Here is a 116,648-nt window from a genome sequence, read left to right on the forward strand (position 1 = left end):
GGCCCCAGTCTATAAGGACTGCCTAGACAGTATCTAATGTTCCCCATGTTCTGCAATAGTTTTTCTTTTCTCTCTCCTACACACCCCTTTTGTGGATTTATAGGCTAGGGCTCTATCTCCCCACACCCCCCCACACACACACCCCACACCCCCCACACACACCCCACACCCCCACCCCCGTTGCCTAGGCTTTAGACCCTTCCTTCTAGGGGCCCCTGAGCTAAAGACATGAGTGACTTTTCTCTGGTATAGAGATTCGCCTGGAGTCTCCCCACCCCCCACCCCCTCCACATACACACCCATAAATCACCACTGTCAGTTCCATCTCCCTTTCATCAGGGAACTCCTCCGCTCAAAAACCTTCCGTGGCCCCCCATTGTCCTCAGCACGAGAAGCCCACAGCATTTTCGCGTGTACTCCTCCTCTGGCAGTCCTAACTCACGCGATCTGTGTTCCTTGATTGCCCTACGTAAGCGGGGGCAGTGGACACTATAAAGTCGTGTCCCCTCTGGGAAGCTTCTCCTGACTCCCCCCCGCCCGGCTTGGGAACCCTTGTGCCCCGCGCTCGCCCCCTCTCCCCCGCCCCCGGGCTTTCGTTGCCTATGTTCTGGTTGTCGGTGCCCCAGCCAGACTGCCAGCTGCAAGGGGCAACAGAGGCGGCTGACTCGTTGCCCGGGACGTCCCAGACCCCAGCGCCGCGCCCGACCCGTAGTAGGTGCCCCACAAACGCGTTTGGCGACGGAGCGAAACGGGCAGGGGGGCAGGGAATGTCGCCGCCGCTTCCGTGCCTGTGTCTCAGGGTCTCGGCCGCCGCCGGGCGCCTCGCGCCAATGGACCCCGGGCCTGGCGGAGACGGAGAACACCGCGCCGCCCGGTCTCCAGCGAAGAAAGGGTTAAGCCGCCGTCGCCCTACCCACCCCCCACCCCCCAAAAAAAGGCGAGGGGAAGAGTCCGGCAGAAGGTCCTGTTTACGGGAGCCGCTCGAGTCCGCGCGGCCCTGGGAGAGGCGTTGCCGTGGCAACGGGCCGGGCGCCCGCCAGCTGCGGATGAGCTCACTGGAGCGGCGGCGGCGGGCGGGGGTCGGCGGCGGCGGCGGCGGCGGGGCGCGCGGCCCGGCGGAGAGGACGCGGCAGCCGGCCGAGCCCGCCCTGCACTCGCCCACAGCGGCGGCCGGGCGGCGGGCACGCGAGCGGAGGGCGCGCGGCTCGCCGGGCGCCGGGAGAGGCCCGGCCGACACCAGGGCGGAGGGCTGCGGGGCCATGGCGCCCCGGGCCCCCGCCGCCCGCCGCCCCCGCCCGCCCGGGCGCCCCCGAGCTGCGCCCCGGAGCCCGCGGAGCCGCGGCCCGCCAGGAGGTAGGGCCGGGCCGGGGGACCGAGGAGGGGACGCGCGGGGCGGGGGGCGCCGCGGAGGGGACGCGCCGGCGGGGGGCGGGGGGGGTGGGGGGGCTCCTGGGGGGAAGGGAGGGGACGGCGGGAGCTCCCCCAGCCCGGGGCTCGGAAGCGGCTCTTTGCAGACTGAAAACCGGGTTTCCCGAGTGCGGACGTGGGGACTGAGGCTCTTCAGCCCGACCTGAGGGACTTGAGCAAAGTGCTGGCCGGACGGCCTTTGGGGGCTCGGCGTGACTTTCAGGGCCGAGTGGGGAAGCCGTCGTCCCGCGCGTCGGAAACCTGCAGAAACTGGGCAGAGCCTGGGTCCGCCGGGCTGTGTCCCAGGGGGCGTGAGTGAGAAAGAGAGAGAGAGTGTGTGTAGAGAAAGAATCCAGTGGGACTGAGCAGCCAGAGACAACCCCCCCCCCCCCCCAACTGGGTCAGAATTTGCAGTCTTGGGAAAGCAGGATGGTCCAGATGATTAAATGCTCTTATTTCTCCCACTTTTCCCCTAAGGAGGGATTTGGGAGCAGATGGAGCCCGGGGAGTTGGGTGTCTCTTAACAACACGGGGTACAGCGATATTTAGGAGAGTCACAGAGAGCTGGATTCAAACCCTTGAGGACGGCCAGACCTCAGCGGCGGGGTCCTTTCCAGGGGACCCGGTGGGGAAGCTGGGCAGTGCACTCCGGCCGGGCTGGGCAAGGAGAAGTGCAGTGACTTGTGCTCTAAGCGGCCGGTACTGGAGGAGGAGCAGGGGGAATTCTAGCTGGTGTGGAGATGGGCTTCAGGGACCGACTTCTCTAACGCCTCCAGCCACTCAGATAGCAATGGCCCCAGATTGGTCGTCTTATAGTCGGCACTCCACCGAAATTTTGTTATCAAACCCTACGCCCTTGGTGGTTACGGCATAAAAGAACTAAATCCTCTCTGCTTGCACTGTCAAGTATTGAACACACCAGCGTGGTGGAGTAGAAAGCCTTTGGCTGGGCTGCTTAGATGGAGCAAAAGTCTGTGAGAAGTTAAGAGCAAACAGTGACTGTTTTTTTGTTTTGTTGTTTTTTTTTTAATTTTTTTTTTCAACGTTTTTTATTTATTTTTGGGACAGAGAGAGACAAAGCATGAACGGGGCAGGGGCAGAGAGAGAGGGAGACACAGAATCGGAAACAGGCTCCAGGCTCCGAGCCATCAGCCCAGAGCCTGACGCGGGGCTCGAACTCACGGACCGCGAGATCGTGACCTGGCTGAAGTCGGACACTTAACCGACTGCGCCACCCAGGCGCCCCAAACAGTGACTGTTTTTGAGGAAGGGTAGTGAGTGGAAAGGCTGGTGGAAGAGGATGGCTTTCAGTGCTTTTATTGGGAAGATTTGAAGCCTCCCTGTGTTGTGTAATCGTTCACTTAACAGCACTGTGCTAGGCGTTAGGAACAAACCCAGTGATGAATAAGAGCTCTCTCTTCCTTCCAGAACTCACCATCCCAGCTGGATAGTCAGAAGAATTAAAACCAGGGGTGCCTGGCTGGCTCAGTCTGTAGAGCACGGGACTCTTGATCTGAGGGTTGTGATTTCGAGCCCCACGTTGGATGTAGAGATTACTTAAGAACAAAATCTTACCAAAAAAAAAAAAAAAAAATTAAAACCAGTCCTGGGCTGGCCTGGCTGTGGGTGCTACGTGCTAGGGGAACCCAGAGCTGGGCCACTCAGCTCAGGGGAGGCCCACAGTGTAGGTAATGCTGGGACTGAGCGCGGAAAACCTCTTCACCAAGAAAACAAAGCAGGGAAGGCGGTTTCCAGCTGAGGGAACGGAAAGCACAAAGTCACGAAGACAGGGGGAGGGAGAGGGCGGGAGGGTAAGTGTGGGGAGAATTCCCAGTGTGCCCCCAGAGGGAAGGAGGATCTCACTGAAGCTGGGTTCAGACGATGTCCTAGAAAGCTCGCTGTGGTTGTTGGGTGGAGGTCTGGAGGAGAATGTGACCGCGGCTTTGCAGTGCCCGGGCCAGAATTACTGACGCGCAGATGATGGCAATGCTGAGGCAGGATGGACGGATCCAAGAGATTAAGAGGTAGGACCCTGGCGACGGGCACAGGTGAGGTAACTTAGACCAAAACCAAGTGCCGAAAAGCTCGGGAGAAAACAAAGCAAAGCAAAAGGAATGGATATTTTGAATGGCCTGAGTTTAGCAGATTACAACACTTGGACAACGACTTTGGCTCTAAATTTCCTGGCAGCTTAGAGACAAACAAAAATACACTGGATTGCACAGTTTTGGAGTTTGGACAACAGAAAGCTTACAAATTAATTTTCAGAACACAATTTTTCCTGGAATGAACTCAATAGGGAATTTGTCATGAGGAACCTTGTGTAAAGACCAAAGAGTGACAGAGGGAAAAAAAAATGTTCGCTGTGGGTGTTACAAGAGATGGGAAGATAAAATTCCACGTGACTGGCTCCTTATACCATCTTCCTGTTTTGACTTGGGAGCACACTGCATTTCTGCGGGCTGCTGAGCGTCAGCTCAGACTTGCGGGCAGTTGGGGCCGGGGGAAATCTAGGCGGAGGAGCCCATGGTCTCAAGTGGAGGAGGTGACACCGGCTTTGATGAATGTAGAGAGCAAAGCACCCCGGGTGCCCACCGTGAAGGGGAAGCAGGCAAGTCGTAGAACGGTCCCCCGGCTGGTAGGCTGAGACTCTGGTCTGCTGAAGGGTCTGGTACGCAGTGTGCATCCAGAAACCCTGACCGAAAGGGAAGCAGGCAGTGGGGGCAGCATTCGAGGATTGTGGTCAGATGGGCAAGTCCACTTCTCACCCCCCACGCCCCATCCCCACCAGATGCCCTCAGACCTGATGTTAAGCCTGCTTCTCCACAGCAGGGAAAGGGTGGGACCCGGGAGACCAGAGATTCACCCTGAGTGAGGCCGGAGGGGGTGGGAATCTTGTTTGCTGCAACACCAGGAATGTCACAGGACAGGGAACGCAGACCCAGAGTTGAGAGGTTCTGCGGACTCCGCCACAGATCCCTTGGCTGGGTCCTTCCCTTTGCTTTCTGAACAGGGGACGGAACCTGAGGAATCTATGTCCGTGCATTGCTGCTGTTGAAACCATTTCTTGCTAATTTTAGATGTCTTAAATCAGCACTGAATAGGTGTGAGACTCTACTCCTCCAGCCCCCCTCCCCCATCACTTTCTTAATATTTGTAACTGGGAGTGGCCTGTTAAAACACACATTTAGGGGCGCCTGGGTGGCTCAGCCAGTTAAGTGTCTGACTTCAGCTCAGGTCATGATCTCACAGTTCATGGGTTCCAGCCCTGTGTTGGGCTCTGTGCTGACAGCTCAGAACCTGGAGCCTGCTTCAGATTCTGTGTCTCCCTCTCTCTCTCTGCCTCTCCCCTGCTTGTGCTCTCTCTGTCTCTGTCTCTATCTCTCTCTCTCAAAAATAAACAAACATTAAAAGGGGGGTGGGGTGGGGCTCCTGGGTGGCTCAGTCAGTTAAGCGTCTCAGGTCATGATCTCAGGATTTTTGAGTTCAGGCCCTGGGTTGGGTTCTGTGCTGACAGCTTAGAGCCTGGACCCTGCTTCAGATTCTGTGTCTCACTCTCTCTCTGCCCCTCCCCTGCTTGCACTCTCTCTCTGTCTCAAAAATAAACAAACATTAAAAAAAAAAAATAAAGGGGGGAGGAGGGAAAAAAAAAATAAAAATAAAAATACACACACACATTTAAATGTCTTAGGGGAGCATTTTTTTTTTAAAGAACAGGTGCCTGGGCCCCACGCTAGAGAGAGTAAATAAAAATCTCTGAGAATGGGCCCTGGGCATCGGTATTTTTGAAAGTCACAGGTGGTTTTAAGGTATAGCCAAGGGTGAGAGTGGCTGCTTTAACAATCACATAAAGGATTCCTTACAGCAGGGGACAGAAACCTCAGATTCCAAAAACAAGGACCCCATAAAATTTAGTTAGGAAGCCCGTTACTCATAATAAAAATCAAATAGCTAATGTGCGTTCAACATCAGAATTTAAAGCCAGCTTGAACAGAGCTAGATACAAAGGCTGGTGGCAGACACATTTGTGTGTATATGAAGTATTTTTTTACAAAAATAGAAATTCTTGGGGCACCTGGGTGGCTCGGTCGGTTAAGCATCCAATTCGTTTTTTTTTTTTAACGTTTATTTATTTTTGAGACAGAGAGAGACAGAGCATGAACCGGGGAGGGTCAGAGAGAGGGAGACACAGAATCCGAAACAGGCTCCAGGCTCTGAGCTACATTTAAAATATTAAAAAATAAATAAAAATGAAAAAGAGAAACTCTAAAAGCATAATCACAAGGCTTCTGCAGTTAGATTTGTCTAATCCAGCTGTATGCATGCTTCACCTTAGCCCAAACTGAAAACATTTGGTAACTTTGCTTGGAACTCACATAAGTCTACTTTTCTTGAGTGCTGAGCTTCTGAGTTCTGGGTACTTTCTACTTGCCTCAAGTAGACACTTCAAGTGTGTTTGTTTTCTAACCAATGTCTTCTGGATTGGAAAGAAGCTGGGAAAATCAGTTTGCAATGGAACATCCATAAAGTCTTAATCAAAAGGAATGAATCTCTACGGGTTGAATTCAGCAACTCTGACAGGATAATAGGGGAAATATTTTGAGGCTCAATGACTTTCCTTATGACACTCAAATACACCTTGCAGGCAGTTGCTTCTTTGGCTGTAGGCAAAGTTGACTCAGCTTCCTTTATGATCTCTGGAACCCCAGCCCCTTCTTTTTTGCTTCCTGAGGGCCCATGGAATGTCTCACAGGCACTCATGAGTGACCCAGGTTGTGTCATGCCCAGTCTCCTGTGTCTAGGCATGGACCCTTCTTCCTCCACAGAGCCAGATGGCCTCCATAGGTACCCCAGGTGATCTTTAAACGCCCCCCCCCCACACACACACATGCACACACACAGGCTACCCAACAGAAAGACTGACAGACACATGTACCCCTTTAATTATAGGAGAAAAGTCAGTGTCTGGAACCGAGGTGAGTGAGTAGCTCAGTTTTCTACATTTGATGTCCAAAGACAGAATCTGTTGGGAAGCCAGAGTCACACCATCTTTTACCCTTGTGTCAAGATCATTGTCTGATCTGGGCAAAAATGTATCTTGTCGACTCCCAGCTTGCCCAGAGTTAAGCCCTTTGCCAGCTGCAGTCCAGAATTGCTTTGTCTTTGGCTTCTCTTTGATGCATCCATCCTTGGCCTGCAGTTGACTGGAAGAGGGGTGAGCCCTAGACCCCCTTTTCTAACAGGCCGAATTGCCAAAAACTGTTATCTTTTTCTTCTCCCTGGCCTGAGTGAAGGATGGGGTGAATCACCTTCATGGCAAGCTCAGGGAAGAGGTTAGCTTCCCTCAACAGTGGGGAACAAAGAGGTCCCATGGCTCCCCTTCAGAAGGAAATGAGAGTAGGATCGAGCTGGAGTGGGATCAGGACAGGAAGTCCTGACAGTGACCATTTTTTCCATGGTATCCAGGCCTTCCTTGGGCTGTGCGTCTTATCAGGAGGGCTTGTCAGACCAGTTCAAACACAGTATCAAGTGCATTTCCTTTCGTAGTTTTGTTTTCCTAAAAAGCATACTATAAAGTTTTAAGATTACTCTTGTACACGTACTTGTATATATACATATATTTTTCTATGTAAACTGTGAAAGTTATATTTGCTATAAAACATTTAAGCAATAAGAAAAAAGAATAAGATGAAAAATGAAAATTTACTGCATACTGTCTCCCTCCTTAAAGGCAATCCCTATTTGGTATATATTCCAAATAGCCTCAGACTTTCTTCTTTGCCTGTAATATGTTTGCTTGTTTGTTTACAGAAGTGGAAACATGCTATCATAATTGAACACTCGTTTGTGAGAATAATTCTGTGGGGGACCTACATAGTCCTACTGTTTCTTTGTATGGATTGCCTTCATTTGTTTAACAAATTACCTGTTTTTGAGCCATTGGTTGCTTCTGAGTTTAGCCACTACATACACTCTGGGTCACTTGTTCCAATAGTTCTGTAAGATAAATTCCCAGAAGTGCAGTTGCTAGATTAAAATAGATTTCAAAGCCAAATGGATATTGAATATATTTGTGCCCAGTGACGTATAATTTAAAAATGAGATCCTGATGCTCAGCCTTAAAAACAAAAACAAAAACAAAAAACAACTGTAAAATGTATTATTACCTCTCTCTTCCTTAACCCAAGCATTACCACCCCAGCTCCCCACCGAATTTACTCTGAATTTCTATGTAAGTTAATACAAAAATTAAAATCCATAGTGTGGTACATTCATAGAGGCAATCTACTATTTTGAGTTATGTTAAATTTAAAAAGGCAATATATTAACATTATGATCTCTAGGAGATTTTTTATGTTTTGTAGTTTGTGATCCAATAAACCGTCTTAATTTTTGTTTCTTGCTGCTGGTTTCACGTTCCCACAACCTCGATCCCACATAATCACGATTCCACATATTGTGTAGGCGGGAACCTGGGATGGGTGGGGTGGGTTCCACACAAGAGTCAACCGAGTGCAGTAACTAAAGTGCCTCCCTCTTTCTCCCTCCTTCTTGCTGCTCAGAAAAAAATGTAGTCAGGGTTGTGTTTGACTTAGCAGCAAGTTTTCTGCAAATTCACTATGGGGAATGGATAGGGGAACCATAAGATACAAACCGGGCCACTTTGAAAGTAAAAAGGGAGCACTTAAGATAAGTTGTTGGGGCGCCTGGGTGGCTCAGTCAGTTAAGCAGCCGACTCTTGATTTTGGCTCAGGTCATGATCTCACAGTTTCATGAGTTCAAACCCACGTTGGGCTCTGTGCTGACAGCGTGGATCATGCTTGAGATTCTCCCTCTCTCCCTCTTTCTCTGCTTCTCTCTCTCTCTCTCTCAAAATAAATAAATAAACAAAATTAAAAAAAAAAAGAAAAGGTAAGTTGTTAATTGATCTACAACAGGCCTGCCCTGGGACTATCCCTGGAAACTCCAACTTGTGGGCGCCCCGGGAAAGGGTGAGAGTTGGCCATTATCTGTCCGTTCTCCCTGCTGGTCCAGGGGCATTGACACAAGCAGAAATGAGTTTGCACCATCCCTCTGCACCCCCAGCCTTTCTTAGCCCCCCTAGAGTAGAGCCCGAAGTGCAGGGAAGGAGGAGGGGTCAGGTGGGTAACCCAGTGCTGCATGTGAACTTCTCATTCCCACTAAAGGAGTCAGAGGAGTTGGACACTCCTGTCCCTGCCCACCCCCAGCTCACCATGGAAAAAAAAAAAATCACTGACTGCCTTTTCTCAGCAAATTGGAACCACTGAAGCAGGACACTTCTATCATTTTGTCTGTGCTTTCCATGTCCCTGTGAATTACAGGCTCAACCTCCCTGGATGTCCCATTTGTATGGGATCAGCAAATCGGGATTAAAACTCACCTTGCATGGTCAGGGGAGATGTTAGTTGGGGGAGAAGCCACAGAGCACTGATCTGATCACTGGGCAGGGGTGACGGGGGCACCTGAGGTTTAGAACTTGCCTCCCCTACAGCTGGAGCAGGCCAGCTTCTCAGCCACAGACTCGCCCAGGGTGGAGACTGGGAAGACACAGAGGAACTTCTCGAAGCAGCTTGCCGGTGCTCTGGGCTTCTCTGCCAGAAAACGTCTCCAGCTCTCTGGGGGCGCAGGGGGGTTCTCTGCTTAATACTCTGACTTGCGGGTGAGAGTGGTTCAGATGTGGAATGAAGTGTGTGGTCATCCAACCCCCAGCAAAGCTCCCCGGCATCTTGTGGCCGCTGTCATCCTTTACATCTGGCCCATTTCACCATCTGTGTCGGTGACAGGCAACAAACACAACAAACACACACAAGCTCCCAGGACATCAAAAAGAGACCAGTGCTCTCTGTTTACCCTCCAGCTGAACTGGTGCATCTAATGGGGTGAAAAAATGTCAGAGAAAATTAACCCCCAATGCCTCCCAGAACATGGAGACGTAGAGGTCTCAGCAGTGCCGAGGGAGGGTCCCAGAGGTTCTCCTTTCCCCTGAACCCTGGATAGCCCGGATCCCGGGCCTGGGGCAGAGAGGAGGGAGTTGGGGAGAGGGTCAAAGAGACAGCTTCTTTGGTTCAGGCTCCAGGTTCAAGCTGCCAACCTCCTGGAGGAAAAGAGAAGGAGGGGGTTTCAGGATGGGGACCTGGAACAGCAGGAAGAGCCCCCGGGGGCAGGTCCACCAGCAACACCACCCCCCCCAAGTCCCTGAAATCTGGCTTCCTTCCCTAACCCTCTGCTGAGACCTTATCCTAAGTTTCTAATGAAGCCTGTTCACTGTTCTTTACCTCCCTAGTGTACGTGACACCCCTGACCCAGGTCAAGGTTGATGGAGAACTGATGTGCACTGATACACTGTCCACTTGTCAGAATGCCTAATGCTTCTGAACCACTTAGTAAGCAGTCACTGCCCAAGCTCTCACTGTCCCACATTCCTGGGAACCCCAACCGCCCCAGATCCAGCCATCACAGGGTTCACCATAAGGCCAATTCTCATTGGCTGGTGTCCCAGCCACACCTTTGTTAAGTACTCTGCGTATTGCACAAGATTTTGGTTATTCTAATTATCTGTAGAAAAGGGGATCTTCACTGATTCATTTTCTTTTTCTTATTCAACAAGCATTTGTACCTCACCCATAGTAGCCTAGCGTGGGTTAGGCACTGCAGAGGAATAAAAAGAAGCCCAACCCTCATGTCCTACCACTGTCTAGTTGGAAGGCCCAGATGAGGACACACAAAAAGAAACTGAGTCAGTGGGGCACCTGGGTGGCTCAGTGGCTTGGGCATCTGACTCTGGCTCAGGTCATGATCTGACGATCATGACCCACGTTCGGTTCGTGGGTTCAAGCCCCGCGTCAGGCTCTGTGCTGACAGAGCAGGGAACCTGCTTTGGATTCTGTCTCCCTCTCTCTGCCCCTCCCCCTGCTCACTTGCTCTTTCTCTCTCTCTCAAAAATAAATAAACACTGAAAAAATTTGAAAAAAAAAAAAAAAAGAAAGAAACTGAGTCAAGCTGAGTAACAAGGGCAATGTAAGAGTGCCCCGTGCCTATTTCTTCACTCTCTGCACTTTTCTCTCAGGGATCTCCTTCATGCTCACAGGTTCACGGGCTCCCTCCCAGATTTACACCCCAGGGGTGTTCTTTCACCAGACCCCTAAATCTTTCCCTCTGACTGCCTACTCCACATGGCTCCTCTTGAATGTGCCATTTTAACCCTATCATGTCCAAAAGAGTGTGTTTCTCCATTCTGTATTCTCTTTATTTTCCCAGGTGAGCAAGTCTTAGCTCCTCCTCCTTCCTTTCAGGACATCCCCCAGTGTAAGCCACCAAGCCATTCCATCTTCTCCTGGCTCACATCCCATCGGTCCCTGTGTCCCAGGTGGGAGTGTACCTTCTTGCCCTTGCCTCACCTGCAACCTTCTCCTTTCCCAGCTATTGGAACCCAGTCTCATCTTAAGGGCCACCAGGTCCGACCTCTTCTTTGAGGCAGTCTGTGGCTATTCCGACTTCCGTTGCCCACCTCTGCGTTCCTCCAGTTTGTATTTGTTTGGTAACATCCACCACTGTAGTTCAAATTTAGTCCTTAAACTCGTGAACTGTATGTCAGTCATTCCCTGGACTAATCTTGTCGTTTGATCGTGAACAACTGCAGTCTTTTACTGCCATTCGGTTGTTTGGGTTTATAGCTGTTATTCCTCCCTCTAGGAGGCAGGGACCATCCCATATACTTGTGTATTTCCCAGCATCCCCCCACCACCCAGCACCTCACGCTCTTTGATTCATCTTACTGATTAAATTCAAATCTCTCCATGCTGGCCCAGATGAGCTAAATAAAGTCATAGGGGAAAGACCATTTCCCTTTCTCAAAACCTAGCTAAGTAAAAATGAACATGTTCCCAGGCATTGCACAACTTGCAAGTACCAAACACCAGAGACAGATAGTAAACAAACAGAGCCAGGGCCTCGGAGTTCAGGGAGCCAGAAGACGGAGGGGGAGGGGAGTCAGGATGAGCCGGCTGTGCTGATCTCAGTGGGCTCCTCCTACTTTCACATCCAGCTCTGAAGCTGAGCCTGAGCACGTCCTGGTTCGTACTGAAAAGGAAGAGGGGTCAGCTCCCCTTCCAATGTCAAAACCAACTCACACAGATTACATTGTAACAGCAACTCGTGCTTGGGAGGGTTTTGCAGCTTTACCACACTTGCAGACAACTGAGGCTGGGTCAGTAGCCCTGCAGATGAGTTGAGGAGGTATTATTATCATCGACACAAGCTCCTGTGTTATTACTCCTGTTTGTATTATTTGGCAGAGTTAAGCTCGCTTTATTACAGAAGGGACGTGTGGAGCACTTTTTAGAGGACATGTGCTGTGCTGAATGCTTTACAGGTGCATTCTCATTGAATCCTCACTTGCAGTCTTTCAAAATAGGTGCTACAATTATCACAGTTTTACAGAGGAGAGGACTCTTGCAAAGTAACTTGTCCAAGGTCCCACAGCCTCAAGTGACAGAATGGGAATTTGAGCCTGGGTCTATTTGCAAACTCTTTGCTTTTAACCCCATCTCTCAAGGCCTTTCCCAGAACGGGGAGCTGTGGCAGAGAGGGCTGGGCCCCCTTCTCCCTCTCTGGGCTCGGGAGCCACGGTGCTGGCCCCGGGAAAGGGGGTGCGAGATGACGTCTTCCTCTAAGATTGCTGCCTTTTGTCCAAATGTGCTGGCCAGGAGCCAAGCTGGAAACTCTCTGCTCATGGAAAGAAAGAGAACAGAAGCCAGCAAAAGAGGGTGGGAAAGGGTCTGAGGGGGAGGAAAGGAAGAGGAGGGCAGGAATTAGGGAGAGAGGAGGTGGGAAAGTGAGGAGTTTGGGGCAGCACAGCTGGAGTCAGAGATGGGTGTCAGGAAGCAAATAAAATATGCCTTTCAGGTGCATCCCTTCAAGTGGCTACCTCGTGGTGTGGTGTGGCAGCCAGCCCTGGGAGGCACAGGCCCCTGGGAGGCACAGGCCTGGGGGCTCTCCAGGTGCCCAAGGGTCAGGACAGATGGGGCAGGGGGCCCTGCCTCCCCTCCTCAGTATTAATGTTCGGTGAGGTCAGGTTACAGTGAACATCAGGAGAGCATTCAGAGGAAAAATAAGTCACAAAATGGCAGCCTGAGGGCTGCTTCTGGAAGTGGAAGAGAGGGCCAGGCAGTGCCTCGGTGCCAGGGTGTTCATGGTGGGCAGGAAGGAGATGGAGGGGAGGCAGGAGAGGGGATGGGTGCTGGGTACTTGGAATAAAATCCAAGTAACAGTTTTACTGAGTAGCTACTCTGTATCCAGGAGGGGAAGGTCTGTACCCTGCCCCCCCCCCCCCCCCCCCCCCCCGCCGGGCATTTATTTGGGTGTTAGGCACTGGACCTTTGAATCTGACAACCTGGATTTATTCAGCATGCATGTGACCTTGGGAAAAACTTAGTCCCTCCAGGCCTCAGTTTCCACATCTGTAAAGGGGAGGCAATAGTAGGGTTGGTGTGAGGATTCAACAAAACAATTCATGTAGAATCTTGCCTAGAGAATAGTAGATGCTCAATAAACGTTAGCCATGCGTTCATTATTGCAGTTGGAAGTGGCAAACATGTGGACCTTGGGTAAAAAGTATTTAAATAATAGTCGAAGCACGCTTATTAGATGATCAAATGTAGATAAGTTAATAACTGCTCTAGAAATTCAGAAGAGCGGGGAAGAACTTTAGTTTGTGGGGTGGTCACGGTAGGTTCTGTGGAAATTTCAAACTAGATTTTGAGGGCTTGGCGGGAATATAATAGCAAAGAAAAGGGAGGGTGACAGCCGAGGGAAAGAACATGAACAGAAGTGCGGGGATGGGAATGTTCCAAATGGCCGAAGTGCAGGAGTATTTGCCACTGGACTATTCTAGCTCCTCTTGGCCCGCGGTGTAAACTTGGGCAACGTATTTCATTTACATCCACTTCAGCTGCAAAAACAGCTGATCGCCAGGATGCTGCATCCAATGAAAGGGCGTCTGGGTGTCACCTAACAGAGCCGCCCTCTCTGTCTGCGTCTGGGTGGTTTCTTGCTGGGTCCCTCCTCTCCGTGTTCCAGTGCCGTTCTTTCCCTGTTTGTTTACTTCTCAGCCTTCGTCTTTCTTTCTGATTCTGTCTCAACTTCTATCTTACCCTCAGTCTCCAGTTCATTTCTTTTCACCTGCTAACACTAAGTCTCTTTTCCTCCCTGGAATAGGGCAGGGAAGCTCTGAACACTGTATCTGTTCATTTGTCTTTTTATAAAAAGAAAAAGCAGGGGCACCTAAGTGGCTCAGTTGGTTTAAGCATCTGACTCTTGATTTCGACTCAGGTCATGATCCCATGGTTCCTGAGATAGAACCCCACATCGCTGCTTAGGATTCTCTCTCCCTCTCTCTCTCTTCCTCCCTCCCTCCCTCCCTCCCGTGTGCAGGTGCATTCTCTCTCTCTCTCTCTCTCTCTCTCTCTCTCTCAGAATACATAAATAACTTTAAAAAAGAAGAGGGGCACCTGGGTGGCTCAGTCGGTTAAGCATCCGACTTCGGCTCTGGTCATGATCTCGCCCTCCGGGAGTTCGAGCCCCGCGTCGGGCTCTGTGCTGACAGCTCAGAGCCTGGAGCCTGTTTCAGATTCTGTGTCTCCCTCTCTCTCTGACCCTCCCCCGTTCATGCTCTGTCTCTCCCTGTCTCAAAAATAAATAAATGTTAAAAAAAAAATTTTTTTTAATAAAAAAGAAGAAAAAGCATTCCATGGGAGCCAGTGGCTAAAGTTACCTCGCGTCTGTAGGGCAAATGCTTTTGTTTTTTGTCGCTGTTTAAAAATCTCTCAACATCCTAAGACCAAAAACATTTCTCACTTCTTAAAGAACAAAACAAAAACAAAACAAAACAAACACCAACCACCAAAACCCCACTAACCTCAGAAATCTCTCTGGGTTTCTGAAGAGGTGGGCTGACCAAGAAGAGAGGAGAACCACCTTCATCAAGAACACGGAACTAGTAGACCCAGGTTCTTCTTTCCATAGAAACAGGAGTCATCTGGGGAAAGGAAAGGAGTGTGGAGCTGGTGAGTGAGCCCTGGACGGGGCCATGAACCCTGGGTCCTGCTTCTGCCTTAGCCATCACCCAGCAGGGTGTCCAATAAGGTGAGCCACAAAACTCTTGGGCCACAGTGTCATCGTTTCTAGCCCCAACTTCCCCCAACCCCCGCCGATCCGTCCCCTTTCTGTGTTCATATTTAGTAGCTTCTCCAAGCCAGGGGCCTTTCTGACTTCATTATGTGTCCCCTCCCCTTTTTTTCTTTGAATTTCCTCACTAGGCTGGGGCCTCCTAAAAGCACTGTCATTTACAGGCCGGATTCCCAGTACTGACTGGGTCACAAGGGTAGAATTGCTGAGGCCAGGAGGATGTGGAAGGCTGGGTCAGCCCGTGCAGGCGTCATTCCCAACAGGGTCCTGGGAGAAGGGGCTCAGCATTTCCTGAAAGGAAGTGACTCCCATAAATAGACAGAGGGATGGGAAAAGGATTCGTCCATCCCTTCCCTCCTGTCAACTCGGCTCTTCCTTCTGTTGTCCAGACTATGCAAACTCTTGCAACTCTTGCGAACGTTTTTCATTCAAATGTGTCCCTGCCAGTGTGTGTGTGTGGGGGGGGGGGGGGGGGGAGATGTGATATCTGCTTTCTTGTATATATATCGCAGATCTAAAATAAGAACTGAGGAAGGCGTGCGTGCCTTTTATTTGTTCATTTACCCACAGTAACCTCTCATTAGTCCATTCCAATAAAAAGCTGGAGTTTTTCTCAGTGGGGTTTTATTGGCAAGAAAGGAAGGAGAGTGTTCATCTTCTGATTCCATGTCCTATTTCAGGGTTCATTCAAGGGTTCAGCAGCTCTGCTGTAATAAGGCTTATAATATGCTCTTCAGCTTCTTGGAAAGGTTAGGTCTCAGGATAACTTTACTAAGAAGTTTCCGGCACCTCCAGTGCCATGAAGAGTCTCCGCAGGGAGAGAAAGGGACTTCTTAAGAGCTGCTCTTCTGACCCTCAGTCGTGTAACGGGAAAGATCAGAGAGCACCCAACCTCCTGCGCCAGGCTGGAGGCAAACCCAGTGGGGCTTGCTCAGCTTCAGCCATACGGTTGCAGATTCATGTTTAAAACTCACACATACAGTAGCTTTACTTTTTCGCTTTGGGAAAGTAGTTGAATGTAGCAGCTGAACACAGATTGAACAGGACACTGCATGAGGATGTCTGGTGGCACCCATGGGCAGAAGTGCAGCCTAGCCTCAGCAGGCGACTGGATCCAGGGGGTGCCAGGCCATCTTTGCACTGGCATCATTCTCTCCAACAGCCCAGCCCTCCGCTCCTTACTCCGCAGAGTGCAAGATGGCCGCCTCGCAGCACTCGTTTCTGTCTTCCAGGACACAGGTTGACGCCACTCCCTAGGAGTGAAATCTGATTGGTCCGACTTGAGTCAGGCCTCCTCTGGAGCCAATCAGCTGTGGGTGGGGGGTGGGCTCCTGACTCAAACATGGCTGCCAGTGACCCTGGGACCCTTCGAATGAAGGATGGGGCAGTTGTAGAAAAAGGGAACTGCTTGTGAGGTAGGCAAGCTCGCATAGCGCCTGCCGTATCTACTACTTGGGTCATGTTTCTTTAACCATTTCGTGTTCATTTGTTTTACCATTGTATTCATAAGTATCCTAGTTTCGCTAAGTACTTTGCCAGAGATACTGCTTGTGAAGGAAGCAATGACATTCTAGAGCAAGGGCTCTGGGGCTAGACAGGTCTCTTTTAAAATCTAGGCGTGCCTGGGTGGCTCAGTCGGTTAAGCCTCGGGTCTCGCTCACGTCATGATCTGGCGGTTCGTGAGTTTGAGCCTACATCGGGCTCTGTGCTGACAGCTCAGAGCCTGGAGCCTGCTTGGGATTCTGTGCCTCCCTCTCTCTCTCTCTCTGCCCCTTCCCCATTCACACTGTCTCTCTCTCAAAAAAGAATAAACGTTAAAAAAAAAAAAAAAACTTTAAAAAATATATAAAAAGGGGGCGCCTGGATGGCTCAGTCGGGTAAGCCTCCGGCTTCGGCTCAGGTCATGATCTCACGGTTCCTGGGTTCAAGCTCCGCGTGGGCTCTGTGCTGACAGCTTGGAGCCTGGAGCCTGCTTCAGATTCTGTGTCTCCTTCTCTCTCTGCCCCTCCCTAACTTATACTCTGTCTCTCTATGTCTCTCAAAAAATAAATAAATGTAAAAAAAAAAAAACTTAAAAAAAAATCATGTACCTGTTGGTACATGATGCTAGATACTTAGATTCATCCTTCCTCCCCCATCCCGCCTTCCTTCCTTTCTTTTTTTTTTGGTAATAGCTTTATTGAAGTATAATTCACTTACCATAAAAATTCATCCATTTAAAGCCCACAATTTCATGGTTTTTAGTGTATTCACAAAGTTGTGCAACCACCACCACAGTGGTTTAGAATATTTTCATCACAGGGAAGAAGAAACCCATACTCCTTAGCAACCACTTATCTCCTTTCTGTCTCTATAGCTTTCCCTGTTATAGACATTTCATATAAATGGACTCATACAATATATGGGCTTTTGTGACTGGCTTGTTTTCATTTAGCATAATATTTTCAAGGTTCACGTTGTAGCAGGTATCAGGACTTTGTTACTTTTAGGGCTGGGCAATATTTCATGGTATGGATATACCACATTTGGGTTCTCTCTTCATCAGTTGATGGCGTTTGGATTATTTCCACTTTATGGCCATTCTGAATAATGCTGCGATGAATGTTAGCATAGAAGAACATATGTAGACATATGTTTTCATTTGTCTTGAGCAATGCATTATTTCTGTAATTATGTTTGCGAAGAGCTTAAATCAATGCCTGACAGATCACCGGATGTAGCAGTGCTCATTTCTTTACCCTGACCTTCTCAAAGGTTATGAATGAAAGCTATTTCCTGCTTGCTGCCCTTAGAAGAAAGTCGGGCTCCCTAAAAGGCCTGACCCCTGTGGGTCAGACTCTGAGGTTACTGTCCCCAAGGGGTCCTGGCATCACCAATTAGCAGACTCTTGCATCGGGTTGTGAGAGGTCTCAATCCTGGGTGGTTCTAGTTAAAGATACTGAGGGAGCAGATAAGGAGGTTTGAGGACCAAACTACAGAATTTGGAGTGGAGAGTTACGAATTCCCTATCCTGTCTCTTAAACAATCATGATTCTGGGCAAGTCTCTGAACCTTGATTTTCTCACCTTCAAAATGAGGATAACAGTAATGCGTCTGGAAATTGGTGGGAGGGAGTGGGCTTCTGTATGTTATCATGTGTGTATACTATGGGTGCTGCACAATGTATTGGAAGCTCTAGGGCTGTCCTAGAAAAAGTCAGATTTTTGAAAATCCACTGAAATCACAGTGGGTTCTGAAGGCGGTTGGAGCCCCTTTGGGGTTATGGCAGGCACGGGTCAGATCCTTCAGGGGCTGGTGTTAACTGTTCAAGGCTGCAACCCATCATGTGAAACCCGTTCTTGCCTGCAGCTGGTTCTCTGGCTCAGAGAAAGATGCGGGTTATCCTCCTGCAGTTCACTACTTCTGCAAGCACATCGGATTTTCTTTTTTTAAGTAGGCTCCATGCCCAGCGTGGGGCTTGAACTCACAACCCTGAGACCAAGAATTATATGCTCTATTAACTGAGCCAGCCAGGCACCCCAGGCACATCAGATTTGCGGGGTGATCTTACACGAACACCTTTGGGCTGTTTGGTTATTCCAGCATCATTTATTTAAAAAGTCCATCTTTGCCCTAGTGATTTAAGATGCCACCTTTATCATATATAAAGTTATTTTTTTTTTAATTTTTATTTATTTTTGAGAGAGAGAGAGAGAGAGACAGAGTGCAAGCAGGAGAGGGGCAGAGAGAGGGAGACACAGAATCCGAAGCAGGCTCCAGGCTCTGAGCTGTCAGCACAGAGCCCGACGCAGGGCTCGAACCCACAAACTCTGAGATCATGACCTGAGCAGAAGTTGGAGGCTTAACCCACTGAGCCACCCCATCACCCTTGCCATATATAAAGTTCTATGTGTGGTTGGGTCTAGGCTTTCTGTTTTGTCCCCCCAGTGTATTTATCTATTTTTATAGTGCTACCACACTGTTTTAGTCACAGAAGCTTTAGAGTATGTTTTAATATATGATCGTGGTCCCCAAACCCCACCTCCCCACACACATTCTTTTTTATTGTTCTTCTTTCATTTTTTGTATTATTTTTCTTCTTTCATTTTTCTTAGCTCTTCTTGCATGTCTGGTATTTAGGTTTTAAAGTTTTCATTGTCCTCCTGGGAGGTCAATGGTGGAGGATCAGAGTGGCTTGGGGGTTGAGTTGTCTTTTGCACCTGGCTGTGCTTACTTACTTTACTAAACTGGTTTTGTAAGATTCTGTTTTCTTTCAAATTCATGAGCATTTAAGACTTCTAGTGCCTGGATAGAACTTTCTTTCCCTAAACCTTCCAAACAGCATTTTAAAGCAGTCTTTAATAGAGTGTTAGAACTTGGTAAACTTGCATGAAGGGTTTATAAGACTTTTCTGTAATATTCTGGCAACTGGGGGCACCTGAGTGGCTCAGTTGGTTAAGGTCCAGCTCTTGATTTCAGCTCAGGTCATGATCTCAGGGTTTATGGGTTTGAGCCCCGCGTTGGGCTGCACAGACAACGCAGAGTCTGCTTGGGATTCTCTGTCTCCCTCTCTCTCTCTCTCTCTCTCTCTCTCTTTCTCAAATAAATAAAAAAGTATTCTGGCAATTGTTCTTCAAACTTGAAATCATTTCTGAATTAAAAAAATCTGTAAGGTCATTAGGCTTAGGGTAATATCTTAGTAAAAGCTTTCAGAAAATCTGCACAAATTGTATTCACAGATTCTGCCTTGGTTCACATGTTGATTGACCCCTGCAGTGGAATCCAGCCACTCAGTTCAGTGTAACCTCCTTATGGAATCGGTGCTGCTTTTCATTCAGTGGTTTGTGCCTCTTTAAGTGTTTAGTCATCCTGAGATTATGCAAACATCTATGCAAAGGAAATTCAGCCCATCCTTCAAGCCCAGGCCCACAAAGGATCTTGCCTTCACTCTTTTGTATCAGAGACACTCTTGTGCGTCTTTCCCTCCAGCTTTATTGAGATATAATTGACCTACAACATTCTGTAAGTTTAAAGTATGCAACATGATGATGTGATATACGTATACATTGTGAAGGTTAGTTAACACATCTGTCACCTCGCAGTTAACTTGTGTGTGTTTGCAGTGAGAACATATAAGATCTACTCCTTTAGCAACTTTCAAGTGCATAGTACAGTCTTCTTATGTGCATCTTCTTTCCTGTACAAGAATGAAAACTCTCAGAGGGCAAATCAATCTCTTTATTTTATATTTCTCTCAGGCTTCACTCTCGGTTTCCCTTGCAAAGCAGACACAACTATTAGTTGGAAGAATGAATTATAGGATTATTTTCCTGTTAACCATATGTTTCCATATAATCTCTCTTTGGACCCAGGGCAACATCTGTACTGGGAAGTGGCAGGCCAGAATACAAGTCTTGGTGGTCGCTAAGGGAAAGGCGGTAGTGAGAACAGTGTCACTTACCCTTTCATTTAGGAGGTAGCTGTGCCATAACAAAACAAGTGCTGGACTGATGGGTTCGCGCCAGCCCAGCGCCCGGCCACACTTGTGGCCATAAGGCAACCAGAGCCTTTTAAGGGGCGCCACAGGGCAGACTCAGACACCCACAGACAACAGGGTTTACATGGTCCCCATTATTTGTAACATTAATAGTAATGTGTGCTAATTATAGAAAGTTTGGAAATCTGTTTTTTGTTGTTGTTGAATTATAGGTAAGTATAGAGAATGGGGAAAAAATCATCCCAAGTTTCTTACCCAGTGACAACTGTTAATCATTTGTTACATTTACTTACAGTCATTTTCTTACACAGTTTTGGAAATTCCTTTTTAAGTTTACTTATTTTGGGTGGGGGGGGAAGGAGGGAGAGAATCCCAAGCAGGCCCTGTGCTGTCGGTGCAGAACCCACAAATGTGGAGATCATGACCTGAGCTGAAATCAAGAGTGGTTGCTTAACCCCCTGAGCCACCCAGGTGCCCCTTTTACACAATTTGGAATAGGAATAGATTCTTCCTCCTCTTTTTTTTTTTAATATCTTATTCATATTGGACACAATATTTTTAATTTATTTTTTTAAGAGCTTTATTGAGATATTTCACATACAGTACAGTTCACCCATTTAAAGGGTACAGTTTAATGGGTTTTGGCATATTTATAGAGTTGTGCAACCATCATCACAATCAATTTTAGGACATTTTTATCACTTTAGAAAGAAACCCCCAGCGCCTGGGTGGCTCATTCGGATAATCATCGATTTTGGCTCAGGTCATGATCTCACTGTTCATGGGTTCAAGTCCTGCATCGGGCTCTGTGCTGGCAGCTCAGAGCCTGGAGCCTGCTTCAAATTCTGTCTCCCTCTCTCTCTGCCCCTCCCTTGCTCATTCTCTGTCTTTCTCTGTCTCTCAAAAATAAATAACATTTAAAAAAATTAAAGAAAGAAACCCCATACCCATTAGCAGTCACTCCTCTTTTTCTTGCCATATGCACCCTTGACCTGGGCAACCACTACTCTCCTCTCTGCCCTTACAGAATGGTAGTCTACTTAAACATAATTTCATGTGCTCTATGATAGCCCATCAAATAGCTATATTATAGCTTATGTTACCATTATATGGTCTGACATTTGAGTTATTTATACACCCGGGCACCCCATTTAGGATTATTTCTTAGGATAGATTCTCCAAATACAGAAGTATATCATCACAGACCATAAAAAAAAAAAAAAAAAAGAGACCCACAAAAACGTTCAGTCTCCCTCCCAGCTCACTCAGCAAGCTGAGTGACGAAATTCGGCATGGCTGCAAAGCAGTGTAAAACAGTTGTTGATTTTGAAGAGCTGAAGGAGACAGACACTGAAAACAATGAGCTAGAGTCTGTTTCTAGACTGAATGAGATAGTATGAAGCCACAGTTGTTGCATAAGAAGCACCAGATTTGGGTTCAAAACCTAGACCCGTTCCTGGCTCACTCATGAGTTGTTGTATGAACTTGAACAAATGACCTAACCTAATTGAGCCTCTATTTCCTATCAGAAACATGGTAGGCACTTCGGCATTGACTTCTGTAGAGGTTAGAAGTAAGAAGCGGCTTCTGGTGTAGCCCAGAATAGAGAGAAAGAAGAGCAAGTTTAAATATTTGGGAGTTAAGGGGCGCCTGGGTGCTCAGTCAGTTAAACGTCCGACTTTGGCTCAGGTCTTACATGATCCCGTGTTCATGAGTTCGAGCCCCACATCAGGCTCTGTACTGACAGCTCTGAGCCTGGAGCCTGCTTCAGATTCTGTCTCCATTTCTCTCTGCCCCTCCCCCACTCACGATCTCTCTCTCTCTCTCTCTCTCTCTCTCTCTCTGTCTCAAAAATAAAAATAAACATTAAAAAAATATTTGAGAGTTGAAAGAAGTTGGAACCTGACTCCTCCCAGTTTGGTGACCTCCAATACACAAAAGGAACAAAAAAAGCTTAATTTTTCTTTTGATGAGGATAATACCACTGCACTGCAGGTTTATTATTTTTTTAGTAGGCTCTCCGCCCAACGTGAGGTTCGAACTCAACAACCCCCAGATTAAGAGTCACGTGCTCTACCAACTGAGCCAGTACTTTTTTTCTTATAAGAAAATATATTTACCAGAATTCAGATTCTTAAATCAGATTTTGGCAGTGTGAGCATATTTCATAGCTTTTATAACTCATACTTTGATGATTTGTGGCAAACCCATAGGAACTTTTTCCACAGCGGTGACACGGGTAGTTCTCAAGCATTCCCTCGGGAGGGCTGGCAGCACTAAAACCTTATACACTGTAGCTTAGTGCTCATATGCAAGATGGCCACCTAATTGTACTTTATCTCTTTTTACCTCGACAAAATACATGACCTAAAGGCAACATATGGAAGTATTTCTACATTGCGAGTGACGGAAAAAGCATGGGTTTGCAAATACTGTCAAGTGAAAATGTGTTTCCATTCTACTAAGGTGGCCAAATACATCTCTCTGTACATAAGAATGTTCTGCAGGTGTGAAACTCGGGTTTATGAAAGGAAGAAGAATAAAAATCTTTAGCTGCCTCTGGCCACAGGAGCATCACAAAGTGTGTTCCTTCCTGCAATGTCAGGCCGTTCTGGCCACAAATTCCCAGCGGCTTCATTTGTCAGACAAACTGACAGATGCAGGTCAGGCAAATACTGACCAAATTGTTAAAAGAAAATATTGTCGGTAACTGAGGAGTCATACCGACAGAAAGTCTTAAAATGACTCAGATTATGCTTTTGGGCTCGAGGCCTCCTTTAGCGTGAAAATGAGCTTTTCATTTTCAAATGCTCATTGGAGCATTTACCCCTGGGTTCAAGGCACAGAGGCAACTAACTGTGGGCTGATAACTCCTCCACCAGATTTTGGAGCTGCTCTGAAATAGGAGCAAACGGACACACCGGCGTGAAAGGCTGCCTTACAAAGGAGAGGCCATAGGAGAGTATTTCTGTTGCCGACTGACGATGCAAGAGGCAGAAAGATAAATATGGTTTAGCAGCTCTGCCACTGTCCCGTGACTTCCCTGGGGAGCTTAGAGATGCATATTCCTAGGCCCTCCTGGCAGTATGATTCACTCTGTCCGGGGTGGGGGCCAGATCTCCTCATGATCTGCAGTTGTTCCTGCTTTTTGTTTTTAACTTTTTTTTTTAATGTGAAACCTCATGGGTTTTTTTTCTTTTCTTTTCTTTTAATTTACATCCAAATTAGTTAGCATATAGTGCAACAACGATTTCAGGAGTAGATTCCTTAGTGCCCTTACCCATTTAGCCCATCTCCCCTCCCATGCCCCCTCTAGTAACCCTCTGATGCTCTCCATATTTATGAGTCTCTTATGTTTTGCCCCCTCCCTGTTTTTATATTATCTTTGTTTCCCTTCCCTTATGTTCATCTGTTTTGTCTCTTAAAGTCCTCATACGAGTGAAGTCATATTTTTCTTTCTCCGACTGATTTTGCTTAGCATAATACCCTCCAGTTCCATCCATGTAGTTGCACATGGCAAGATTTCATTCTTTTTGATTGCCGAGCAATACTCCATTGTATATATACACCACATCTTCTTTATCCATTCATCCATCGATGGACATTTGGGCTCTTTCTATACTTTGGGTATTGTTGATAGTGCTGTTATAAACATGGGGGTTGCATGTGTCCCTTCAAAACACCACACCTGTATCCCATGGATAAATGCCTAGTGCAATTGCTGGGTCGTAGGGTAGTTCTATTTTTAGTTTTTTGACGAACCTCCATACTGTTTTCCAGAGTGGCTGCACCAGCTTGCATCCCCCCCCCCTTTTTTTTAAGAGAGAGCGCTAGGAGAGAGAGGCAGAGGGAGAGGGAGAGAGAGAGAGAGAAATAGAGAGGGAGAATCCTAAGCAGGCACCACACACAGTTCAGAGCCCAAAGTGGGGCTTGATCCCATGACCTTGGGATCCTGAACTGAGCTGAAATCAAGAGTTGGATGCTCAACCGACTGAGCCACCCATGCACCCCTTATAATGTATTTTTTGATGGAGATAATAACTCACATAAAATTTACCACTTAGAAGTGTACAGTTTTAGGCATCTGGGTGGCTCAGTCCATTAAGCATCCGACTCTTGGTTTCGACACAGGTCATGATCTCACGGTTTGTGAGTTCGAGCCCTGCATCGGGCTCTGCACTAACAGTGCAGAACCTACTTGAGATTCTCTCTCTCTCTCATTCTCTCTCTGCCCCTCCCTTACTCTTGCTCTCTCTTTCTCTCAAAAGAAATAAATAAACTTTAAAAAAAGTGTACAGTTTAGTGACTTGTAGTATATTCACTGTGTTGTACAACTGTCACCGAATATTTCTGTCATCCCCAAAAGAAACCCTTACTTACATATCGGCAGTCAGTCCCAACTCCCCTTCCCTCTATGGACTTGCCTACCCTAGACATTTCGTATGAATGGAATTATACAACCTGTAGTGAAGACTACCTGGCTTCACCAGACCGGTTCCCCAAGTGGCAGTGGAGGAAAGAGCAGGCAGGCAGGCGTGGGCAGGATCCTGGAGGAGCTGCTCTCCCCCTTCCTTTCCCTGGTGGCTCCTCTCTAGGCACTGCCGGCTGCACCCCTCCCTCCTCCGGGTACCCTCAGGCTCTCTTGTAAGTGCTGCGCTCAGGAAGAGATCTGATATGGTCACTTCCCTCCTTCCTACCACAAGAAAACATTTTATTTCTGTTTTAAAATCTTGACACTCTTGTGGGGAGATACTTGGTTTTTTGTTTGTTTGGGTTTTTGAGAGAGAGAGAGAGAGAGAGAGAGAGAGAATGAGAGCGTGCAAGTACCCAAGCACGAGCAGGGGAGGGGCAGAGGGGAGGTGCCAAGCCGTCTCCAGGCTATCCGTGCAGAGTCTGATGCAGGGTTCGATCCCACAATCATGACCTGATCTGAAACCAAGAGTCGGACACTCATAACTGAGCCACCCAGGCACTCCAGAGATACTTAGTTTTTAATTAATGATTTCACCTTTTAGTACTCCAAGGTCCTTAAGAAAAGTTTTCAGAGATCAAGCTGGAACTTCAAGCTTAGTGGATTAACGTAAGGGAATTAAAAAAATTTTTTTTTAACGTTTATTTATTTTTGAGAGACAGGGAGAGACAGAGTGTGAGTGGAGGAGGGGCAGAGAAAGAGGAAGACACAGAATCTGAAGCAGGCTCCAGGCTCTGAGCTGTCAGCACAGAACCCTAGGCGGGGCTTGAACTCACAAACTGAGATCATGACCTGAACTGAGGTCGGACACTTAACTGCTTAACTGATTTAACCAAGGCGCCCCAACGTAAAAGAATTTTAAAATATTACAGGTTTTTGATCCGGTAATGTCAGTCTGGAGCAGTTACATTTTCTGTGGGCCTTTGAGACTGACCAGAAGCATCTCACTAAAAAATATATTCATGTACCACCCGTTATCTAGCTTCAGAATTTTGTCTAACATTTTAAATTGAAATAAATGATCAGTACTAATTATTAGTACTAATTAAGCCCGTCTGATGAATGTCTCCATTGTATTTTTATGGAAAGCAATTGAGTGAGAAAATGTGTTTTTATTAGTCATACATTCATTATACCTCCTGGAAACCAGTCTGGATCACAAGGCCAGATTGCCCAGGAAGAAATAAAGAACGTTGGGTTGCGTAAGAAATCACCTGAGGCCTTTGCTTTACTGTATTGAAATGCAGCTTCCAGGCCATTGCCCGGACAGTTGGTTTTGGTACATTGGACTGGTGCCCAGGAACCTACCTGTCTGACGAGGTTCCCCGGTTCCCAGATTCCCAGTGGACCACACTTGAAATCGCTCCATCTTGCAATCCCAGACCTATAAAGTGATAGTGAAGTTATGGTAATTTTAAGTCAGAGAACTTCCCATCAGCAAATTAGGCTGGGCTTGTCACCTAACTAATGACTTTTAAACAACACAGGTGAAAAGGGAAGGGTCATAGGTTTTGGGGGGCCGCATTTTCCATTCCTCTGTGAATTCAGAAATGCCAGCACGCTGATTGCTGAGTGGGGGACGTTCTTTGCCTTCTGAGTTCCAGCCCCTGAAGCTTCTTGGAATATGACATCAGCTATTTCTCCAAAGATCATGCGTTTAACACTCGAAGCTGTTACTGCCCCATGGGAATCGTCTTCACTTCAGTACCGTATTAAGTGCTTCTTGTGACTTCAACCTCAGAGTCCATATGTGTGGTTCTCCATGTAGGAGACACAGTGGCTTTTGTCCCTTTTGGAAAAGCTCTGGCTTTCTGGGAAGTATAGGGAAATTGTTCTCTTTGGGGAGAGCTGGATGCCAGGGCCGATAGTGACCCAAGCACAGTCCCGGGTGTTCTCCCTGAGGGCACACTCCCTGTCTTCCTCATCCTTGAGGCCCAGAGCGTCCTGCACAAAGCCTGGCATCTCGTTGTAGTGCCAGGGAAAGGGGGTGCCAGCTTGAAAGAAGAGGGTAGGTGGACAGAGCAGCTGCTCACGGGGAACAAGGCTGCATCCCTGCAGTCGGTCTGTGTGGAGGCAGAATGCAGGCATGAAGGGGGTGGCGGGGGCGGCCACTGTCCTTGCCATCTGACAGGCCTTGCGCCAGATTCAGGACAGAAGGGCAGTGTCTTTCAGTCCGGCCAAATGGAGAGGCTCCAGAATTTTTTTTTTTTTTTGAATTTTTCGAATTGTAATATAGTGGACCAGAAGCTTTGTGGAACTTACGAGAGGGGCAATGAGTTCCTTCCTGTCTCTGAAAGGCTCTTCAGTGCTCTTTTCCATAACAGGAGAGGAGAACCCTGGGCCTGGCTTTCTTAAAGAGCTGGGCTTGGGGCGCCTCGGTGGCTCAGTTGGTTGAGTGTCCGACTCTTGATTTCAGCTCAGATCATGATCCGACAGTCGTGGAATCGAGTCCCACATTGGGCTCTGTGCTGAGCATTGAGTCTGCTTAAGATTCTTTCTCTCACTCTCTCTCTCTCTCTCTCTCTCACTCTCTCTCTCCCTGTGCCACCTGTCCCCCACTTGTGCTTGCTCTCTCACTCATTCTCTAAGAATCGTTAAAAAAAAAAAAAAAGAGCGGGGCTTGCTTCCAGCATGGCCATCCCCCAAGCTGCAGGGTGCCACATGACTGGTAAGGGGCAGTTGAGGTCTGTGCGCAGGCCTGAGCCTCTTTCTTCCTCCCCAAACGCACACCTTCTTGGACCAGTCTGTTCCCTTCCTGTATTTTCAGCTCACCAGTCCTACCCTGCTTCTTTTTAATTTGTTACCCAAACTTACTCTCCTTTTTCTCTTCCTCCTGCTGGCCTCCGTCTCCTTGTTCCCGGGAGTTATTTGGATGTCTTGAAGCCTAGCCCTTTGATTTCTTGCAGGAAGGGGATGCCCAGGCCAGGAGTTTGGGCAGCCCACCCTGTCACCTGGCAGATAAACTCTCCTGGGAGAGGGGATGGGAATTTCGGAACCTTAGAGGAATTCAGAAGAGGAAGTCCCTGGAGGGTCAGTGGGAAAAAAATGTGAATCTCCAATATCTCAATACTCTTTGAAACTCTAGTCAAAGAGTTACCTCGTCCCCCTTGGGAGGGACGGGGACGAGGTAAATGAATTGCATAGCCCATCCTGTTGGCATTCTCTGATGGGCCTCATCTTCCAAACCACGTCCACCTGAGCAATGTCCATTTGTCCTCGTGTTGAGAGACCCAGAGTTCTATAGGGACTTGCTGTTGAAATCATACATTTTATTTTATTTTATTTATTTTTAAATTTCTTAACATTTATTTATTTTTTGAAAGACAGAACATGAGTAGGAGAGGGGTGGGGGGTAGGGGGGAGACACACAATCTGAAGCAGGCTCCAGGCTCAGAGCTGTCAGCACAGAGCCTGACGTGGGGCTCGAACTCAGAAGCTGTGAGATCATGACCTGAACCAAAGTCGGACGCTTAACAGACTGAGCCACCCAGGTGCCCCGAAATCATACATTTTAATCAGCCACTTCACTTCAGTTGAATGTCAGGCTCTAGCATATCGTGCAACCACCACGGCGCTGAGGCAGCTGCTTTGGTATCCACATGGTCCTGATTATTTTTCAGGTCTAAGGTGCCCCGTGGGATTCCTGGGTTTGCCAGAACCACCTAGTTTCCCTTAGACAGATGACCCTAGGGGTTACATGTTTCCTCCCCTGGGTTTGCGGCCGCTGGGAGAGGTCCTTCCTGCATGGTTCCAAAGCCAAGGACGCTGTGGGTGCGTGTTTCCCGTGAGGGCCAGCGCAAAAGTACCTCTGTGCAGATGTTTCTGCTTTGGCATCTAGTTTATTTCTTGTTTCAAGTAAAGTAACAACTCGTTTCTTCTTTGGGGACTTTTAGCTCATTACGGGTTCTTAGGCTGAAAGTGTCAGGTTGAGCTGGTATCTGTTTTGCTTACACACACACGCGCACACACACACACGAGATTGGCATGGGGTCTGGAGGTGAAGAGGTTGGTATGGGGTCTCAGTCCAGGTGGACCTCGGGATTCTGTGCCCTCCCCTGGGTCCGGGATTCTGAAGGGTGTGTTCCAGTCACACATACCCCCGCCCCACTCCGGGCTGGACTCTATCAGGGATAAATAGTTCAGGGTGTGGGCCCTAGATCTGCCGTGGTGACTCACCCAGTGTGCATCCCTGTTCCCCCAGGCGACTTGGAGCTCCTCTTGGTGCTGACATGATGACAGTGTGCAGGCCGGCCAAGGGCAGCCACAGCCAGACTGAAAACCTGAGCTACAAATTGGCTGACAAGTAAGAGTTTTTCTCCCCCGAGAGTGTAGGAATTGGCCTGGATTCTCAGTTTCCTTCCTTTCTCTGTCTCCTTTCCCTCCTCTCTGACCTCACTTCCTTGGACCAAGGAGGAGTTCTTTTCCCGGTCATTGTGATGCGCCTCCTGTACATCCTCTCCAAGGCGCTGCAGGACCTGAGGCCAAAGTGGTCAAGGGAAGGTCTGACTGATGTCCAGTTGTCGAGAGGACAGATGCATGGCAGCTTCAGGCCTCTCCCCGATACGCTTCCCAGCCCAGGATTTATTTTTCTAACTACTAGGATGCACGGGTATTTGAATTATACTTGCACCGTAAAGCTTTACAGCTGCATCTGTCCGCAAAGCCAGCTTTGCCCATTTTATCTCAGCGATGCTGTTTTCTGTCCAGATGGAGCCCTTTCCTCTGATTGTCTGTCTCATTCTTCAGAGGGGTTGACGACCGCTGGGCTGTTCACAGCTCTGCACCCCAGGCCCTAGTCCCTTCTGGAGCCATTGAGTCCTGGAAACAGGACCTTGAGAAACTCTTGGGTGCGGCAACTGTGTGGAGAAGGCACTCTGCATCTGGTTTCACCATCCCTGCCTCTCTTGCTTGAGCTTCGTAAATCCAGTGCAGACTTCCAGCAAGCCATCCTTTCTCCTTTTCAGAAGTTTTTACATAGGGCCTCAGTGATTGTGAGGTCACTCCAGATGTTTGGGATCTTAGACAAGAACAGTAATCACTACAATAACACTGCTTGCCCGGGGCTTCTGGGTGGCTCGTTTAAGTGCCGACTTCGGCTCAGGTCATGATCTTGCGGTTTGTGAGTTAAAGCCCCACGGCAAGCTCTGTGCTGACAGCTCAGAGCCTGGAGCCTGATTTGGATTCTGGGTCTCCCTCTCTCTCCGCCCCTCCCCCGCTCGCATTCTGTCTCTCTCCCTCTCTCTGTCGCTCTCAAAAATAAATAAACTTAAAAAAAAAAATTAAAAACACTGCTTGCCACTTAGTAATATCACAACCTACACTGTGTGCTATAATGTGGGAACATTAGAAATATTAACTCATCCATTCATTCATTTTGTAAATAATTGACTACCAACTGTGTACTAGGCACAGAAAACAAGATAAATTTGGCCTCTGCACCATTCAAGTTGCAGTCTAGAGAAGGGAGGGACGTTTCTTATTTTAAAATGAAAAAAAATGGAGCCAAGATTGAAACTGAGGTCCCTCTGACTCGAAAGCCATATTTATTTGCTGTCAATGATGTTTAATAGTACATATGATATTAACGATTATTATTCTATCATGCACTGTCTTTTTTTTAAAGTTTATTTATTTTTGAGAGAGACAGAGACAGCGTGAGTTGGGGAGGGGCAGAGAGAGAGGGAGAAAGAATCCCAAGGAGGTTCCATGCCACCAGCACAGAGCCAGTGCAGAGCTTGAACTCACAAAACTGTGAGGTCGTGACCTGAGCCATCCAGGCGTCCCTCTCATCCACTGTCTTTAAGCATGAACTAGCCTGAATTGTTCTCTCTGAATGCCTGTCTGTCCTGTCTCTTCATCTTGCTTCTAGCACTGTGAGAGTAAGGACTTTCACTTCTGCCTTTTGAACTCTCAGTAAAATGTCAACAAACTGATTCTGCTTTTGCTTCTGACTGATATCTGAATTCATGCTAATGTCTTCAGTGGTGACAGGGCAATTAAAAAATATGTTTCTCTTTTGTAAGCACTCTCTCGTGCATTCTGATCGTTTATTTAAATCAGGAATTCTGCTTTGATAGCCATATTTAAAATATGAAAATGTGTTTGCGTTTGCACAAGTTTCTAATTTATGCTGTGTAACCGTGAACAGCAACACAATTTACGTGCTAATGTCCCGGTGGAGGGAGAAGTCTGCATGTAAATAACTCTTAGTCTTCGAACAGGAAGCTAAATACTAACAGAATGCATGAAATTATCCATCTCTCACTGTGAACCTTAACTGGAGTTTCAGAATTCCTATATTGTCAGAACCACCCACTCAAAAAATGTGCACCATGAAGTTGGTCCATGTGTGCTTGCTAATGATGGCATGTCCAAGGTCACTCTGCTTAGTTATAACCTTTGCTGGTGGAAGAATGTTTTGTATTCAAAAACATAGAGACTCCTGTTCTCATTAGACTAGCTTAAAAATGTTTTTCTGCTTTTCTTTCAAGATAATTTTTTAATGTTTATTTATTTATTTTTAATGTTTATTTATTTTTGAAAGAGAGAGAGTGAGCAGGGGAGGGGCAGAGAGAGAGAATCCCAAGCAGGCTCCGCACTGTGAGCACAGAGCCCACTGATGGGGGGCTCAGTCCCGTGAACAGTGAGATCATGACTTGAGCCAAAATCAAGAGTCGGACGCCTAACCGACTGAGCCACCCAGGTGCCCCAACAAAGTGATCTTTTTAAAGTGGTGGTTTCAATGTTTGTGACTTACAACTAGCATATAACATTTATATCGAAGTTTTAGCAAATCTTTATGAGCAGCCAAGAACAATAACCAAGAATGCCTCACCCAGTGTTTGTCTTTCTTGTCCAGGGTCAAGGTGGAAGGTCCAGAGGCTGGGGAAGATCCTCGAAGGCCATTTAGGTCCCCCGTTCCTTCCCCAGAGACTGATCAGGATTCACCCCCCACAAGGAGCTCACTGGAAAGTCTCAATAACCTGATGCTAGAGTCAAGAGTGGACTGTTTTCAGCAGAACATGTTCAGCTCAAATATGATCATCAGCGACTCAGCTTCAGATCTCAATGCTAAAGAAGCCAGCAAGGCAAGAGGCAAGAGGCAGCTCGGCGGTGTCGAGAACCCCTGCCTTTCTGCCCGAGACGGAGCCCGGCCCAAGCCCCTCAGCATAAAGGACAAGATATCCGAATGGGAAGGGAGAAAAGAGCTGCCCGCTCCTGCCCCCGGCAGGAAAGCAGACGGGCAAGAGGATTACCTGACGTCCTGTGTGATGGGGAGAAGCAGTGACGGTGTGAGAGCGTGGGGCACGGAGGCTCAGGATGGAACCAGGCCAGAAGCAGAGAGCAAGGAGGATGAGAGGAATAAAGGGCTTGTGAAAGTCAGGGGACAGGATGCAGAGCCGAGGCAAGACCTCAGCCAGCCCACCGAGCAGCTGGCTCCCAGCTTGGGCAGAGGCCGTGAGCCGCGGCCGGGCAAACAGCGCTTGCCGAATGACAGCCTCTCCGTGCTGAGGCAGGTGGAGAAACTCGAGCAGGCTCTGAAGGATGGGTCGGCAGGGTTGGATCCCCAGTTACCAGGGACTTGTTATTCCCCACATTGCCTGCCGGACAAGGCCGAGGAGGGGCCCGCCCTTCCTGAGAACCGAGGGGGCTGGCGTGGCTCTGAATTCAGGTCCCACCACTGGGACCTAGAAGCCAGGGAGCTCGCCCCTGAGGCTGCAGAGGAAAGGAAAGGCTCGTGCAGGAGGCCCTGCGACCGGAGCCTGGAGAGTGCGGACAGGGGCTCGGAGGGCCCCGCCGCCAAACCCTTCATCAACCCCCTGCCCAAACCCCGGAGAACGTTCAAACACGACGGAGAAGGGGACAAGGACGGGAACCCAGGCTTCAGGAAGGACAAGAGGCACCTGCCTCCTCTGCCTTCTCTACCTCCCCCTCCCCTGCCCTCCTCTCCCCCGCCCTCCTCGGTGAACAGAAGACTGTGGACCGGAAGACCGAAACCCAGTGCTGACCACAGGTAGGTGACAGGTGGCTGTCTGCTCCAGTAGTTTATGCTGCATCCCAACTGCTGTGAGCCTCATTGTTTGTTTTTGTTTTAAAAAAATTTTTTAATGTTTATTTTTGAGAGAGACAGAGACAGAATGTGAGTGGGTTAGGGGCAGAGAGAGAGAGGGAGACACAGAACCAGAAGCAGGCTCCAGGCTCTGAGCCGTCAGCACAGAGACCGACGCGGGGCTCGAACTCACGAGCTGTGAGATCATGACCTGAGCCGAAGTCGGATGCTCAACCGACTGAGCCACCCAGACACCCCTCATTGTTTGTTTTATTGTGCTGATGGATCTTGTAGTTGGTCGAGACCGTTCGTGGCTTGAGATAGTTTATTGATTAAACCTGGAGATGTGATAGCTGATGCATGTGTTTTGTGTTCTCTGTCGTCAAAAAAGAGTATTTGCTTTGAAAAATTACCTTTGGATGTGATAAGTCCTTGTCATTCTGACACTAACCAAGGGTTCAACGGAAACTCGTGTTAACCCTGGCAATTAACTAATTGGTGCCAACAACTCATTCTGCCACCACCATCCCCAACTCGTGCATGGTGCTTTGAATCTCCACTGGCTCATTTTTTCATGTTTTTTTCCTGGTATGAGCTCTAGAAACACACAGCCTGGGTCTACCTTGGCCCTGTCACAGTCTGTCTATGTGACCTTGAACAAGTTACTGAACCTGAAACCGCAGTTTCCTCATTTATACATGCTAAAAGATGCACACACTAAATACGGTAAAACCTTGGGTTGCAAGTAACTTGTTCCGCGAGTGTTCCGCAAGACAAGCAAACATTTGTAATAAATTGTAACTTGATAAACGAGTGATATCTTGCAGTACGAGTTGTACGTGATGCTGAATGTCACATGATCACAACTGAGCCAAGGTTCCCTCTCTCTCTGTCTCTCTGTGTCTCTCTCGCTTGCTCACTGCAGAATTATGGGTGATCCTCTCCCATGCTTGGATGCTCCGTCTCATGCCACAGCGTTTGGCAGAAATCAGTGATTTTTCTGAAAGCTGGAAGGTGCCCACAACTGGCATGAGTGTATTTTGTCACTTCAAAGCACAAAGTCCTTTGCTTTTCCATACAAGAGTAAGCCTAGGAATGCTTTGCTTCATTCTAGGTCAGGCTGCCTGCAGATATAGACCCTTTTCTCTGCTGCCTTAATTGCCAGTTACTTTAAATATAGTCTGTGACAAGAGTTTATTAATATGTAGTGTAGTCAACATCCGTTAGTGATAGTCGTCCTACACAATAACCCTCCTCTCTCTTGTCTCCCTCGCACCAGCCTCGAAGGTTTTCAGAGGCAAGCGCAGGTTAGTTTACTTTTCTTTATATTTTGTATTTCCTTTATTATTTTGTATTATAGTACAGTATCGTAACCATTTTTATCTGAATATTTTTGGGTTGTGGAACGAATCCTCTGAGTTTCCATTATTTCTTAAGGGGAAATTCACTTTGACATACAAATACTTTGGATTACAAGCATGTTTCCGGAACGAATTATGCTCGCAAACCAAGGTTTTACTGTATTTTATAATGTTAAAATAATACATTAGATAATAAAACGTGAATGCTTGAAGTTAAAATCTGTGCTTTGAAAACCATTTCCTTTCTGCTTTGAGAACTAATGTCTAGTCCATTTTTGTTATGTGCTAACTGGTTTGATACCCACTAATCTGGAAACCAGCTACAGTACAAAACTCAAACCCGTTGTGCCTGCTGTGGTCACCACTTCTTCATCTCTGTGTTTCCCTTGACTCACTGCAGTTGGGCTTCTGCCACTTATCCTGAAACTTCCCTTGACCCAAGGCCACCTGTGACCCCCATCTCACTAAATCCAACAGCCCGTTCCCTGTTTCTTTTCTTACATGACATCTCTTGGCATTTGAGGAACGACTTCACTCCCTCCACCTGAAGCACTGTGCTCCCTGGGCTTCTAGGTCACTACCTCCCTGGTGGCCCTACTTCACCGTCTCTTGCTCAGTTCTGTTCTCCTCTCTCCCTGAGTGTTGGAATAACACGCCCGACACACCATCCCGGGATCAGAGCAGCTAGTTCTCCATCTCCATCACTCCCTAAATGATCTCATTCAGTCCCATGGCTTTAAATGTCAGTTACCTGCTTGCGATCCCCAGATGCATCTCTCCAGCCCTGACTCCCTCCTCTCGTGAAGGTTTGCACCGTCATGTCCTGCACAGTTCTCCGTTTGGTTACCTGACAGTTTGGACTGAATGTGTCTAAGCCTAAATCCCAGTCCAGGCCAGATAATTGCCGTCTTGTTAAAGGCATCGTCCTTCATTGCACTTAGGCCAAAAACCTAGGCGTGATTTGTGATTCCTCTCTTTTCCACACACCCCTCATCTAATTCATCAGCAAGCTCTTCGGTTCTAGTTTTTTTTTTAATTTTTTTTTTAATGTTTTTTATTTATTTTTGGGACAGAGAGAGACAGAGCATGAACGGGGGAGGGGCAGAGAGAGAGGGAGACACAGAATCGGAAACAGGCTCCAGGCTCCGAGCCGTCAGCCCAGAGCCCGACGCGGGGCTCGAACTCACGGACCGCGAGATCGTGACCTGGCTGAAGTCGGACGCTTAACCGACGGCGCCACCCAGGCGCCCCTCTTCGGTTCCAGTTTTAAACATTATCTTGAATCTGATTCCATCTGCTCTCTTACTACTTATCTGTTGTCTACCTCCCACCGTAATATATTCCTCCTTAGCAGCCAGAGGAGTTTTCTAGAAATATATTCAGTCACGTCACTCTCCTACTCAGCATGGTCTGTCAGGTAGGATTGTTTTGCTGTAAGAAACATAATTTCTTATGTTCTCTTCCGGTGGAAAAAGTTTGCATATTCGAGTTGGGGGGATAGATACAAATTACGTCCTTTTAAAAAAGAAATCCTGCTATATATACTGCTTTTTACATAGGATATCACGGAGATCTTTCAGTGCTGCCGCTTTTTTTTTTTCACCTTCCTTTTTGAACTGCTACATTCTTTACCTCATGTGGATAAACCATATTTAACCATTCCTCTACTGACAGGTGCTTCAGTTGTTTCCAATTTACATATAATGCTGGGGTGAATAGCATATAGCGTTAGAGAAGACTCTAGGGCCAGAGAACTTACTAGATCTGCTACTTACTGGCTGTGTGACATTGTACAAGCTACTAAATTTGTCTTGGCCTCCTTTTACTTATTTTGTAACATAGCGATAACGCTAGAAACCACTTCACAGCTTTGTTGTGAAGATTGGATGAATAAATATGTGTAAACATAAGTGAAAATAGAACCTGGAATATGGTGAATGCTTAATACATGTAAGCTGCTATTATTTTTTTCTGGTTCTATTCTGTTTAATATTTAGAGTAGCTATTTCTGTTTTAGTACCAATCTATTTTAATTTATTTTAACCTCATAGTATGTTGAATATATAGTAGAGCTTACAGAAGTTTCTTCTCGTTCTAGTCATCAGTTGATTCTCTTTGACATACTATGTACACTCTCCTGTCATACACCAAAAAAAAGTGGCCTATTGTTCACCTTTGTAATAATTATAACCCCCTTTTTTGTTTTCTTATTATCCTCCTTTTTTCAAAAATATCTTGACTATTCTTGCATGTATTGTTCCAAATGTTCTAGATGTCACTATCAAATTTCACACACACAACATATGTTAGTTTGTTATTTTTTTAATGTTTATTTATTTTTGAGAGAGAGAGAGAGAGAGAGAGAGAGACAGCACATGAGTGGGGGAGGGACAGAGACAGAGAAGGAGACACAGAATCCAAGACAGGCTCCCGGCTCTGAGCTGTCAGCACAAAGCCCAACACGGGGCTCGAACTCACGGACAGCGAGATCACGACCTGATCCAAAGCCCACCACTTAACCAACTGAGCCACCCAGGCGCCCCTAGTTTCTTTTTTTATTTTTTAATGTTTATTCATTTTTTTTTTTTAATTTTTTTTTTTCAACGTTTTTTATTTATTTTTGGGACAGAGAGAGACAGAGCATGAACGGGGGAGGGGCAGAGAGAGAGGGAGACACAGAATGGGAAACAGGCTCCAGGCTCCGAGCCATCAGCCCAGAGCCTGACGCGGGGCTCGAACTCACGGACCGCGAGATCGTGACCTGGCTGAAGTCGGACGCTTAACCGACTGCGCCACCCAGGCGCCCCTAATGTTTATTCATTTTTGAGCACAGAGCCTGATGCGGGGCTTGAACTCACGAATGTGAGATCATAACCTGAGCCGAAGTTGGACACTTAACCAATTAAGCCACCCAGGCACCCCTGTATGTTATTCTCTTGAGAGACCCCTTCAAGAAATTTTTTACTGTTGCTAATTGTCAGTTGATTCTCTTGGATCTTCTATGTATACAATATCGTCTGCGAAGAATGATCATTTTGCCTTTTCTTTTAAATCTCTGAACTTTTTCTCTGAGTCATACTGGCTAATGCTTTCAGAACAGGGTTAAGTAATAGTGCTGATAGCAGTGGACAGCCCTGTGTCCTCCCTGACTTTCATGGTAATGCTGCTGGTGTTCTGCTCACAGGTACTCTTGTTTGAGGTATGTGTTTATGTAATCAAGGTATTTTCATTTATAATTCCTTTTTTACTAAGAGTTTTAAAGATTAGAATTGGACGTCAGATTTTGTCAAGTTACTTTCAGTAGCTTTGTATGATCATATGGTTCCTATCCTCTGACCTACGAGCAATGACTTTATATCCTAATATTGACCCATTCTTACATTTTTGGGATGAACTCCCATTTGGTCCTGGTTTATTACTCTATTTAAGATTTTTGTATCAGTATTCCATAAATGGGACTGGTCTTCACCAGGCTTTAGCGTCATCGGTATGTAGAATCCATAGAAGAATTTGGAGCTTCCGTGTTGATCTTCTGAGAAAGCTCGTACCCATCTCTGGTTCTTTCCCAAACCAGTGCCAAAGCCCAGGTGCGTGAGTGCTCTGGTGACCTCGCTGCTCATGCCCCCAGTGTGTTGTGACAGCAGCTCTTTGTGCCCTTCCTGGGCTGTTCCTCCAAAAAGGCTCCTTCTCTCGGGGCACCTGGGTGGCTCAGTTGGTTGGGCGTCCGACTTCGGCTCAGGTCATGATCTGACAGTTTGTGGGTTCGAGCCCCGTGTCGGGCTCTGTGCTGACAGCTCGGAGCCTGGAGACTGCTTCGGATTCTGTGTCTCCCTTTCTCTCTGCTCCTCCCTCGCTTGCGCTCTGTCTCTCTCTATCTCTCAAAAAATGAATTAACGTTTAAAAAAAAAAAAAAAAGCCCCCCTCTCCCAGGGGCAGGTTGGTTGGTGCTGGGAAACCAGAGTCTTTCTGCTGTGTCCTCATTGTGCAGACAGATCAACCTGGTGAGCAGTTATTCCCATTATCTTTTCTCTCGTAGCTACCATCTGCTCTTTTCAGTGTTCCAGCATTCTCTTTAAAACCAGCTAAAGTTACTTAGTTTCAGTCCAAAGATGAAATTTTTCTTGGCCAGTTTGATTATGGTTGCATCAGCTGTGTTTAAGAATTTTGGCTTTGGATTTTTCCTTTTGTTTAAAATAGTACAATGGGGGTGATTAGGGCAAGATGTTCACTTTCTACTTAAAAAAAAAATAATAAAGTGTGCTCTTTATTGTGGCCTATCTCTTAAAAAAAAAGAAGAGGCTCAACTCAGGATTTGGCTGACTTACTGTCCTCTCTGAGGCAGGAGAGCCAAGCCAAGGCTGAAGAAAGAAATGATTAAGGATTTTGAGGTTAGGAGGGTTTAGAATTACATGGCCAGGCTGTGCACTTCAGAGAACGTATTCAGCTTATTTTCATAGGCCGACGGGTCCACTCTTGCAGGAGCCAAACCAGTGGACTGAGATTCTCAGTTTGAGAAAAATGCCTTTTTTCTGGACATTCTCTTCTTTTTTTTTCCTCTTCCCTTTCTCCTCTGTTCTGTGTTCTCTCCCCTTCCTCCTTTCTTCATTTCGCTAAAGCCCCAGGAAATTAAATGCAAGGACTTATGCCTTCAATCCTAAAATGGGAAATGAGAAACCCTTAAATGTCAGGAAATTCCAAAGATAAGGTTCCTACAGCAGCATTAACTTGGTTGTGTATGTTCTATGGCGTGCATTGAATAACTCTGGCAGGAATGCCTGAAGGCCTACATTTAACAAGGAACGTTACTATTTTTTAAGTGTAAGCAGCATCCTGAATTTACATGTATCTGTATACCCAAAATGTTTTAACTGGAATGCAGTTTTTTGGTTTTGGGGTTTTTTTAGGGTTTTTTTAAATTTTTTTTTATTTGAGAGAGAGAAAGAGAGCATTCACAGGTGAGTGGGGAAGGACAGAGAGAGAGAGGGAGAGAGAGAATCCCAAGCAGGCTCCACGCCGTCAGCGCAGAGCCCGATGCTGGCCTCAAACTCAAAAACCATGAGATCATGACCTGAGCAGAGATCATGACCTGAGCAGAAATTAAAAGTCAGACACTTAACTGACTGAGCCACCCAGGTGCCCCTGGCATGCAGGTTTTTAATTTTAGTTTAATTTAATCCTATGATGGAGTTTTTAGATCCTTATGAAGCCAAATAACTATGTTGACCAAAATTTCAACGTTTCAACATTATTTGGTATTGTATAGATAGATTCAGCCTTTTCTTGAGGCTTTAGCATACAATTTGCGGAACTTTTTGAGGACAGGAAGCCTGGGTCATTATATGGCTACCAAATCATACGCCTGCTGTTATTGATTCCATAATTTCCATCTTCAGTAGGACTGATAGGGATCCCCAGAGTGGTCTGGTTGGACAGCAACCCTCAGCTATTACCCAGTGAGTGCTTAATTTCACTTACCAGCCATATTGTGGTCTGTTCCTGTCATTATGGCTGTTCCAGTCAACATGCCATCCAAGAGGCAGTTGTAACTGCCATGTCTAAAAACTGAGTGCTTAAAATCTTCAAAGGGGCAAATTGTTTGATTAATTTGACAAAGCCAAAGTTACTTTGAAAACATGAGAGAAGCTTGATTTTGTAAATTCTTTATTTAATGGCAATTGCATTAAAAAACAGAAATAAGAATAGAGAGGACAGGGGTGCCTGGGTGGCTCAGTCCATTTAGCATCCAACTTTGGCTCAGGTCATGATCTCGCAGTTTGTGAGTTCAAGCCCCCTGTCAGGTTCTGTGCTGACAGCTCAGAGCCTGGAGCCTGCTTCGGGTTGTGTGTCTCCCTCTGTCTTTACCTCTTGCCTGCTCACACTCTGTCTCTGCCTCTCTCTCTCAAAAATAAACATTAAAAAAAAATTTTTTTTTAAAGAATAGAGAGGAAAGTTGTTATTCTACATTAGAGCAGTGACTGTCAAGTCTTTTAAAAAAAAATTTTTTTTTTGATGTTTTTTATTTATTTTTGAGACAGAGAGAGACAGAGCATGAACGGGGGAGGGGCAGAGAGAGAGGGAGACACAGAATCGGAAGCAGGCTCCAGGCTCTGAGCCATCAGCCCAGAGCCTGACGTGGGGCTCGAACTCACGGACCGCGAGATCGTGACCTGAGCTGAAGTCGGACGCTTAACCGACTGAGCCACCCAGGCGCCCCTCAAGTCTTTTTTTAAAATAATTTTTTAAATGTTTATTTTTGAGAGAGAGAGAGAGCAGGGTAGGGGCAGAGAGAGAGCGGGTGGGACAGAGGATCAACAGTGAACCCAACGTAGGGCTCGAACCCTTAAACCGCGAGATCATGACCTGAGCCAAAGTCGGATGCTTAACTAATGGAGCCATGCAGGCGCCCCTATAGCTTTTTTTTTTTTTTTAAAAAGAGAAAGCATGAGTGTTTGAGCAGGCGGAAGGACAGAGGGAGAGGGAGTCCCAAGCAGGCTCCATGAACCAGCACAGAGCCCAACATAGGGCTCGATCCCGGGACCATGAGATCATGACCTGAGCTATAATGAAGAGTCAGATGCTCAACCAGCTGAGCCACCCAGGTGCCCCATGTCGTGTCTTATTTCCCACTGGAGGTGGAAATGATTGGACGTTAGACATAATGGTGGATAAAGATGGGTTTTCTACTGGCATTTCTGTTTTGGATTTAGGATAGAGATAAGCATAAACCCACCATGAGTAGCACTAGCACTTGATGGGGGAGGTGTGAGCCCAGCTAACATAAGCATTCCCCCACTTAGCCCCACTCTCATCTCCTGATGGCACACACGCCCTTCCCAAGAGCTGGTGGGACCTGGGAAAGACCTGTGTGTGGTCACTGGACATGGAGACAAGAAGAATCTGTGGCAGCTCAAGGAGCCTGCTTCAGATTCTGTGTCTCCCTCTCTCTCTGCCCCTCCCCTGCTTGTGCTCTCCCTCTGTCTCTCAAAAATAAATACATGTTTAAAAAAATTTAAATATTCACTCATGTATTCAACCAGCAAACATTTATCCTGCACCTGTGTAGTATTAGAACATAACAGTGAACAAAATGAACTGAGACCCTGGCCTCGTGGACCTTACGTACTAGTAAGAGAAGCACACAAGTCTGCAGTTATGTAACTATAACCACACTCAGTGCCGCGAGGAAGTCCATGGCGCTACGGGAATGTTCAGCAGGGTTATCTAGCCTGTCATGGAAACAGGGCCAGATTGGGGAGGAAGTGGCACTCGGACTGAGACCTGAGATTCCCAGGTGGAAAAGGGGTGTTCAGTTTGAGAAACAGGTGAATGTCCCAGAGGAAGAAAGACTAGTGTGTTGGAGGCCCTGAAAGGCAGTGGTGTGGCCAAAGAGATCAGGAAGGGTGTGAGCCGAGGCCTCCAGGTCCTCTGGAGCCTGGTCCAGAAGAGTCCCAGAGACCAGGGAAGTGTTCTGGCCTATCACTTACTAGGAATGGGAAACCTTCCTTAAAAACTCACATTTTTTAAGAAGGGAGAGACCCAACCGGATTTGCATTTGTGAAAAGCTCACCTGGACAGCAGACAGGGTGGATAACTGTGGGGTGGGAGGAGGTATGTGGCGGGATGGGGTAAGCCCAGGGTACAGCTGCTGGGAGACTGAGAAAAGCAGTGAATACTAGGAATGCTTGGCCAGTGGAACTCTTGTTAATTGGTCAGATATAGGTGCTAAAGGAGAAGGGGGTTTGGACGGGACTCCCAGGTTTAAGGCATAAACATTTGGACAAAGGGCGATGGCCTATGCTGAGGAGCACTGGAGGAGGAACTGGTCTTCATTGGGGTGTGGGGGGAATAGGAGGGTGAGTTCAATTTTGGATTTATTAATTTTTTAAAACGTTTATTTATTTTTGAGAGACAGAGAGAGACAGAGCATGAGCAGGGGAGGGGCAGAGAGAGACAGACACAGAATCTGAAGCAGGCTCCAGGCTCTGAGCTGTCAGCACAGAGCCTGACACGGGGCTCGAACCCACAAACCCTGAGATCATGACCTGAGCCGAAGTCAGATGCTTAACTGACTGAGCCACCCAGGTGCCCCTTGGATTGAGATTCCCACGGGTCAATCAAATGGAGATGTGGGATGAGCTCTTAACTTAGTATTTCATTTACAAAAATATAGAAAAGTCACAGGTAACCTTCAAAATACTACTTGAAATCACAGTATTTGGCATTGGTTGTCAAAACTGGGATATTACATATGTTGTGACCCACTTCAGGAAACGTCAGCGGACCAGTTAAATCATCCCAGCATCTCTAAAACTAAGAAGTACCTCAATCACATGATAATTTGAAGGCCCAGGAAGCAAACTCAGGCTGGGAGGAGGTGTACCCCTTCACCAAGCTGTGGGATCCCCAAAGGCAGGGACTTCTTGCCTTTGCTTCACCAGCTACTGTGAGCTCAGCTCGACCCCCAGAAGGTGCACATTAAACATATGGGCTGGATGTGGGAGGGACGAATGTGGAAGTGTTTAAGAAAGAAGCCAGTTTGGATGTGGTTATCATTAGCCTTTTGAAATTTCCTTTTTCTCAAAGTTAATATGTAAATAAAGGTTTTAAAACTTTTTGTGACCACAACTTTCCTCCTGCGTTGACTTAACTTCCATGCTCTGCTTAGTGCCTGTGCTGTGGAGAGCACCAGACACCGACCAGACTTCCTGGCTTCTGACCCTGGCTCCACCTCTTTCTCCCAGTGTGACCTTGAGCAATTTATCTGAGCTCTGTCTGTTTCCTTTTTTTTTTTTTTTTTTTGAGTTTATTCATTTATTTTGAGAGAGAGAGAGAGAAAGTGTGCACACACCAGTGGGGGAGGGGCAGAGAGAGAGAATCCCAAGCAGGCTCCGTACTGCCAGTGCAGAGCCCAATGTGGGGCTGGAACTCACGAACCCCAAGATCATGACCTGAGCCAAAGTCCCACGCTTAACAGACTGAGCCACCCAGGCACCCCTGTCTCTGTTTCCTCGTATATATAATATGTTTAAGGATAGTAATTCTTTACAAGGTTGTTGCAAAGTTTGAATGTAGTAATCCGAGTACAGACTTAGTTGATACTCAGTAAATGTTGAGTGATTCTGCGGCCTCTTTGAACAGTTTGCATCTTCCCCTACCAGATCTAGGTAGTATGCATGCTGGGGACTTGAGCTACCAGAATCCAGTTAGCTCAGCGGGGGAAACCCAGGAGCTGTATGGCCCACTCCAGGCCGGTAACTTCACTCTGCTCTGGGCCACAGACCACCACGCGTCCATCCCCAAGCATTTGCCCGGCTAATACCAGCCTGGGCTAAATGGCATCCCCGACTAGGGAGTGTTCAGGGCGGGCACAAAGCACAGTGCGATCCCGTCGTAGAGAAAACAGCTCAGACCCGCTTCCACCCCATAGACCACATCTGTGGGAGCTCTGAGGCACAGTCCTTCCTCTCCTGGCTGGACACCTCAAGGGGAGGAAGAAGGGGTTTATGGAGAGGTAGCCCTTCCTTCGCAGCAGGAGCTTCCGTGAGTGCATCAGGCACCTCAGGGCACGGGTGACAGTTTCAGCCTCATGGCCTGACTTAAGGCCCTGAGGACCTAGGCTGGAAGCTGGAAGCTGGAAGCTGGAAGCTGGAAGCGTGGTCTTTCTTTATGTTCCTGTCCTGAGTGCTGAGTTCAGGTTCAGAAGGGAGAAGGGTGAGGTGGAGATTAGGGATGATGAATTCAGCTGTGGAGATACTCAAGTTTAGAAGCCTAGAGAGGAAAAACCTGGGGAAACACCCAAAGCCCAGAAAGAGGGAGAGAAAGAGGAAGAGAGCTACAAGCAAAGACACAGGCAGTTGTCTGAGAAGGGGAAGTGGCCGGGGGCCAGCATTGCACCCAGCTCGCCAAACCCCAGAGGGTGCCTGTGTTTGCAATCCTTTGCTGAATGATACTTCTGTAAAATACAACAAGAAGGAATTGCCAGAGAAATGAAATGAAAAAGACAACAATATACAAGCCTCAGTTGTCTTTTAAAAATTTGTTCTGTCAAATTGCTTTAAAATTTTCTAAGCACAGGGGCACCTGGCTGGTTCAGTCTGTAGAGTATGAGATTTTTGATCTTGGGGTCCTGAGTTCGGGCCCCACGTTGGGTGTAGAAATTACATTTAAAGCAAAGAGAAAAATAACTTTTAAAAAAGAGTTTTTAAATGCCTATTCTCAATTATCGTACCTATGTCATTGGCACACCAGCCCTGGCCCAAGGATTGCACTTTGAGCACCACAGCCTTATGCTATAGAAACTAACAGGTGTCACATAAAGAAATGCCCCAGAAAGTGATTAAGTTTTACCAGAAACTCAGTAGTGACCCTCAGGGGGCAGCTTCAGAAAAGGGATGCTTACAGAGGCCAGGTTGAGAAGATAAAGAAGGAAAACCGGTGAGTTCAGGTAAACTGATAGACAGCCTCAGCTCCTCCCTCCTCCACCTGCCCCCAACCCCCACCAGCTTAAAACCCTTGGCAAGGAAGGTGAGAAATCCGCAGAGCTGCAAGGGTCCTTGCTTCCAATGAAAGTTTTTCTAGAGGAAACCCGTGTGTGTTTAAAGAGGGAAAGGAGCTAGTGGAGAGGGAAAGATTTAAAATGTAGCAAATCCCCAAAGCTTGGAAAGCAGGCACACGGCATCCGCCTGGCTCTGCTGTCTCCTCCCACCACACTCACCACCCTGTTCCCTACAATCCAGCCTTGCCCAGCGTCTGTGTGCCTTTCTCACAAATGCACCAAGTTCTCCGCTGCTGCAGGACCTTCACAGGTGCCCTTTCCTCTTCTTGGACCACTCTTCCCCCCCTCCCCCCCGCCCCAACTGAGGTCTTTCTTTGTATCCTTAGGTCTCAGCTTTAATGAGTGACTTTGTCAGCCTCCCCTGATGCATCCCCAATCTACGTCAAGTCCTCCTTGATAGTCTCACTTGTGACACCCTGTTCTTTTCCATCACTGACCATAACACAGGTTATTATTATTCGATGTATTTGTGCGTGCTCTGCTTGAATGCCTGTCTTCCTCCCTGGAATGTAAGCTCTCTGAGGCAGGGACTCTGATTCTTTTAGTCACTCCTTATTTATGGAACCCTGACCACAGTGCCTCTCACATAGTTCATGTTCAACATAAAACATTTGCTACGTAAGTAATTATAGCACTGCACGGTAATAGTAACAGCTCACACTTGTTGCATGTTTGCTAGGTGCTAAGGACTTTACAGACTTTCTTTTTTCTATTCTTGGGGCAATCCTATGAGATAATTCCTGTTTTTCAAGTCAGGAGGAAGAGTTTCAGCCCAGTTAAGTAGTTCATCCCAGGTGAAAAGGCTTGTGAACAATGCATCTGGGATCTGTGTACTGATCTGTTTAATCTCAGAGCCACCAGAGGGCACCTTCCCCAGAGGCAGAGAGAGATTGGAAGCATGGGTAAGAAGCAAAGACATACACTTCTACGTAGTCAGCCACAGTTTACATCAAGCATGTGCAGGACGCTGTGCTAGACACGGGTGCCCAGAGTAAGGAGCCGTGACTCCTGGGCCATGGGAGGCTTGTGACCATCCTATACCAGGAGGAGTGAAGGGCTAGGACCAAGTCAAGGCCAGCTGGGGAGTGTGCCCTCAGGAGTGTGGGTGGACTAAATTCCATTCAAGGAAGGCCCGAGTGTGTTCAGCGCGAGTTCCTGACAAGTCCCCTGGACGGACAAGATGAGCCTCGAGAGCCTGAGTGGACAGGGCTGTTCTGGTCCAACTGGGGGGAAGTTGTGTGTTACTTTGGAGAAGGAGAAGGAGAGAGGAGAAAAAAGGGAAAGGTGGAATGAACCGGTGAGGTGGCTGATATTTTGTATGTTCCACAGTATGGTCTACCTCCTGACCTTCCTAATGTTCAGTAAAGCTAAAGAAATCATAGAAACTCAAGGTGAGCCACTGTGTATGTTGGGGGTGGGGGCTGGACTTTGCATTAGGTCAACACCAGCAGGACAGGGACAGCTCCTGTGGATGTAGGGGGTGTGGTGAGGGTGATAGCCATTTATTTATCATCCTTACTGATCACCCTTACCACATTTGCACAAATCTCTGCAGGGGGAGTGCGGGAGGGAGTTGGGGTGTCTCAGCTAGCCTCCGGGTTTCATTCTGATAATAACCACTTGAGTGAGAGAAGTGCGAAGGGGGCCCAGGCCTCTGGTCCACTCTGAACGGGCCATCACTGCTCCTTTCCGATTATTAATGTATGCTCTGTAAACATTGCAGATATTTAAAAAGTCCAGAAAGTAAAAGTGAAAAGAAGCCATGAGCCCTTCCTTAGCCCTAAGATATAGCTGTATATTTCACTTCCTTCACTTCTTTTCTATGTATACGTGCGCTTACAAAGTTGGGGTTGTATTTTATATGTACTTGACTCCCTTTACTCAGCGTAACAGCATAAACATTCTTTCAGATAAAAGCCACACCTCTTATGTAAGGATTTTCATACCTTCTTATAAGAAACAGAGTTGATTTCATTAATAGAAATCTTTGCAGGAAGAAAATTTGGGGGCATATAATCTCTGGACCAGCCTAATTGATTTGAGTTCTTGTTTTTTGGTTTTTTTCTCCCATCTTGTACAAACCAGAAAGTCCTATGAGTTTGAAGACTTATTGCAATCTTCCTCTGAGAACAGCAGAGTGGACTGGTACGCACAGACTAAGTTGGGGCTCACACGCACTTTATCAGAGGAGAACGTCTACGAGGACATTCTAGGTAAGAGGCCCACATACCTGTGTATGAGTCCGGGTCTGTCTCTGGCAAGGGGGAGAGGAAATGGGGCTGACCCCTTGAAACACAGACACACACACACTCACACACACACAGAGTCTCGAAGAAATACATGTACTCAGATGAACAAGAGAGCAGGTAGGGGCGTGGGAGAGTGACCCATGGAGGGACATATGAGAGAAAGTGGGACCGGAGAGGAAAGAGGAAGGACTGGTGCTGAATGGCCATGGAGGCAGCATGTTGCAGTGGGAAACACTGGAGACCTGGGGTCTGAATAGCTGTGATTGAATCTCTGCTCTGCTCCTGATTAGCTGTATAACAGTGAGTGGGGGACTTCACTTTTCTGAACATCGTTCTCTCATCTGTATAATAAAGACGATGACAGTTACATTGTAGGGCTGAGGATTGGAGAAAATGGAATGGAAAGTACCTGGTTTGTAACAGATGCTCAGTAAATTTAGGGATTATGGAATGAAGGAAAACTAAGGCCACCACGCTCTTCCTGAATCTGTAGGAGTGTGACAGTAACAGGGCATCAAAATTCAGACTAAAATGAATGTCTACTATTTTTAAAAGTAGCTTTGGCCTAAGTTCTTTTAAATTCTAAAATGGAGCTCAGATTCACCAAGTTTGTTTGCATTTCTTTATTTTTTAATGTTTATTTTTTATTTTGGATTTCATTTGCTAATATTTTATTTAAGAATTTTTTTTTAATTTACATCCAAGTTAGTTAGCGTATGGTGCAATAATGATTTCAGGAGTAGAATCCAGTGGTTCATCCTCTACATTTAATACCCAGTGCTCATCCCAACAAAGTTTATTTATTTTTGAGAAAATAGCAGGGGAGGGGCAGAGAGAAAGGGAGACAGAGGATCCGAAGTGGACCCTCTGCTGACAGCAGCGAGCCGGATATGGGGCTCGAACTCCTGAGCCATGAGATCATGACCTGAGCCAAAGTCAGACATGTAACCAACTGAGCCACCCAGGCGCCCCTGTTTGCATTTAAATTAGTGAGTTAAAAAGGAAAATAAAATCAATAAATTAGTGAGTTCAATAGTCTTCAGGGAATATCACAGTTTTCAGGGAAGTGTGAGCTCAGCCCACGGTCTGCATGCTGGGTTCAAGGGTGGGAGTGGGGGAAGAAAGGAGCTGGTAAGAGGGAGAAATCTGTACGTGGCCACATGCAAGGGATCGGTAGGGCAGATACACATATACATATGTGAATAGAATCATCAATACCAGAACAAACTCCACAGTAGGAGGAAACACGAGACTTGAGGCAGAATAGATATTTAGCTGAGCTATGAATTTCACCATAGACTGTTTGAATTATAGCGTCCAAGTTTGGGAGATGGGTTGCTGCCAAAGCAGTAGGCTTCCCAGGTCCGAAGCGGGTATGAGATCTGGACTTCTCTTAACAGTGTGTACCTAACAGGGAAGTTTTCAGTTACAGAGAACGGAAGACCCAGCTGAAATAACAAGGGAGTTCGTTGGTGCATGTGACCAGAACTGGCCTATTCTCTCTTGTTTCCTCCCCCCGACCCCACCTTTTATAAAGTAGGCTCTGCACCCAGTGTGGGGCTTGAACTCACAATCCTGAGATCAAGAACTGCCCACTCCACTGACTGAGCCAGCCAGGTGCCCCTCTTCTCCCTTGTTATCACTCGGGCTAGCTCCATTCTCGGCGGGTCTCCTGTGGTCTTCATGATGGCTGCCGTCAGCTCCCTGGAATCTGTAACTTCCCGTTGGGAAGGAGAGCCCATGTTTTGCACCCAACAAAAATGCCGAGGTTCACGCTGAAGAGACTGGTTTAGGTCCCTTGTTCACCTTCGTAGCCCAGGAATGCCATGCACTGGTTGGCATAAGCTTGGGATGTGAGCCCTTCCCTTGAACTGGACACTTAGGCGGAGACTGGGGATGCACACGTCGACTGATGCTCTGAACTTGGAATGGAGTTAACTCCATATATCTAAGAAGGGGGACACAGGGAGTCACTCCAGCGAAAACCAGGGTCCAAGAGGAAGGGGGTGAATGGATAGCAAGACATCAGACATCCCCACCAGGAGAGGCCGAGACGTCGGGTGGCTCTCTGATAAGGAAAACTTCCGTAACGTTCCCAGTTCCTGACTTGTTGCCTTTGACCACAGATCCACCAATGAAGGAAAACCCTTATGAGGACGTGGAGTTGCACGGTCGCTGCCTGGGGAAGAAGTGTGTCTTGAACTTCCCTGGTTCTCCCACTTCTTCCATTCCTGACACACCCTCCAAGGTATGAGCCCCCCGGGGAGTGGTGCAGGGAGCGGAGTCCCCAGCACCCCCAGCATGGTGGCCTCGAGCAGCCTCGAGCTGTGGGTTACACCGGAGTGCCAGGCCTCCCTCACCTCTGGGTTCCTCTGGGTTCAGCTGGGTTCAGCTGCCTGCCTGCTCTAGTTCTGCCTCTAGTTCTCCTGGAAACCCTCTGCTCAACCAAACATCCTAAAATAACATTTTAGTTTCTGGGTCAGAAACCTCCCCAAACTGGGTAAGTAAGATAGCACATCCGTATTATACAACTGTAAGGAAGAGTAGCCTGACCTAAAACAAAGTCTAAAATATAAGACTGAAAGTTCTGGTGCAGAAACAGTACCTTTATAGCATGCCACCATCTGTGAGGTTTTAAATAGAAAAATATACATACATGGAAACTCAAATATGTTTGAGTATGTAGAGGAATATCCCTGTAGGGAACCTAAGAGTAAGTAGGTATATCTGTGGAGTTGTCTGGATGTGAGTACCTGGAGGGCAAGGTGGAAAACTGACTTTTTTTTTTTCTTTCTTTTTTTTTTTTTTTACCGAATATCCTTTTGAACCTTTTGAAATTTTGTACTAGGTACATATAGATAATATAACTATACTCATGTGAATGATAACTTCAACTCATTGCCAAGAGGATTGAATTTATATTCCTTAGCTTGGCATTAAATAATGCTTCATAATTGATCCCTGGGCATCCATTATTACCTAATTTCCTACACTTCCTACATACAAAAGCTCCCGTCTAGCAAAAGCATACAAATTGCCCCTCTGATACTCTAGGCCCAGATTGACAGACCTTTTCTCTAAAGGACCAGAGGGTAAATATATGAACTCTGTTGTGACTACTCGGTGCTGCATTATAGTGAAAAGCAGCTGTAGACAGTATGCAAACAGATGGATGTGTTGTATGTCAATAAAACTTTATTACAGACACGAAATTTTAATTTTACATACTTTTCACATGTCATGAAATATTACTTATTTTCCAACCATTTAAAAAATGTAAAAACCATTCTTAGCTCGTGGGCTGTATAGAAACAGGTGGTGGGCCAGATGTGGCCCAGAGGCCACATTTGTCCACCACTGTGTTAGGTCATTTTTATATCTGCTCTTGGCTCTTGTCTTTCTCTCCCCATCCTTTACAACCCAGATCAATCCTGCCTCCTTCAAGAAGTTTCTAGGCCATTTCAGCCACTGGAACTTCTTCCCTTCTTACTCATTGGGCTAAAGTGTTCATTTTACACCAAATTGTGTATACTGCATTATATCTCTGACGTTGATGATTTAAAATCTGATGTAAGTCATGTAATGTATCTTAAAAACCTCCCCGGCTAAATTATGAATTCCTGAAGTTCCTCAATATTCTCTTTCTTTGTGTCCACCATTAGTGGTTCTACAGTGTGTAATTGATGAAGAAATTAAGTAAAGGAAGGCCAAATCCAGGCCCCGGGTGTCAGTTTCAGTCCCATTGCAGGATCTATTTCCAGCCTAAGAAAAGAAGCCATCTTCCTCTCTGGGCTCCATGCATTTGCTGGCAGGTGGGGGGTCCGCACACGAGGCATGCCTTTTGTGCTCAATGGTCACACAGGGAATCTTTCTGCCACCAGTCTTCCTGAAGAGAGTTGAAGGTAGACTCCACCATGAGGGGTGGATCTTATCTAACCAAGCCGATTACTGTAATTCTTGCCGAAGCCAGTTAACTGCTCTTTTTCTCCTCCTATGGAAGAGTGTTGTCATGAATAATCCAGCACAAGAGATAATTAGCAGAGTTTTCCTACTTGCCTTTGAAATGTGTTTTCAGTGGATATAGATGCCTTCGACATTTAGGAAATCCTTCATTTCCCATAGTGGATAAGTCTGGCTTAAAAGAAGGAAGGCTCTCTCACAACCCAGGGTGCCCTTTCGTGTCCCACCTGGCTCTCCCCTGCTCTCCTCTTCACGCGGGGAATGCACCGCCTGCCCCTTAGGAGCAATGAATAACATCTGCCCCAAGCAACTCTGCAGTTAGAGCTGGGGGCTCCTCCTTGATGCCAGGAAATAAGGACTTAACGGCCCTCTTCTTCCCCTTCCTGCCAGCCAGAGAAAACCTAGGTCCTGTGTCACCAGAGCAGCTAAACACAGTAGGTAACCACCTCCACAAGCCTATTATCCCTGTCTCCAGTTGCCCGGGGTATGTGTCTGATTGCCGCCGATTCCCGCCAGCTGCTTTCAGCCTTTGCACGTCATCCGCAGGACTCTGTGTCCACGCTCATTCCTCCGCTCTCCCACATCTGGGTATCCGGTTTGTGCCCATTCTGGGGGACAGCTGCAGACTTCCCCACTTCCTCCGTTTTAACTCATCAAATATTCATGGAGCATCTGCCGCATCTGGGCTGCACCTGGGACCTTAGAACTGGCGGAAGCAGTCCCTTTGTGGCGACCTCCTCTGTCAGCCTCAGAAAGATCCTGTGACAGCTTCCGGGATTCTCATTTAGTGAGACCGTGCCTGGACCCAGCACAGGGGTAAGGGTCAGCTGGACAGACAGAAAGGAGCAGATGTGCAGATGCTAATGCTTATAGACACACAATGCAAGCTCTTGAGCCGGGGCTATTTTCTTTTCTTGCTATGTGTTACCTCCATCCCCACACCTGGAACAGCACAGTAAATGGAGTAGGAACTAATTTTGATAACAAAGGAAATCTAGGCTAACGTGAGACATTCTTTTTTATGTACTGACTCGTAAGACCTAAGGGAAAAAAACATGTCACTAAGTAGCATTCTCTGGTTGCCTGGAGAGCCCACCCACACCATCCCCCACAGCAGAAAATCCTGTATCACTTAGCTGTAGCTACAGAGAGGCAGTATCTGGTCAAGTGCGCAAGTTCTAGAGTCTGTCTCCATCCAGAACTTGCTAGCTCAGTGACTTTGGGCAAATGATCTCATCTACACGGATCAGTTTGTCACTGATCAGTTTGTCACTCTTTTATGAAGAGTAATCACATTAATCCTTGTAAATACTTAGGCTAAGTAGCTACTATTTATGTGCGTTTGGTAAATATATAGAATTGTGCTTTTCAGTATGTGTTCTTTTTTTTAAAAAAAAAAAAACTTTATTTCCTAAAAACAGAACATTCTCATCCCAAAAAAAATTTTTGGCGGGGGGGGGGGGGGTGCACCTGGGTGGCTCAATCAATTGCGCACCCGACTTTGGCTCAGGTCATGATCTCATAGTTCATGAGTTCAGGCCTCACTCTGGGCTCTGTGCTGACAGCTCAGCCTGGAGCCTGCTTTGGATTTTGTGTCTCCCTCTCTCTCTGCCCTCTGCCCATCGTGCTCTGTCTATCTCTCTTTCTCAAGAATAAATAAGCATTAAAAATTTTTTTTTAATTTTTTTTGAGAGAAAGAGAGAGAGGGTGCAAGTGAGCAAGGGGGAGAGAGAGAGAGAGAGAGAGAGAATATCCCAGGAGGGGCAGAGGAGGAGATGGGTATGGGTGTGGGTGAGGGAGAGAGTGAGAAGCAGGGCTCACCTGAAGGTGGGCTCACGTTTTACCCTAAGCTGAGCTTGAGCTCATGAACCTGAGATCATGACCTGAGCCAAAGTCAGATTAATGACTGAGCCATCCAAAATTTTCTTAAATACTGAAAAGTGTAATGAAGAATATAAAACTCATCCATAATCGAGGATTTTTATTTTTCTTTAGTAGATTGTTAGCGTGTGTGTGTGTGTGTGTGTGTGTGTGTGTGTGTGTACATAAAAAAGATTTGGGATGATGTCTATATACTGTTGCTGGCCTTTATCCTGAGTATTTCCCCACGTCATTAATTTCCTTTTAAAAACAATGTTTGTTGTCTGCCTGGCATTCATTCCATTGTTTAAATGTAATGTCATCACTTTGTATAATGTCCCAATTGTTAAAATATGCGTGTTTGCTTTCCTATGTACTTCTGTGTGTGTATATTTAAGGAAGTGTTTATGCATTCATGGAAAGATATGTACCTGTGGGTATATATGAGCGAACGGACATGTTTGTGAGAATGACATCTAAGTCCTTAGAGGAGGCCTCTATAAAAGAGACCAGGAATGAGGTTAAGTTAGGTTAGGAAGAGATGGGATATTTGGTATCAAGGGCCCTTTCAGTCTTCTTACATCACTGTCTTCTGAGGCAGTAAGACAGGGACAAGAGAGGACAGGAAGGAGTTAAGCCACCAGCCACCATTCGCAGACAAGAAGGGTGAATGAACCCTGGCTTGAGTCCAGGTCAGCTCCCTTTAGGGAGGCATGCAGTTTCCTTGCCGCCCCTCTTCCCCACCAAGAAGTCCCCTGGCCAGGGCCCATCACACTCGGTCCCCCAAAATAACTCATGAAGTTTCCACAGAGAGTTCTTGCCTGCTTTTCTTTTTTGGACACCACAGATCTTTTGCTAGGTCCATTCTATGTGCCTCTGCAACAGCTGGGCCCCTCCCTAGAGGTTATTCCACAGACACAATGGAATTAGGCATATTACCATCAGAGCACATTGGTGTGAGGCTTTCTTTCTTTCTTTCTTTCTTTCTTTCTTTCTTTCTTTCTTTCTTTCTTTCTTTCTTTCTAAGTTTATTTTATTTTGAGAGAGAGAGCAAGCAGGGGGAGACAGAGAGAAGAGAGAGTGAGAATCCCAAGCAGGCTCCACACTGTCAGCCCAGAGCCAAACACAGGGCAGGGTCTCAAACTCACAAACCACAAGACCATGACCCACGCCAAGCCGAAATTGAGAGTCAAACGCCCAACTGACTGAACCATCCACACGCCCCGAGCGAGGCTTTCTGATCAAAAGCGGGAATCTTATCTGGGCCACAGCCTGATATAATCACCCCTGGGGTCCTATAGTATCTATTCTTTTATACTATCGTTCAGGTTTGACCAAATTCTGCTGGTTGACTGATTTTGTAAATAAAGTTTTTCTGTAACAGCCACGCTCATTCACGCACATATTTGGTATTGCTGCTTTTGCACTGCGGTGGCAGAGTCTAGTCGTCGTGACAAAGCCTAAAATATTTACCGTCTGGCCTTTAAGAAAAGGCTTGCCACCCCCTGCTAAGTCCAAGAGTCATACCCTTACCTTCAAAGGCCTTCCACAGATGATTTGATGTCCTCATTGGTGTGTGATCTCTCTCATCTCTTTGGCTGTACTCGCTCTAAGCCATGAAGACTCTCTCTGGTCTAATTTGCTCTTCCTCACCGCTATGCCTCTTCTCAGATTGTGCTATCTACTTGAAAACGCTCTACCCCAGAGCCCATTAGGTCCTCTTCTCAGTTAAATAGCAGCTGAAACTCCACCCCCTCATGAATGCTCCCTGGACATTTGGGGGCTGATTCTGGGTGCTCTGGAGGGCACACTGGGGCCCCTTTCCCTGGCAGTGTCACCACGGGGAGATGCTGTCACCACGGGGAGATGCAGCCCACGCAGCCTCCCCCAGGTCTCTTGACACCCTTTAGAGAGTTGTGTGCCATGTTCTGATTCCGTTCTGTTTTCTTTCTTCTCAGACTTCTTTATCGGTCAAATCTTTGAACAAACACTCTCACACCTAAAAGTCTAATAAAAACAGATGCCTGCTTTTTGCCAACAATGTGATACGTGATTCTAGTACAGTGAAAGAATCGGGGCCATTTCCTTGGATTTCATTGCAGATGGAATTTGGTCTCTAAGAAAGCTTCTAGCTATTCCTTCTTTATGTGCTGGTTTAATTATGAAGATGCGCATAGTGAGCAAACCACACCGGCTTTTTCTGCTCAGGGCTTGTGGTGCTAAGCGATTGATTGCTGCCTATAGACTCGTGATACAAACATTGCAGCAGGCCACTTGGGAAGACTAGGAGTCTTTATTCCTAGAAATCTTCAAAAAGAAAAGGTTCTGGAGTTACTGTTACACACTATGTGGAACTAAACAAGAATAGAGAAATCGATGGAACAAAATAAGATGATTCTGTAAGAGTTTAAGATATAATAAATGTGGCCTTGTAATCTGATAGGAAAAGAAAGACTTATTTATTAAATGGAATCGGGATAAGGTAGCTTTGGGGGAAAAAATCACTTTAGACTAACATGCAATAAAATAAATGACTGATGGATTAATAAATGAAATATGCTAAGGGGCACCTGGGTGGCTCAGTCAGTTGAGTGTCTGACTTCAGCCCAGGTCACAATCTTGCAGTTTATGAGTTCGAGCCCCACATCAGGCTTGCTGGTCTCAATGCATAGCCTACTTCAGATCATCTGTCCCCCTCTCTCTGTCCCTCCCTCGCTCGCGTTTTCTCTCTCAAAAATAAAACACTAAAAAAATATGTTCGAAATAAGCTAAGAAAATCCACAAGAAAATGGAATTAAATATGTATTAAACCTCTAAAAATATATAGACTTTCTAGGCAAAGAGAGGCAAGATTAAATCATTCACAAAGGAAAAGATGAACAGGTTTTCATATACAAAGATTTCACACGATCTTAAAAAAAACATGGAAAAAACACACAACAAAACTGAAAAATAGTTCCTATCTGCTCTATATAAAGAGTTCTTCCAAATTAATAAGAAAAACACTAGGAACTCAAAAGATAAATAGGCAAACAACATAAACAATATACTAAAGAAAAAAGTAGTTAGCATATTAAAGTATGAAAAAATGAGAAAAACTATAGTGTATCAGGTATTTTGCTAGGTACTTTATATACCTTTAGCCCATCAAATGCTATTAATTAACTGATTAATTCATTTTAAAAAAAGAGACTTTGCAGCTATAATTATAATACAGTGTGCATCCTGGAAGTACCTTTAGAAAGAAGATAGTCCAAGTAGTTTTTAAATTTTATTAGTATCTCTTATTTCAGTGTTAATATATTCGTATGGCTTAAACTTTAAGGAGTATTAAAGGTGTACAGTGAAGAGTCTTCCTCTGGCCCCTGGCCCTCCATCTCTGTCCCCTGGAAGAACCACTGTTAGTTTCTTATGTGTCCTTCAGAACTGTCCTCTGCATACACCAGCAGGGTAGCTCCTTAAAACACACACACATCAGCATGTTATGCCAACTGTTCTACACTTTGCTTTTCATGCTTAACAACAGACATCCGGGGCGTCTGGGTGGCTCAGTCAGTTGAGCGTCCAACTTCGGCTCAGGTCATGGTCTCAAGCCCCACGTCAGGCTCTATGCTGACAGCTCAAAGCCTGGAACGTGCTTCGTGGACTCTGTGTCTCCCTCTCTCTCTGCCCCTCCCCTGCTCGTACTCTGTCTCTCTCTCTCTCTCTGTCTCCCCAAAATAAGTAAAACATTAAAAAAAAAAACAATATACATCTGAGAGAACTTTCCATATGAGTACATTAAGATTTTTCTTACACATGCATTGTATTCCATTCTGTAGACGTACCAGATTTTATTTGACCAGCTTCTGCTGATGGACATCATTTCCAGTATTTTGTGTACTTGTATTTTACAAGCCATCTCACAGTGTACAATACGGTTTGCACAGTATAGCTTGCCTCGTACAGTATAACTTTGCCCAAGTCTGGGCATATGGGTAGGGCCCATTCCTGGAGATGGAATTACTGGGTGAAGCGACATGTGCATTTGGAATTCTGTTGACACTGCTCCATCGCCCTCCATAGAATTGTACCAATTTCTAGTCCCACCAGCAGTGGACGAAAGTGTGAAAGGGACTCACCAATAACTCCGGTGAGTTACCAAATTTATCTTCGCTAATCTTAGAGGGGAAAATGTCTCTTTGATGGGGTTTTCATTTTCTTTTCTCTTATGAGTAAAGCTAAGAATCGTTTTCCATATCTAAGCATCATTGTCTTTCTTTATTTTATAAATTTTCCATCCCTATCTTTTTGCCTGTTTGCCCTTTCATTAATTTATGTGTTACAAAAATGAGTTCTAGAGGGAGTTCATTTTAGCCGACTGGGTCACCCAGGCACCGCTAGGGGAGTTAATTTTAAATCAATACAAGATGGCAGAGGGGGACCAGACAGCATGGACCAGGGCCTGTGGAGCCCACAGACCAGCAGCCCAACACCAGGGTTAACCCCATCTCTTCCGCAACCTTCCTAATACATATTTAAAAATTTGTCGTATGTAAAAAAGAAAAAGAAGATCTGTAAGTTGCAGGGTTTTTGGTTTTGGGGTTTTTTGCTTTTTTACCTTTGACCTTAAAGCAGCTCATTTTTAGAGATAAGACCCCGAGGCTTAGGAAGTGAAGCTCCTTGTATAGGAGGTCCTCAGCTTACCAGCGGGCAGGGGTCAAAACCAGGCTTAGGTCTTCTGACTCCCAGTCCAGTGGGTGTTAGTTGGCTGAGCTCCTGATTTGTACAGGTAAGAGAGCCAGGGTACTCCCACTTGTCTAAAAGGAGACTGGATTGGGCGTGCATCCTTTGTCATCTTCATGCAGACAGACTCAGCCTACCCTGGGAACAGAGACCAGCTTTCCCTCTCCATCTCATGGTCTGTATCACTGGCACCCCCAGCCATCTCCCAGTTAGTCCCTTTGTATTTATTTGCTCTTCTTTTCTCCTTTCCCCTCCCAGCAGTCATTGTCCAAACCTGCTTTTTTCCGGCAAAATTCAGAGAGAAGGAACTTCAAACTGCTGGACACTAGGAAGCTGAGTCGGGATGGATATGGGTCCCCTTCCAAAATCAGCCCCCCCTCCACCCCCAGCAGCCCTGATGACACTTTCTTTAACCTTGGAGATCCGCAGAATGGCAGGAAGAAGAGAAAGATACCCAAGGTAAGGCTTGCAGCAAACTTCGTGTGCAGATAGGTCCCCTTTCCTGCAAAGGAAGGCTGCAGAGGAATCTGGGCAGAGAACTGAACACTGGGCCGTCTTCTGCCTGCCTCATCACAGGCCAGACAGCAGGCTGGAGTGTCTGAGCCTTTGTCATGATAGTTACTGTGGTCCTGTAGCCTTCCTCTTAGCCCTTCCTCTCCCAGCCTTAGCTCTGCTTGTGATCCCACACCACATTTCCAATGCCCCTCCTCAAAGGGCCTCAAAAAGCAGAGCTCCGTTCCTTGTGCTGTGACTCAGACTTTGGTGAACACCAGCTACAGAGGTGGCATCGTGTGAAGCCTATGCTCTGGGCCAGCACTTGTCAAAAATATATCTTTCCTGGCTCTTTTCTTTGAGAGAGAGAGAGAGAGAGAGAGAGAGAGAGAGAGAGAGAGAGAGAACCCGAGCAGGGGAGAAGCAGAGGGAGATAATCCCCAATAGGCTCCACGCCCAGCACAAGCCCAATGCTGGGTTCAGTCTCACAACCGTGAGATCATGACCTGAGCCAAAATCAAGAGTCATGCTGCACTGACTGAGCCACCCAGGTGCCCCTTTGCTGCCTCTTTTCAACCGGAAAGGTAAAACATCAAAGGATATTTCCTTTTCCTCAGCTCCAGCCCTGCCCTGCTGTGCTGGTCCCTCTTCAATGGCCACTTGGGTACCAACTTCCTATGAGAACTTTTAGAGCAGGAACTCTTCATTTCAGAATACATGGATGGATGGATGGGATTTAGAAGTCATGAAACCAACAATATCATGTAAAATTTTGTGTGGAGAGTTTTGGGGGGATAGATGGAAGAGGGAGAAGATGGTCTATAGGTTTCATCAGATTTCTCAAAGTGATGCATTGACCTGAAAGTCATGGGACATTTACAAGCTGGTTCCTCCTGACAGTTTGGTTAATCAGTATTTTGAGCCATAATTTCACCCCTACCACACCCGTTCCCAACATTCTCATTCAAGTGAAGTGAAGTCACCTTGACAATCAGTGCGTTCTGAAGAGTAAGGGCAGCCAGGGTCAGGTGATTGAGAAAAGACTAAAACCCACAGCCTGGTAGGAGGGGGTTGTAGGTGGAACAGGGGAGAAGACATCTTGCTGACAGAGGGCAACTGGAGGGACCAGGGTGGAGCCAAGCCTCCTCCTTCTTCTACTCTCCTTGTTGGGCCTTGTCCTGCCCAGAGTGTGGTGCAGGTTGCATACTGATTATTTGATGTTTGCTGAATGAGCTCCACTAACACATGGACCCAGTCTCTTTCAGCACAGACTCACTCCCGGGCGTCCCGTCGACTGCATTCCACAGTCACTGTCCTGTGCTTTCGTGATAGCTGCTCCGGGGCCCCCAAAGTGTGGTATCTCTAGGCACTCCCTTAACTCCCCTTCCGCTTTTTCTGGGACTGTTCATAGGTCTCTGAAATATCAAAATCCTACATTTGCGGAATAATTAAAAGTGACCGTTCACATCTGTACTGACAGCCTTACCATTATTTTAACAAATGAAACAGAGATAATCAAATGAATTACGTGTTGGGTTAAAAGAGCTTTAACACAACTCTTAAGTTTGAGTACATGATTTTCTTACCAAGCGTTTAACCTCTGTCTTCTACACCTGTCCTTTTACCCATCACTCCCCCATGTACTATTTTAATGTCTTTTATTTAATTATTAGAAAAAAATGGTTTTAATTTTTTTTTTGTTTTTAATGTTTATTTTTGAGAGAGAGCGTGAGCAGGCAAGAGGTAGAGAGAGAGGGAGACACAGAATCCAAAGCAGGCTCCAGGCCCCGAGCTGTTAGCACAGAGCCCGACGTGAGGCCCCAACCCACTAACTGCGAGATCATGACCCGAGCCAAAGTCGGACGCTTAACCGACTGAGCCACCCAGGTGCCCCATTTTTTTTAATTTGAGAAAGAGAACACAAGTCGGGGAGAGGAGTAGAGGGAGGGAGAGAATCCTAAGCAGGCCCCATGCTCAGTGCAGAGCCCTTTGTGGGGCTCAGTACCACAACCCTGGGACCAAGACCTGAGCTGAAATCAAGAGTCAGACACTCAACCGACTGAGCCACCCAGGCACTTCTAATATTTTTTAAGGGTTTTTTGAGACTGAGGGAAAGAGAATGCGTGTGCACATCTTATGAAAGTAGAGGTGGAGGGAAAGCAGGGCTAGTGCTGCCGCTGTGTATGTGTTTAATTTGCAAATGCAGCATTTCGTTCCTTGTTAAGTTACTGCCTGTAATGGAAGTGTCACCGGCACTTACACAGTGCACAGGCACTTGGCCTGCCCCTCCCCCGCCCATGCTCTGTCTCCCTCTCCCTCAAAAATAAACGTTAAAAAAATAAAATAGTACATTCACACTGTTATACAACCATCACCACCATCCGTCTACAGAACTTCCCATCTCCCCAAATAGAAACTCTGTACCCGTGAAACACTGACTCCCCATTCCGCCCTCCCCCCCAGCCTCTGGCAACCACTGTTCTTCTGCTTCCTGTCTGTACAAATTAGCCTATTCTAGGTACCTTACGTAAGTAGAATCTTACAATCTTTATCCTTTTGTGACTGACTGATTTCGCTTAGCATAACATCCTCAAGTTTCATTTATGTTCGAGCATGTGCCCAAACTCCCTTCCTTTTGAAGGCTGAATAATATTCCCTTGTACGTACCACATTTGGCTTATCCATTCATCCCTTGATCGACATTTGGGTGTTTTCACTTCCTGGCTATTGTGAATAATACTAGCATCTCATTTATGCATTGTCTTATTCCATAGGAAATGGGGCTAGCATTAATATTCCAGTGGTTAGAACATGTGTGAAAACCAGCAAGTGCCATTTCGTGGGTCTGAAGCAAATGGCTGCTTCATAAGAACAAATATAAATAAGCCACACTGCAGGGATTAGGCGGTGAAGGCAGAGACCTCATTCAGGTTCAAGGCAAAGCCAGGACAGGGTTAGGAATGAGGAATTCACCAAGAGAGCTGTCAAGGCCAGTGTTGGGCCACCTCGCAGGACCCAGAGTGTGCAGGTGTGCAAAGATGTGGCAGGGCAGTGTCCTAACAGTCTGCAGAGCCGAGGGGCCGGGGCCCAGGCCCGCCACGAGGAGACCTGGAGAATGAGCCACCTTCCTCCATTGGTGGTCCAGCACTCCGGCTTGTGGAGAGGAGCTGCTGAGCTGCTTTAGGGACTGGGACAGAGGGACGGAGGGCAGAGATGGGGATTGGCAACAGCTAACCCACTGTGCCCACCTGCATGCCCATCACCCAGTTCATCATAGCACATCCTCTCTCCAGTTCTTCCAGTGCAAAAAAGAATATAAAACTTTTCAAGGCAGCTTATAAACACAGCTCCTCCTTTAAAATCACCAGTCGGGGGGGCGCCTGGGTGGCTCAGTCGGTTCACTGTCCGACTTCGGCTCAGGTGATGATCTCACGGTTCGTGAGTTTAAGCCCCGCATGGGGCTCTGTGCTGACAGCTTAGAGCCTGGAATCTGTTTCAGATTCTGTGTCTCCCTCTCTCTCTGGCCCTTCCCCTCTTAAGCTCGCTCTCTCTCTCTCTCTCTCTCTCTCTCTCACAAAAATAAATAAACATTAAAAAAAATTTTTTTTAATAAAATAAAATCACCAGTTGGGGAGCACCCAGCTGACTCAGTCAGAAGAACATGTGGCTCTTGATCTCAGGGTCATGGGTTCAAGCCCCAGGTTGGGTGTAGAGATTACTAGGGAAAATAAACTTAAAAAAAATAATAAATTCACCAGTTGGTTTGCCTTGACTATACACAGGTAGACTTCCCTTCCTCGCAGCCAGGTGGAGCCCAGGAGGCTTCCACTGGTGAAATTTGCAGGTGCCGTAAAGCCTGGTGGGAAGCGACCCAGGGCTTCAGTCGCCCGATGGGTCTGCTAGAGTCAGCCTGGAAAATGTGCTGCTCAGTAGTGGTGCCTGCCGAGCGGTAAGAGAGATCATGGAAGGCCTTACAAGTGTGGATGAGCATTCCTCCGCAGGAAGGGTGGTATGTGGGGTGCAGGGCATGGCTATGCAGCCCAGAGCTAGAACTCGAAAGCTGCTGTAATCCCTGCCCGCTTGCTGCCCGCAGCTGCTCACACAGTCTTTGGCGTGTTTCCTACAAAACGGGCCCTGCCCGGGAAGCTTTTTATTTTTGCTGTCTCTTCCCGTTTCTTCCCCCACCACCGCCCCCCACCCCCGGGGGGCACAAAGACTACTCCCAAATCACAGTGACATCGCAGCATCGAAGGGGGAGCGACTGTCGCACAATTAGCCAATGAAATTGCCTCCCTGTGTCTCAGCTGGATGTGTTAGTATATTCAGACCTCCCCTGTTCATACATCAGGGAGGCTGGCGGCCTCCTTTACTGTCCTCGACAGTCCTGTTCCTGTCTGGTAGAAAGGAGTAATTGAGAGATGCCAGTGGGCCCGTGGAAAGCGGCCCCTCCCTCCTCCTTTCCTGGCCTTCCGCCGTCCTGGAAGAGAACGAGCAGCAAAGGAATCCCAGCTGCACATGGAGAGGAAGCCACTAACACTGGCTTTTCTTCTCCCGGTGTCTGGCAGTTGGTATTGCGAATCAATGCCATTTACGAGGCCCGGAGAGGAAAGAAACGTGTGAAGAGGCTGTCCCAGTCAACAGAGAGCAACTCAGGAAAAGGTATGACCCCCCGCCACCATCACTCGCCCCCCATCAATCTGAAAACAGATTCTTCCTAAAAGAGGCTTCCTGTGGTTCAGAGCTGGCTCACCAAAGATGAGAACAAGTCAGCCCTTTGTAATAATCTCCTGCTGTCCACAGGACAACGAGGACCCGGGAAAGACCTCAGCCTGGTGGCCTGTCCCGTGGTCCTTTGACTGTCCACCCATCAAGTCAGCCCAGTGCCGCATGCTCTGAGCTCACCATGGGAGCAGTTCTCTTTGCTTAGCACACATACAAGGAGCCAGTCTCTTTGGCTGTATTGTTTTCATATAGGTACCATCCGAACTAGAGCCGCATTCACGTGGAAGTACATTTAGTTGGACAAAGACATAGTTTGTCCATGACATTTAAATTGACAAAAAGAAAATAACCCCTCTGAAGTAGAAATCTTGGATTTACGTGACTGCATGCAAAAAGTTTCCTGTGTTAGAAAAACTCACACATGCTATTTTCTTCTATTGCCGTTTTTTGTTTGTTTGTTGTTTTTCTGTCCAGTGACAGATGAGAACAGTGAGTCTGACAGCGACACCGAGGAGAAACTGAAAGGTGAGAAGAGCAGGTGGTGTGCAGGGAGCATGCAGATGGCCGTGGCGCTTCCTGCTTAACGTGAGAGACAGGACAGAGTGTCCTCGCACGAGCCGGTTGGGAAAGGCGTGAATGTGAGGGGACAGGGGACCCACAGGGTTGCTCAGGGGCCGGTCAGTCCTGAGCATGACCAGGTAGGACCTGTTCGGTCACTGAGCCTGTGGCTCCAGAGATCCAGGGTGGATACCACTGCAGTGGCCCCCATTCCTATGCCTTTCCGTTATCAGTATTTTTCACTGCTGGCCTGGGACTCCAGGCACCTGGGCTCTTGTCCCACTCCCATGAAAATTGCTGTAAGATCAGGAGGAAATCACTTAAGATCTCAGGGCCTCTATTCCTCGTCTGTCAAATGAAGTCACTGAAGTAATTGGTCTCTGTAGATCTAAATTCATTGACTTCGGTATAGGCTTTAGTGAGTTTTCCACAATTTCTCAGACCCGGGGTGGGGGGAAGCCAAAAAAAGCCATAGCCCAGGGCTGCTGAGGGAGGTGATGGGGACGGGTCTGCTTGGCATCCCTGCCTCATTCACCTCTCACGCCCACCTGCTCCCTGGCCCACCTCTACAATGAAGCAAGTCCGTTTCCATCACATAGAATGATGGCAGGAGGGAAGGTGGGTGGGAGCTCTGAGTTAGTCACGTCTCTGCCCGTTCTGTCACACAGATGTTCACAAAGTTCCCTGCTCCAAAAGCCTTGTGGTCTGGATTGTGTCACATCCCACAAACTGGAAGATGAAGGGAATAAGTGAGGGGAGGAGTCAGCGTCCCCCACCCCATCTGACAGAGGGACGCAAAGATTACTCAAACCACTGCACCGAGTCCACACAACAGACCCATGGCTGAGCAGAGCCCCCACGTCCCGGGCTTCTGCGCCCCCCACGAGCCGGGCGGCCTATCCAGTGTGGCTCGCCCCGAAGTTGGCAGGGACCCCAAACAAAGGGCTCTGAGCTAATTTGTTAAATGCGGGAACACTTTTTTAGGATTGGAAGGAACACACAGGCTGTCACAGCCCCGTGCAGTGCCTCGTTGGGATGACAGTGGCGCACTGGCACTCACTGTCCCTGTCCCCCTAGCTCACAGTCAGCGCCTGGTCAATGTGAAGTCACGCCTGAAGCAGGCTCCGAGATACCCATCCCTTGACCGGGAGCTCATGGAGTACCAGCAGAGGCAGCTGTTCGAGTACTTTGTGGTCGTGTCACTGCATAAGAAGCAGGCCGGGGCTGCGTATGTGCCAGAACTCACCCAGCAGTTCCCTCTCAAGGTATGGGCCCGGCCTCTGTGGCCTGCCAGGGGACTGCGGCATTCTTGCCAACTTCGTGCTGGTATTAGTGGCTTCCGGGAGGTGTGGGAGTCTGAGGAGCGCTTGGTGTCTGGAATCTTGAATGCGGGTTGTAACTAGGGTATATCAAATGCAGAAAGCTGCTGCTGGAGAACTTGGGAGGTCCCAAGAGGTGGGAGATTCAGAGACTCACAAGTATGGACAAAAACACTGACTCACTTCCTGTGGTCACTGTGCTGTCCCTACCAGCTTCTTTGTCCTCCCCATCTCCCTATGCAGCCACGTCTCTCCCCAGGCTATCCTAGAAGCCTCTTTCCCATCAGCCAAACGACTGTCCCCTGGGAGTGTGTGTTTGCTGAACATCTGTGCGTGTGCTGTGCACCTCTGGGTGTGCACCAAGTGTGCTAGGATCCCGTTCTAAAGTCTAACATGGTTCACGGCTGTGTGGATGTGGCTTTACCATACATTAAATCAGGTACCCAAAATGCACTGGCACTCAATAAAGCCTAAAATAGCATGGCCAATAATACATATATATATATATATATATATTTCTTATATCTACTATATATATATTATTGTTATATCTATATATATATTGTTATATATATCTATATATCTATATATCTATATATATATAGATATGTTATATATATCTATATATATATCGATATATATAGATATGTTATATATATCTATATGTATCTATATATATAGATATTTATATCATATCTATATATATCGATATATATAGATATGTTATATAAATATCTATATATATCGATATATATATCTATATATATTGTTCTTAGTCTTTGACATCACTATTAAATGGGTTCCACCGCATTTCAATTCAGTCCACCCAGAATTTACTGAGACCCTATTACATTCGAGCTGTTTTCTGCTTGGCCCTACTGTTACAAAGATGAGCAGAATATGTTTTCTGTCCTTAAGAAGCTTACACTCTGACAGGAGGTCATAAGATAAGCATACAAAGACTCTTGAGGCAGAATGTGACACTGTACGTGGCCTTCAGACAATGAAGGTGTTCAGAGACAGGAAGAGGGGAGGGAGGATGTGTCCTGGTCCCCTGAGGGCCTCCTTCTGCTGCCACTGCCCAAGCATAATCCCAGCATCTATGCTGGGCCAGCTTCCTTCTGTCCTGTCCACTGTGGTCCAGTGCAGTAATCAGGTCCTTGGAGTTTAGGACAGAAACTAGGTATCACTGAAGGAAATCATGGGCACCAGCCCTCCAGACTGGCTCTGTTCACCTGCGTCCAACTGACCTCCAGGGATGGTGTCCAGAAAACCCTAAAGCTATGAGTATGCCCACATTTGGTTGAGGCCCACACGGAGCAAGCACCCAGGCACAGAGGACTATTCTTTTATCCTGTTTACTTCCCTCGGGGCCTAGCACAGTGTTGTACTTGTGGCAATATTTAATCAGTGTTTCAGGAATAAAGGCCTTAATTCATGAATTAATGATTGAATCACTATAACTATTGAATGCTTATAGTTTCCAACCTGGAATCCCCAGGCTCCTAGACATCCACATAAAACTTTTGAGCGGAAACATGTATAGTCATTGTTGGAAAGGGGACCAATCTGGAAATGTATCAAGAAAAAGTCCTCTATAATCCCACTCCACAGAGATCATTGCTGTTAGCATTTTGTTATGTTTCCTCCCAGACTTTTCTCATAGTGTAATTTTCTTTCTTTTTTTTTCATTTTTTAAATTTTGTTAAAGTTTATTTTTGAGACAGAGAGACAGAGCATGAGCAGGGGAAGGGCAGAGAGAGAAAGAGGTAGACACAGAATGTGAAATAGGCTCCAGGCTCTGAGCTGTCAGCACAGAGCCCCACGCGGGGCTCGAACTCACAAACCACGAGATCATAACCTGAGCTGATGTCAGACACTTAACCTACTGAGCCACCCAGAACCCCTCTCATAGTGTAATTTTCTAACAAAATTGATATTGTACGTTGTATAATCTTTGCATCGTGTTTTCTAAATGTATCATTATTTATAAACATATTTCCTATAAATTGTAAAACATTTTTTTAATTATATAAAGCTCTGTTATGTGGGTATGCCCTACTTAACCAGTCTCTTTCTGTTGGAAATGTATCTTGTTGCCAGTGTTTCTTTACATTTCTATTTTGAATGCTGTGTGATCACTCTGTGCATGCATTTTTACAGATCAGGCTATTTTATATCTTCTTGCCTTTGCTTCCTCCTTTCTCCTCCCTTCTAACTTTTTCTTATGGTTTTTATCCCCCACTTCTAGGGTCACCTTGACCAAGATTTCCCCTCCATACTTGCACACTAGAGATCATGCCTGCCATGTTCCATTAAAATGCTTGATATCATGTAATTATCTTTATGACAGTTCATGCAGACTGGGAAATTTTCCAGCCATTTATGATCGCTTGTATTTGTGAGAGACCTCTTTATGTCTCACTTCCCATAAATGAGCTTGTGTGCATGTAAGAGCACCCATGGACACATATGGGTTGATAACGCCTATGTTGATGACAAGGTACATGTGTGTACACATGTATGTGTGTCGTGCATGTGATCTGAGGGTGGGCGCATCCACAAGGATGGGCCAAGTCAAAAAGTACTGGAACTCACCTCCCTACAAGGCCTACTCTTTAGTTCTCTAAGGGTTTCCACTGTGGAAAAATGTCATTGTTCTTTCCTTTTGTGTTCTTTGGAGTTTATGGGCCTTCACTCTGCGATGATTAATGACCCCTTCCAGCAACTACACCCAGCAGGTATTTGCCTCTCTGTGAGACTATCCAAGGATAGCCAAAATTAATGCTTTGGCAACGGTCTGAGCTAATGAATTATCAACTCAAAAACTGCTCCTGGACAAGCTGGAATCTCATTTGTTATGTTTCATCATGGATGGAAGAGGGAACCATTATTCTCTCAGTAGTGACTATTGATTCTGAAGAACAAAAACCAAAGGACAATTAATGACTGGCTTTAGGTCTATAAATGGTGGCTGTGTTTCATTCATTGATAGTTGTCTCAACCATTAATATTAGTAGCAACTTTAATTATATTTGCTCTAGCCCAAGGGGAATCATACTAGAAGTAGGTTTTATTTTTCTAGTTTTTTTTTTTATTTTTTTAACGTTTTTTCATTTTTGAGAGACAAAACACAAGCAGGGGAGGGGCAGAGAGAGAGGGAGATACAGAATCTTAAGCAGGCCCCAGGCTCTGAGCTGTCAGCACAGAACCTGACACGGGGCCCAAACTCACAAACAACAAAGCCAAAGTCGTATGCTTAACTGACTGAGCCACCCAGGCGCCCCTAATTTGTTCTGTTTTTTAACAAGAGGATATTCATCCAGTCTATGATGTCAGATAAAGCAGAGAGAGACAGAGATTGAGAGACTAGAGATTAAGATTCCTGGAGCACCTGGGTGACTCAGTCAGTTAAGCGTCCAACTTCAGCTCAGGTCATGGATCTCATAGTTCGTGGGTTCAAGCCCCCTGTCAGGCTTTATGCTGACAGCTCATAGCCTGGATCCTGCTTCAGATTCTGTCTCTCCCTCTCTCTCTTTGCCCACCCCGCCCCCTCACACTCTGTCTCTCTCTCTCTTTCAGAAATAAATAAGCATTTAAAAAAATTAAAAAAAAAAAAAAAGATTCCTAGCTAGATTCCACACAAGTTGTGTGATCATGGGCAAGTCACTTAACAGGTTAGGGTTTATTTCCGTATCTCTTAGATAAGAATGTCATGGAGTGCTGGGTGGCTCAGTCAGTTAAGCGTCCAACTTCAGCTCAGATCATGATCCCATGGTTCGTGGGTTCGAGCCCCATATAGCTGTTAGCTTCGTGCTGTTAGCTCAGAGCTGGAGCCTGCTTTGGATTCTGTGTCTCCCTCTCTCTCTCTGCCCCTCCCCCCTCATGCTCGCACGTGCGCGCTCTCTCTCTCTCTCTGTCTCTCAAAAATAAATAAACAGTAAAAAAAAAAAAAACTGAAAAAAAAAAAAGGATATCACACTTGATGATGTCTAGTTTCCTTTTGATTCTGACATTCAAGGTCATTGAAATTCATTGAAGTTTACAGTATAATATAATTTGACTGGATGTATTCACTAAGAAGTGTCATAAAATGTCTTTGCATGGATCGAGGCTTTCTTGGGCCCAGAAGTTGGAAGACCAGATTTGAGGCTCTGTCCTGCAGATTCATGAGTCTCCTAGTTGAAGGGGATTGCTATGACACTTTTTCCTAGTTGATTAAAATAGTTATATTCCAGAATGTTAAACATCAAAGATATTTCTCTAAAAAAGACCAGTTTTTTTCTCCTGACTTGCCCCATGAGCCCCATGAGTTGACCGTGCCCTGGGGAAAAAAGGCCCCAGCAGACTGAGCTGCAAACCCTTCCCAAGGTTAAGGTGGTGGTCTCCACCGCGGGAAGGTGGAAGATGTGGTCTTGCCAAACATCTGCCTCTCTCTCCACCATGCTGGGGTTTATTCCCCAACCTTCTCTCACCCTTTTCCCTGCAGTTGGAAAGGTCTTTCAAGTTCATGAGAGAGGCTGAGGACCAGCTGAAGGCCATCCCCCAATTCTGTTTCCCTGATGCCAAGGATTGGACTCCTGTCCAGCAATTTACCAGGTATGTGCTGGTGTCTCCCTTCCCTACCCCGAAAAACTAAGGCAAGAACCAGGGAGGGCATCAGAGATGGCAGATGTCATAATTCAATCCTACCATTAAGCGATCCCGATGGGCCCCAGGCTAAAGGTTTTCCCCACTGTGTTTTAAAATGGGTATCTTTTAGAAGATACGAATCACCTTGCTAAGCATGCCCACTGAACGTGGGCATACGTTTGGTTTATAAGCCTTTGTGAAGGGCAAACATAATTCTTGGTCTAGGAGATGCTAGAGAAACATTACCCATCACCCTTTCCTTGTCCCTTGTCCCTGGAAACATTTCTTTAATAGCCCATCCAGCTGTTACTCGGACTGGGTTTACATTTCTGCTTTAACCCACATTGTCACATACCAAAATTTTTGTTATCGGATGTGTCAGCAATTGACCAAACTCAGTAGGCTGCATACCCTGTGTTTGAGGGCCGCCACGTTCCTGAAAGTTGGCCCAGCAGTCTCTAAGGGCAATCTGAGCTTCCGGTTGGCTCTGAAGAGACAGTTCTCAGGGAGGGTCACCCGAGGGGCACTTCCAAGGGGGGCACAGAACTGCCGCAGTCTTCAGCTCCTCCTTTACTGAGTCACATCCCTAGGACAGCAAAGGCCATCTCCTCCTGGACCTCACTGGGGGCAGGAGTCACGATAGATTCTCCATCGGTGACTGCTGTGTTTTGGGCAATGGGGCGGTTCAGGTGATAGAATGCTCTGAGAGCTCAGGGTGAAGAAAAATCCCTCATTCCTCTCAGGGTGCACTGGCATTTTGGGTCTCCCTCTCCCTAACACAGACCCCAAAACTATAGGCGCACAGAGTCCCTGCACAGAGATGGACGGGCAGGACAGACACAGGCAGGTCCCTGTGATTGCTCACTGCCTGGTGTCTTTTGTTGTGTTCTGCTTTGTAATGCACTTTTGTTTCCCCAACCACAGTGAAACCTTCTCATTTGTCTTAACTGGAGAAGATGGGAGCAGAAGGTTTGGTTACTGCCGAAGACTGCTGGTTAGTACATTCAGCTCTCAGTCTGCAGGAGAAGAGGCAGGAAGTGTGACAGGTTAATCAGAGGAGTTAAAAACATGGAAGATTTGGGGGAATCACCTAAGTCTCACGGGTAGAAGGGAACAACAGTTCTGTCTCCTTTAAGAAGAAAATACTTGGTCCATTATTTTCCTTGCCAAATGAAAGGCCTTTCTCTGTTTAAGCCAAATGTCCTTTCTAATAAAACATGCTACACAGACCCAGAGAGCTTATAGTGCACATTCATAATGGCTGCTAAGGGCCAAAGAAAGGTAGTTCTCTTGTTCATGATGCAGATCATTCAAGAGTGTGTTCTTCAGGGGCTCCTGGGTGGCTCAGTCGGTTAAGCATCCAACTTCGGCTCAGGCCGTGATCTCACCAACCATGAGTTCGAGCCCCATGTCAGGCTCTGTGCTGACAGCTCAGAGCCTGGAGCCAGCTTTGGATTCTGTGTCTCCCTCTCTCTCTCTCTGCACCTCCCCCACTCACGCTCTGTCTCTCTCTCTAAAATAAAAACATTAAAAAAAATTTTTAAGTCAGGATTGGATTCCAATGAAATGACCATGCTAACCCATTTCAGGGTTTGTCTTTTTGAGACCCATTCTTTTGAAAATCTTCAGTAGAAGCAAATCGTTTCCCTCTGAGTATATTTGAGTCTTTGAAATAAGCTGATATAATTTAGAGTCAAGAATAATGCACAGCATACAGAAGGTATATTCAGTAAATATTTGTTGAATTAATAGTGAATAAAAAGTATGGGTAGCAATTTAAAAAGTTAAGTGGGAAAAAAATAAAAAGCTCAGTGGGATAATAAGTTTTCTTGATAAAATTACTATGACATAGTGAGATTGATTTTCATTTTGGTTTGAAAATTAGCTTAAAAGGCAGTTTCCAAAAAGATTTTTCAGGAATGATTTCTGACTTGGAATTATCATTCTAATAAGCAACATGTGGTTTCAAGGTAACTCCTTAAGAGGAACCACAGGGATCTGGGTGAACAAGTTTAGCCTCCTTCCTTTATGGCTCCATGGGCCATTTTGAGTGCCTCCTGCATGCACAACACCCTCAATCTGGTCCCTTCAAGAGAAGGAAAATATATATACTACATGGCCAGAAGTGCTTCCCACTTATAAAATGGGGTATGGGTAACTACTTACCTCAGTGCGTTTTCAAAAGGTTCCGTGTGTGGAAACATCTGGCACATGATATGCACTTAAAAATGTTTGGGTTCTCTTCTCTGAAGTGCTAACACTCATGATTTCCTTGTGTTTCACCCCAAAAAGCCTGGTGGCAAAGGGAAGCGTCTCCCTGAAGTTTACTGCATCGTGAGCCGCCTGGGGTGCTTCAGCCTCTTTTCAAAGGTGAGGACTGGGGCCTTAGCGGAGAGAAGACACAGGAAACACCCGGACCCCTGGTACTTTTATAAGCGTATCCTGACATTTTCCTTCCCACTTCTCTTGTCACTGATATTGGAAATGAGAGCTGATGAAGGTTGGCGCCCAGGAAAAGGGGGTGGGGGGAGAGTCAAAATAATTGCAGGTGGAGGATGGAAGGGGGTGGAGGATCTTCCCAGAATATTCCTTATGGTTTACTTTCGTACTTCTCAGCCCTGTCTTTTGTCATATTAGCTTTTGCATGACAGAAAGGCCACTATAATGGATGGATGTCTAAGTATCTGTATATATAATATGCGTGTTGTGTGTGAGAGAGATTTATTATTGTAATTGTGCTCTAAATCCAGCAAAATCCTTAATGTAATTTGGTCCTCTTTTTGGGAAGATAAGCCAATGTATCAAGACCTAGGAACTGCTGTATTGAATTGGCTCATCCATTCTACTATTCGGTGGGTAGAGAGAAGCTAATTACTATCATATATGATCATCTTAAATATTAGGTATAATCCAACATTCATTTCCTACATTAACCAGACATGACCATCTAATCCATAAATTGATTTTAAGTTCCTCTTGAGCATATATTTTAGTCTGAGCTTTCTTTTGAGAACTGAAGTCCTATGTCGACTGTGCATGGATGGAAAGCAGCATTTCCTAAAATCATTCCGAAATAAGTCTACTTCCTGCCCACCATCCACTTATACTCAGAGGAAGCCTGACTTCTACTGATCTGGTGTAACCTCTTGCCTTGGTAGAACTTATACTTCTATTCAAGTCTGTTAGAAACAAATGATGATATCAACTTGTCTGTGTTCCTCCCTCCACTCCAGTGAGGTGGTAAGCCTTTCACATTGAAGTTGGTCATTTGCAGACTCTAGGAAAGCTATGCATTGCTGCTCATGCGGGTCTTTCTGAGGGGGTTGTTTAAATTTGTTTTTTAATGTTTTATTTATTTTTGAGAGAGAGAGAGAGAGAGAGTATGAGCAGGGGAGGGGCAGAGAGAGAGGGAGACATAGAATCCACAAAGCAGGCTCCAGGCTCTGAGCTGTCAGCACAGAGCCTGACATGAGGCTCAAACCTGTAAACCACAAGATCATGACCTGAGCCAAAGTCAGACTGAACCACCCAGGCGCCACCCCCCCCACCCCACCCAGGGGGGGTTTAAACATGGAAATAAGGCTGTAGGTCACAGCCTTTGCTGTTCAGAGAATGCTTATGAAAGGGAGAAGTGGAACCGCTCCCATGAGTTAGTCTAGCGTCCAGTGGCAGCTTTGGAATTCACATGAGCCCCATTGTTTTGTCGTGGACAGGGGCTGACAAGCAAGTAAACGTATTAACATACTGTATGTGTGCAGTTCTGTGTTTTCATGGTAGTTTTGTTACTGGGGATATTGAAGGGTGTGTATGATAACTTGCCAAAGACCACACAGCAAATATGCTGGATAGAACCAGAAACAGAGCTTTAGCGAACTGATCTCTGTAAACTCGGCCTATTTCCAGGTGAGGGACAAGGATGACTAAAATGACAAATTGTCCTTTTGTACAGAAAAAGGAATCAGGGGCGCCTGGCTGGCCCAGTTGGTAGAGCATGCAGCTCTTGATCTCAGGGTTGTGAGGTCAAGCCCTACATTGGGCCTGGAGACTACTTAAGAAACAAAAACAAAAAACAAAGAAAGAGGAATCATCTTTAAGAAGAACAGCTCTCAGGGGTGCCTGGGTGGCTCAGTCGGTTAAGCAACTGACTTCGGCTCAGGTCATGATCTCATGGTTTGTGGGTTCGAGCCCCGCATCCGGCTCTGTGCTGACGGCTCAGAGCCTGGAGCCTGCTTTGGATTCTGTGTCTCCCTCTCTCTCTGCCCCTCCCCCACTTGTGCGCGTGCGCTCTCTCTCTCTCTCTCTCTCTCTCTCTCTCTCTCTCAAAAAATAAATAAAATATAAAAAGAAAAAGAAGAACAGCTCTCAGGGGCGCCTGGGTGGTTCATTCGGTTAAATGTATAACTTCAGCTCAGGTCATGGTCTCCTGGTTCATGGGTTCGAGCCCCACATCGGGCTGTCTGCTGTCAGCTTGGAGTCAGCTTCAGATCTTCTGTCTCCCTCTCTCTCTGCCGCTGTCCTGCACACGCTCTCCCCCACCCCTGCCATCTCAAAAATAAACATTACAAAAAAAGGAACACCTCTCAGAATCTCTGAAGAAAGGTATATCATTAAATATGACTACAGTCACACTTTGTAACAAACCAGAGTAGCTTAAAGCAGCAATCATTTATTCTTCCAGACCTGCAGGTCGGCCGGGGCTCAGCTCAGCTCATCTCCCCCTTCCCCCCACCCCTGGGCTCACTCTTGTGTTGTGGGTAGGCCGGGGTTGGCTGGCCTGGGCTGCCTGGTCTCTGCTGTAGGCTGCAAGGCTGGGGTTGGGGCTGGCTCACATGTCTGTCATCCTCCTTGGACAGCGAGCTGGCCTGTGCAGTTCTCCAGCAGTTCCCGTGGCTGTGGCAGAAGCCCCAGAAGGCCGCGGAGACACGTAAGGCAGCCTTCCTGAGGCCTAGGCTTAGACCTGGCACGCTGTCACTTCTGCCTCAGAATTCTTCATCCTTTTGTTATTACCACCTAGCCAGAGTTCTAAGATTTTTTTTTTTTCCTTTGGGGCACCCGGGCAACTCACTCGATTGAATGTCCGACTTGGGCTCAGGTCGTGATCTTATGGTTTGTGAGTCTGAGCCCCGTGTCAGGCTCTGTGCTGACAGCTCAGAGCCTGGAGCCTGCTTCACATCCTGTGTCTCCCTCTCTCTGCCCCTCCCTCTCTTGCACTCTCTCTGTCTCAAAAATAAATAAACATTAAAAAATAAAAAAAATTAAAGATTTTTTTCCTCCTTCATTGCCTCCCCTCATAAAATTCTTTTTAATTTTTTGTCATATTATTTTTTTTATTGTGCTAAAATATACATAACATAGAAGTTACTATTTTAGCCATTTTTTAAGATTTTATTTATTTATTTATTTATTTTTTAATGTTTATTTTTGAGAGAGACAGAGAGAGACCAAGCATGAGCAGGGGAAGGGCAGAGAGAGAGACACACACACAGAATCCAAAGCAGGCTCCAACCTCTGACCTGTCAGCACAGAGCTCAACGTGAGGCTCGAACTCACAAACCCGGAGATCATGACCTGAGCCAAAGTCGGATGCTTAACTGACTGAGCCACCCAGACGCCCCTTAAGATTTTATGTTTAAGTAATCTCTATACCCAATGTGGGGTTTGAACTTACAACCCCAAGATCAAGACTCTCTTGCTCTACCGACTGAGCCAGCCAGGCGCCCCTATTTTAGCCATTGTAAGTGTGCAGTTGATTAGCATTATGTTCATTCACATTGTGTGCAACTATCACCATCATCCATCTCCAGAATTTTTTTACAATCCTGAATTAAAATTCTGCACCCATTCAACACTAACCTCCCCGTTCCCTTCTCTCCCCAGCCCCTGGCACCCACCATTCCACTTTCTGTCTGTGTGAGTCTGACTACTCCAGGATCTCATGTAAATGAAGTCATATATTTATCCTGTTGTGACTGACTTCTATCACATTAGCATATGTCCTCAAGCTTTATCCATATTGGAGCATATGTCAGAATTTCCTTCCTTTTTAAGGCTGAATAACAGTCTATTGCTTGTATATATCACATTTTCTTTATCTGTTTATCCATAGATGGACATTTGTGTTGTTCGCACCTTTTAGATATTGTGAATTATGCTAACCTGAAAATGGCCATTCAGATGTCTGAGTCCCTGCTTTCAAATTTTGAGAATACATACCCTTTTAAGTGTGAAATTCCTGGATGGTAGGGTAATTCTATATTTAATTTTTTGAGGAACTGCCACACGTACAATCTTTTTAATTTTAATAAGAAATTTTATTTAACCCATATATCTAAAATACTAGTATTTCAGCACTTCATCAATATAGTCATTGATATTTCACATTCTTAATTCTGTATTTTGAAATCTACTGAGTGTTTTTACATTTATAACACACATCTCAGTTCAGACTAGCCATATTTCAAGAGTTCAATACCTACACGTGATATTATTATAAATGGGTTTTTTAAGTTAATTTGTTTATTTTGAGAGAAAGAAAAGGAGAGCGTGAGTAGGGGAGGAACAGAGAGGGGGAGAGAGAATCCCAAGCAGGCTCCGTGTTGTCAGCACAGAGCCCGATGCAGGGCTCAATCTCACAAACTGTGAGGTCAAGATCTGAGCCAAAATCACGAGTTCCATGCTTGGAGCACCTGGGTGGCTCATTCGGTTAAGCATCAGGCTCGGGTCATGATCTCACGGTTAGTAAGTTCGAGCCCTGCATCGAGTTCTCTGCTCTCTCTGCTGTCAGCACAGAGCCCACTTCGGATTTTCTGTCTCCCTCTCTCTCTGTCCCCCTCCTCAAAAATAAATAAACATGAAAAAAAAGAGAGAGAGATGGGGCACCTGGGTATCTCAGCCGGTTAAGCATCAGGTCATGATCTCACAGCTCCTGTCTTCAATACTTGCGTCGGGCTCTGTGCTGATAGCTCAGAGCCTGAAGCCTGCTTTGGATTCTGTGTCTCCCTCTCTCTGCCCCTCCCCCATTTGTGTTCTCTCTCTCTCTCTCTCTCTCTCTCTCTCTAAATAAATAAACAAAAAAAAAATGCTCAACTGACTGAGCCACCCAGGTACCCCTATAAATGGCATTTTTATTAAAACTCTTTGATCCACAACTAGATTATGGAGGGTCTTACATTTAGACCTTTTAGAATAACAGTTTTATTGAGATGAAGTTTGTAAACCATAAAATTCACCCTTTAGCACATCCACACAGTTGTGTAATTATCACCACAATTATAGGACATTTTTATCAACATTTTTATAGAAACCCCTATACCCATTAGCAGTCACTTTCTACTTCCAGAAAGCAGTCTGTTTTCCGTCTCTATGGATTTGTCTCTTCTGGAGTTTTTACCCAAATGGAATCATACAAGAAGTAGCCTTTTGTGACTCGGGTCTTTGACTTAGCCTAGTATTTTCAAGGTTCGCCCCTGCTAGAGTATGAATCAGTATCTCATTCCCTGTAGTGGCTGATTATGGCATATAATGGAACATCACATTGTGTTTATCCACTCTTCAGCTGATGGACATTTAGGTTATTTCCCCTTTTTGGCTACAATGAATAATACTTTTTTTTATATATTTTTTTAATGTTTATTCATCTTTGAGAGACAGAGAGAGACAGAGCATGAGCGGGGAAGGGGCAGAGAGAGGGAGACACAGAATCCGAAGCAGTCTCTGGGCTCTGAGCTGTCAGCACAGAGCCCAACGTGGGGCTCGAACTCACAAACCATGAGATCATGACCTGAGCCGAAGTCAGAGGCTCAACTGACTGAGCCACCCAGGTGCCCCTGCTGTGACCATTAATGTGCCAGTTTTTGTGTGGACGTATGTTTTCATGTCTGTTGGGTAAATGTCTAGAAATGTAATTGCTAAGTCATATGGTAACACTGTGTTTAACCTTTTAAGGTACTGCCAGACTGTTTAGCTATTTTACATTCCCACCATCAGTGCATGAGGGTTCCAATGTCTCCACTTCCTTGCCAACACTTACTATTGTCCGTCTTTTGGTTATAGCCCTCCTAATGGGTGTTAAGTGGAATCTTATTGTGGTTTGTGTTTGCATTTCCCTAATGGCTACCCCCAGAGAAACTTTAAATTCACAGATATACTGTATATCTTTTTATGTACTGTCGCCCCTTAAAAGGCTACAAACCATTATAGTATCTAAGTTTTTTTCATCACCACCCCCAAGAACCAATTTTTATCCCCTTAGGGACAATATTGCTCCCATTAAAAATGCATATGTTAGCCCAGTAAGTTACATGTCCAAACCTAAAGTCAAGCGGGTCAAGGAACTTCACCCCTTTGGTGGAAAGAACTGCAAAGGCACAAGGCAGAGGGAGGGGTACACAGAAAGGAGATTTGGGACAAAACCATATGGGGTGAAAGACACTTAAAGTTTGGCCTGATGAGGACAGCAGGGCTTCCCCATAATTCTTCAGTCGCTGTGGTGGGCCCACTTCATCGAGAACAGAGCAATACCTTGGCACCCTGACATCAGGATAGCTAAGCTGCTTTGGTGACCCTTGCAGATCTTGGATGAGGTGGAAAAGCGACGAGGCATCTCTCCTGCCCTGGTACAGCCCCTCATGAGGAGTGTCATGGAGGCCCCTTTCCCAGCACTGGGCAAGACCATCGTCGTCAAGAACTTCTTGCCAGGATCAGGAACTGAGGTAAGCCATCAGATTCCTATTGTCTCCTAGAGGAGACAATGGCCCAGACAGCCAAGTCCCAGTAAACCAAGCAAGGGGCTGGCTTTCAGTGGTCTGTCTCATCGCCTGATGTCACATTCAGGTGCATGTAAAATCCACCCCAAGTCCTGTCTATCCATTCGAGGATTCATTCCCAGACAGCATCCCCAGAACTATGTCATGGCAGTATATGGTGTTTCTTTGCATGACCTTGGCCCCACAGATTAGGGACCTGCATTGAACATCCTTAGCTACTCTTAATAGCCCATTACACTCATAGATAGCATTTGAACCCATTTATGTTTTTGGTCTCCGTCACCTCTATAACTTCATATTGTAAGATAGATTATTTTCAGGGAAGACAAGTTCAGGTACTACTTTTTTTTCACCTGTCTAGGACTTTGAGGCATGTTCCCCTCCTTGGCTGGGTTGGGATTGAATGCAGGATTTTGTTTTTCTCCTTCCCATTCCTTTGGCTCAGGTACATCCCATCCAGCCTGAGTATCTATTTATTTCCAAAAGCCCTTGAAAAAGCAAAGTCACCTCTGGAGACAGGGGAGGGGAGGATGGGAAGGGAATATTCTGCCACAACTCATTTCCCAGAGCAGAGAGAAGCATTCTCCCTGTTGCTGGAGAGTCTTGCACTGTCCTATACCAGATATAGGCGACTTGGCCATAGGGATATTAACATTAACGTGCCCCACTATGTGGGCAACACCGGGCAGGCATGGTGCTCAGAGTAAAACACTGGTCTCTGCTCACTGTGAAGGAGTCAGCTATTAAAAGAGAAAAACAGGAACGCCTGGGTGGCTCAGTCAGTTACACGTCCGACTTTGGCTCAGGTCATGATCTCATGGTTTGTGAGTTTGAGCCTCGCGTCGGGCTCTGCACTGACCGCTCGGAGCCTGGAGCCTGCTTCAGAATCTGTATCTCCCTCTCTCTCTGCCGAATCCCACTCATGTGCGCTCTTTCTGTCTCTCTCTCTCAAAAATAATTAAACATTTTAAAAAAAGAAATAAAAAGAAGAAGAAAAGCACACACAGGAGTAGTGACTTGAGATGAATTTGGGAACATTTCAACAAGTACAGAATGAGAAACTATGCCCACTGAACATACAAGCTGTAAGACACATCATAGGGAAGGGACTGGTATGGGGTTGGGCTCACTGAGAAATGCCTTCTAGAGGAAGTGAGTCTTGAAAGTGTTGCTTGGATCTTTTCGTCCTTCTCCGTGAGCCCATGACTCCATTCCAGCAGGTAATATTCCCTTGTGAAGCAGACACTTCCCTGTGGGACTCTAAGTGATGGGATAGCAACAGTCATGGCACTTCCAGGGAGGGGCGTGGTCCACATATGTCATCGCCAGCCAGAGCCACCAGCCATTTTGGGTCAAGGGCCATTGATTCTGCCACCCTATGTCCCCACCTCCATCCGAACTTTCCTCACACTCAACTGTGACAGAGTCACTTCCAAGTGTACCTGCTCCCCAGTCTCCTAGGATCTTTCTTTTCCCCAGTCGCCTTGTCTTCCTTGTTTCCTTTCCCTTTTCCCCTGCCAGTGGGTGCCCCCTGCTGAGGACCTCAGAGCCCCCGGCCTGTGGTGCGGCCCCTCCTCACGGCTGCTCCTGTTCCCCGGCAGGTGATTGAACTGTGCCGCCCGCTGGACTCCCGGCTCGAACACGTAGACTTTGAGTCTCTCTTCTCCTCTCTCAGCGTCCGCCACCTGCTCTGTGTTTTTGCCTCCCTGCTTCTGGAAAGGAGGGTCATCTTCATCGCAGACAAGCTCAGGTACCAACCGTGGCCTCTCCTACTAAAGTGTCTGAATGACAGTCGGTCTCGGGATAGCTGGCACGTGTAGGGCAGGTGATTGTCGGGGACTGCCAAGGAAGCACCCTGAGGGAAGAGTGCGGGTCAGTGGGCAGTGAGGAGTGGAGATCTGTAAGGCACAGCGGTTCTGAAACACCGGGTAAGCCCACGCCTCCCTACACACTTACCTGGTTTGCAGCCTGCCTTCCACCCGTTCCACTGTGTGCTGGGCGCTCTGCCGTGTGCTGGGGGACCGACAGTTCTAGAACTGAGCAGACCACCCAGTACTGTGTTGTAAAGGCTTCCCAGAGCAGTGTGTTCTAGACAGGAGGAGGGCCCTCCTCCTCAGAGGAAGCCAGTTCTGGCTGAGTCCTAAGACTAACAGCAAGTAGAAAGCACATTCCAGGCGAAAGGAGCAAGGCAAGGAGGCCGGAGGCCCAGCGTGACACCTTCAGGAACTGCAAAGCCGTTGGCTGCAGCTGAGCCCAGAGAGGAAGGCCCAGGAGGAGGCAGGGAGCCAAGGTTCACAGACGGCTGCAGGGTTGTGCTAGAGCACAGATGTATCCCAAAGACGCCCCCTCCTCTCAGTGCTAAAATAAATTACACAGAGTCACACACACCTGCTCGCTGCTTGGTAGGATGCCCCCCACGTCCTATGGGTCACACTCAGTGATTTGCAAAGCCCACGTCACAAAGCAAGGAAGAGCCAGAAGGAGATACAGGTAGGGATTCGAGTTAATTCTAAACTAGGAAGAAAAAAAAAAGAATTCCTGGCATTTTCCTCCTTTCAAAATACCGAATCAGAGCCTTCTTTGCTTTGGAGCTGAGGGCACAGCGGCACGGGCAGTGAGTGAAACTCCACGAGGGGCTGAGATGTGGGACCCAGTCAGAGATGGGCCAGCCAACCAGTGAAAGCAGATGAGGCCAACCGAGGAGTCCATCTGGAGAGAAGAAATGCCAAAAACACAAAAATTAAAGAACCGTGGTTTGCAGAGGAAATCTGACTCCCAAGTCTGGAAAACAAAAGGGAGGAAGAGGAACAGGGAAAGAGGAATGGCAAGGACAGAAGGTATGAACGTGGAGTTCATCAGGAATGTGGTAGGAAATGGAATCCAGTCCTCTCCTCCCGCACCAGCCCATCTGGTCATCTTGGTGATGCTCCTCTCTGGATAGCAGCCACTTGGCTATTCCCAGCCCGATCCCACCCTGGCCTTTAGCGAGCTATTCACTTTTACTGTCGTGGTTATTGCACTCCCTGTGCACTGGGGTCTGCTCAGGAAGTGGGCCGGCACTCCGCTGGGCGCGGGCAGCTCTCCAAGCTCGCTGGGCACTGGGGAGTTCAGACGGGAGAGTTCTCAAGGTTGGGGCTCTGGGAGCTGAGGAGGAGTAATAACCCTTCAGTGGCCAGGGTCGGATTTCATGGACATTCTAGTAGCTGTCTGTATTCTCTGGAAGCCCCACTCTGTCCCCCAGAAGTAGAATTCTCAGGCTCGTCCGTGGGGGAGGGGAGAGTGGGGAATCTCAGAAAGGCCTAGGCTAGAAGCGATTGCCAGCCAAGTAAACGTGCTGCCCACCAGGATTGGAGATGGAGCCAGACAGTCCCCTGAGGAGCTTGCTTCTGGGCTGAAGATGTTAGGCTCAGGAAGGTCCAGCCTGAGAAAATGTCCAGGAAGATGGGCATGGCTGGAGAGGAGTGTGCCCTCCCCAGGCTTCCTCCCGGGCAGAGGAGAACACAAAATATCATCTGTGTTTCTTGTCAAAGTACGATGCAAGAGAGGTGAGAACAGAGAGGGTCAAAGACAAATGCATCCCTGAAGGGCAACAGAGTGGATGTGTCAGGCTTAGGGGACCAAGACAGCTGGAAGGGCTCAGGACAGAGATCTCTGGGAGGAGACCACCACCTCGCCCTCCCACCCCCTCCCTGGACACATTTCTGGGTTGATGGGTTAAAGCCCCTCCCACAGAACTGCTGTAAGGAGACAAAGGAAAGAGAAGGAGCCCCATGGCTGTAAATGGACCCTGCCCAGTGGCTGCATCTTGTTAGTTCTACCATCCCCTCCCCTCCTGCTCTGGGGCAGCTTTGTGGGGAAGACAGGTCACCAATGTGGTCAGACTGGAGGCATTTGGAGTGTCCCCAGCTTCCATGATGCCTGGTATTCTGCCGGTAGAGACTTAGTCCCTTGGACAAGCAAACACCCGTGAGAGGGGAGAGGGGTAAGATGGCAACTGTGGATGCTGCAGGGACATGGAGAACGTTGGTGCTGTCCTTGGGTCCAGGGCTGGGCCACAGTGCAGCTAACTGCTGTGTGTGTGTATGGAAAGTATCTTAATTACATTTTTAAACCCTTCATGGCCTTCAGACTTGCACGCCCATCTCTCATCACACAGGAGGTGGGGCCTAGGCGTGTCCCCCCCACCCCCCGCCCCCAGGAGAGAGGAAGCCTGAACATCCTCCACCGTTGGCCTTGGGTCTCCTCATTTATGAAACAAGGGCTTGTCTGCACCCAGGTCCCTTGTCATTCTGACCTGCTTGGGCTCCCATGTCATGTTGGCCCCAAAGGCAGCCCGTACTTTTCCTGTTACAAATGGCTCACAGTGTTCTCTCTCTTACCCAATAACTTATGTTTCTATCCAACACGAGTTCCATGCAGACCTGAAGAGGTGGAAAAATAAATAAATAAAGGCCCACAGAGCTGAGGCTGGAAAAGAAGGAAACACAGCAGGCGGGAGCCAGAGGACAGTAACAACAGGCAACCGTTAGGAGCCCTGGAATGTTGCCTCTGGGCCAGGCTCTTGGAAGGGTTTGACCTGTATTCTTTCAGGCTCCTGACAACTCAATCACATAGCTTCTATTATTAGGAAACTAAGAAGCACACAGAGGTTAAGACACTTTGCCAAGCCAGAGGTTAGTGGAAGAGCTGGGACACAGGCAGCCTGGCTCCAGAGAAAATGAGAAGGAAGGAGGAGGAGCTGGCCTCGTTTGGTCGGGGGCGGGGGGGGGAATAGGGTGCAGGGCAGCCATGCCTGTGACCCCACCTACAGAAATCTATAAGGAAAGTCTTTTTTTTTTTTTTTTTTAATTTTTTTACATTTATTTATTTTTGAGAGAGAGCACAAGTGGGGGAGGGGCAGAGAGAGAAGGAGACACAGAATCCGGAGCAGGCTCCAGGCTCCAAGCTGTCAGCACAGAGCCCGATGCGGGGCTCGAACTCACAAACCATGAGATCATGACCTGAGCCTAAGTCAGACACTTAACCGACTGAGCCACCCAGACGCCCCCATAAGGAAAGTCTTTTTAAAAACATGCCATTAAGACCCCTTTTGTGCTTGGCTGTTAGGCTAGAATTGTCTACGGAAGAAGCTGAGACTTCTGTGATTTTCTCCCCAGGCCCTCCCTCTCTTATGGCCTTCATCTGGGGCCTGGAGAGGCAGGTGGGTCCAGATGACCCCCACACTCTCTCCTAGCTCTGAAACTCCCAGCTGCACGGTCAGAGTGCTCTGGGCCTCCTGGGACTGTGCTCCTTTGTGCCTTGCCCTCCCAGTGACCCTGGCCCAGAACCTGCTAAGGGCCCCATTCCTGACCCAGGACTCCCCTCCTCAGGCATCCTGTGCTTTCCAAAGCGTCCCCGGGGATGACCACCTCGTGTGTCCAGCTGTGCCGTGGGGGAGGGATCATCTAATTTCTGCAGGACCTCTCCAGCTCAAGTGCTGCCTGACTCTGTGAACATGCCGATGAGGGAAGGTCAGCACTGCCAGCCCACATCTCCCTGCCCTCGGTAGGCTCTCTCCTCTCCCAGGTTGATCTGTTCAGTAGAAATCACCTGGGAAGCCTGTCCCAGCTACTTGGCGTCTGCGATTCTAATCCTAGACACTTCAGAGCTGGTGTGATGCCGAAATAACTGTGTGCTCATTGAATGCCCCTCTTAACATCACTTGGGCTAAAGACAAATACACACCATGTTGTGGGTTCTCTCCAGGATTCCCAGGCCTCTGACCTAGACTGTGCCCAAAGCTGGGGCCCTCTGCACCTCCTTTTACAGCTTAAACGGTCTACTTCTGGAGGCCTCAGTTTTGGGTTTCTCGGTTGTGACCCCTTCCCTAACAGGCCAGCTAAGCCAGTACAGGGAAGCCTGGCTCACCTGTAAGAAAGTGACATCGCTGGGATGCCTGGCTGACTCAGTCAGTGGAGCATGTGACTCTTGATCATTAGGGTTGTAAGTTCGACCCCCACATTGGGTGTAGAAATTACTTAAAAATAAAATCGTGGGGCGTTTCAGTGGCTCAGTCCATTGAGCGTCCCGACTTGATTTGTCTCAGGTCTTGATTCCAGGGTTGTGGGATCATGCCCCACATCAGGTAGGCTCTGTGCTGAGCTCTGTCTCTTTCCCTCTCCCTCTCTTCCCCTCTCTTTCTCTTTCTCTCTCTCTCTCTCTCTCTCTCTGTCTCTCTCTCTAAAATAAGAAATAAAATAGGGACACCCCAGTGGCTCAGCATTTAAGCGTCCAGCGTCAGCTCAGGTCATGATCTCACGGATCCTGAGTTTGAGCCCTGCATCGGGCTCTGCTGACAGCTCAGAGCCTGGACCCTGCTTCGGATTCTGTGTCTCCCTCTCTCCCCGCCCCTCTCATGCTCCTGCTCTGTCTCAAAAAAGTTTGTTTTAATAAATAATAAATTCTTTTCAAAAAAGAAAAAAGTGACATAGCTAGTGATCAAAGCACAGAAACTCCACCGAAGAACATCACACGTGTGACGCTGCTGCGTGAAAAAGCCAGAAGCCATGTTGTCCTCTCCGTCCTGCTCTGCTTCCCAGCTGTCCCTCCAGGACCAATCTGTGTGCACCTAAAGCTGCCTGATTTACGGGCAAAGAGCCATAAGGAACTGAAGTGTTCTCTGGCCAGGCCATGACAAACTAGGGCTTGGGGGACAGTGGCTGGCTGCAAGTTGTGTGACCTGGGAAGGTGCAGGAAGAGAGCCTCCCGCATAAGCTCCTGTGGCGGGAGGTGGGGTGGGGGGGCTTTCCTCCTCCTCACTGGGCAAAGTACTCCCCCCCCCCCCACCGCTGCGCATGCTCCCATTTCCAGCCCTGTCCAGCCAGACGTTGAAGCAAGCCTCCCGTTCTCCTGATTCCTCCCAAACCTTGTGACACCGCAGAACAGCGCATGAGAGCAGGACATGCCACAAGCTCCGGGAGTGGCCGCGTGGCTTCCCAGGGTGGACGGGGGCCTGCATTAGGCCCGTAGTCATTCCGCCATTCCCTCCCCTGCCACACAGCGTTCTCAGTCTTCATTGCCGGGGAGTCTGCGCACTGCAGGCGGAAATAGCAGGGACTTGTGGCAAATGCTGAATGAGTTATGGAAGAGTTTTAAGTCGAGCCAAAAATCTATCAAACTTAGAATAACATTTTTGCTCCGTTTCATCTTCAGGGTGGACCCTGAGTGTTTCTTAAGGCCCTGTCAAGCCGAAGTTTTGACAGATGGAAAGGAAAGAATGCTGTTGTGATGGCTTGTTCTGTTGTCATAGCAACCCAGCTAAATATTTGCTCATACCCCTTTCTTCATTGCCCCGATGGTAAACATTTTGTTTTTTAGTTTATTAATTTCAATTCCCAAAGTTTTGACTACATCTACAGACCAGGCTGAATAGTGAAGTCAGAGCTGCACATAAACAAATCTGTACAAAAGTTTTAGATGGGACAGATTTTTAACATTTAAGAAATTCACTTTTATCTTTCTGGAGTCCATGAAGGCTAGAAGCCAAGGGACTGTTGGCTGATGATAAGTAGGATCAGGTGGTCAAATCTTGACACATACGGGAGTTTGCGCCTTGCCTTCCACACCTGGGTAACTACACAGATAAGTTCGTAGGTGGCTGTGCATTTTCATCCTTTTGTGTGCTCCTGTCGGTTCATTGTTTCATCGGTTTCTGTAAGCCTAAGTCCTCTGTCCTGCCTAGAACCAGTTGTGCTCAGCAATGCTTACCGTCCGTCTGAGACAAAGTTGGGTTTGTGAGCCTGCCCTCTCTGGGCAATGAGCTTGCCTGAGGCCGACCTGAAGTTTTGGTAGCTGCCCCCTTGGTGGCCTGGCATCCAAAATAGTACTTCATGGGGCACCTGGGTGGCTCAGCCAGTTGAACATCGACTTCGGCTCAGGTCATGATCTCACAGTTTGTGGGTTTGGGCCCCGTGTCGGGCTCTGTGCTGACAGCTCGGAGCCTGGAGCCTGCTTCGGATTGTGTCTCCTGTTCTCTCTGTCTCTCTCAAAAATAAATAAGCTTAAAAAAATTCAAACTACTGCTTCAGGGGGCACCTTGGATGGCTGAAGCTCGAGTCATGATCTCGCAGTTCGTGGGTTCAGGCCCCACATCGGGCTCGTTGCTGTCAGCACAGAGCCCCCTTTGGATCCTCTGTCTCCCTCTCTCTGCCCCTGCCCTACTTGCACTCTCTCCCTCTCAAAAGTAAATAACCACTAAAAAAAAAAAAAGTAGAACAAAACAAAAACAAGATACTATTTCAGAGGTCCTCAGCGTGGCTGACGGAGGTACATACATTTAAATCAGCAAAATTCTATGAAAAATACAGTGCTAGTAACATAACGACATCAGTCTGATTAAATATGAAGGGTCAACTACCTATGTTTGCATATGAACACCAAAGATAACATGCGGAGCCGGATTAAGAGACTAGCATAACCACAAATTGGCTTCTACTCCAAACCCATCTCAGGGTCACATGCTCTCAGGCTTGCTTGCTTTGTGTTACCGCCTTTTTTGGAACTTACTGCCAGGACTCAAGACCTCTCCACTGCTTTTGTCTGTTAGTTCACTGTTGCTGTTCTGTCCTATCTCCGTTAACGAGCCCTAGAATTGTCTTCCGATGACCAGGTGTAGTTCTTTTCAATTTCCAGCTCTTCCCAGTTCCTGGCTTTCTCTCGTAGATTTGTAGTTTGTAAACATTTTGCTGGAAGGAGTTTAGAAATTATCTAGTCCATTTACTTACTTGATAGATGAGGAAGTTCAGGGCTTTTACCTGAGAGCATACGGGGAGTAGCAGACCCAGTTGGCCCAGTTTTCTTGAGGCCCAGCCTATGTTGTTGTTGTTGTTGTTGTTGTTTTTTAATTCAGCTACACGTCACTTCCAGGTTTACAAGTACGGCAATGGAAATATAGCAGCCAGTGCCATCCATCTCCCACTAGGTCTCCCCAGGCACCAGAGCAGACCGAAGTTCGCCTTTCACTCCAGTTCCTGGGAATGATGCACCAGGAGAGATGCCTTGCTTGGGATACTAACAGATGCTGATGGGTCATTCCTGAAATTCCTGGGGAGTCTGTCTAACTCAGGAAACTCATTGTTGACTTTTCTGGCACCATTTTACAGGAGGCTCTGTGCTCTGTTCTTTCTGGTTCCCAGATGAGCTGAAAGGTTGCTGAACATAGTAAGCCCACATTGTGGCACAGGGGCTTGGTCGCACCCCCGTCCAGGAGAACTTGAGCGCGCACAGGCGCATCCCAGTGGCTCTGGGCTAATGCTTCAACCCTCGTGAAGCACTGCCAAGTAGCAAAGCATTCTGGGACCTGGCCCTTCTCCCCTGTGCCCATCTTTAAACCCTGTGGCCCAGCCAGCCTCGCACGTGGGCATCATCTCCCTCCCCTGCTTTTGTACAAATTGATCCCAGATGCAGGCTGGTGTTCCTTTCCTCCACCCCCACGTAACACAAGCCAGCTGGGAGGGCTCTCTTCCTAGGACTTCCTCCAAAAACCCTGCCTCTCCTCCAACCAGCAGGCCGCTCAGGGAGGGCATGTGACGAGCTTGCTTGAAAAGTCATCCTCTGTGTCCCCCAAACCAAAACCTGTTCTTTCCATATTCCTAAGAGACCACCCCCCACCCCCATGGAGACTCACCTTCACGAGTCTGAGAATAAAATGTCATTATGGCTTGCAGCAGAGACCGAGGAAAGCACAAGCGACACTCAGAATAATCCCTTCTTTCCTCCTCTACCACTTATTTTGGGGGAAGAGTTGTCACTGTACTCTTGGCAGAATTTGATCTTTCCTTCCAGTATTTCAAGAGGGGGAGGTGTATTTTTGTCCTTTGGGGCTTTTTTTTTGTTGTTGTTCTGTTTTGTTTTGTTTTTAGCGTGTTGGTGTGGGCTAGCCAGCAAGAGGAATGAGACACTCCTCAGCCCTGCCCACCTGTTGTCGTGAGCACACCGGGCCCCCTTTGCGCCTGCCCGGAGGTGCTAATGATAACCAGGTGCAGAAACATTGGGCTCCAGCTGCAACAGCACATCAGATGATTTGAAAACAAACAGAAACCACTTGTTCGGAGAAACGGCAGTGGCAGCGCCTACCTACATGGCCAACGGGGTACCCGGCTGAGTTGTCATCGTGGGTCCCCTTCAGAATTGAATTCTGGTGACCTTTAGGTCAGTGCATTCCAGCCGCAAGAGTGAATTTGATCTTCCTCAGTAACACGTATCCCCCCCACTGTATGTGTGAGGCTAGCGCTGGCACTGCTTATCGTGTTTCCTAACCGGTTCCAACTGCCTTCCTTGTGCAGCCGGTGTACACTCCCCGCAGCTGAACGGGGGCCTGCCTGACCTCCGGGGGCCTCGCCCACTTAGGGTTCCCCTCGGAGCCACAGGGAGCTCTAGCAGCAGAGAGAAGCGAGCCACCGATCGCGCTTTCTCCTTCCAACCATGAGGCCACAAGAAAGCAAAAGGGCAGAAGGCCTTTTCTTTGACTTGGGAAAAAAAAGTTAAACTGATTTGTTTTTCTATTGCAGTGATTGAGAAAACCACAAAAGGCTTCTCTCTGTGCCTCTTCAGGCCTCCATTCCTCTCTCGGGATCTCTTCACTTCCTCCGGGCCCCGGGCGCCCCACCCTGAATTCAGAGGTCAACCTCAGCCTAGGTTTCTTTAGCTATAGAATTCCAAAGGAGGGACGCCTGGCTGGCTCTGTCGGTGGAGCAAGGGACTCTTGACCTCAGGTTGTGAGTTCAAGCCTCACGTTGGACATAAAGCTTACTTAAAAAAAAAAAAAAAAAATCAAAAGATGAATTCTATCTCTAAGGTGGCTCCAGGTTTAAACTTATGTGATTTTACAACTTCCCTGGGGTCAAAAGTGCTTAAACCACATCTCTAAAATGTGAATGAACTCTTCAGCATGAGCATTGCATTTTTATTTTCCGGTAGCAAGTGGAAAGTGAGAGCCTCAGAGATGGCTGAGGTGGACCCCACCAGACAGCGCCCTCCGTGGGGACCCGCCACTCTCCCTCCAAGTTCTGTTTAGGAGCTCACAACAAATGTGCTGTAAAAAGAGACAGGTTTCATACATGAGGCTTCATTCAGGGAATTCTTTCCTACAGTCTCCTTTAAGGTCCCTCTAGTCCCTTGGGAGTGAAAGCCAACCTCCCGGTAAAAAATGGAACATACCAGAATTCCAGTTGAACCATCTCTGTCCACCTGCCTCCAACCTCCAGTTCTTCAGTCCAAGTCATTGGCTTCAGACCCTTTTTATTACAGACCATGATGAGAAATGCATTTCACGTCCAGACCCAATGCCAATACCACATACATACACACAGATAGTTACACCTGAAACGCATTGCAACACACTGTCTCTTGTCTCTTCTTTCTGTTGTGTGGTTTTTTTTTTTTTTTTAATGTTTATCATTTTTGAGAGAGAGACAGAGCGTGAGCAGGGGAGGGGCAGAGAGAGGGAGACACAGAATCCGAAGCAGGCTCCAGGCTCCTAGCTGTGAGCACAGAGCCTGATGTGGGGCTCAAACTCACCAGCCATGACATCACGACCTGAGCCGAAGTCCAACGCCCAACCAACTGAGCCACCCAGGTGCCCCTTTTTTGTTGTTTTTAATGCTGATCACAACCCACTAAAATTATTTCAGGACCCAATGATGGGCTGCAAAGTATAGTCTGAAAAAATCCACTCTACACCTAACTATCCTCCTTTATTTTTTAACGTTCTTCTCGTTTTCTTGGCTGTGTTCTCGCAACTATAGTACGTGAGCAGATCACCTTTGTAGACTGGTCACACACAGAGTAGTCCTAAAACTAAAGAAATTTAGAACAGAGTAAATTAAACACATTCGTGATCAAGAAAATTAAACACAAATGGTGTGCAACTCACTGAAAGTATAAACATTCCTGGTATCTCAGAGAAAGTGATGCCTTAGGAAAATGCTTCTCTGCTTTGAGAGAAGATTCTTTGGAAGACAGAAGTCACCCCAAGCCACTGGCTGACTGATTGCTGTTATTCTCCTTCGTATAAGTCCTGACTTAATTATTCTGGGTCACTGTTACTCAAGAGGGTATTACATACTTTGTATGTACCTCACTCTTACAAAGAAGGTATTATAGTGATAAGGAAATCTTGGGGTGGCATCTTTCTCATTTTGGGGGTGATAATTTGGAAGAAGAGACTAGGACCACATATCAGGGCAACATGGGGGTTCCATGCTACTAAGAAGCATTTCATGACCCCAGTGAGTGTTCAGAGAGTGATGGTTTGCGAAGACAGAGAACAGGAAGGTCAGAGGGCTCATGCTGATAAATGAACAAGATTCAACATTACTCTGGTTCAAGGGGCCCCGAGTGCAGATGGGATGGAAAAGAGGGCTGGTATGTATTTTAAGGATGTTCAGGGAGTGCCACATTCATAGGAACTCCGTTAGAAAGTGATTTTTTTTTTTTTTGCTATTTTTTTATTGTAGTAAACCATAGATAACAGAAGGTTTACTTTTCAAGTACACAGGTCAGTGGCAGCAAGTATATTCACAGTGTTTGCAACCATCAACACTGCCCATTTCCAGAGGCAACAACTGCCTGTTCTCCCTCCCCCAGCCCCTGGTAACCTCTGTTCTATTCTGTCCCTGTGAATTTGCCTATTCTGAGTCCCTCATGTAAGTGGAATCATCCGGTATTTGTCTTTTTCTGTCTGGGTATTTCACTTGCTAGCCAATATCTTTTCTCCTTAAGGAAGCCAAAGTTAAGTGATTCCACTCAAATGGGCTTGGGAAAGTCTTATGACCATGACATTACATACCTCATTCTGTTGCACTTTGCAGATACTGTGTTTTTTTACAAGTTGAAGGTTTGTGGCAACCTGCTTCAAGCAAGTTTATCAGCACCACTTTTCCACCAGCGTTTGCTTGCTTTGTGTCTCTGTGTGACACTTTGGTAATATCTCACAATATTTTTCATTATCATTATATTTGTTATGGTCATCTGTGATTGGTGATTTATGACTCACTGGAAGCTCAGATGATGGTTAGCATTTTTTAGCAACAAACTTTTTTAATTGAAATCTATACACTTTATAGACATAATACTATTGCACATTTGCATACTGTATACTATGAACATAATTTTTATATGCACCGGAAAACAAAAAAAAATCATTTGACTCCCTGTCCCAAACATATTTGCTTGATTGTGGGGGTGTGGAACAGAACCCACAGTATCTCCAAGGTATGCATGCCTTTATAGGCGCCTGACATCCCTGGGAACCCAGTAAGGAGACATTCATCTATCCAGGACTCTGCTTCCTAAACAGAACTCAGCTGAAAACTGGGGCAAACATTAAAAAGGTGGCCTAACAAATCAAATGCTGGTTATAGGGCTTGTGGCCTGAGAAGGATGCTATATACTCCAGGGAGAACCCATGGGCCCTCGCTATTATTCTATTCTTACATTACACATATTTCTAACAAGCTTCTGACGTTTTGAATCCCATGGCATACTAGGATGTGAACAGAGAGGGTCTGACCCCAGCAGGCTCACCAGCAACAAGAAACTGCCCAGAAGAAGGGAAAGTCAGCTCTTGCCCACCCTGGGAGGCTGCCAGGCATCACCATCTGTGGCACAGTGGGGCTGATATTCCAGATGACAGCCCGGGGTAATCCACCCATTCATCCAGCAGACCAGGCATGAACTCAAGCTCCACACAGAGCACTGGGGACGGTGATCAGTGGAGCTCAGGGCTTGCCGATAAAGGCTACACCATGATCATTATTCTTTAAGAGAGAATGTTGTGTTTTTTTGTTAAGTTTTAAATTCTGGGTAAGGGGTAACTGACTGCATATGAGTTTCTTGCTTACAAGGAGAGCCTCACAGTTGACGGTTGCCATGTAAATGCCAGAGGAGCCACCCTGTTTACCCTGATGGCACCTAGGTATTCGTGCTTGGCTGAGCGAATGTGCCGAAGGGAACGAAGAAGCAGCTAGTGTTAGAATATAAAAGTGTCTTCAGTAAGAGAAATCAATGAGCATCCATGAGAAAAGAGGCTTTCGTTGTTTTGGAAGGATATGGGGAAGAGGGGTGAAAGTGAATGATGTGGTCAAGATCTTACAAGAATGTAGCTCAAGGGGCGCCTGGGTGGCTCAGTAGGTTCAGTGTCCAACTTCAGCTCAGGTCATGATCTCAGGGCTCATGGATTCGAGCTCCGCGTTGGGCTCTGTGCTGACAGCTCAGAGCCTGGAGCCTGCTTCAGATTCTTTGTCTCCCTCTCTCTCTCTGTCCCTCCCTGCTCATGCTCTGTCTCTCAAAAATAAACATTTAAAAAATAATAAAATATAAAAGAATGTAGCTTGCATGTGAAGGGACACTAGCAAAAGTTAGCTGAGGCATTCAATCTGTCCTTCTGGCTGTGTGTCCAAGCCTCACACAGGCTCCACGTGCCTGATATACTCTGCGTTAGGACTGTGTTACGTGATGTACCTGCTTACACACGTGACGCCCTTTCTGACCGACACGACTTCGGGGAGGAGTGCCCACATTTGTCTCCAGCCTCCTCCATGGCGGCCGCCCACCCTCTGAGCCTGAGCAGGCCGTGTCTGGAGCTTTCCCTGAATCTGCACCTTCTCCCCTTCTCTCCCCTCCACTGCAGCACGCTGTCCAAGTGCGGCCATGCAATGGTGGCCGCCATCTACCCGTTCACCTGGCAGCACACCTACATCCCCGTGCTGCCCCCCACCATGATCGACATCGTGTGCTCACCAACCCCCTTCCTCATCGGGCTGCTCACCAGCTCGCTGCCACTGCTCAGGGAGCTGCCGCTGGAAGAGGTGAGCTCTGGGGGCATCGCTGTTCCCTCCCGAGGGTGCCCGAGGTAGAGGGGAGGTGTTGGCTAAGGCACTGTAGGCACGCAGGGAATGGGGGACCCCATGGCTTTGTCTGTTAGATCCACGCCCCCCACTCCAGTCCGCCTCAGTGGACCCTCAGTAGCCGCAAGTTCAGTTCTCTCCTCTAAATGAACCTACCGGCCTGAGAAGGGCAGACATCTACAACTTAACCACATGTTAAAACGTTTCATCCAGAAGTAGCCATCTACCCTAACCTCCCCTCCCTTGCACTCCCCAAGACTGGGAGGTGGGCAGGGAGCACACAAGAGCTAACTGGAATTTATATTTGGACTAATAACAAAGTTGACAGATTGTGCGAACAGGTCCTTTTTCATATCAGTTAAAGAGACAACAACCAAAATGTTTTTAATCATCCAGTTCTGGGTTTTCAGGCTTGCACCCAAGCAGGGAACGTCCTACCTGGCATTTCTGTGGGTATTTAGCCCCAGTTCCTTCCTCTAAATAATCAATCACTGTCCTGTGTCCTGAGCTCCCAGCACTCAGGGAACCAGAGGGGCCTAACTGATACTACTCACTTCCAAACCCCCGGGGGAACGCCTGTCCCTGAAATTCACCCCGGGGCCCCAGACGTGGCTCTTCTAATTGCCCAGGTAGCCTGAAGCCCCATTAAGTATTCACCAGCACACGCAGCTCTTCGGGTGTAAGTTTCTGAACTGCAAGGAGCTTGTCTGGGTACTGTGTGATCCCTGAAATGGCTCAGTTCAACCCCAGAAAGAGGAATGGGAGGGCTCCCTCAGCTCCTGGGCACAGTCTCTGGGATGATTAGAGCCTGTGTTTCCAGCTGTTGGTGAGAACATGGTGGCCATGCAGGCCCATGCTCTTCATCATAGCCAGTGTGGCCCATGCCGAGGCCCAAGTGAGGGCCTCACACCCCGGGTCACGTAAGCAGAGGCCAGCATTTTCCTGACCTGTGCTCTAGGCGCCTCACTTGCCTCACGCAACACCTGGCCCACCTGGCCCGGGTCCCAGTCCCCAGTCCCTGTTTACGGAGACAAGGGGAAGGTGCCTACCCTAAAAGCTTTGACTGATGAAAGCCCAGCACCTGCAGCTTGATTTATTCTCCAGCTGGATCCACTCCTCTGGGTTTCTCTCTTCTTGTCCCATTCAGAGAAAGGACAAGGCCACCTGGGTAGCTGAGAGGAGAGAGCGAACTGGGAGTGGGGGGTGGCAGCGTCGAATGGAATGGAAGCAAGGGGGGGCCTGGGGGGCCTGTAGCATCTTTTGCCCACCCCAGTAACCTGCACACTAAAAATCTGTCCCAAAGGCTCTGCCTTAGCCAGCGTGGGAACGGGACAGGGAGTCCAATCTGTGGCATACACATGTCCCAGCTGTGGTTTCAGTGTTGAAAGCATGCGATTTTGGAAAGCCTTTCCCCACCCCCTACCTCCCCTCTTCATCACTTGTGGCTACAGTGGCAACGTCGGGAAACCACAAATGGGCCACTCTATCCCCCACCCCAGCTGCTTGTCGGGATGCCAAGAAGGAAGAAGGCTAAGAGTCTGTCACTACATCCCAGAAGCCCTGGTGACAGTAATCGTCCCTTTTCTTCATCTTGCAGGTCCTTGTGGTTGACCTGGTCAACAATCGGTTCCTCAGACAGGTGAGTAAAAAGGCTGGCTTCAGCGTGCTGCTCTGTTTTCACCTCTCTGTTGTTTGGGACACAATTTTCCAGGTCTGGAAAGGCTCCTTGGTGGGCCTGGGATTGCACAATAGGCCGGCAGGCTTGAGTGATCCCTAGCCGGGCTGTACTGAGAACAGGACAGAAGGCAGGGGTCAAAGGGGAAGGGTTTGGGAATGGATTGAGTCCCATTTGTTGTGTTAGAAAATTATTTTCTAACAGTTAGAAGCTTTGTATAGGTTATAACTATAGACGGGGCGCCTGGGTGACTCAGTCGGTTAAACATTGGACTCTTGATTTTGGCTCAGGCCATGATCTCAAAGTTCGTGAGTTCAAGCCCCACATCAGGCTCTGCGCTGACAACAGAGAGGCTGCTTGGGATTCTTTCTCACCCCTTCTGTCTCTGCCCCTCCCCTGCTCATGCTATCTCTGTCTCTCTCAAAATAAATAAAATAAACTTGAAAAAAAAAAAAAGAATATCTTAAAAAACAAAAGGAAAGAGAAAGAAAAAAACACAGTTGACCCTTAAACAACACAAGGGTTAGAAGTGTCCCTGCATAGTTGACAATCTGTGTATAATAACTTTTGACTTAACCAAAGACTTCATTACCGATAGCCTACTGATGGCCAAAAGCCTTACTGATAGGATAAACAGTTGATTAATACATATTTTCTTTGTTATATGTCTTATACATCAGATACTTGGAATAAAGTAAGCTAGAGAGGGGCGCCTGGGCGGCTCAGTCGGTTAAGCGTCCGACTTCGGCTCAGGACATGATCTCACGGTCCGAGAGTTTGAGCCCCGCGTTGGGCTCTGTGCTGACAGCTCAGAGCCTGGAGCCTGTTTCAGATTCTGTGTCTCCCTCTCTCTCCGCCCCTCCCCCGTTCATGCTCTGTCTCTCTCTGTCTCAAAAATAAATAAACGTTAAAAAAAAAAAAAATTAAAAAAAAAAGTAAGCTAGAGAAAAAAAGAGAAAGTATTACCAAGAAAATCATAAGGAAGAGAAAATACCTTTACAGGACTGTACTGGATTTATTGAAAAAGAAGTTGCCTGTAAGTGGACCTACAGAGTTCAAACCTGAGTTGTTCAAAGGTCAACTGTGTGTGTGTATACGTGTGTGTGTGTGTGTGTGTGTGTGTGTGCACGCGCACCTCTAAAAGAGATGGAAAGGAAAACTCACCAAAACATGGATACTAACTGTTTGGGGTAGGAGACTGAAAAGGAGGCAGAGTGTGAGAGATCTTAAATTGTTTTAATACTTTCATTTGTTTTCTATAATGATCATAAACTGCTCTCATTATCAGAGAAAATAATACACATTTATTTTCTTGTTACCACTCGCCTAAGAGAGCTAACTCCTATCAGATCTTGCAAAGAATCACGGTAGTAAGGTTTTCCAGGCATTCTGTTGGATTGCTTTTAAACTTGGACGTGGCCATACTGCTGACAAGTTCTGTCATGTTAATGTGGTTTGTTCGGTTTTTTTAATCATTACTTTTGTCTGCTTGCCCTTCCCAAGGCCCTCCTGCTCTGAGGTCAGATCATAAAGCCAACTTCGGATCACACTGGTCATCTGTCCTGACCACAGCTCCCTTATTAGCACTGGCCATCCTGCAGGGTGGGGGCAGCGGGGAACATTTGTTGAGTATCTACTAGGTGCCAAGGACTTTGTATTGTACTTAATTTCCCCCCAGCTTTATTGAGATATTACTGACATATACCAGTTTACAATGATGATTTGATGCATGTACATACTATGAAATGATTATCACAATAAGATTAGTTAACACTTCTATCCTCTCACATAATTATCCTTTGTGTGTGTGTGATGACATTTAAGACCTAGTAACAACTCTCAAGTATAAAGTGGAGTGCTGTTGTTAACTGTAGTTACCATGCCATGCATTGGATTTCCCCGGAACTTATCTTACAACCTGAAGATTATACCCATTTCCCCCATACCCTGGCTGCTGGCAACCACCATTCTACTAGAAATCTGTGAGTTCGGCTTTTTTAGATTTCACATAGAAGGGAGAACATACAGGATTTGTCTTTGTCTGACTACTTTCACTAAGCATAATGCCCTCAAGGTCAATCCATGTTGTCACAAAGGCAAGATTTCCTGCTTTTTTATAACTGACTAATATTCCATTATGTGTGTGTGTGTGTGTGTGTGTGTGTGTACATTCCATTGTGTGTATGTATATATATGTGTGTTGTATGTGTGTGTATATTCTTTGTTATCTATTATTTTATTTTTTTTAATTTTTTTAATTTTTTTTTTTTTGTTTATTTTTGAGACAGAGAGAGACACAGCATGAACGGGGGAGGGGCCGAGAGAGAGGGAGACACAGAATCGGAAGCAGGCTCCAGGCTCTGAGCCATCAGCCCAGAGACCGACGCGGGGTCGAACTTGCGGACCGCGAGATCGTGACCTGAGCTGAAGTCCGACGCTTAACTGACTGAGCCACCCAGGCGCCCCTTAATGTTTATTTTTTGAGAGAGACAGAGACAGAATGAGAGTGGGTTAGGGGCAGAGAGAGAGGGAGGCACAGAATCCGAAGCAGGCTCCAGGCTCTGAGCTACCAGCACAGAGCCCGACGCGGGGCTCGAACTCACGGACAGTGATATCATGGCCCGAGCCGAGGTCAGACGCTTAACCGACTGAACCGCCCACGCGCCCCTATCTATTATTTTCTTTATTCACTCATCCATGAATGAACACTTAGGTTGTTCCCATGTCTTGGCCTTTGTGAATAATGCTGCAGTGAGCATGGAGGTGCAGATACCTCTTCAAGATAGTGATTGCATTTCCTTTAGCTATATACCCAGAAGTGGGATTACTGAATCAGAGGGTAGTCCTATCGTTAACTTTTTGAGGAACCTCCGTTCTGTTTCCCGTAGCCGCTGCACTAATTGACGCTCGCACCAACGGTGCACAAGTATACGACTGTCGTTCATCATTTCTTTCACTGTGCAGAAGCTCTTTAGTGCAATGTGGCCCTTTTTTTATTTTTGCTTTTGTCACTGTGCTTTTAGGTGTCATAACCTAAAAAAATCATGCCAAGACCAATGTCAAGGAGCTTTTTCCATTTATTTCCAATAGTTTTACAGTTTCAGGTCTTATCTTTAAATCTTTAATCCATTTCATGTTGATTTTTGTGAGTGGTGTAAGATAGGGGACAATTTTTTGCCTTTGCATGTGAATTTCCCGGCACCATTTGTTGAAGAGACCGTCATTCTTTGAATTGAATTCTTTTGTTTTTTTAAGTTTTTTTTAAATTGATTTTTGAGAGGAAGCGTGAGTGGAGGAGGGGCAGAGAGAGAGGCAAAGAGAGAGAATCCCAAGCAGGCTCCACACTGTCAGTGCCATAGCCCAATGTGGGTCTCAAACCCACAAACCACGAGATCATGACCTGAGCCAGTCAGATACTTAACTGACTGAGCCACCCAGATGCCCCTCCTCATTGAATTCTTAGCTCCCTTGCCAAATATTAGTTGAGCATAAATGCGTGGGTTTATTTCTAGGCTCTTGTATCTGATCCATTGGTTTATGTGTCTCTTTTCATGCCAGTACCATACTGTTTTGATAACTATAGCTTTGTAAGAAAATTTGAAATCAGGAATTGTGATGCCTCCAGCTTTATTCTTCTTTCTTAGGATTGCTTTGGCTATTCATTATCTTTTGTGGTTCCATGTGAAATTTAGGATGGCTGTTTTTATTTCTATAAAAAATGCCATTGCAATTTTGATAGGGATTGCACTGAGTCTATAGATGGCTTTGGGTAATATGGACATTTTAACAATATCGATTTTTCTTTTTTTTTTAATTTTTTTAATTTTTTTTTTTAACGTTTATTTATTTTTGAGACAGAGAGAGACAGAGCATGAACGGGGGAGGGGTGGAGAGAGAGGGAGACACAGAATCTGAAACAGGCTCCAGGCTCTGAGCCGTCAGCACAGAGTCCGACACGGGGCTCAAACTCGCAGACCCCGAGATCATGACCTGAGCCGAAGTCGGCCGCTTAACCGACTGAGCCACCCAGGTGCCCCAACATTGATTTTCCTAATCCATAAACACAGAATATCTTTTCATTTATTTACATCTTTGTCAAATTCTTTCATCAATGTCTTCTATATGCATTTAATCTTCACAATGGGGAAGATATGGATTGCTAGCCCATTTTACAAGTGGGGAAACCGAGGCTCATATCGCTTGTAAAAAGTGGAATAGAGATTCAGACCTCAGATCTCTGTCTCTAAGTCATATTCCTTCCGCTAAACCAAAAACCGTGCCAGGATGGCCCTGCGGTGTATCCAGCATGACCTGCTGGCCAGGATGCAGCTATCCACCCCAGAAGCCCTGGGGCAATGGCCCACCTGCTTTTTCTGCTTTACAGATGGATGACGAGGACTCCATTCTCCCCAGGAAGCTGCAGGTAGCCCTGGAGCACATTCTGGAGCAGAGGAATGACCTGGCTAGTGACCAGGACGAAGGGCCCCCGGACTGCAAGCGTGGTAAGTGCCCAGCCACCTCCCAGACTGCACCTTGCTCTTCCGTCATTACAGTCCGGGAGCAAATGGGCAAGTGACTGTCCCTTCCACGTGGCCGGCCGGAGAGGCAGGCCCGGAGAGAAAGTGGGTGTGTAATCCCTTTATCTGGATCTCATTCTAACACTGAATCGTGAGACGATTTTTCCCGCCTCCTCCGTTTGGGCCCTAAAATCCCTGATGACAAGGGGACACGAAATGACTTCATCACCTTGGGTAACCTGTGTCTCGGGGGCTCTGTGTCAACCCTGCCCTCACCGGCCCCTCCGCACTGTGCTCAGGCCCGGAGTCCAGCCCCTTGAACGAGGTGGTGTCAGAAGCCTTTGTCCGCTTCTTCGTGGAGATCGTGGGTCACTACTCCTTGTTCCTGACGGCGGGCGAGCGCGAGGAGAGGACCCTGCAGCGAGAGGCCTTCCGCAAAGCCGTCTCCTCCAAGAGCCTCCGCCGTTTCCTGGAGGTTTTCATGGAGACCCAGACCTTTCGGGGCTTCATCCAAGAGCGGGAACTGCGCCGGCAGGATGCCAGAGGTGAGGAGGCACCTTCCACGTGGGGGCCCAGGCAGCTAGGGACGCCCTGGCCCCGGGGGCAGATGAGTAAAAAAGAAGGTCATGGAGCCAGCACCCTGGTGGGACCAGTGCGGCTGCCTGCTCTGGAGAACGCCCCTTCTTGCCACCTCGGAGCTGAGCCAGCTGCCCCAGTGTCCTGCCTGTCTTCTCGGGCCATCTCTGTCCCCTCTCACAGCCTCTCCCAGAACCACAGTCCAGGTTCTGGTGGCAAGTTCTCCTTCTGTTCTATCTTTCCAACTTGACGAAACCCTTGAGAACACTCTCTCCTGTCTCTCTGTGGCCCCTCGTCTCCTTTTCCTCAGGCCTCTCCTCCTCCCTTCTGCCCTTCTTTCCTCCATCTCCACTGGGCATGGCAGGAGCCAGCTGGGACGGGACGGGACGGGGGAAGACAGGAAGGCCGAGGCCTCCACTTTGTGTGAGGGCCTCCTGATGCTTAGCCAGATTGACCACACAGGAGGGAGGACAGCAGTGGCCCTCCCAGCATGGGGGTCATCTCGCCACAGAGGCCACCCATTCCCCTCCTGCACTCTCTCTCCTCCCTCTTCCTGTCCCCTTTGGCTGGGTTCCATCGTATTTCCAGGGCTGGAGGAGGCAAAGTATGTGAAGGAGGATCAGATCACTCCCCTCTCTTTCTTACATCATCTTAAGCCCTTTCGGGAATCGAAAAGCTAGAAATGTGGGTAAAGATGGTCACTGATGGGATTAGACTGGGGTCGGTGGAGAGACGCTTACCACCCAGGTGCAGTGAGTAGGGAGGGCAGGGGGGTCCTGGGAGAGCCTCGGCCTGGGCCTTGCTGTCCTCTGGTGCTGTGATGGCAGAGACTAGGCTAAGGAACCAAAGCCCCACATTCCTGGAGCTCTTTGCAAAGTAGCGATGGAGGCTGGCCACACTTCAGGTATTCTGATGAGTGGTAACTGAAGAGACAAAAGGAAATTGATTAAAGTATGAGTCACACTGCCCATGATAGGATTCCTTTAAAGAGAAGCTCTGCTTTACCAGCATATCTGTCTACAGATCACTATTTGATAGAAAGGTCGAGAGACACAAAAGCTTAAAAGTAGCATGGAAGGCAGCCTCTATCCAGGGAAGACTGATGAGAAAAGAAGACAGAATGGCTGAGGCTCCCGCCCTGGCCTCACACCTACGAGGTGCTGTGTCTGGCCCTGCTGAGCTGATAGATGGCTGATGGATTCCCAGGAAGCCAACCACTTGGCCAGCGTTCCTTGTATGGGAGGCTGCAGGAGTCCTGAAAGCCAGGGCCGTCTGGTTCATCCTCCAAACCGCATGCCTGGCACGGTATAGACACTGGGAAGGTGTTTGCTGAATAAAAATAGGATTTCACATATGGGCTAGCTTTCTAGCCTCCCAAAGACACTTACTGCACAAGGTTGGGCAATTATAAGGGCAATAAAAACCCTTAGAAACCTTACGATTCAGAGCATGTTTATAGGAGCCGCTCATCTCAGAAGGAAGGTTTTTTTATGGCAGTAAGGAAATGGGTATGTTTAGAAGAGAGGGAAAGAGAAGGGACTAAAATGGCTGGGATTTCTTTTGCCAACAGGTCTGTTTGAGGTCCGAGCCCAGGAGTACCTGGAAACACTCCCCAGTGGAGAACACAGTGGCGTCAATAGGTTCCTGAAGGGACTTGGTAAGGCCCAGCTGTCAGTCCCCAGCACCAGCCTCTGGTCCTTGGAGTCTCAGCCAGTTGCCTCCCCTGGGGTGGGTCCTAAATAATGCTGAGCTGTGCTTCCGCACCAGCATTGTAACCTCCTGTTCTAATCTGGCCCCAGAATATAAACAGAGGAAGCTAAGGACCCCTCCTGCTTTACAGCCCCCTGGGCTGTCTTGCTATCTTCCTTCGCTGTTATCTCCCATGGTCTTTTTTTTTTTTTTTTTTTTTTTTAACTTATATAGTTAGAGAGAGAGAGAGAGAGAGAGAGAGAGCAGGCTTGTGTGTGAGGGAGAGAGAATCCCAAGCAGGCTCCACACCCTTAGTACAGAGCCCAATGCGGGGCTCGAACCCACAAACTAAGAGATCATGACCTGTGCTGAAATCAAGAGCTGGAAGCTTAACCAACTGAGCCACCCAGGTGCCCCCTTTTTGTTCCCCCTTTTTTACTGCCACACTCTCAAATCTTCTGGGGAATTGAGTTTAGGAAGTGCGAAGGGAACCAGAGAAGGGTGTGTGGCAGGAAAGGCCTGGACTAGCCTCCAAGTGGCCCTGAAAAGTGGAAACATAAGAATTATAAGGACCTTGGGGCGCCTGGCTGACTCAGTCAGTGGAGCGTGCAACTCTTGAGCTCAGGGTTATGAGTTTGAGCCCTATGTTGGGTGTAGAGATTACTTTAAAAAATAAATAAAAATTAAAAGGAAAATAAAAGAATCGTAAGGACTTTGGTTGAATTGCACTGACAAGGCACAGGAGGAGCTACACGTGGCCATACTGTGCCTGCCCCGACCCACCGGGCCGCCGCTGGGAGTCTTCTCCATCCTTGGCTCCTCAAGGACACGGCACATTCAGTGCTTCCTGTGTCACCAGTGCAGGAGCAAAGCCTCCTTTCCGGCTCTGAAGCTCTTCCTTTCAAAACTCCCACCTCTGGGGAAGATCCCTTTTCGTCACGGAAGGACACACAGAGAGGCTTCAGAGGTGACACCGGAGGCCACACTTGTCCACACCGCGTCTGGGATGAAAAGAGCAGGATTTCACTTTTGTCCGCCTGGTGAAATGTTCTCGTTTTCTTTTCTTTTCTTTTTTTTTTAGGCAATAAAATGAAGTTTCTCCACAAGAAATAACCTTCGGCTCGTCCTCAAGGGGAAACTTCCTCCTAGTGCAAGCACATTTTTAAAAAAAACAGTCCTAGTGGCCTTTCTGAAACGCTGGGTCCTGGTTGTCCCACGTGCGGGGTGAAGGCCAGGATGGTTTCCGGCTGCCGCACAGCCTCCCCAGGACCCAGGGCCCAAGAGCCGTGCAGCAGGTGCTGCTTCTCCAGAACAGCGCTGTGAAGGGGACCTGAGACCAGGCATGTCACCGACATTCAGATGTATTGTTTGGGTTGTTGGGTTTGGGACTTTTTATATTTTTAACCTTAGGTATTAAAAGAAAGAAAAGTGTTTGGGTTTTCTTTTTATTATGCCAGGGCTAGGAAGAGTCTCTTCTGCCCTGTGCCATCTTGCCCTGGTTCATCCTGCCTGGCAGCTGGGCTCTGAAGCCAAGAGGAGGGAGGAGGAGGAGGGCAGGAGCAGTGACCAGGGACTTAGAAACAAGGTGCTCCTCTGGCAGAGGCGGGGACAGATGCAGGTGTCAGGGGAGGAGGGCTGTGGCGATGCCTACCACGCTCCTGCTCACAAGTGGGGAGGGGGGTGGGGGACACCTTTCCTCTCCCCGAAAGGATTGGCCTGTGTGTGGAATGAGGTCATATCGGGGCTGTAGGAACAGTTGCCTCCTGGGATGAGCTGCACTTGAGGCCAGCCAGTGATGCCACCTGGTGGCCAAGGTCATTTGTTGTACAACCCAGTCGTCTCGTCCCAAAAGGACCTGACTCCTCTGGATGGCCTTCTTCTCTCTTCAAAGCCGTAGCATCACTCACTGCCCAAGCAGTCCATGACTTTTAGAGGCACGCACAAGAAGGAAATCTCCTGCTAAGGTCTGTTAAGGAAATGTTCTTGGGGTCCTTAAAACACGGAAGCCACAGCTTTGACCCTATTCCCATTTATATCGTAGGAAACGTTCCCATCTCGTTGTAGGGACCCAAATCGGCATAAGTGAAATAGTACATGTGAAGGAAAAATGGAGGGGCTTGTGGTGTTGATGTTAACAAGAGGGGCATCCAGACTTTGGGGTTAGCTTCCTCAGACCTGTGATCCAGCGAGGAGGCTTACTCCTCTGGACCAGAAGCAGGGAGGTGTGGAAGAGGCTGCACCCCAAGTGCCATCCTGCAAGGGCTTCAGGGGGGACGCAGGAAAAGAATGGTGGGCAGCACAGGCAAGTTCTCAAGCAGGCCTCAGGCCCGCCACCACAGCATATCCCGCTGGTGGATCCCCTCCGGACGGCACCAGCAGTCTGAACTCTGTAATGGCCCAAGGACCTGTGCCACTTGGCAGAGGTTCTCACCTTTAGGGAGTTGGGAGCAAGGAGTCTTCTAAGGGAAAAAAAAAAAGAACAAGAAGGAAAATGAAGAAGAGGTTGACCTGTCATTCTCCATTAAAGGTTCTTAACTGGAGTCATGAATGACCCCCTCCCACCTGCAGGTTGTATCCAAGCTTTGGTATGTCCATTTGTTTTTTAGGAGAGAGGATCCATGGTTTATATCAGATTCTCAAAGGGGTCCAAGACCCCCCAAAATGGTAGGAACCAGTCTATACATCACAGTTAACCTGGGTAGGTATGTGTGTTGGGGTTGGGGGGCGGGGGAGACTGACTAGGCGTCTCTTGAGTCTTGGGGGCTCAGGAATTTGTACCTAACAAGCTCCTCAGATTAGTTTATTTTATTAATACCAATATTCTACCCAGAGATGATCTCTTTTAATATTTTGGAATATACCTTCTTTTCTAACTTATTTCATATTATATTGTTTACTTAACACCTCCAGGTGAATAAATACACATCTTTGTCAACATTTCTTATGATTGTGTAACACTCTATTTTATAGATGTACTAAAAGTTATTTTACCAATCCTCTACCTTTCTGCATGCAGGATATTTCCAGTTTTTAATATCCTAAAGAGCATTGAGAAAAGCATCATTGTATAAGTATCTCAGTACTTTGCCTTATTTTCATTTTCATTTTCATTTTTGCTTGAAGTAAAATATACATAACAGAAAAGTTCTCCGATCGTGAGTATACGGCATAACAAACCTTTGCAAATGACCACATCCGTGTAACCATCACTCAGGTCAAGAAGAGAACATCATCAGACCCTGGAGAACCCTCCTACCCGCCTTCCCAGCGTTCCTCCGGTCCAACTCTGCTTATATTCAAACTAAATCAACTGAAAAGTTGTCTACAATTTGCAAAGTGGGAAATTAGGCTGGGGAGGGTCAGAGGCAAGATAAACAAAGCAGAATTGTAATCCCAGCTCACAGCTTAGGGCAGACTGTGGGTGGACAACACTGTTCGGGTTCAGAAACCAAGTGTGGCTGGAAGACCTGGGTGGGCTAGACCAGATGACCGCCACTCAGCCTATGTGTCGTGCCTCACACGGAGCATCTGTCCAAGAACCAAGTCCTCTAATGCCAAGAAAAAGCATACATTTTAACGAAGAATGTGTATGTGTTTACAAGCACTCCGTTATTGCATTTCAGTTCACATGGTCCATTTCCCCCAGGCAGTGGGGATAATCCTTCTGCCTCCTTGATCCTTGACAGCCTCCTTCATACCCGCCCCATTTCTCCCCCCACCCCACTTTTTATTATATTGGGATGAAATTCACAGAACATAAAATTAATCATTTTTTTCTTTTTTCAAGTTTATTTATTTTGAGAGAGAGAATGAACAAGGAGGGGCAGACAGAAAAGGGGACAGAGGATCTGAAGTAGGCTCTGTGCTGAGAGCAGAGAGCCTGATGTGGGGCTCTCACTCAGGAACCATGAGATCATGACCTGAGCCAAAGTCAGTTGTTTAACCCACTGAGCCACCCAGATGCCCCTAAAATTAATCATTTTGAAGTGAAAAATTCACTGCCATTTGGCACACTCATAACATTAGCAACAACCAAAACCATTTTCATCATCAAAAAATTAAACATTTAAACACTAAACAGTTACTCCCATTCCCTCCTCCCCCCTGCCCCTGGCAACCATGAATCTTCTTGCTTTGTCTATGGATTTATCTATTCTGGATATTCTGGATATTCTGGATATTATAAACAGGATCACATCATGTCACCTGTGTCTGGTTGCTTTCACTTAGTATAATGTTTTCAAGGTTCATCCAGGCTCTAGCACGGGTGAGAACTTCATTCCTTTTTATGGCTGAATGATATTCATTGTATGGATAGACCACATTCTGTTTATTCATTCTTCCATCAACGGACACTGGCTTTATTGCCACCTCTTGGCTATTGTGACTAGTACAGCTACAAATGTGTGTGCATGTATTTATTTAAATACCAGTTTTCAATTTCTTTGAGTAGATACACCTAGGAGTGGGATTGCGGGTCATATAGAAATTTCTACATTTAGATTTAGACGGGGGCACCTGGCTGGTTCGCTTGGCAGAACCTGAGACTCTTGATCTTGGGGTTGTGAGTTCAAGCCCCACATTGGGTGTAGAGATTGTATATTAAAAAAATTTTTGGAGGAACCACCAAACTATTTTCCACAGTGGCTACATTGGTTTTCATTCCCACCCCCAATGTGTGAGGGCATCCCCCCACCTTTCAATGTTCCATTTCTTTCTTCAGACAGGTTCCAGCTTGCTTAGCTATCCCCATCACCTTCCAGCCATACCTCTCAGAGAGGACCCCATGTTTCTTGGGGTGGGGGGGGGGGAGTTGGCACCCTCTGCATCAGAATCACCTTGAGTATGAAATGCAGATTCCTGGGACCCCCCTTAACCTATCTAGGGCTTAAGCCCTGCAACCCTTGATTGGCCAGGAGTTCACCAAACATCTTCAGACATTTACAGGACTCTGTCTTGGGTGACTCACTTCCTCAGGTGACTGATCTCCTCCCTTATAAGCAAATTCTCCTTTATGTTTCGCTGACAGAGAGTAATCTTAGGGCCAAGTTTTGGAAATGAGACTTTTGTATGCATGTCCTGATTTCAGCATTACCTAAGGGCTCCTAAAATGCTCTGCAAAATAAAAACATAAATGGGTATAAGCATAAGCTTGCAAGGGGTCACCCACACTCATATGCGATATCAAAGCTGGTGAACTAGGTTTTTGAGAAAGGTCCTATCATTCTAGTTACCTGGCATAGGCTTGAAAGCAAGCCCAAGGTGGTACATGCTAGGCCCCCAAAAATCTCGAGGAGAGATTGCTGTAGGAGTGAGCTCAGAGGAGGGTGAGGTGGGTGTGTGCAGGGCAGGCCAGGGGGGGGAGGAGGGGGAGGAGGGCTCAGACTTCACGAGGAGTTGATATGAGCTGAGTCCAGAGCCCGACTTGGGTGGGCAGGAAGGGCTGAAACAGGCAGAGGAAGAAGGGAGATTCTGGCCTGAGCCAAGGTTAGTAAGAAAAGCAAAGGGCAGGTGAGAAGGGCCATTGAACGGCTGGCACCTGTTAAGGCCAATTAACTTGGCTCGGCCGGTGGCCACACCTCACCCTCACCCAGATCCTGGGCGGGGTGCAACTGGCAACCTCTGCCTCCTTTTTGGTTACAATTCACAGAGGCCTGGTGCCAGCTTCCCTGGCAATGGGTCAAAAAGCAAACGGCGTCACCGTCGATCAACCCCGGGCACCTCAGCCAGCTGCCCTGCCTGTCTTCCTCTCCTCCACCTACAACCCACCCCAGCTGTCTTCCTAGGAGCACACAGGTAAGTCCTGCACCCAAACCTCACGACGGTTGTTCTTCCTACAGCAGAGTTCATTCTCTTACCCCTACGGGCAGAGTGTGGACCGAGTTCTCTTTCTGGCAGAGAACTCCAGATTCATGCGGACTCACCCCTCGCCCTCTCTGACAGGTGTGAAGGGGCTTATCCAGTGGGGCTCCGGGAGGCGGACAACTACCTGAGCCGACCAGAGCCCCAGTGCCTGGAGTTTAGCTTGGGTCTCGGGGCATAGGTCGCTCTTCGGGCCCTCGCTGCCTTGCCTTACCCCGGGAAAGCTCTGAGCGGCACCAGACACAGCACAGCAGCCTCAAGCCAAGCCGGGTCAAGCCAAGCCGGGTGGGCCGCTAGGATGACTCAGGGTGGGGTGGGTCAGGGCCCTTCCCGGCAGCAGCGCGGGGGGGGGGGGGGGGGGGGGGGGGTCCGCTCCGCCCACGTCCTTGGCCTTGGCCAACCAGGTGGCCCTTCGAGCCCAGTCAGGCCCCTGCTGAGTGAGGAAGTGGTGCTGTGGAGGCAGAGTGAAGCCAAAAGCTGCCACATATCTTGAGATGGGGCATTTGCTTCCTGCGGGAGCTAGTGGGGTAAAGGCCATGCTCCGCCAGGCAGGACGGTCACCATCTGGCACTTTGTAGCCACGTCAAAATATTGGGCTTTCAAAACAAAACAAAAAAAACAAATGGTCTGGATAACCACGTGAATGTACTTAATGCCCCTGAGCTATATAGTCTAAAAATGGCTAAAATGATACATTGTTTTAATATGTTGGAGCACCTGGGTGGCTCAGTCGGTTAAGCATCTGACTTCTGCTCAGGTCATGATCTCATGGTTTGTGAGTTCGAGCCCCGCGTCTGGCTCTGTGCTGACAGCTCAGAGCCTGGAGCCTGCTTCGGATTCTGTGTCTCCCTCTTCCTCTGCCCCTCCTCCACTCACATTCTGTCTGTCTGTCTCTCTCAAAAAATAAACAATTTTTTTAAATATTGATTTATTTATTTTGAGATGGAGACAGAGAGAGAGAGAAAGAGATAAAAAGCAGGGTAAGGGCAAAGATGGAGAGAATCTCAAGCAGACTCCACAGAGTGCGGATATCGACGCGGGGCTCCATTTCACCACAGTGAGATCATGACCTGAGTCAAAATCAAGAGTCAGATGTTCAACGGAGCCACCCAGGTGACCCTAAAATGATACATTTTATGTTGTGTGCCTGTTAAACCCCCTCTGAGACACATACACACACAAACCCACAGCAACAATGTTGCACTGCATGTGTATTCTAGTGCAATTATCTTAACTTTGGACAAATGTCATTCACACATATATTTCTATAAGATAAATGCCAACTTCTCCCTCTATGTAACGGCTTCCTTCCATACCAAAGGTATTGTCCCACCAAATCTACACACTAAAGTTGTATATATTCTTCTCAAAACTTTGTTTTCTTACTGTTCCAGGCCTGGTCCAGGAAACTGAAGGAATTCCTTAATGCCTTCCTCTGTGGTCTCAGGGTAAGAAATGGAGCCTTAGGACAATACGCCGAGCGTTGTGCTGGCTGACAGATTTCTGCTAAAGCCTGGCCCTCCCTCTGTCCTCTCATTTCTGCAACTCAGCTGCAGGCAGGACGGTCCCCCACTTTCCCCTCAGCCCCCAGAACTCAATCGTCCCTCTTCCCTCAGGGCCCTGAGGTAGGTAGCTGTGGGGATGACAGCTGAAGTCACGCCTTCCAGGCATTTCTGCTTCTGCTTCCGACTCTCCAGCTTTAAGAGTTGACACTGGTGCTTAGGGGGATATTTTGGGGGGTGGGGAGGCGGCTGTCCTGAATGGTACCCTTGATTTGCCATCGCCTCCCTGACTGTACCTGCCTAGTTCCTCACAGGTTCCCCACCACCCAAACCCTCCACTGTCTGAGACAACACAGCGGGCCCTGGGCCCTCACACACACATGCACACACACACACACACACACACACACACACACACACACACTGGTGACCTTCAGGGGAACACTGAAACCCCTCCGCTTTAAACAGCATGTGGAGGGACACCTGGGTGCCTCCGTGGGGTAAGCATCTGACCTCAGCCTCTCGCTTCATGAGTTCGAGCCCCACACGGGCTCTGTGCTGTCAGTGAGGAGCCTGCTTTGGATCCTCTGTCCTCCTCTCTCTCTGCCCCTCCCCTGCTCACGTGTGCACATGCTCACACTCTTTCTCTCACTCAAATAAATAAATATGAAAAAAAATAAAATAAAATGTAATAATTCCCAAACCCAGGCCCCTTCTCCCAGGGAGTCACCCAAGCTTCCACCCACAGCAGTTAAAACAGAGCTGAGATCTTTCTGGGATTAGACAGTGCTGAAGGTCACCGTCAAAACCACAGAGACATACATGTTGAAAGGGTGAACTTTACAGCACGTGAGCTATATTTCAGTTAAGCTCAGAGTCAAGGCCAGCCACTGGGGGACAAGGAGAAGTGAAGCCTGGCATAGGGTAGAAGCTGTGCCTGTCGTGGCCCCTGGGGGGGTCGTGGGACCAAACCAGCTGCAGCCCAGAGAAGAAGCAGGAGAACAGAAGCCCTGTCTTGGTGTTGGGCTCTGAGGCCTGCCGTTGCAGCAACCCCTGCGACGGCTAACCCCCCCTTCCCCCCCCCCCCAACGAGCACTGCCATTCTGTCACGGTCGTCACGTGCACGGCCACAACCGGTAGTTAGCATCACCCCTTCCCTCGGGCCCCGTGAGGTCACACACACATGGTCTGGGCACCCAGGCATCTCCCCGATGAGCCCTCCTCCCAGGGACACAGCCACGGGCCGCATCCAACATTTCCCCGAATCCCGGCGTTTCTTCCAGCCCATGAAACCCGGAACAGCTCGAACATTCTGTCCGGGGGCCACAGCCCCCCTTCCTTGGCAGGCTCCCCACAGAGGAGACCAGGACGGCAAATGGGCCTCATTCTTCTGAAAGAGCCATGAGAAAGCCAGACTGTTTCTGTCATGCTTTTTCCCCACACTCGTTCCTCCGTGGCTGGGGAAGGACGTTTGCAGTGTTTGCACTGTATTGAAAAGGCGAGACGGGGCCCCAGACCACAGAGAGGCTGCCTTCCCCCCTCCAAGACCTGCAGGGCCAAGGGTGGGGAAGACGAGGTACTTGAGGAAGGAGCTGAAGCCACTTCAAAGTGTCCCTGAGTCACACGGTCACCTGGGGCCCAGAAAAGTGGTTTTCTATATGGAGAAAGAAGAAAATTGGTCCCCTACCTCAGACCACGCATACAAACTAACTCCAGGGGTCTCAGTGGACTCACCAGAAGGTCACGGATTCCGGAGACTGGGAGACTGCGTGGGTTTGAATTCTGGCCTCCCCCTCACTGGCTGGGGGACCTGGAGTGAGTTCCCCAACGTCTCCTGGTTTCCCCATCTAGAAGATTAAATAAATAGAGCTTTTATGAGGTTGAAATTAGTTGATTTTTGTAATGTTTATTTATGTACTTATTTTGGGAGACAGAGAGTGCGAGAGAGCATGGGGCGGGCGGGGGGGGGGGGGGGGGCAGAGGGAAAGGGAGAGAGAGAGAATCCCAAGCAGGCTCCATGCTGTCAGCACAGAGCACAATGTGGGGCTCCGACCATGAACCATGAGATCATGACCTGACCTGAAATCAAGAGTCAAACGCTTAACTCACTGAGCCACCCAGGTGCCCCTAAATTAGTTAATATTTTTAAGGTTTGGAACTTGGTAAGCACCACTGAACAGTTTGTTAAATCAAAATGTTGGGGCGCCTGGCTGGCTCAGTCGACAGAACATGAGACTCTTGATCTTTGAGGTCATGAGTTCAAGCTCCACGTTGGGTGTAGAGCTTACCTAAATAAAAATAATAAATTAATAAAATTTTTTCAAATTCAGGAGGTGACTGTGTGTTGGGATGGGAGAATTCACTAGAAAGGAGCAGGAAGGGGCATGGGGGCTCCAATCAGAACCTTCTATCCTATTTGGGTGGTGACCATATGAGTCATACAGGTGTCAGAATTCACTAAACAACAATTAAGATCTGTGCGTATTATTGTATTTACATTATGTCTCAATTTAAAAAAACAAAATAGAAATATGGGGTTGGGAGGGAAACTTCTCATCAAAAGATACCGTCTGTACTGTGGAAAGATAAGCCACACATCAGGGGAAAGATATTTGTAACACATATCACTATCATCACCATCAGAGGGTTAATACCTAGAATCTAGAATGAGCCCCTAAAGGGACACCGGGGTGGCTCAGTCAGTTAAGCCTCTGACTCTTGATTTCATGGGATCGAGCCCTGAATCTGGCCCTACACTGACAGCACAGACCTGCTTGGGGGTTCTCTCTCTCTGCCCCTCCCCCTACCTCTCAAAATAAATAAACTTAAAAAAAAAAAATGAGCTCCTAAAAATCAATAGGAAAAAGACAACCAATTCAACACAAACATAGGCAAAAGAACTGTGTGGTAACTTGATAGAAGAGGAAATACAAATGGTCTATAAACATTTGGAAAAGATTTTCAAATACAATATTAATCAGGTAAATGCAAATCGAAACCACAAAGTGTTTCCATTTCAAACTTCCCTGATGATCAAAAATTAAAGTCAGGTGATACTGGAAATTGACATATAAGTCACTTTGCATATCATAAAACTTACTCTTGTGAAGTGGAGAGGTTTGTAGTTTCTAGTCTAGTCACAAAGTTGTGCCACTGTCACCAGTACCTAATTCCACAACATTTTCATCACCTCGGAAAGATCTCCTGTATCTGAAACTGCTCTGGGCCTCAGCTGTGGGTGATGAGCTGGAGTGAGAAGAGCAGGGTCTTGGGGACGCTCAGCTCCTTTCCGACGTGTAGGATAAAGTGTAAGAGCATGGAGGGGCGCCTGGGTGGCGCAGTCGGTTAAGCGTCCGACTTCAGCCAGGTCACGATCTCACGGTCCGTGAGTTCGAGCCCCGCGTCAGGCTCTGGGCTGATGGCTCGGAGCCTGGAGCCTGTTTCCGATTCTGTGTCTCCCTCTCTCTCTGCCCCTCCCCCGTTCATGCTCTGTCTCTCTCTGTCCCAAAATAAATTAAAAATGTTGAAAAAAAATTAAAAAAAAAAAAAAAAAAAAAGTGTAAGAGCATGGAGAAGCAGGATAGGATAGGAGTCAACAGGATAGCCACTTTGGAAAACTGACCAAAGACCCAGGAATCCCACTCCGACGTGTATACCCAACAAAATGCATGCATATGCGCACCAAAAGATGTGCATGAGAATATTCATAGCAGCATTATTTGTAACGGTCCAAAACGGGATATAGGGAAATATACATCAACGGTACAATGTACACACAGGGGCGCCTGGCTGGCTCAGTTGGTAGGGCACGCAACTCTTGATCTCAGCGTTGTTGAGTTCATTGGGTGTGAAGATTACTTAAAAATAAAATAAAATAAGGGACCCTGGGTGGCTCGGCCGGTTAAGCATCCGACTTCAGCTCAGGTCATGATCTCCCAGTCTATGGGTTCAAGCCCTGCGTCGGGCTCTGTGCTGACAGCTCAGAGCCTGAAGCCTACTTCAGATTCTGTGTCTGTCTCTCTCTCTCTGCCCCTCCCCTGCTCACTCTCTCTCTCTCTCTCTCTGAAAAATAAATAAACATTAAAAAAAATTTTATACATAAAATAAAATCCCCCCCCCCCAAAAAAAAGAACAGTGAGGCACCTGGGTGGCTCAGTCAGTTGAGCACCCAACTCCTGATTTCAGCTCAGGTCATGATCCAAAGCCCCATGTCAGGCTCTGCAGTGAGCATGGAGCCTGCTTAAAATTCTCTCTCTCCCTCTGCCCCTCTCTCCCTCTCTTTCTCTCTAAAATTTCAAAAAAAAAAAAATCATTCTAAAAAAACAAAACAAAAAACAGTAAAATGTGTAAGTAAGGTGTGGTATAACCATGCAATGGAATACTATCCAGCACTGAAACGAACGAACTACAGCTACACGCAACCAGTGTAGGCTAATCTCTCAAACATAAGCCAAAGCAGCAAGAAAGAGAGGGGATCAGTATGATTCCATTTAAATAGAATTCAAAACATTTAAAGTTTTTATTTTTGACAGAGAGAGAAAGAGAGAGCATGTGCACAATTGGGGAAGGGGCAGAGAGAGAGAGACAGAATCCAAAGCAGGCTACAGGCTCTCAGCTGTTGGCCCAGAGCCCAAGGCGGGGCTCAAACTCAGGAACTTGGAGATCATGATCTGAGCCAATGTCAGCACTTAACCAACTGAGCCACCCAGGCACCCTGTCCATTTAAATAGAATTTTAAAATAGGCAAACCTAATAATGTTTTACTTAAGATTCCATATGTAGGTAGAAAAAAATGTAACAAATGGAAAAATTAATACAAAATTTAGGACTGTAGTTTCCTAGGGGCCAGTCTGTTCTGGAAGAGGCACATAGGGCAGGGCTTCTAGGAAATGATCATATTCTCCTTGTTGAGATGGGTGGTAGGTACATGGGGTGTGTGTGTGTGTGTATGTGTGTGTTTAATTTTTTTTTTAACATTTATTTATTTTTGAGAGACAGAGACAGCATGAACAGGGGAGGGGCAGAGAGAGAGGGAGACACAGAATCGGAAGCAGGCTCCAGGCTCCGAGCTGTCAGCACAGAGCCTGACGCGGGGCTCGAGCCTACAAACCACGAGACCGTGACCTGAGCCGAAGTCGGATGTTTAACCGGCTGAGCCACCCAGGCGCCCCTGTGTGTGTGTGTTTTAAATGTTTATTTTTTGGGGGGAGAGAGAGACACACACACAGACAGAGTGCAAGCAGGGGAGGGGCAGAGAGAGAGGGAGACACAATAGAAAGCAGGCCCCAGGCTCCAGCTGTCAGCACAGAGCCGAACTCACAAACCTTGAGATCATGACCTGAGCTGAAGTCGGATGTTTAACTGACTGAGCCACCCAGGCGCCCCGGGTGTGTGTTTTGTGGGGAGAAAAGCTTTTGCCTTCTTAGGTTCAGGAATTTGGGGCCTACTAATTAGATTAACAAAAGCCAGAGTGATGGACAAAAGGTGCACAATCTTTATTAACATGTATGGGCAAAGGGACTCCTGAGTGGCTTGGTCAGTTGGGCATATGACTCTTGATTGCAGCTCAGATCATGGTCTCACAGTCATGGGATCGAGTCTCACACTGGGCTCAAAGCAGAGCCTGCTTAGGATTCTCTCTCTCTCTCTGTCCCTCCCCCACTTCGATGCGCGTGCACGTGCGTGCTATCTCTCTCTCTCAAACTTAAATAAACATAAAAAAAAAAACCCACATTTATGTGCATAGAAGTTCACAGGGAATAAGTGAAAATCAAAGAAGGGATTAAACTCGGGAGCTCATACACCATTTCGACAAAGAAATCAGGGGGGCCTGGCCGGCTCAGTGGGAAGAACATGAGACTTTTGACCTTGGGGTCATGAGTTTGAGTCCCACGTTGGGGGTAGAGATTACTAAGAAACATAAATAAAACTTAAAAAAAAAAAAGAAAAGAAACCATGGTTGGGCTTTGAAGGATGATAGATTGTGGAAGAGTGACTGGAGAATATACGGGGAAACTAATGACAGAAAAGTTAGTAGTTAGATTTGGTTCCATAGACTCATGTCTATGCCCACCGACTCTGCATGTCCAGTGGTAACAGCTCCTCTCCTCTTTCTCACATGGGAGGAGGGGACTCCTTCACAAGGGAAATTTGTGCCCTGTTTTTAGAAGGAGGACAGAGAACTCTTTCTCTATCTGTGGATTCTCAGTTGCCTTCAGCTCAAGATAGCTTTATACCAAAATGGTGTATTTTCGGGTGGCATATACTCATCCCCTTGAGGTTAGACTGTGCACATCGGTGTTACAGTCTTTTGTTTGCTGACACATCAAAACGAGAAAAGAGGGGCACCTGGGTGGCTCCGTCTGTTGAGTGTCCGACTTCAGCTCAGGTCATGATCTTGAGGTTTGTGAGTTCGAGCCCCACGTTGTGTTCTCTGCTCTCAGTGGTGCAGAACCCGCTTTGGATCTTCTGTCTCCCTCTCTCTCTGCCCCTTCCCCACTCATGCTCTGTCTCTCTCTCAAAAATAAATAAAAACGTTTAATCGGGTGTCTGGGTGGCTCCGTCGGTTGAGTGTTCAACTTCAGCTCAGGTCACCATCTCCCACTTTGTGATTTCCAGCCCTGTGTTGGGGTCTGTGCTGATGGCTCAGAGCCTGGAGCCTGCATCAGATTCTGTGTCTCCCTCTCTCTCTGCTCCTTCCCTGCTTGCACTCTGCCTTTCTCTCTCTCAAAAATAAATACACATGGGCGCCTGGGTGGCGCAGTCGGTTAAGCGTCCGACTTCAGCCAGGTCACGATCTCGCGGTCCGTGAGTTCGAGCCCCGCGTCAGGCTCTGAGCTGACGGCTCGGAGCCTGGAGCCTGTTTCGGATGCTGTGTCTCCCTCTCTCTCTGCCCCTCCCCCGTTCATGCTCTGTCTCTCTCTGTCCCAAAAATAAATAAAAAACGTTGAAAAAAAAAAAATAAATAAATACACATTAAAAAAATTAAAATAAATAAATAAATAAAAACAGTTAGTAAAAAATAAAAAAAATAAAAAGAGAGAGAAAAGAAAACATCTTCCTTCCTCCTTCCCCCTGCCCCAGATGCTCAACTGACTGTGCCACGCCCAGCAAATTCATATCTCACTGGCAAACTGAGAATGTCCTGGTCTCACTTAGGGGAGGGACGATTTATTTCAGCCACTGTGCCAGATTCTTGTCTCCCTCAGAGGCTCCGGCATCGAAGGGGCAGTGAGGTCTGGGAGACAGTGGGGCCTGCAGCCTTGAGGCCCAGCCCTGCCTCCACCTTACTGTGGAACTTGGGGAATGTGTCCTCACCTCCCGCTCTTCTGTTTCCGCATATGTAAAATAGGAGAAGAGGTCCCTTCTGACCCCAGACTTGACGGATTCCTGGAGCACCTGCGGCCACACCCAGGAAGTGTGACCTACAAGACTGGTCAGGGCGGGATCACGGGGCCTTGGCTGATGGTGTCAAGGACAGCTGGGGAGTGAAGAGTGAACTTTAGCCTGAGTGAACTTTAGCCCGGGCAGCTAAGAGCTGAGTTGATCTTAAAGTCAGGATGCGCCCCAGCTCTTCCTAACAGCTATTTGCAGCTCACGCACCTCCCTATCTGGTAGCCAGCTGCACCGCTCTCTCTCCCAGGGACGTCTGCCTTCCTGATGGGCACACCGGGCCCCTGGTGCAACTCCGGTTCATGCAGGGCTTTGCAGAGAACACACACTCCACCACATGTGCCTTATCTGTATACCGTGTGCTCCTAAATCCATTCATCTTAAAACATTTTCTAGGGGTGCCTGGCTGGCTCAGTCCGTGGAGCGTGTGACTCTTGATCTCTTGATCTCCTGTAATTTTGTAATTTCTCTCTCTTGATCTCTTGTAATTTTGAGCTCCATGTTGGGTGGAGAGATTACCTTAAAAAATTTTTTTTTTAAATTTATGTTTATTTATTTTTGAGAGAGAGAGAGAGACACACACACACAAAGTGTGAGCAGGGGAGGGGCAGAGAGAGAGGGAGACATGGAATCCAAAACAGACGCCAGACTCTGAGTTGAAGGCACAGAGCCCAACAATGGGCTCAAACTCACAAACCTCGAGATCTCAGGAAGGAAGGAAGGAAGGAAGGAAGGAAGGAAG

The 116,648-nt window shown here is 47.3% G+C and overlaps 1 protein-coding gene and 1 long non-coding RNA gene across 7 annotated transcripts; one reads left to right on the forward strand and one right to left on the reverse strand.

Moving 5' to 3' along the window:
- Positions 1-775: 775 nt before the first annotated feature.
- Positions 776-104,087, forward strand: DENND2A (DENN domain containing 2A). 4 transcript variants are annotated; one of them, XM_058724084.1, is made up of 20 exons: positions 3,250-3,431; positions 28,762-28,863; positions 31,420-32,574; positions 46,612-46,739; positions 48,902-49,023; positions 57,582-57,779; positions 62,378-62,471; positions 63,009-63,059; positions 64,170-64,357; positions 68,901-69,010; positions 69,968-70,037; positions 71,336-71,413; positions 77,614-77,754; positions 79,410-79,558; positions 92,477-92,654; positions 94,291-94,332; positions 98,753-98,870; positions 99,185-99,430; positions 101,032-101,118; positions 102,232-104,087. In XM_058724084.1, the coding sequence occupies exons 1-20, from the start codon at positions 3,385-3,387 to the stop codon at positions 102,261-102,263; spliced, it is 3,336 nt and encodes a 1,111-aa protein (XP_058580067.1). In that variant the 5' UTR covers positions 3,250-3,384; the 3' UTR covers positions 102,264-104,087. The 4 variants fall into 4 exon arrangements, with proteins under 4 accessions (XP_058580068.1, XP_058580067.1, XP_058580069.1 ...); XM_058724083.1 differs by having other exon boundaries at positions 3,251-3,431; positions 57,579-57,779; XM_058724085.1 differs by lacking the exons at positions 3,250-3,431; positions 28,762-28,863 and adding an exon at positions 776-1,353 and having other exon boundaries at positions 57,579-57,779.
- LOC131508892 (uncharacterized) lies at positions 6,328-15,829 on the reverse strand. Of its 3 annotated transcripts, none has more exons than XR_009260201.1 (5): positions 15,594-15,829; positions 14,345-14,464; positions 8,810-9,523; positions 7,334-7,525; positions 6,328-6,976 (listed from the first exon to the last, which is right to left on the reverse strand). It is a non-coding gene; the product is annotated as an uncharacterized LOC131508892 (long non-coding RNA). The 3 variants fall into 3 exon arrangements; XR_009260200.1 differs by having other exon boundaries at positions 6,328-6,964; positions 15,588-15,829; XR_009260199.1 differs by having other exon boundaries at positions 15,588-15,829.
- Positions 104,088-116,648: the final 12,561 nt, after the last annotated feature.

Source organism: Neofelis nebulosa, chromosome 4, assembly GCF_028018385.1.
Source record: "Neofelis nebulosa isolate mNeoNeb1 chromosome 4, mNeoNeb1.pri, whole genome shotgun sequence".
Classification (NCBI taxonomy): domain Eukaryota; kingdom Metazoa; phylum Chordata; class Mammalia; order Carnivora; family Felidae; genus Neofelis; species Neofelis nebulosa.

Bases quoted from the DNA above. Each gene is read 5' to 3' on its own strand.
- DENND2A (XM_058724083.1), top strand. From the start codon at position 3,385: ATGATGGCAATGCTGAGGCAGGATGGACGGATCCAAGAGATTAAGAG. The intron at 28,864-31,419 runs GTAAGAGTTTTT...TTTCTTGTCCAG, and splicing joins AGCTACAAATTGGCTGACAA to GGTCAAGGTGGAAGGTCCAG. The intron at 57,780-62,377 runs GTAAGGCTTGCA...GGTGTCTGGCAG, and splicing joins AGAAGAGAAAGATACCCAAG to TTGGTATTGCGAATCAATGC.